General features: G+C 46.8%; 1 protein-coding gene across 1 annotated transcript; it reads left to right on the top strand.

The window, feature by feature from the left end:
- Window positions 1-22469: 22469 nt before the first annotated feature.
- EDC4 (enhancer of mRNA decapping 4) lies at window positions 22470-121362 on the top strand. The gene is made up of 29 exons (XM_075577103.1): window positions 22470-22702; window positions 36059-36212; window positions 41128-41239; window positions 41996-42095; window positions 42992-43178; window positions 43730-43880; window positions 45011-45115; window positions 50338-50447; window positions 51616-51699; window positions 55241-55336; window positions 60428-60527; window positions 63040-63220; window positions 65064-65136; window positions 67843-67934; window positions 68723-68919; window positions 74018-74106; window positions 76119-76275; window positions 78539-78999; window positions 81238-81336; window positions 84959-85111; window positions 93844-93880; window positions 94469-94649; window positions 96178-96333; window positions 102955-103070; window positions 104708-104873; window positions 105340-105526; window positions 109580-109799; window positions 117409-117572; window positions 120480-121362. The coding sequence occupies exons 1-29, from the start codon at window positions 22627-22629 to the stop codon at window positions 120670-120672; spliced, it is 4197 nt and encodes a 1398-aa protein (XP_075433218.1). The 5' UTR covers window positions 22470-22626; the 3' UTR covers window positions 120673-121362.
- Window positions 121363-142405: the final 21043 nt, after the last annotated feature.

Here is a 142405-nt window from a genome sequence, read left to right as displayed (position 1 = left end):
AGTGTACTTGGGCTAATACATAGGTGGTTTATAAAGCCCATCCTATTGGCAAACAAAACTGATAGTAATTACATATGGGTAATCAGATGTTGATGAACAAACATGACATCAATGGACTTGAATGAGAGCATCAACTCAGTTGGCTGTTAATAATTCATGATATATATTGAGATATAAAACGCTATAGAATCTCAATATATGATAAGAAAAAATAGACCGAATGTAAAGGATCCAATATACAGGTTAATCCATAATAATTCAATGGAAGTAGAATACCAAAATCTTATATCTATACTGTATGTGATTAGTAATTCACAAAATGATTTATATTAGAAAAAATCCTGAGTTGGTGATCTCAATCCTATCAAGAGACAATGATGCCTGAACATTATAATTAGTGGTACAAAGATGGTAAAACCTATATAAATACAGATGGACATAAAAATAAAACTGATTGAAAGCATACACGAATAGATATTTAGACCATCACAGCAATGATAAATAATATTGCAACATGATGATAAAACAAGGAAGTATATCCCTGTTAAAAATAAAATGAAGAGAAACATGGAAAGAACTGTATGAAATAAGCCACGATTATTGAATCATGCAACTATTGTTTCAATGAGATCGTAACAATAATGGCTAAGCATTACTATCAATGGACAATGTTGCACATAAGTAAATAGTAAATAGACAAACAAATAGAGCTAAAACATAAAGAAAGTATATAGACTGAATAAACTAAAGATGGTAAAAGTTATGTCATATTTAGTATAAGGTAATATCCCATAAGGGATTACTTATTATCTCAGACAATATGGAAATATATATATATCCTATTGACCCAGAAATCTCTGAATCATGTGTTAAAATGAACAAACCAAAATATCCCAATGGACAGCTTAACACAGCAAGATATGTATATCCCATCTAAAACAACCATAGAAGTTGTACAGACTAAGGTATATATTGGATAGTGACAACACATGAATCAATCAAAAGAAACTATATAAACAACAGTATTGCACATAAGAACAATTGGAAATAAAGACATAACTGTAATGTTCTATTAAAACACCTCTGTATATGAAATGTAATTGTAATAATGTTAAATTATGATGAGAACTACAAATGAGTCCAAAACATAAAGAATAAAAATTAACAAAAATAATAATAAATAAAATGAATAATACAAAGAATGTTTTGAAAGGAAATATTCAAAAACATATATTTGAAAAAAAAAAATATCTAGAGAAAATATTTGAGGTCCCATTCTGAGTTTAACCCTTTAGGGACTAAAGTCGCAAGCGAGAAGATCATGTAGGCTTCTCTTTTGTAAAGAGCCTTGATTCTGTCTCCTCTAATATGAATACTAATGTGTTCAATGGCCGTGCATTTGAAGTTACTGAGAGATCCATTCTGGCACTCACTGAAATGTTTTGAGACTGGATGGTTTAGGTCTTTTTTAAGAATCAGTCTCAAAAGCTCCATCATACGGTGTTTAAACATTCTAGTGGTTAGGTCGACGTAACTCTTATTACATCCAGAGCTTAGTATGTAAATCACGAATTCCGTATTAAAGTTGATAAAAGACAAAATGTTGTATGACTTATTACCCTCTATATTTTTTAACGTTTTTGTTTTTGATATTTATTTACAAATTTTACAACGTCCGCAGGGAAAACATCCTATCAATTTTTGGAAAAATTGTTTTTTGATTGTATATTTGTTATTCTTTATCATACAGGGAGAAACCATGTTCCCCAGAGTTTGGGATTTTTAAAAAAACAAACTTTGGATTAACAGAGGTAATGCCTCGTAAGGTTGGGTCAATAGACAGAATGTTCCAATGTTTATTGATAATATGTTTTATATTTATATATAGGCACTGTACCGTGTATCTGTGTTAATGGATGTAGCACTGAGCTCTGTCTGTGTTTCATGTTTTGTCTCTGGTTTTAAATATATATTGCCATGCTCAGTAGCACTCCTCTTTGACACCTATATGCATATATATTGTGGCTATTTTGGGGGTTCAATATGAGCTTATTGGGGTTCTGTATGTTAATACATTTTATAGCCTGGGCCTGACTGCTAAATAATGTTATGAAATATTGAGGTTCTAGGTCTGACATAGATTGAATCTGACTAACATTCCCATATCTTCCACGGATACGATTGGTATAAGAAGCAATTAACTCACCTCTTTGTTTGTCTAGAGCATTGAGATAAGCATCCTCAAGTATTGTCCTGTTATATCCCCTGGATATAAACCGATTAGTCAATTCTATGGCTCTAGATTTAAAGTCATCAAAATTTGGACAATTACGGCGTAATTGAATATACTAGCCATATGGTATGCCTTTAAATAGACTTTGGTTATGTCCGCTAGTAGCATGAAGTAATGTGTTTCTACTATGTTCTTTTTGGAAGATATCTGTATGTACCTTTTGGTCCATACCGACAAACAAATTGAGATCAAGGAAGTGAATGTGATGAGAGTGATATTGTGAAGGGAAAGAAATATTGAATGGATTATCGTTGATATAGTGAATAAATAACATGAGATCCTCATTAAAGCCACTCCATATCAATAGAAGATCGTCTATGTCTATGTAGCGATGATAAAAGTGAATGTGTTGACGGTAAGGGTTTCTATCTCCAAATACATGGGACGTCTCCCACCAACCTAAGAATAGGTTGACATAAGAGGGTGCAAAGCATGTGCCCATGGCCATCCCACATTTTTGGAGATAGAAACCCCCAGAGAACAAAATAATTATGTGTTAATAAAAAACTAAGTCTGTCTAAAAGAAATGTGACATGTGCTGGTGATAAAGAAGAATGCTGTTCAAGGAAATATCAAGTTGCTTTTAGACCGTTAGAATGTGAAATGATGGTGTATAGAGAGGACACATCTAAAGTCACCCAAAGAAAATGTGGTGACCATTGAAAATCCTGAAATAAAGGTAATATATGTGATGTGTCCAAGAGGTGTGAGGGTAATGTTGCAACTAAAGGTTGTAAATAGTGATCTATGTAAATAGATAAGTGCTCACCCAGTGACCCGATGCTGGAAACAATGGGATGCCTGGGTGGAGAGTGTAGGGATTTGTGAATTGTGGGAAGGTAGTGAAAGATTGGAATGATGGGATATGGGCAGTGTAAATAATCAAATTCCTTGTCAGATAGGACTTGAAGGTATCTACCTTCATCAAGCAATTCACAGAGCTCTTTTAGAAATTGACTTGTAGGATCAAACTGTAGTCGAATATAGGAAAGTTGGTCATTAAGTTGTCCGTACGATTCAGCATAGTAATCAACACGATCTAAGATAACAACTGTGCCACCATTATCGGCATTTTTCACCACTATTTTGTCATTATCCCTTAGGGAAGTGATAGCATTGCGTAATTCAGGTCGCAAGTTATTTGATTGTTTAATACTAATTGTATATGGGATACCTTTAGACAAAAGTAATAAATCTCTCTCTACAGCTTGTTGAAACAAATCAATAGCACCACCTTTGTATTTGGTGGGACAGAATATAGATTTATTTTGAAGACCAGATGGAGTGCTTCCAAGGAAATTGACTGCAGGGTCAGTATATTCCATATACTCTTCAGATAGTTTGATCATGTCCTGAAAAAAGCAATGGTCACGAAAGGTTAACTGTCCTGTATATCAAAGATAGGTATTGTGTTCTCAACATTGGTAGAAGATGAATCCACCAGATCTTGTGTGGAACTTAAACTTTTCATTTGTTTTTCCTTGAAGAATTTTTTCAAAGAAAGTTTTCGAATAACTTTATGTTGATCCACAGTACAGTAGTATTGAATAAATGTACATTTTTATCCAGTAAGACACAGATCTAATACTTTTAATTGGTCTTGTGTGTAAGGGAATGCTTAGAAATGTTGATAGGAGCAGGTATATTCAATAATTCAACGGAGTCACTTTGTAGCCAGAATGAAGAATAAGTACTTATTGGGGATAGTTTACGGATTGACCCACCCAGGCCCTGCTTGAATGATTGGCCGGGAAATGCACTAACGAGGAAAACATGAATTACCTCAGCCTCGCTCAATTGAAGTTCACTCTCTGTCCCTCTGTAATCCCGGTGAAGCGTGGCACAGCTCACAATAAAAAACTGTCTTCTCCAGGCAAAGGCGTGATTCTTCCTGTGTGTCAAGTCCTGCAGAGCTGCCGTGCGTCCATCCAGCCAGAAAACAGCATAGAAAAAACGAAGCATGGGATTGGGTGATCAGCATGCCCTGATTGAAGGGCGAAGGGGTGTGGGGAGGGGTGACCGCATGGCCAAACCCAGTCCATCAGCGTACTAAGACTATGCGTGGACTCCACACTCCCTTAGGTATATGCTGATTCCATGAGCAGCTGGATACCTTGCTTCAACTCCATGTACTGGATACACATACCACGGCTCTGTATCTCTGTAACTCCTCCGGTCTCCCGTCCCACAGTGCCTGTTAGCAGGAAATCCTCTACAGCTGATGGGTGTTTCAAAATGACATTGACCCTACGCATTTCGTCAGATCAAGGTCTGACTTCATCAGGGGTATGTCTAGAAGCGTGGCAGCTGTCAATCATTTATAGAGGCCCGAAGAACATAATTGGTGGATAGATGTAACCAATAAGGATCAGGGACACATCTTATGTTACAAATAGATACAATTATATGTGAATTTATAACATACTGTATACAATCATATATGAAACATAAAATAAATAAACATACATATGAATCAACCCATAAGGGTGTGTGGAGTTCACGCGTAGCCTTAGTACGCTGACAGACTGGGAATTTGCTGTGCGGTCACCCCTCCCTCCCCTCACCCCTTCCCCCTCCAATCGGGGCATCGTTTCTGCTTTGGAGCAAGTAGGCGGTTACAGGATTTCTTTCCGGATCGGCATAATTGCCGCTTTCTTGTAAGAGGAGGCTCAGCTGATGGAACCCCTGCTGTCACTGCTCAAGAGCTAACACTGGTGAGAATACACTGAGCAATTCCTATGCACATTTACCACACTGGAACTACCTTGTCAAACATCTCCGTTTTTATTCTCCTGGACTTTATTTGTGAACATATATCACATCACCATCTGTCCTGTCTCCCCTCATTGAGTCAGGCCACATTATCATTGTGTGTCTGTTATTAACAGGTTCCTCCTCTATTGATTATCAGCTTGTGGTGGGTCTTTTTGTTTTTTAATCATTATTTGTTTTTATCCATTCATGTTCATGTTTTTATCCTATCTCAATTTTTTTATCTAACTAGGTGCATTTATTATCTGGTGTAATAAATTATGTAATTAGTCTTATCTAGTATTGATTATTTGCACTCTTTTTCTTGTATTATTGCTATATTTCGAATTGGAAATTCGTTGTTAGAGCTGCATCTTTCCTCTAGTACATTGCATTTCGGATATTGGTCTTCTCTACACCTTGTATTCAATGTATCTATTAGTTCCAATGAGTATACACGCACCATTCTAAATGTAAGCGCTGGTTGTTTTTCTTTTTTGTTTACACACACACACACACCTACACCTACACACACACCTGTCTGTGGGTGGGGTAACTGACTATGCATCTTAACCCAGGCTGTGCTCAAAGGCTGTGAAATGCAGCATGCATCAGCTTATAGAGGACCATGTCATATGGTTTTGAAGCAAAAGGTGTGCTCACTTGGATGTCATTTCCCAGAATCCCTTGCTGCAGTGGAAGCACCGTGTGCTGGGTGATAATGGTGAAAGGCAGACCTGTCTAAGACATGCAAATGTGCATACAGTAAAAAAAAAAAAAAATATTAATTAATCAATACTCTGTTTACATCCCTTGCTGTCTTTTGTCCCCTCTTCCCAGCTTTACTCTCTCCATCATGCCCGGCTCCTTTTTGCACTCTTTCCTCCCCTCTCTTTACACTCCCTGCCTTACTTGCCTGCTCTCCTCTGTAGGCACTACACTCCCTCCTACTTATCTCAAGGCAAAAACAAAACAAAAACAGCAGCGCACCTCCAAGGGAGCCAGGGTCAAAATTGTAAAAATATATATATTTATTGAGACATCACAAAAAAGGAGGTACACAGACCCTCCTACGCGTTTCACACCTTGTAGGTGCTTTTTCAACTTATCTCATCTGTGTCCTCTATTTGTGTCTCCATTTCCTCCTCCTCATCTTGTTGTCTCTCCTCCCCCATGTGCACACTTCTCTCCACTGTCTTCGTTTCCTCTCCTTGCTGTCTCTCCTCCCACCGGCATCATTCCCTGCTCCTCGTTGCATTTTCTCTTCCCTTCTCTTTTCAGTCCCTGTCTTACTGTGTCTGCTCCTCTCTGTGCACACTACACTCCCTCCTCTCCTCATCTCATCTGCCTCCTCCTCTCCTTGCTATCTCTACTGCCATTAAAATCCCCTCCCCTAGTGTTTCCTGGGTGAGTGAGAGGCTGTTCAATCTAGCATAGAGGGGGAAGGATGTATATCTTTATATAGCTCTGAAAGTGCTTTATAAAGACAATACAGTGCAGGGAATTATAATAATAGAGTAAGCGCAGCAAAGTCAGATAATAGGACAGAAAATCCCTGCCCCGCAGAGCTTACAATCTGAGTGGTATGTTGGGAAACAGAGACAGCAGGTGAGGCAATAAATACAGTAGATGGCAGTGCTTTGCCACAATAGTTGCTAGAAGTGACTGTGTGTTGTACAGTAGCCAAGAGTGCAGGCTATTGGGATGCTTCATTTGAGAGATTGGTTAACACCATTAGCAGGGAAAGAGGTGGCAGTGAGGCGTGGGTGAGAGCTGCTGTGTATATTTCTGGGTCTAGGATTAGCGGATCTATCCAAAGCATCAAGGAGAAGGAGGAGTAGAGAGATGAAATGGGAAGAGGATTTGTTGGGTTGCTTTTTATTGAGGGGTGTAGAAGTTGTAGCGAAAAGAGTGTACATAATGGTGCAATGAATAGGCACAAGCATCGGTGGAGGGAAGGAGAGATGAAGAAATGTGGATAGGAGGAGAGTGGGGAAGTTGGAGAGAACAGAAACATTTACGAAAGAGTGAGGAAACAGCAAACAGAAAAAGCAATATGGAGGGCATAATGAGATGAAGGGAGAGAGGTAGGAGAGAGTTCCCAGGTGGAGGATAAGAAGAGGAGTTGAAAGAGCTGATGTATAAATCAGGCCTTGGAGGGTAGTGTTGTACTGACGGTTACAGAGCATCTTAGAAAGTTAGTCTTTAGATGTTAAAGAATTGTCAAAGCATTTAGAAAGCCAAATTCCCAAAGTTGCAGGGTTGATAAAGTGCAGAGTCCAATTCTTCCTCCAATTCAACTCCACAGACACTTCATATGTGACACTTAAGATGTTACACAACCAATGTGTTGTCTCATTGGCTGTCCCTGGGTGAGTGACAGGCCGTTTAACCTATCACAGGTGGATGTGCAGACATCCTTTGGCTTTTATATAGAAGTATAAATATCTTCATTACTATTGGAAAATAATGTAACATATTGCCACTTCTGGTGTTCCTAAAATTCTGCTGATTCTCTGGCAAGAAAAGTATAAGTCATGCTATAGAATTCGTCAAGATATGCAGGAGAGGCCCAGCGGATAGAATGTTCCTTTTTTTTTTTTAAAGATAAGTGTGTGGTCCAGTGATTATGCAAGAGTAACTCCTGCTGATCTGAATTGATCTATTAATGGAACAAATGAAAATGGAGGTATATTTCATGGTCAACAGCGACATCTACAGAGGTTTATGCCTTCTGACACTGCAAGAAATGTGTCTGACATCACATAATAAATATCGACCTGATTGACTCGGACTGTTCTTAGGGTGTGGGTGTGGTGTGTAATTGAAAGTATAATTTCTGTAGCTTTCAGTCTCTTAACTAGGTACACTTGCATGTAAGAGAGCACACGTAGCAGCATTTATTCTGTGAGGCTTTAGCTGAATAAATAAATCATTGCTTATTACTATCTTATCAATTAGTTTGTATCCAGTTATTTCATTGTCGGCCAATAAGAGACTGAGGACATACCTTAACCTCAGACAAAGAACACAGGACTGGATTACACGAGGACCACCTTCTATCCAGGTCTTCTGATGCAGAATACCTAGGGCAGACCCGTGAAACTCACAGTAGGTTGGGTGCCAATTCTTAAATCCAACTGCAAGACTTGGGCCGCATCATCAGAGGGGTGGAAGGTAAAAAGAAAGTAGCCTTCGTCTAACTGATTTTCATAGTCACTATAACCCCCTTCTCTATGCTCCCATATACTACTCTTGGCCACACATACCTCTCCTCTCTTCCTCTATTTCCCTCTCTCCCCTCTTTATCTCTCCTGCCCAAACAATTCCCTCCTTTGCTCCCTCCCACGGGGCCAAACAACTCCCTTCAATCTCTTTCACCGGACCAAGAAATTCCCTCTGTTCCCTCCCATGAGGCCAAATAACTCCCTCCCAGCCGCATAACACAGCTCTTTTTGCCACATCTGAACCGTGGGCCATGTGTTTGACAGGCATGGCCTAGGACATAGATGAAATGAGACATTGGTGCAAGACCACCAAGAGTGAGTATTGACCATTAATGGCAATGTTGAGGAGGGATGTCTACTATTCAGTGATTGGCAGTCGTGATCCAGGTGTAATGCTGTGAGGTTGTGTCAGTGATCGGTATTAATAGGTGAATAGGGAAGATCTGATGTGGTCTACCTGGAGTAAGACTGTTAGACGGAATAAGTGGACTGATTTACCCATGTTATTCATTATGGACACTTACTAAGTATATGAAAAAGCATGTTGGTAAGGATATGCCACCTATGCCCTAAGATCAGTGTTTTTCACCCTTTTTTTTTATTGGGGTACCCCTAATCACAGTGTTATGCTACTGAGGCACCCCCACAAAAAGATAGTCAAGGAGACACCGGACAGAGAGTAACACGAGCGCACCTCTCTCCAGTCCATGCTTGTGATGGTAGTGGGTAACCAGGCTACATAATAAAGGTTAAGCCCTCTGGTTACCCCTGAAATTGTGGGGTCCCTGGTAGCTACATAAGCACCATAAGCCAGGGATCTTGGATAATCTATGTAGAAAATAAAGTGACCCCTGCTTTTTTCTGTTTTCATGTTCTCTTGGCATTGTGAGATTTCTTGGGTGTCAGTTTTAAGGGGGATATTTGGGTAGAAATATAATTATTTTGTTTGCAGGAGTTCGGGGGCTGAAGTTACCGGTCGTCCTTTAATTCTCCCCGGTGAGCAGGCATGATTTGCCGGTACACAGGATGAATTACACCGAGGCAACCCAGTGTCCCCCAGACTCCTGGATTTCGAGCCTAAATATCCCAAATCCATTTCCCTTATAAGTATAAGGTTCCCCAATGTGTATATTTTATTACATTGTACTGTATAATTGTGACGGTGAAGGGGTAACCAGGCCATTAATAAAGGTTTTATGCCCGGCTGGTTCTCTCTGATCCATATTTGGGGTTTTAGAGTGTCAGCTCTTGAACCTGTCTATCCTATATGAAATGCATATGCTTGTATGACGATAAAAAATGTATGTGTATTTTAACTTTGCAGGAGTGCTAACCAGTAGAGATTCAGAGGCTATGAGTTTCAAGGGGGTTTTGCAGTAAAAGTGTTAACAGATTGTGTCTATTTTGCCGGGGTCCAGAGTTGCTGGCCACCCCAAAAATGTATCCGGTAATCAGGTCATATTCCCGGGGACATATAGACACACCACCTCGGTCAAAATCCTCCCTTGAAAACAGTTATGCGACTCACCGCCAGGTTTCCCTGCTTCAGCACAGACCAGAAAGGTAAAGGCGGGGCATATGTGTATCCCGGGAACACTCAGGTGTCCCTAAGTTAGTGAGGGTCCCCCAGTATATGCCCAGGTTCCCCTGAACCAGTATAGAGGTTCTGGGGGATACTCCAACCTATACAGTATGAGGTTGTGAATTTTTATGAAACCTAAATCCTATTTTCACTAAGGGAAGGAGATACAGCTTTGAGAACGCACCTACACATTTTTTAGTTCTAACTGAGTTTGTTTATTCTTAAGGGAATGAGCTACAGCTCTGGGAATGAACCTAAGCATCTTTTCATTCTACTTTGGGACTTTTCAAGAAAAATGATGACAAATATTTTGTTTCATAAAGGGGTAATATCCCAGAAGGCTATACATTCTAAGTCAGGTTTTCAGTGCGTGAGGGATATGGCTAGTGGGAATAAAAGTATAGATTCCCATTCTACCCCTCACAGCCAAAAGACTTAGACAGGATAAAAGTATATTTTATTAAACAGATATGTTTAAAATGTATTATGCTTATGCACTGTAAAATAAGCTGGGACTTTTAAAGCCTGTATTCTGAGTGAGCCAGATGGCTTCCAAACTGTGGTGCCACTGTGTCTACTCAGGGTCCAGACATGAAAGCCACAGATGCTGTCAGAGGTGTGACAAACATTTGGGCAGGATGGCTAGGTGAAGTACCCACGTCCTGGGATCAATCCAAGCCATTCTGGCAAGTATTCGCTTTCCCAGACTTGGAGGCACCTAGCCCTAGCAGAAGGGTGGCTTCTGCATGACAAGTGGCTACGGTGGAAAACTCGCGCATGCCCTTGTTTCGTTCAGAAGATCCGCTTGCCCGGCTTCAGAAGACTAACAGGCATCTGATTGGCTGGTTGTAAGGTTCCCACACTGGGATTTGCTGTAGTATTTTGTGAATGAACTCCAAAATACTATAAGAAATCCTGCAGCCAATCCGGTGTTGAGATTCTCTAAGACTTTGAGTGCCAAGACTATAGCGGCAAATTCAAAATCACCAAAAGATGCTCTTGGAGAAATAGACGCGAGCCGGCATCAGAACTTTCAAGGCAATAAATGTTCCCACTTTTCGGGGTGAAGTTCTGAGAAGTGAACGTAGCGGTCGCGGCTGGAAGTACAAGCCGAAAAGAGTACTAGGACGTTTGGTGCTATCTCCCGGTTAAGGGATTTTGGTGTCTCCGGAGCGGATACAGCGGTGGCGACAGGAACTTAATGCCGATTTGAGTTCCAGGACATCTCGGGATAAGTCCCGGTCAACTACAAACTTTGTTTTATTTACTGTAGAAGCTAGGAAATTCTAAATTGTTTCTCCCAGACCCCCAGTAAGTGTGTTTTCTCTTGTATTTTGTAATCCACTGTGTGTCCATCTGTTTTAATGGAATAAATGACAATTTGTTTTATCATTTGATTTTGCTCAGTGATATGATCCCGGTATAAAGGTGTAAATGCCTGGAATCCCATGACAATAATGTTTTTGACATTTACTATAAGGCTCTATACAGTCAGCCAGGGCATCAGCATAGACACCGGCATGTCTGTATAGAGTCCGTAGATCAAAGAGGAGAGGATGTCCAGAGGTGAGAAGACCATTTGGTGGGCGAGGAAGGGCGAATTTGCAACACCGGAGAACAAAGGTCACCCTGTGGGGACACCTTTTGTATCTGCCAGAATTGGCGGAGCCTGCCCAGCGGGTGGCAATGAGTTAGCTGGGAGAGGTACAGCTCGTAGGCTAAATCATATGTATGTAAGGAGAAGCCCCAGTCAGGGAACCAGATGATTTTGTGGCTTGAGTCGATGAAGCTAGGACGGGCTTTTCAAAGTTGCTCTGTTCCAAATAGCAGAGCAACCGGCTTCGTTTTGGAGCTAGGAAAGTCTGCCCTGCAGAGACTAAGTCAGACGCGAGGACCAAGTTCTCATTTGAGAACGTAGCGGTCAAAGTCAGGAGTTCCTACCTGTAATGGTCGTGCTCGCAACAAACGGGGACCAGACCGCGGGGCTGAGGTGGGGATGTGAATACACCGACCTTAGACCACGAAGCCGGTTCTGGAGTGCGCAGTTCATAGTCATTCGTAGCCGGTTCAGGGTTGGAGAATGTAGAGTAATCCTTAGACAAGCCAGGGTCAGGGTTGGAGACGTCAGGGTAATCGATATCCAGGCAGCAGTTCGGCAACAAGGAATCAGGAACGCCACGCTTCAGCGCAGCAGCTGTACTGCGAGAATGGCCTCTACGCGGGGAGCGGGAGCAGCCCATAATGAAGGCCTCTGCAAGACAGGAATGCAGCAGACCACAGGAAATAGGAAGCAGGAGGTTAGTGCTGGGGATCCAGTGCTTCAGCACAGGAACCAGGACACTGCCTCTGCAATGGAGATATACAGCAGGCCCCAGGAACCAGCCCGCTGCAAGGAGAGAAGGCAGCAGGCCTCTGGGAACAGACAAGGCTGGAACTGGGGATCCAGCGCTTCAGCACGGGTACCAGGAAGCAGACCTCTGCCAGGGGTGAATGCAGGAGGTCTCAGGAACAGGATAAGTTAGACACTGGGAATCCAGGGATTCAGCACAGGTAACGGAAAGCAGACCTCTGCCTGGGGTGAATGCAGGAGGTCTCGGGAACAGGATAGAGTGACACAGGGGATCCCGCGCTTCAGCACAGAAACAGACCTCTGCAGCAAGTCCCAGGAACAAGGTAAGAGCAGCACTGGGGATCCAGTGCTTCAGCACAGTAAGCAGAAAGCAGACCTCTGCAGCAGGTCTCAGGAAGACGGCAAGAGTAGCACTTTGGATCCAGCACTTCAGCACAGGAAGCAGACCTCTACAGCAGGTCCCAGGAACAAGGCCAAGGCGGAAGTGTGTGGCAAACACTGTTACATCCAAGTAAACTTGGATTATGCTCGACCAAGAGTCAGAGAAAGAGGCCAGTATAAGAAAGGCAGATAGCCAATCCCAAGACGGGTGTGTGGGAATTCTTCCAATTCCAGAGCAGAGAGACAAAGCAGCATGATTGCAAACACAGGTGAAAGTATTTGCAATTGTAAGGGGAGGTTTGTTTGAGAGCACACCAGCTCGGCAAGAGTGAGCTCCCGCCAAACCCAGGAACGGATTCCTTAAACTACCAAAAAAAGTTCCAGGACTATCGGGACTAGGTCCCGGTCAGGATTTTCTGCTGAATCTCAGTCCAGGATGTCCGGAACAAGGTTCCGATCAAGGCAAGCCCTAGCAAGCGAGCGCCATCCATCAGGTCCAGCAGTGGACCCCCACGGCAGTCCCTACACCCTCTACAGGCGGCATAGCAGTGGAGACTGATGGTTACCCAGTTTCAGCCATCGGGCTGCAAGCAAATGATGTCCGGAGGAAGCATTTGTGACCAGTGACCATTGGAGATCGCCAGGCAGCCGGCCTAATCGACTCCAGTGCTACAGTTACCCTGATACGGCGTGACATGGTTAGCCCTGGGGATCTGCTCCCTGGACCAGGGATGCATGTCACCATGCCAGATGGGGGACTTCGGTCAATCAAAGTCACCCGCGTGTTTCTTGACTGGGGTGCCGGTTAAGGAATGAGAGATGTGGTTGTTTTCCAGGGTTGGATACTGAGGTGCTACTCGGTATTGACCTGGGACACCTCATCTGCTCTTTTGCCCAGAGATGCTCTTGTGGCTGCAGTCACAAGGAGCCAAAGTCGGGCACTTGCCCAGAAAGGGGAGCCTTTTGTATGCCTGCCCACTGAGATCACCATCCCCCTGCATTTTGGACCACTGATTCCTGCAGTTCTTGCAGAGACCGACCAGGTCAGCCAGACCTAGTCTGTACTGTGTCCTGACCTCCCTGGAACGTCCATGTTTCCCCATCCCTGACTTAGTGACTGAGGATGAGTGGCCGGAGCTGGGTACCCGGTTCAGAGAAGCAGTGCGGCCCGATCCCAGCTTAGAGGGCATGAGACTTCAGGCATCCGAGTTTGGGGGTGGGTCGGATCTGTATCTCTAGTACCGTGGGCTCTTGTACTGGGAGCAAGCTCCTGGTGCTCTAGATTGGGTAAGTACTGGTAGGAGACAGTTAGTGGTACCCAGGGAGTATAGGCAGCAGTTGTTACAGGTAGCCCACTCAATCCCACTAGTGGGGCATCAGGGGGTCGTCCGCACTAGATCCCAGCTATTGCAACATTTCTACTGGCCGGGGGCATCGTGGGCAGTGACAGATGTTTGTCGCTCCTGTGATGCCTGCCAGTGGGTAGGTAAGTCGAGTGACTGTGTGAGGGTCCCCTTGAAACCACTACCGGTGATAGGTTAACCTTTCCAGAGGGTAGTGGTAGATATTGTGGGACCCCTTCTGGTCCCTAGCTGGACGGGGAAGCGCTACATCCTCACGGTTGTTGACTTTGTGACCTGATACCCTGAGGCTGTGGCACTGTCCTCGATTGAAGCTAAGAAAGTGGCCGTAGCTCTGATAGGGATTTTCTCTAGGGTAGGTTTCCCTAGCGAGATTCTAACCGATTAAGGGATGCAATTCATGTCTGAATTACTCCACTGTCTCTGGGAGGCGTGTGGGGTGACAACCCTCCGCACGACCCCTTACCACCCCCAGATAAACGGACTGCGTGAGCAGTTCAATTTTGCCCTGAATCAAATGCTGCAAACCTAAGTAGAGCCTGAACAGGGAGACTGGGAGATTCATTTACAGCATTTGGTGTTTGCCTACTGATATGTACCGCAAGAGTCCACTGGGTTCTCCCCCTTTGAGCTTCTATATAGTCTCAGGGTCCATGGACCACTTGACCTGTTCCATGAGGAATGGGAAGGGGAGACTACTACTATTGATGTTTATGTACTACAGTATGTAGTAACTCTCAGAGACCGGCTAGACCGACTCATGGAGTTATCACAGGCTAACCTCAGGGATGCTCAGACCGAGCAGAAGACTGGGTATGATCAAAATGCCCGTAATAGAGACAGCAAGTGCTTGTTCTGAAGCCCACTCGGCAGAACAAACTCATTGCTGCCTGGGCTGGCCCGTATACGGTTCTCTGGCGGATGAACGAGTGCTACTATGTTGTACAGTTAGATCAGTAGACAGGGACCTATCACATTAATATGTTGAAGGAGTACTTCCAGAGTGCGGCATCAGTGCTGGCTATCTGTAGCCCACCGATGGAGGACCCGGTGAGTCCAGCTCTGCCCCACCTCCTTGTGGAAGCTAGGCAAGGGGGCACAGTAGAGCAGGTAGGGATAGGTCACCAGCTCGAAGCACCCCAGCGGGTGCAGGCACATGCAATGCTAGACCAGTACCAGAACCTGTTCACGGATAAGCCGGGCAGGACCCATATCACTGATCACCCAGTCCACACCGTGGATCAGAGACCTCTGCATAAGAATGCCTATCGGGTATCAGCAGAGGTGAAGCATAGTATAGAGGAGGAGGTAGAAGAGATGCTGGCCCTAGGGGTAATTGTACCATCTCAGAGTCCTTGGGCTTCACCGGTAGTCCTGGTACCTAAGACGGACGGGATCACTCGGTTCTCAATGCTCAGACGGTGTTGGATGCCTATCCCATGCCCCGCATGGATGAGCTGCTAGATGAGCTCGCGGCGACAAGGTATCTGACTACCATGGATTTGTCCAGTGGGTACTGGCAAATTCCGCTGACCCAGGAGGCGCAGGAGAAGTCAGCTTTCATCACTCAGAGTGGCTTGTATGAATTTATAGTTATGCCATTCGGGATGAAGAATGCCCCGGCTACCTTCCAATGCCTGGTCAATAGGTTACTGGAAGGGATGCAGGGTTTCGCAAGGGCATATCTGGACGAAATAGCTGTATTTAGCAATTCCCGGGAATCCCATTTAGTACATGTAGCAGCGGTGCAAAAGGTGAAAAGGATAGGAGAAGCAGGCCTGGCACTCAAACAATCTAAATGTCTAGTCGCGATGGCAGAGGTACTGTACCTCGGGCACAGGGTAGGAGGGGGCTAAGTTAGAGGTATTTCTCGAGTGGCCAGTGTCCCAAACAAATAAGAAGGTAATGGCTTTCTTAGGCACCGCTGGCTACTAGAGGAAGTTTGTCCCCCAGTACAGTGCCCTGGCCAAACCCCTGACTGACCAGACCAAGAAGAAAATCTCGGTTCTGGTTACCTGATCTCCCGCTTGTGAGGAGGCATTCCAAGCTCTGAGGCCCGCAAGAGCGCCCACGGCCAAAAATAGGGGCCCACGAGAGCACCCACGGCTGAGAATAGGGGCCCCGCGAGAGAGCCCAAGGCCGAAAACAGAGGCCTGTGAGAGAGAGCTGGCCGAAAATAGAGGCCCGCAAGAGTACTCCCGGCCGAAAATAAGGTCCCGCGAGAGCACCCACGGCCGAGAACAGGGCCCCCGCGAGAGAGCCCAAGGCCGAAAATGGGCCTGTGAGAGAGCCACCAGATGAAAATAGAGGCCCGAGAGTGTGCGCCCACTGCCGAAAATAGGGGCCCGCGAGAGCATCCACGGCGAGAACAGGGGCCCCGCGAGAGAGCCAAAGACCAAAAACGTACCCATGAGAGAGCGCCCAGCCGAAAATAGAGGCCCGCGAGAGCACCCACGGCCAAGAACAGGGGCCCCGAGAGAGAGCCCAAGGCTGAAAACGGGCCCGTGAGAGCACCCAGCCAAAAAATAGAAGCCTGCGAGAAAGAGTGCCTAGCAATTGTGTGGGCACTGAAGAAGCTCCAGCCCTACCTGTATGGTAGAGCTTTTACGGTGATCACTGATCACAATCCCCTCAGTTGGTTACAGAGGGTGTCGGGGTGAATGGCAAACGTCTGTGCTGGATCCTTGCCCTGCAGTAATTTTACTAATCAGAACAAGAAGGGCAGTGAGCATGGCAGTGCAGATGGACTCTCCCGACAGGACATCACCAGTGACCAGAAAACCTGCAGGCTATCTAGGCTATGCAGGCTTTGTGGAGCCACATGATGGGGTGACTACCCCAGAGTCTTCATCTTGAGTGGGGAGGTGTGACGGTAGGGGGTAAACAGGCTACATAATAAAGGTAAAGCCCTCTGGTTACCCCTGAAATCGTGGGGTCCCTGGTAGCTACATAAGCACCATAAGCCAGGGACAAGGGATAATAGATATAGAAAATAAATAGAACTGTGAGATTTCTTGTGTGTCAGTATTAGGGGGAATTTTTGGGTAGAAATGCAATTTTGTTTGCAGGAGTTCGGGGGCGGAAGTTACCGGTAGCCCTTTAATTCTCCCTGGCGAGCAGGCATGATTTGCCGGTACGCGGGGTGAATTACACCGAGGCAACCCAGTGTCCCCCAGACTCCTGGATTTCAAGCCCAAATATCCCAAATCTATTTTCCTTATAAGTATAAGGTTCCCCAATGTCTATACATTATTAAAGAGTACTGTATAATCGATGCCGGCATGTCTGTATAGAGTTCGTAGTTCAAAGAGGAGAGGATGTCCAGAGATGAGAAGACCATTTGGTGGGCGAATTGCCAACACCGGAGAATAAAGGGCACCCTGTGGGGACACCTTTTGTATCTGCCAGACTTGGCAGAGCCTGCCCAGCGGGTGGCAATGAGTTAGCTGGGGGAGATACAGCTCGTAGGAGTTTCTCCCATTGGCTAAATCATATTTCAGCCCAGAGACGAGCCCCTGTTTCTATTGGCTGGCGGGGAGGAATTTCCATGCTCTGATTGGTCGCTCCTCCTTCCTCCATGCTGAACATAGCTCAGCGGAGGGTAAGGAGAAGCCCCAGTCAGGGAACCAGATGATTTTGTGGCTTGAGTCGATGAAGCTAGGACGGGCTTTTCAAAGTTGCTCTGTTCCAAATAGCAGAGCAACCGGCTTAGTTTTGAAGCTAGGAAAGTCTGCCCTGCAGAGACTAAGTCAGACGCGAGGACCAAGGTCTCATTTGAGAACGTAGCGGTCGCGGTCAGGAGTTCCTACCGAGAACAGTTCCAGGACTATCGGGACTAGGACCCGGTCAGGATTTTCTGCTGAATCTCGGTCTAGGACGTCCGGAACAAGGCTACGATCAGGGTAAGTCCTAGCAAGCGAGCGCCCTGCACCTAGGAAAGGCTAGATCTCAATCCCCAGACCCCAGTGTGTATATTACTGTATTTTGGTGTATTTCCGAGGTTTTATCCAAATAAATCCATTTTATTCCACTGCCTTGTGCTGCCGTTTGAATGATCCCTAAAATATAAATGTGTTAAAAGACCTGGTCTACTGTGACAATGCTGCTGTTTACTCTGCTTGACAACACATTGCAGGCTCGTGACACCTCCTCCTGATTGTCTGTATTACCAAGCAGCAGCCAATCATGTTGGAGGTAATTGCCCAGCAACTGCACTGCTTTCTCCCGGCACTCGGAGATCGGGGAAATCCTGCGGTCCCTTTTGATCCTCTCATAGAACCTTAGGCTTCCATGCCTTAGATGTAATAATAACTTTATTTGATAGAGTGCTTTTTTCCCAATGGGACTCAAAGCACTTCACAATTCTAGTACAGTACACAGCACATAGGAATTGCTAAAGGCACAGTCCCTGCCCAGGTGAGCTTACAATCTATGATTTTGGTGCCTGAGGCACAGGGAGATAAAGTGACTTGCCCAAGGTCACAAGGAGCTGACACTGGGAATTGAACCAGGTGCCCCTGATTTTAATTCAGTCCTTTATAGAGTCAGTGTGTTTGCTCACTGAGCCGCTCCTTCCGAGGGAGGGAGGGAAGGGGAAGGGGGGAGGAAACTTTCACATTTTTGGCCTGCATTATGGGGTTGGTTCTACTGTATGTAGCAAGAAAGCTCCCTCATGGCACAAAGGACAGGGTAGGAAGTCTGATGTAGCCGCAGCGCTTCAGCTGCTTTCCACAGCAGAAGATACCACATTTCAGATTGCTAAACAAAATACAGAACTGATTTAAACAAAAACAGGTAGAGGATTCCCTCACCGCTCCGAGTGAATCCACAGACCGGAAGTGACGTGAGATGCCTAGAGAGAATGAGAGTTTGGGTTCTCGAGGGTTTGGGAAAATATTAATCGCCTGACATCCAAATGATTGCCAATTTTCTATAAACTACATGTGAGTGTTTGATAAAGTCTTGGACAGAGACGAAACGCGTCAGAGTTTGTCTTCTGCGATGTACAGCATGTTCTAATAAAGCTGATTTTATTTTCATCATCCTTTGACTGGACTCCAAGTGCTGTGACCGCCTCAACTCAACTGTATATCTACATGTGAGTGCAATGAGTGAGACATTTTCTTCATTTTTTCACATCTATCACTGAGCATCACTATGGAAATGTATTACTGATACGTTTATTCGCTCCACCAACACCAACTGTTTATCCACGATCAATAAGACTGAACCCACAGTCTGTTATACAGGTTGGAGCTGCCATTTTTATTGGTTTGCCTATTTTTGCATTTTTATTTGAAGTCACATACAATTATAAAATGACATCTTACTTTTCTAACACTATCACGGGGATTGCTTCTTTTCTTGTTTTTTTATGTTTGAAAGATTGTCTTTATGGTTTACGATTGGGACCTCTCTTTTTTCGTAGGTGCGGAGGCCAAGAAACAACGGGGCACCTGCTTATCAAAGACTACAGGAGCAGCTCTTTGTTTTAAAATGTGTTTCTTGAAGGAAAATCAGCTACACACGCAATTTGTTTTGCAGCCACAGGACCTGGGAATCTTGCAGTCATTTGAGTCGACCATGAACTCCTCTGTATACCAAAGTATTCTAGAGTCATATGTGAGGCCATCTGTCCGACAGCTAAAGCTTGGCTGAAATTGGCCATGCAACAGAACAATGATCCCAAGCACACCAGCAAATCTACAACAGAATGGCTGAAAAAGAAAAGAATCAAGGTGTTGCAATGGCCCAGTCAAAGTCCAGACCTCAACCCGATTGAAATGCTGTGGCTGGACCTTAAGAGAGCTGTGCATAAACAAATGCCCACAAACCTCAATGAGCTGAAGCAATGTTGTAAAGAAGAGTGGGCCAATATTCCCCCACAACGATGTGAGACTGATAAAGTCATACAGAAAATGATTACTTCAAGTTATTGCTGCTGAAGGTGGTTCTACAAGCTATTGAATCATAAGGTGTACTTAGTTTTTCACACATGGCTTCTCCATTTTGGCTTTATTTTTGTTAAATAAATCATGACATGGTGTAATATGTCATGTGGTGTTGTTCATCTGAGGTTGTATTTACCTAATTTTAAGACCTACTAAGGAACAGATGATTGTTATTATGTCCTGATATGTAAAACCATAGAATTCAAAGAAAGTGTACTTTCTTTTTCACACCACTGTATATGTATGTTGCTGGTTTGGTATGTATGTATGTATGTATGTATGTATATTGCTGGGTATGTATGTATGTATGTATTTAGGTAGGTATATATGTTGGTGGGTATGTATGTTGCTGGGTGGTGGGTAGGTATATATGTATGTTGTTGGGTGGGTAGGTATGTATGTTGCTGGGTAGGTAGGTATGTATGTGGGTCGGTTTGTATGTATGTATGTGGGTCGGTATGTATGTATGTTGGTAGGTATGGATGCATGTATGTGGGTATGTATGTTGTGGGTATGTATGTATGTTGGTGGGTATGTTTATGTATGTATGTTTGCCTTAGGTATGTATGTTGGTATGTTGGTTGGTGGGTATGTATGTATGTAGGTGGGTGGGTATGTTGGTTGGTGGGTGGGTATGTATGTTGGTGGGTGAGTATGTATGTATGTTGGTGTTTATTTATTTATGTATGTATGTTGGTGGGCGAGTATGTATGTATGTATGTATGTTGGTGGGTGAGTATGTATGTATGTTGGTGGGTAAGTATGTATGTATGTTGGTGGGTGAGTATGTATGTATGTTGGTGGGTGAGTGAGTATGTATGTATGTATGTTGGTGGGTGAGTATGTATGTATGTATGTATGTATGTATGTATGTTGGTGGGTGAGTATGTATGTTGGTGGGTGAGTATGTATGTTGGTGGGTGAGTATGTATGTATGTATGTATGTTGGTGGGTGAGTATGTATGTATGTATGTTGGTGGGTGAGTATGTATGCATGTATGTTGGTGGGTGAGTATGTATGTATGTATGTTGGTGGGTGAGTATGTATGCATGTATGTTGGTGGGTGAGTATGTATGTATGTTGGTGGGTGAGTATGTATGTATGTATGTTGGTGGGTGAGTATGTATGTATGTATGTTGGTGGGTGAGTATGTATGCATGTATGTTGGTGGGTGAGTATGTATGTATGTTGGTGGGTGAGTATGTATGTATGTATGTTGGTGGGTGAGTATGTATGTTGGTGGGTGAGTATGTATGTTGGTGGGTGAGTATGTATGTATGTATGTTTGTATGTTGGTATGTTTGTGGGTGAGTATGTATGTATGTATGTATGTATGTTGGTGGGTGAGTATGTATGTTGGTGGGATGTATGTATGTATGTTGGTGGGTGAGTATGTATGTATGTTGGTGGGTGAGTATGTATGTATGTATGTTGGTGGGTGAGTATGTATGTATGTATGTTGGTGGGTGAGTATGTATGTATGTTGGTGGGTGAGTATGTATGTATGTATGTATGTATGTTGGTGGGTGAGTATGTATGTATGTTGGTGGGATGTATGTATGGATGTATGTTTGTATGTTGGTGGGTGGGTGAGTATGTATGTATGTATGTATGTTGGTGGGATGTATGTATGGATGTATGTATGTATGTTTGTATGTTGGTGGGTGAGTATGTATGTATGTATGTATGTATGTTGGTGGGTGAGTATGTATGTATGTATGTATGTATGTTGGTGGGTGAGTATGTATTTATGTATGTATGTATGTTGGTGGGTGAGTATGTATGTATGTATGTATGTATGTATGTTGGTGGGATGTATGTTTGTATGTTGGTGGGTGGGTGAGTATGTATGTTGGTGGGATGTATGTATGGATGGATGTATGTATGTATGTTGGTGGGTGAGTATGTATGTATGTATGTTGGTGGGTGAGTATGTATGTATGTATGTATGTATGTTGGTGGGTGAGTATGTATTTATGTATGTATGTTGCTGGGTGAGTATGTATGTATGTTGGTGGGTGGGTGGGTGAGTATGTATGTATGTGTGTATGTTGGTGGGTGAATATATATGTATGTATGTTGGTGGGTGAGTATGTATGTATGTTGGTGGGTGAGTATGTATGTATGTATGTTTGTATGTTGGTGGGTGAGTATGTATGTATGTTGGTGGGTGAGTATGTATGTATGTTGGTGGGTGAGTATGTATGTATGTATGTATGTATGTTGGTGGGTGAGTATGTATGTATGTATGTATGTATGTTGGTGGGTGAGTATGTATGTATGTTTGTATGTTGGTGGGTGAGTATGTATGTATGTATGTTGGTGGGTGAGTATGTATGTATGTATGTATGTATGTTGGTGGGTGAGTATGTATGTATGTATGTATGTTGGTGGGTGAGTATGTATGTATGTTGGTGGGTGGGGAAGATCAGTGGAAGTGACAGTGATCCCGCTATATGGAGCACACAGCGTGGTGATATACAGCCCCCGCTCCCGCCCACCGCTCCCATGCCTTGGCTGTGGCAGACGAGCCTAGGAACCTTTCTGTGGCGTCTCTTGTTTCCGCGGGGAGGTAAGAGGAGGGGAGTGCGCCGGAAGTAGAGGCGGGTAGTTGTGGTGGGCAGGATCCCGGTGTCCGGTGAAGGATTCGGGGGGTGAGGCTCGGAGGCTGACCCCGGGAGAGGGCAGTGCGGGCACCGTGAGGTGGGAGCCGCCGAGAACGCGGCGAGATGGCGGCGGCTTCTAGTATTGATATCGACGCCACTCAGCATCTGAGGGACATTCTGAAACTGGATCGTCCCGGAGGTGAGATGAGGGGGGGAGAGTAGAGGCGGGGGAGGGGGGGAGAGTAGAGGCGGGGGGGGGGGGAGAGTAGAGGCGGGGGGGGGAGAGTAGAGGCGGGGGGGGGGAGAGTAGAGGCGGGGGGGGGGAGAGTAGAGGCGGGGGGGGGGGAGAGTAGAGGCGGGGGGGGGGGGGGGGGGAGAGTAGAGGCGGGGGGGGGGGGGGGGAGAGTAGAGGCGGGGGGGGGGGGGAGTAGAGGCGGGGGGGGGGGGAGTAGAGGCGGGGGGGGGGGGGGGAGTAGAGGCGGGGGGGGGGGGGGAGTAGAGGCGGGGGGGAGTAGAGGCGGGGGGGGGGGGGGGAGTAGAGGCGGGGGGGGGGGGGAGTAGAGGCGGGGGGGGAGGGGAAGAGTAGAGGCGGGGGGGGGGGGGAGAGTAGAGGCGGGGGGGGGGGGAAGAGTAGAGGCGGGGGGGGGGGGAAGAGTAGAGGCGGGGGGGGGGGGGAGAGTAGAGGCGGGGGGGGGGGAGAGTAGAGGGGAAGGGGGGGGAGAGTAGAGGGGAAGGGGGGGGAGAGTAGAGGGGAAGGGGGGGGAGAGTAGAGGGGAAGGGGGGGAAAGAGTGAGGCGGGAGGGGGGAAAGAGTGAGGCGGGAGGGGGGAAAGAGTGAGGTGGGGGAAAGAGTGGGGGGGAAAGAGTGGGGGAGGGGGGGGAGAGTGAGGCGGGGGGGAAAGAGTAGAGGCGCGGGGGGGGAGGGGAAGAGTAGAGGCGGGGGGGGAAAGAGTAGAGGCGGGGGGGGAAAGAGTAGAGGCGCGGGGGGGGGAGGGGAATAGTAGAGGTGGGGGGGAAAGAGTAGAGGCGGGGGGGGAAAGAGTAGAGGCGGGGGGGGGGAAAGAGTAGAGGCGGGGGGGGGGAAAGAGTAGAGGCGGGGGGGGAAAGAGTAGAGGCGGGGGGGGAAAGAGTAGAGGCGGGGGGGAAGAGTGAGGCGGGCGGGGGGGAAGAGTGAGGTGGGGGGGAAGAGTGAGGCGGGCGGGGGGGGAGAGTGAGGCGGGCGGGGGGGGAGAGTGAGGCGGGCGGGGGGGAAGAGAGGCGGGCGGGGGGGGAAGAGTGAGGCGGGCGGGGGGGAAGAGTGAGGCGGGCGGGGGGGAAGAGAGGCGGGCGGGGGGGGAAGAGAGGCGGGCGGGGGGGGAAGAGTGAGGCGGGCGGGGGGGAAGAGAGGCGGGCGGGGGGGGAAGAGTGAGGCGGGCGGGGGGGAAGAGTGAGGCGGGCGGGGGGGGAAGAGTGAGGCGGGCGGGGGGGGAAGAGTGAGGCGGGCGGGGGGGGAGAGTGAGGCGGGCGGGGGGGGAGAGTGAGGCGGGCGGGGGGGGAAGAGTGAGGCGGGCGGGGGGGAAGAGAGGCGGGCGGGGGGGGAAGAGTGAGGCGGGCGGGGGGGAAGAGAGGCGGGCGGGGGGGGAAGAGTGAGGCGGGCGGGGGGGGAGAGTGAGGCGGGCGGGGGGGGAGAGTGAGGCGGGCGGGGGGGGAGAGTGAGGCGGGCGGGGGGGAAGAGAGGCGGGGGGGAAGAGAGGCGGGGGGGGGAAAGAGTGAGGCGGGGGGGGGAAAGAGTGAGGCGGGGGGGAGGAAAGAGTGAGGCGGGGGGGGGGAAAGAGTGAGGCGGGGGGGGGGGAAGAGTGAGGCGGGGGGGGGGAAGAGTGAGGCGGGGGGGGGAAGAGTGAGGCGGGGGGGAAAGAGTGGGGGCGGGGGGGGAAAGAGTGGGGGCGGGGGGGGAAAGAGTGGGGGGGGGAAAGAGTGGGGGAGGGGGGAAAGAGTGGGGGAGGGGGGAAAGAGTAGAGGCGGGGGGGAAAGAGTGGGGGAGGGGGGGGAAAGAGTGGGGGAGGGGGGGGAAAGAGTGGGGGAGGGGGTAAAGAGTAGGGGCGGGGGGAGGAAAGAGTGAGGCGGGGGCGGGGGGGGGAAGAGTAGGGGCGGGGGGGGAAAGAGTAGGGGCGGGGGGGGGGAAAGAGTAGGGGCGGGGGGGGGAAAGAGTAGGGGCGGGGGGGGGGAAAGAGTAGGGGCGGGGGGGGAAAGAGTAGGGGCGGGGGGAAAGGTTTGGGGCGGGGGGGGGAAAGAGTAGAGGCGCGGGGGAGGAAAGAGTAGAGGCGGGGGGGAAGAGTGGGGGAGGGGGGAAAGAGTAGGGGCGGAGGGGGGAAAGAGTAGGTGCGCGGTGGGAGGAAAGAGTGAGGAGGGGGGGAAAGAGTAGAGGGGTTGAAAGAGTAGAGGGGGGAAAGAGGGGGGGGGAGAGGGGAAAGAGTAGGGGGGGGGGAGGGGGGAAAGAGTAGGGGGGGAGGGGGGAAAGAGTAGGGGTGGGGGGGAGGGGGGAAAGAGTATAGGCGTAGGGGGGGAAAGAGTATAGGCGTAGGGGGGGAACGAGTAGAGGCGGGGGGGAACGAGTAGAGGCGGGGGGGGGAAGAGTAGAGGCCTGGGGGTTAAAGGAGAGAATGGGGGGGGTGGGGTGAAAGGGAGGGAGAGGGGGGTTTGAAGGAGAGGAAAGGGGCAGGGGGGGTGAAGGAGAGGAAAGGAGCAGGGGAGGGGTGTTGAAGGAGAGGAAAAGGGGCTGGGGGAGGTGTGAAGGAGAGGAAAGGGGGGGGGTGAAGGATAAGAAAGAGGTAGGGTGAAGGATAAGAAAGAGGGGGGGTGCAGGATAAGAAAGAGGGGGGTGATGGATAAGAAAGGGGCAGAGGAAAGGGTGTGGAGGAGAGGAAAGGGGCTGGTGGATGGATGAAGGAGAGGAAAGGGGAGGGGGTGGAGGAGAGGAAAGGGGCTGGGGGAGGGGTGAAGGAGAGGGGAGGGGTGGTAAAGGGGAGGGGTGGTAAAGGGGAGGGGGGTTAAGGAAAGGGGAGAGGGGCGAGGGAGGGGGTAAATGAAAAAAGGGATTGTCGGGGGGGGGGGGTGTTGGAAAGAAAAGGTGTTGTTGGGGAGAGGGGGTGAGGTGAAAGGGGTGGTGCTGGGTTGGGGAGAGGTCGAGGTGGAGAGAAAGGTTTCTGGATGGGGGAAGAGGGCTGGTGCTAGATGGGGGGTGAGGGCCGGATGGGGGAGAGTGAGGTGCTGGGTGAGGGCGGTGCTGGGTGAGGGCGGTGCTGGATGGGGGTGAGGGCCGGTGCTGGATGGGGGGCGAGGGCCGGTGCTGAATGGGGGTGAGGGCGGTGCTGGATGGGGGGTGAGGGTCGGATGGGGGAGAGTGAGGTGCTGGGTGAGGGCGGTGCTGGATGGGGGTGAGGGAGGTGGGGAAGGGGTGAGGGCGGTGCTGGATGGGGAAGAGGGAGGTGGGGAAGGGGTGAGGGCGGTGCTGGATGGGGGAGAGGGAGGTGGGGAAGGGGTGAGGGCGGTGCTGGATGGGGGACAGGGAGGTGGGGAAGGGGTGAGGGCGGTGCTGGATGGGGGAGAGGGAGGTGGGGAAGGGGTGAGGGCGGTGCTGGATGGGGGAGAGGGAGGTGGGGAAGGGGTGAGGGCGGTGCTGGATGGGGGAGAGGGAGGTGGGGAAGGGGTGAGGGCGGTGCTGGATGGGGGAGAGGGAGGTGGGGAAGGGGTGAGGGCGGTGCTGGATGGGGGAGAGGGAGGTGGGGAAGGGGTGAGGGTGGTGCTGGATGGGGGAGAGGGAGGTGGGGAAGGGGTGAGGGCGGTGCTGGATGGGGGAGAGGGAGGTGGTGAGGGCGGTGCTGGATGGGGGATAGGGAGGTGGGGAAGGGGTGAGGGCGGTGCTGGATGGGGGACAGGGAGGTGGGGAAGGGGTGAGGGCGGTGCTGGATGGGGGACAGGGAGGTGGGGAAGGGGTGAGGGCGGTGCTGGATGGGGGAGAGGGAGGTGGGGAAGGGGTGAGGGCGGTGCTGGATGGGGGAGAGGGAGGTGGTGAGGGCGGTGCTGGATGGGGGAGAGGGAGGTGGGGAAGGGGTGAGGGCGGTGCTGGATGGGGGAGAGGGAGGTGGTGAGGGCGGTGCTGGATGGGGGAGAGGGAGGTGGGGAAGGGGTGAGGGCGGTGCTGGATGGGGGACAGGGAGGTGGGGAAGGGGTGAGGGCGGTGCTGGATGGGGGAGAGGGAGGTGGAGGAGAGGGAGGTGGGGAAGGGGTGAGGGCGGTGCTGGATGGGGGAGAGGGAGGTGGGGAAGGGGTGAGGGCGGTGCTGGATGGGGGAGAGGGAGGTGGTGAGGGCGGTGCTGGATGGGGGAGAGGGAGGTGGGGAAGGGGTGAGGGCGGTGCTGGATGGGGGAGAGGGAGGTGGGGAAGGGGTGAGGGCGGTGCTGGATGGGGGACAGGGAGGTGGGGAAGGGGTGAGGGCGGTGCTGGATGGGGGAGAGGGAGGTGGGGAAGGGGTGAGGGCGGTGCTGGATGGGGGAGAGGGAGGTGGCGAGGGCGGTGCTGGATGGGGGAGAGGGAGGTGGGGAAGGGGTGAGGGCGGTGCTGGATGGGGGAGAGGGAGGTGGGGAAGGGGTGAGGGTGGTGCTGGATGGGGGAGAGGGAGGTGGGGAAGGGGTGAGGGCGGTGCTGGATGGGGGAGAGGGAGGTGGGGAAGGGGTGAGGGCGGTGCTGGATGGGGGAGAGGGAGGTGGGGAAGGGGTGAGGGCGGTGCTGGATGGGGGTGAGGGAGGTGGGGAAGGGGTGAGGGCGGTGCTGGATGGGGGAGAGGGAGGTGGGGAAGGGGTGAGGGCGGTGCTGGATGGGGGAGAGGGGGTAAGGCTAGAACGCCACAATGTTATCTTTCTATGATTATGCAACTTTTGTATTGGCTGCCGGAGCAATCTCTTACCCTGCAGGCCATATTGTGTCCCCAATTTGCCTAAGGCCGTGTTCACACAGGGGTCTTCACGACGCTGCGTGTGCGCATCCGTCTGCTGGGCGATGTGTGATCATCCCCAGCAGACGGAATGACACAACATCCAGAAAGTGTGTGAGGGCGGGCGGGGGAAGGGGAGGGGGAGGGGAGAGGGGGTGTGGGCCCGGTGTCTACTTTCCCAACGAGTCAATATAAATAAAAGGCAATATTCAATAGAGAATCTTTCTACTCCACCTCCTTTCCATTTGGGGAAAAATAATAAAAAATAAATAAATACAAACTGGGGGACGGTGACAGAGACAGACGTCAACCACTTTAGATCTATCCAAAACCTTCCAACTGCCAGTAAACCTCCGATACTTTCCTTATTGCAGAATCATATTCTGAGGGAAGGGGGGGGGTATGGAGAGGGACTGAGGGAGGGGGGGAGAGGCGGGTGCCCGGGAAGGGACTGATGGAGGGGGGGGGGGGAGAGGGAGAGGCGGGTGCCCGTCCCCCGTCCCCACTGCCGAGTCTCTGGCTGCTGAAATTGACCAATCAATGTAAAACGTCTGGACATTGATTGGCTGCTGAAATTGACGTCGCGCTGCTGCAGCCGGAGATCACAGATTAAAAGACTCCCGCGACTGCAGCAGCGTCGACGCCGCACTTTGCAGCCAATGGTAGTTTCAATACTGAACACCACCATTGGCTGCCAGGCATCAGTGACAAGCGCGCTCGCGTCGTGTAGCGCGCTGTGTGAGCGGGGCCTAATGGACAATGGGCTCTCTGCTCCTTGTCTCCAGTTGTTGTTGTTGGGGGTGGGGGCAGTGGGGAACATCTGCTTCAGGTAAGAGATTAAAAAAAAAATTGCAATAGACAGGATTGCTGCTTTCTACATTTAGAAAACTAAGACCATGTTAGACATCCAGAATCTTGTGTTTACTTTAAAGATAGAGTGTGAGAGTGTGAGAGTGTGAGAGTGTGAGAGTGTGAGAGTGTGAGAGTGTGAGAGTGTGAGAGTGTGAGAGTGTGAGAGTGTGAGAGTGTGAGAGTGTGAGAGTGTGAGAGTGTGAGAGTGTGAGAGTGTGAGAGTGTGAGAGTGTGTTTGACGTAAACGTAGTGTGTGAGTTCCACAGGTAAGGGGCAGTGAGAGGAAGGGTTTAAGGAGATAGAGAGCAGTGGGGGGTGGGGGTGATCCAACACTTGAAGCCAGGAGAGGGATTTAAAGAGGAGATGAGCAGGGACTGTTTTGGGAGAAAGTGAAATTATTCTAGCAGCAGAATCTTGGTTCATGCACATTACGTTAGACAAAGGAGGGAAAGGCAGTGACATATTTGGCTCTACACACACAACCTCTTCATTTGGTGGCCTCTGTCCAGCTAATGGATGTACGGTTGTGTTTTACTAAACTTTTCTTGTTTACACCTCCTGTTTGGTTTCTATCAGTTCTGTCTCTAAGGCTAACATTTGTGTCTTAGTTTCACCTCCACGGTGCCAGTTGCTATGTTTAGATTAGTGTTGTACCGGGTCCTATTTGTTTAGAAAACCGGGTAACGAGTACCGGGCAAAATCAATCCTGTTATCCGGACGGCACTTACCTGCAGGGTGAGGAAGACCGCGGTGACATCTGGGAGCAGCAGCAGAGGTCCTGTGTGCAGCCGAAGTTTGTGTGCAGCCGGCGGGAGCAGCAGGAATACAGCACACAGCTGATACTAGTGTGAACATGGGAACCATGTGACCGGAGCAGGAGCGTTCCTATTGGACAGCCGGGGAGGAGCCTCTGCTGCTGCTCCCAGATGTCGCTGCGGTCTTCTTCTCCTTCCGTCGCCGACTGCAGGTAAGTGATAAAGTATTTTCATATACAGCGACATTACCCGGTGTCGGGCCCAACCCCCTGCTGCTGGGTCGGGGTAATGTCCGGGGTAATGTCCGGGGTAATGTCCGGGGTCTCGGTACATCACAAGTGTAGATCATGAATTGCTTACGTAACATGGGGTTATAGGCATTTTAACCCTTCCTACACTGTTAAACAGAGGAAAATAACATTAAACAGGACAATCCTCCATAGACCACAGGGCACTGAAGGCAGTGGCATGTGTAATTATAGATAGTTGACACAATTAAAAAAATTCTGATACGTATTTTAAAAATCCCGCTTGTGAGCACATTCAGGTCTTAGGCCGGCAGCCCTGCCTCTTCCCATTATCTCTTGGCATACAGCGCTTCCACAGCAGCCAGGGATTCTGGGTAATGACATGCAAATGAGCATAGTGTGTTCCTTTTTTGCTTCTTGTCCATTTTAACATGGACCCCTATAAATTTATGCCTGCCGCATTACACAGTCTATTAGATTAGTATTTTGAAATCTTTTTTTTACACTTTTAATGTCACCATAGTAACCAAATACTCTGTGTCTGTGTGTGTGTGTGTGTGTGTGTGTGTGTGTGTGTGTGTGTGTGTGTGTGTGTGTGTGTGTGTGTGTGTGTCTCGATATCTCTGATCCAGATTTTAAAGCTGCAGTTCAAGTTGCCGTTTTTCAAAATTGAAGGGAAAAAAAAAATTCCCCATTCAATATGCTTATCAATACAATCTGCACACTGACAAGTGATTGGCTAAGCTGCAGATCAATATGTGCATCAATACAATCTGCACACTGACAAGTGATTGGCTAAGCTGCAGATCGATCCGTTCTGTAATCGATCGCTGAATCGGGGGTTATTTATTTCACTGTTAGGGCAGCACAAGAGTACCCAGGATGCAAAGTTCTGTGGGGAAGATCATGTGACCAGGCAGCCACTAGATACAATTGGTGCACTGCTAGAGAGAGGGCGGGGCTCAAAAGGGGTGTGACAGACCTTGTTTCAGAAGAGGAAGGGGGTGTGACTTTGTAAATGGTTTCTATAGAGACAAAAATGCTTGTTACATTATAATGCATTAAAAATGTCTTTAAAAATATTTTTTGTTTTTTTAAACAATGCTACAAGTATTCTCTCATGGTACAGAACTGATTTATTAAAAAAACACACACGTAGGATATTGCTTGAACTGCAGCTTGAAGGGGCAATCCAGTTTAATTGAAATATATTTAAATTTTTTCTTTTGCCCAAAATTAGAATCGAGGCGTACACAGCACGTGCAATGTTTTCTCCACGAGTCCAGCGAGGGCTTATGTTATTTTTGCTACTCTTGTTATACTTGCTGTATTTTGGTTTAAATCCCATATATTTTGTGTGCCCATGCTGAAGAGTACTTACCATATGAAGTGTTCTTTCTTGTCCCTACTGTTTGAGGTGAACAAGAATTGGGAATTCATGGCCTTGTTTATACAGAATTATTATGTAATAGGGAGCAGCTAAAATGGTGAAATACCCTCCCCGTTTCAGGCTGAGAGGAATCCGGTAAAATATTAAACAATTATGTAAAATACTTATTTTCAGATTTTTTTACATTTATTTATTTTTTTACAAAAGGCTCCCATGGCTCGTTTCGAGCTAGTTTCTGGCTTCTTTAAAGCAGCATCTTCCCCCTCCAAGACGGTGCTATATACTTTATTCTTTTGTATGGTTCCTGTCAGCCATTTTAATCTGGTATCCCTGTTTTTTGCCCCTATTCTTGGTGTCTCAAATTAGACCTTTGCATGGGAAAAGGAAAGATTTTATTTAGAAATATTTTGCAACCGACTAAAACTGCCAGTTCCCCTTTCTTTAATCCGCTCTCGCCTTGTGTATGGCCAAAAAGGATCGAGGCCTTGTCGCTTGTAGACCTCCTCTGCATCATTACATGGTGTTTGCTGGGTGTTCACTTTTCATTCCAGCAGAGTCCTGCCGTTGCGTCACTAACAGGATTAGCATTCTGGGTAAAAGCCAAGCGAGTGGCCGTGTCGACTGTCACACTTTCGCTTCCTGCCCACACAATAAAAGAGCCGTGTTTAGCCCTTCTTCTGTATGGGAAGGAGACGTGGGTAATGCGCTGGCTTTTATTCCAGTGAATTGAGGTTATGGCATTGATGCCAGCATTACCCTGTATCCCACTATTGTGAGTAAGGCCGTGCTTATAGTGCTGGCGACGGCAACGCAACCGATGACGTCGCCATTAGCGAAAGTTGTAATTTGGTTTTTGGCGACGTCTCTGGCGACAAGGCCAGTGGCGTCACAAAGGGGGCGGGGCAACGCAATCTGATAGGTTTAGAGACGGTCACATGTGGCGACTGTCTCTCTAAAAAAATCACATTTACCCGGCTTCAAAAATTTTGGTCGCTCCATCGCTGTCGCGCTTACTATAAGCGCTTGCAACGGAGTCAATGTATTTGTTTCGGAGCGCCCTCGCAAGGCACTATAAGCGCAGCCTACGGTTGGTGTTCTGATTTTGCATTTTCTTAACCCAAGCCTTTGCTTTAAATGTTTGCTACAGCAGGGAAAAGCGATGGGGAAGTATCTATGTTTCAAATTGATGGGACGCTAAGTTTGCGTGCTGATACCCAGAATCATTGGCTGCCGGCAACCACTCTGTGTGACAGTACGATGAAGGGAGCTTGTTTTGGGGACCTGTGAAAGACATGCAGATGCCCCCATCAGTGTCTTCATTCCTGTGAGAGAGAAGGGAGAAGCGCAGGGACACACAATGTATTAAAGGTTACTAGAAAAACATAAAATAGTAATGCCTTTACAGGAAACATTAAAAATGGTGAAGTGGCGCCAATTCTATGGGGTAAAATTCTAGAAATGCAATAAATTACTTCTAGTCTCGCAGCTGGATTCCCAGGAGGTTATTCAAACTCCTCACATGAAATGTTTGTAAAAGGTATAATCGTCCTCCAGCGCGTGGTCTTATTGCCTTTTTCTTCCGTGATATATAAAAACAAACACAGAACACACCACAAACAAGTGGTATAATACACGTCGACAGTGCTGGTATTGTCAATAGAGAAGTAAATTAGAGAACTTAACACTTGCCTGTGTGTTTGTTCCCGTAGCGTGTACTCCTCTATGTCCTTCCTGCTGTTTCCTTAAAAAGTGGAGAGAAGCATAGCATAATACTGTTTATTAGGAAAAAATTAAAAGATATAATAAAATTACACTCACAAACGGCCAAACACATAGATTGTGATGGGTTCAGCTGCTGTAAGTGTCCTTGAGCAATGTCTCTGTATAGAGGTACTCTGTAATGACCCGTCTTGCAGTCCCTGGTTGTCAATTAGATGCCACGGCAAATGGAGGCTTTCCCAGACTTGTGCACAGTCTGGTCTGCTTCTCTCCGTCCGTATTTGCGCACCGCGCATGCGCCGGACTCTCTGTTGACTCCCAGAGCCGATTGGGCAATCCGAGATCTCCAAGAGTATGGTGGCTCCAAACGATCAGAAAGGCATCCACATCAAACGCGTTTCGCCGGGTTTGGCTTCCTCAGTGATGTCACAGTGGGTGTAATGCAATGTCTTTTGTAGTGCTCTGGTTTTGACTCCTCCCAACTATTCAAATAAATCCTTTTTTGTGCTGTCGCTCTCATTATGATCCACATATAAATCCACATCAAATCCACAATGATTAGGAACATAATTTACATACAAGAATATTAAAATTGGGGTTAATATCCTTAAAAGTGTTTAAAAGTATAATACACATAATAAACAGATTCATACAAAGGCTGCAATTTCCATATCTATATTAGGACCTAGGGGAGCTAAATGTTTGCAGAGTAAATATCCAGAAGGTTTCTCTCTTAGACATTTTCTGACAGAAGTCTCCCCCTCTCCAATCATGATTGTGGATTTGATGTGGATTTATATGTGGATCATAATGAGAGCGACAGCACAAAAAAGAATTTATTTGAATAGTTGGGAGGAGTCAAAACCAGAGCACTACAAAAGACATTGCATTACACCCACTGTGACATCACTGAGGAAGCCAAACCCGGCGAAACGCGTTTGATGTGGATGCCTTTCTGATCGTTTGAAGCCACCATACTCTTGGAGATCCCGGATTGCCCAATCAGCTCTGGGAGTCAACAGAGAGTCCGGCGCATGCGCGGTGCCCAAATACGGACGGAGAGAAGCAGACCAGACTGTGCACAAGTCTGGGAAAGCCTCCATTTGCCGTGGAATCTAATTGACAACCAGGGACTGCAAGACGGGTCATTACAGAGTACCTCTATACAGAGACATTGCTCAAGGACACTTACAGCAGCTGAACCCATCACAATCTGTGTGTTTGGCCGTTTGTGAGTGTAATTTTATTATATCTTTTATTTTTTTCCTAATAAACAGTATTAGGCTATGCCTCTCTCCACTTTTTAAGGAAACAGCAGGAAGGACATAGAGGAGTACACGCTACGGGAACAAACACACAGGCAAGTGTTAAGTTCTCTAATTTACTTCTCTATTGACAATACCAGCACTGTCGACGTGTATTATACCACTTGTTTGTGGTGTGTTCTGTGTTTGTTTTTACATATCACGGAAGAAAAAGGCAATAAGACCACGCGCTGGAGGACGATTATATCTTTTACAGGAAACATATTGTTGTAAGCATCATCGCCCAAAACCAAAGGCTCCGTAGCTGTTTTAGAGAGTCTCTCTGGTATGGATCTAGGAGCAGAGGTCTCACAATGCCCTACGCATTTCGTGGAACCGGTCCACTTCATACATGCCACTGTATATACAAAGAATAGGTATCTGTGGCGCCTGACATATAAATATATGTTTAGAAAAAGGATATATACAACCAGGACTGGCAGATGTGCAGATCCCAGGACATCTCCAAATGGTGAATATTAGTGCTTAAAAAGAACAAATAAAATGCATAGCATAATACTGTATGACAAATATAACATAATACAAACAGCTGAGATAGTCAAAAGGTGAACAAATTATATTAACATTTAATAAAAAGACATAAATAAAAGACATAAAAATGACATGATATACATATGATAATGTATAAAAAAAAAATAAAAAAATATTTTTTATATATATTTTTATACATTTTTTATACATTATCATATGTATATCATGTCATTTTTATGTCATTTTTTTATGTCTTTTTATTAAATGTTAATATTTGTTCACCTTTTGACTATCTCAGCTGTTTGTATTATGTTATGTTTATCATACAGTATTATGCTATGCATTTTATTTTTCTTTTTAAGCACTAATATTCACCATTTGGAGATGTCCTGGGATCTGCACATCTGCCAGTCCTGGTTGTATATATCCTTTTTCTAAACATATATTTATATGTCAGGCGCCACAGATACCTATTCTTTGTATATAAAGTGTTTCTCTGACCAGGGGGTCAGAGTGGTATCATAGGCAGCCACCTATATCTCTGTATCACAGAATATCAGGTTTATTGTTCTGATCTTTGACCAGTAACACACCTATTCATCACATTCTAGTTGGCGCTACCTATCCTGTTTTTTCATACATGCCACTGATGAAGTTGACTGGTTCCACGAAACACGCAGGGCAGGAGTGCGCAAACTATTGGCGCTAGGCCCCTCCTGCCTGCTCCCCCCGGTGCTCGCGCCCACCCCACCTTGTTTTTCGGTGTCATGATGTAGCGGGTCATGTGATATCACACTGTGACCCCGCGGCCTCATTTGATGCCGCGTTGCCATAGCGACGCGTCGCCACGCTTCTGAATCCCGGTAAGTTGAGTTGCAGGGGCCTCACGCAATCCCCCGGTATTCAATTAAATGCCTTGGGGAAGAGTGCGGGGCCTCTGCAACCGCCCGCGCGCACCCCTGACGTAGGCCATTGTGGGACCTCTGTTCCTAGACCCATACCAGAGAGACTCTCCAGCTACGGAGCAGATTCATACGTGTGCAGCTTGGTCCTGGGCTGGCTGTGTGATGTCGCGAGAATGGTCACCGTCCCGCATGTGACCATTGAGAGCCGCCCTCCCGTGAGCGGTGATCGCGGGATATCCCACCACAACAGCGAAAAGTGTGGATACTGGATCGGCGACCATCTTTTCCCACGTGGAGGGGTTGAACAGCCTCCCTTGCTGCATGATGACTAAGAACAGACGTACCTGATGGACGCCAAGCAGAGGGATTGTGATCATGGTCAGAGCCCTGGGTTTTGGGTGATAATGCTTACATTTTTGTCCTGCAATGGCATTAATGTTTTATCAATTTGATGTTTTTCTTGTAAACTAGAATACACTGAGCGTCCCTGCGCTTGTCTCTCCTTTGTCACACTGCTTCTCGGTGCTGAGCCACCGGAGATCCGCTGCAGGGCCTTTCCTACTGAAATACTTTGTTTGAGCCAGCAGGCTCTTGGAAAAGGATATCCTTTTTGGCATTTAGACACCTTATGCACTTGACGTTATTTTACAATTTAACTAATTTTGGACACACTTTTCCTACTAAGTTTCTTCCCCCCCCCTTGTAGTTTATATGGGAGGGAGATAGAGTTTTGCACTGCATTATTCTTATTATTTTCGTAAGTTTATTGTGTATTTTATTCACTTGGCGCACTAAGATTTCCCTCCCATTCTCTACTCCTATACCTTTTTACAGTGGCTGGTTACCGTCTCTGGCTAACAAGCACAGGAAGAGTCCAGCCTTGGATGTGTCGTCTCATTTTCCCTCATCTGTTCTATTCTAGATTCTGCAAATGACAACCAGAGGAAGTCCAACTCCTTTAACGGAGACCTGAATGGTCTTCTGCTTCCAGATCCTGGCACAGTGGGAGATGCCTCATTGCATGATCCCAGCCTCCGAAATGTTGCTATGGTGACCTTACCAGAGAAACAAGTCATGTGAGTAGGCCTTGCATTGGTACAAGAACTTTGGTGGGCCAAATATGGTACCACACATCTCTCCAGGCTCGGGTATTGTTGTGGCAGCTGCATGTTGCAGCAAAGGAATTAATCCAGACAAGGTTTCCCTATTCTAGGTTTACTGCTGTTTCTCAGTCAGTGTTGTATCCCTAAAATGTGCCTTTTACTAACCTGCAGGGTTAGTTGCATAGTAGATGAGGTTAAATTGAGACCCGTGCCCATAGGTTGAACTCTATGTTAAATTTGGACGACGCATGTACTCATCCTATATTGTATTTACGGTATATTGATCCAGAGGAAGGCAAACAAAAACCCCAGTGAAATATCATGCGATATCTCATAAAGGGAAAATACATTCCTTCTTGTCTCCAAGAATTGGCAATCAGATTACTCCCTGGATCAACATCCTTCCCATGTTTACTTATTTGGTATATCCCTGTATACCTTTCCTTTCTAGAAAGCTGTCCAACCTTTTTTTTGACCAAATCTATTGTATCTGCCATCACAGTCTCCATGGGTAATGAATCCCACATTGGAACTGCCCTTCCTTTGTTGCTAGTGAAATTTCAGTTCCTCCAACCTTAAGGCCTTGTCCCCGCTGGCTCCTTCCGGCGTGGCTGACTGCGTGCTGTGACGCGTCAGCCAGCCGGAGCTACAAGGAGCTTGTGGTTTTGGTGAGTGTCGCTTCACGTGACATCCCAGCAGACAATCCGATTTCCCCCTCTGCTCCGATTTCCCCCCATTCTGATTCACCCCGTGTGTGCCTGTGTGTGTGTGTGTGTGTGTGTGTGTGTGTGTGCCTGTGCCTGTGTGTGTGTGCCTGTGTGTGTGTGTGTGCCTGTGTGTGTGTGTGTGTGCCTGTGTGTGTGCCTGTGTGTGTGCCTGTGTGTGTGCCTGTGTGTGTGTGCCTGTGTGTGTGTGCCTGTGTGTGTGTGCCTGTGTGTGTGTGCCTGTGTGTGTGTGCCTGTGTGTGTGTGCCTGTGTGTGTGTGCGTGTGTGCCTGTGTGTGTGTGTGTGTGCCTGTGTGTGTGTGTGCCTGTGTGTGTGCCTGTGTGTGTGCCTGTGTGTGCCTGTGTGTGTGCCTGTGTGTGTGCGTGTGTGTGCGTGTGTGTGCCTGTGTGTGTGTGCCTGTGTGTGCCTGTGTGTGTGCCTGTGTGTGTGCCTGTGTGTGTGCCTGTGTGTGTCCTTCCCTCTGTGCCTGGCTTCAGAGTGCGAGGGGCTCCGGGAGTGAGAGAGGGATCAGGGGGGGGGGGGGGAGGTGGGTACGACAGCACGAGAGCCCACCGCTCAAACCACGCCCCCTGCTTCGGCTCCCGCTCCCTACAGACCGCAGGTGGCGGTCAATTGCCTGTCAGCGCGCTGCCTGCATGCAGTGCGGGGGCGCTGACTGAGGGAGCGGGGCCTTAGCCTAAGGGATGCCCCCGAGTCCTTTGTACTGCCCTTGGGATGAATAGTTCTCTAAACTTCCATGAATATATGTATAAAATGTTCTATAAATAAAAGTGGTGATGGGGAATTTTATATAAAATTCTAAGCAGCTTTATAGTAACTTTTTTAATATGCTTGAATATTGATCCGATAGAATCTAAAAGATAAACGTGCACACGGCAGCAGCCATGGTGCACGACTCGCATGATTTAAGAATCAAAGCCGGGATGCATGCACGGTGCAGACAAAGATGGCCGCCCAACTGGCGAGGTCCTCACGCGAACGGTAGATATTAAGAGCTAAACCAGCTCAACTCCAGTCCTCATGCCCAAATCTCCCCCCCAACAGGTCAGTTTTTCAGCATATCCCCGCTTCAGCACAGGTGGCTCAATCAGAGGCTTGGTCTTCGACTGAGCCTCTGATTGAGCTACCTGTGCTGAAGCGGGGATATTCTGAAAACTTGACTTGTTGAGGACTGGAGTTGAGCCCTCCCTATGCTAAACCATAACCCGTACCTTGAATAGCCTGGGAGGCTCTATAACCAGCCCCACCAGGCCGGAGATATAAAGGAAGCTGCAGACCGGGGAGGTAATGCACTTATTTTCCTCCGGGAAAAAATGAACTCCAATAATGGCGACACGTGAGCATGAAAGCTCAAGCTCTGAATCGCTGCTTGAATCTGACGGTAGGCCTTCCACCGTTAAAAGATATGACGAATTGGATGCAAGAACGTAAAAGCCACTTTTCAGTGGGAGGCCTTTTTAAAGCGGACATTGGTTTACCGCCCTCCGTGATGGAAGCAAAGTGGAGGACGTCTCTGAATTACAAATGGATGCCAATGAAGAAATCAAGGTCTTGAACCATGAGGTTAAGCTGCTCCAGAAAGAAAGGCCGGAGTTTGGTTGTAGAGCAATCTCGGGGTGAGAAACATGCGGGGGGAGGGGGGGGTGGTGGGGTGGATCACAGGGGACCACTTAGAATCTAAATACAATAACTTTTATTTGCAATTGAGAGCTTTTTATTTCAGCCCTAGATAAAGCAAAACTGGCACACAGATCATTGACAACACTTAAAACCCTTTAATGTAATTCAGAAAATAGCAAAAACTGTGCCTCTGTTATCTGCTGCTCCCCACCGACGCTGCTGCTCCCCACCGACGCTGCTGCTCCCCACCGACGCCGCTGCTCCTGCTGCTCCCCACCGACGCTGCTGCTCCCCACCGATGATGCTGCTCCTGCTGCTCCCCACCGACGCTGCTGCTCCTGCTGCTCCCCACCGACGCTCCTGTTGCTCCCCACCGACGCTCCTGTTGCTCCCCACCGACGCTCCTGTTGCTCCCCACCGACGCTCCAGCTGCTCCCCACCGACGCTCCTGCTGCTCCTCACAGATGCTGCTGCTCCTGCTGCTCCCCACCGACGCTGCTGCTCCTGCTGCTCCCCACCGACGCTGCTGCTCCTGCTGCTCCCCACCGACGCTCCTGCTGCTCCCCACCGACGCTCCTGCTGCTCCCCACCGACGCTCCTGCTGCTCCCCACCGACGCTCCTGCTGCTCCCCACCGACGCTCCTACTGCTCCCCACCGACGCTCCTGCTGCTCCCCACCGATAATACAGATGAAAAGATAAAGTGGTTCAACTGGGAAAATACTTTGATAGTTGTAGACTGGAGAGATATCTTTGAGATGACCACTAAGTCCTCTATAAGCTCGGCCATTAGGGACGTGAATATAAAAGTGTTGCATAGACGGCACCTCACTGCACAGCAGCTTCCTTTTTGTCTCCCATTTGCTATAGGGAATGCAGAAACGGGGGCCCCTCATTCACATTTAGTGGGCTTGTCCCAAAATTTGCCAACTGTGGTGGTTGGGGGAAGCTGGAGAATTAATCAACCATGATACAGAATCCAACACCCCTCTCCTTGGGTTTCTTTCATTCAAACCTATTGGAAACGTAGACTGGAACGTAGATACATTACTTCATTTACTATCTGCAACAAAATCTCCTCGCTAGTGCTTGGAGGCTCAGTGCAGCCCCCTCACTGTTTCAGCTAGAGGGGAAAATATGGGACATAATGATAGAAAAACGTGACATGTCAGCTCGGAGATACTCGTCAGAGAATCTGGGACCCCTGGGTAACATACGAGGGGGGAAATGACAGACCGCAAACATGTTACACCTACTTCACTAAAAGTGATAAAAAGACTAAAGCAATATAGAGGGGCACAACAAAACGCTAAACATAGCGCAGTGTGTAGCAGCGCAGTGTATAGCAGCGCAGTGTATAGCAGCGCAGTGTATAGCATGTTTTATTCAAGAGCAAAAAAATATATTGAAATCCCAACGTAGTGGCCCTCACAAGAATAGCCTGTAATAATAGCCTGGTAATAATAGCCCTGTAATAATAGCCCACAGCTTGACGCTCTGGTGTCCGTGTACCTTCAGATTGTTCCCCGATTGTGTTGCTGCTTTTGCTCTATCCGGTGGTGTCTTGCAGCTCCCCGTTTGTTTCCAGATGCCAGGGGCTGTCCATGTACTTCCGGGTTGTGCGTTGGTGGGGGGGTGGGGCGGTTGTTGCGTGCAGATGTCAGTTCCAGGGCCTGGACAGAGTACGCACAGTCGCTATGCGTTTCGCAGTTCTCTGCTTCCTCAGGGGTGCACGTAATGGCCCCAGTGACTCTGGTAAGGCTCCAGTGGCTCACATGGCAATAAAATACCATATATCTATATTGGGAAATGCAAGATCAAAATAATGGAAACTCTAACTTTGGCTCAAAAAAAACTCTTGACTTTAGAATAGTCCTAACAAAATGGGGGCCAAACCCCATAATATATGAAAAGAAAGTATTAATTATGGTATAAAAACCCCCATTAAATTATGTAACTCTAAGAAGATCAGTATAAACATAGATCTAAAAACTTAAAATGATCACAATGAGATACTTGTTAAAAGTATTAGAAATGTGTCAAACCAATAACTAGAATGGTATAAAAAAAAAAATACATGGGATAATCAAAATGAGATGATTAAAAAAAAAAAAAAAAAAAGAATAGGGGAAGAGGAAAAGTTTGAGGGGGGAACACTGTCCTCCATGACCTTCATCCTTCCCCCACGGGCCCTACTTGTTGAGCAGAGGGTCTGGGTTGGAGACGATTTTCAGGGGTGGGGGCATCCAGGCAGCAGATAGCAGATTTTGGGCCTGACTTCGGGCTCCCCCACCGTGCCTCAGACAGCTGTCCCTGCACTCCCCTCCTGTCGGCAGCCCTGCAATCCGGGAGGCAAGCGACTCACGTGCCATAAATTACTGCTCACCCCGGGTGACCAGGCAAGTAGCTATCTGCATGGCTGCAGCAGGCTGAGTTATGAGAATGACGCTTTGGAGCCTCTTCCGGACCAATTTGTGATGGTCGCTTTGTGTGATTTTTGTATAAATTCAGTATGAATCATACAATTCTTCTGTTTATCTCAGCTGCCTGTCTGGCGATGACAGCTCTACCTGCATTGAGATCACAGACAAAGATGTAGAAATAGTGGCCAGCAATGATTCCAACATCTGCAGCAAAGCAAGAGGAAGCAACAAGGTAAAGGGAGCCGATATGTAGAAACTTCATCACGGTGCTTGTATGCACCAACACGTTGGATGCTAACATGACTACTTTAAGTCATTAAAATGACCTTTTGTGCAACCCATTGAACCCTTTTATTTGTTGGTGTGCTTGGCTCTGTCTTTCGATGACCATTATATCATGACCAGATTTTGTGTCCTGGCACCCGGCTTAGTAAGCTGGTTCCTTCCAGACCCCAGTTAGGGGCATCCCAAGTGGCTGGATCTGATATTCTTTCTTGTGTATAGTTATTGGTAGTTACCAGGCTGTGGTTACATCCATAGTTGGGTCATTATATAGATTCCAGTAGCGTTCTGAGATACATGCATATTCTGAAATTACTTGCATACGAAAGCACCACTTCTGTATAATATTGCATTTTTGTATAATTCCAAATCTATCTGCACAAACGTGTGTGTGTGTGTGTGTGTGTGTGTGTGTGTATACACACACCCTATACTTCTGTACATTGAGATACATCTTGTTTTGAAGTATTATTAGTTATTTGTAAAGCGCCAACATATTCCTCAGCGCAGTACTATGGGGGTACAGAGTTATGTATATTACACAGAATGACATACAAATAAGGACAAACGAGAGCAAACGGATACAGGAGGTAACTCCATTGGCCTCTGTGACGGTCTCCTGGTTCACATCCGCTCTTCGTGTTTCCCTCTCTGGCGCCGCCTCCTCTTCACTCGTTCTTACTTAAATACCTTCTTTCTTATGCAGGTTAAAATACAGCCTGTCGCTAAGTACGATTGGGAACAAAAATACTATTATGGAAATCTGATCGCAGTATCCAACTCCTACCTTGCGTATGCTACCAGAGGTATGTGGAATTGTCTGTATCAAACCGTTAACGCCTCACGGGCAGGTTTTAACACCGATATTGGACACAACCAGCTTTCTCAGAGGTTGGGGTACTGGGGACTGTTGCTTTAAGAATGAACGTAGCACTCCAAGTACAAGTTCCCCTACTGCTATAGGCAGCAACGATGGGCACTATGGAATTAGAGGAAATACCGCACTCGTTTCTTATCAAACCAATGACATACTTTCATTGTAATATGACAACCGCATCAATGGAAATAATTGAATCCCCTGGGTGTCAATTTATCCAATGTCAAAAGTGCCCCAGACATATTGACTCCTGTATTGTGATTACCATCACCATGATCATATAGCTCTGAATCCCACCTTCCTTTTCCATTCCTATCATGTTTGTGGCTCTGACCTGCACGCTGTGGATGGCCCCTCGTCCACCGCGTGGGCAGAAAGACCGCATCTTCCGCAGAGCCTCTTTGGCAGCAGAGTTGTCAATCACCGCGCTATACTAGCGCGACTGGTTAGCCGAGCCACGATTGACAGCTCTTCTGAAGAGGTACTCCGGTGGCCTCAGTTTTTAAGCTACACAAGTCACCAACCATTTCCCACCCATCCCAGGCGAGTGAGGATAGATTTCCTGAAAATAGCCATGTTTGTATTCCATGTTCCTGTTTTATACAGTATTTGGTTTGCTGGCTTCAGGCATTGGGACGGAAATGGTATGCTTGTAATGGGTAGCTGTATAGTTTTATTACCGCTTGCTTGTTTTCCTGACTGGTTGTCTTGATTTTCTTTAGTATTTCCCTTTCCAGGCCCCCAGAATCTGTCTTCTTAAGCCCTATTTGTCTCTAGTAGCACATTGATATGAGAAAAGACAATTCTTCTTCCTGATATTCCCAGGTGCCAATGGTTCGGCTATGGTTCGAGTCTTAAGCGTCACCACCGCAGAGCGAATCCTGCTGAAGGGCATCACAGGAAGTGTCTCAGACCTAGCATTCGCTCACCTCAATTCCAACCAGTTGGCCTGTGTGGATGAAGCAGGCAGCCTCTTTGTATGGCGACTGACCATGGAAAATGGGAAGATACAGTATCTTTTTCTACTAAAGGGGTATTGCGTGTTTAAAGAGGCAATCCCTTTCGGGGCCACAGTGTATTCGTGGCGGGGACATGGTTAGAGGAACATCTGAATGATGCCGTTTTTTGTTTTAAAATATTTTTTTACATTTTGTGTCACACAGACACCAACAAGTATTAAATCCATTTTTTTAATTATAGCAATTGCTTTTTCTTGTATATTTCGCTGCAGCCAGACATAGAATTTTTGGAGGTACAAGTCCCTGCCCCGTAGAACATACAATCTATGTTTTGGTGCCTTAGGCACAGGGAGATAAAGTGACTTTCCCAAGGTCACACAAGGAGCCGCCACCGGGATCTGAACCAGACTCCCCTGCTTCAGCCGAGGCCTTTACTCACTGAGCCACTCCGTGAGCCCTAGAATTTGTTGGTAGAGTTGTAAACCTGGTGTACGGGGGGGGGGGGTTGATGGGTTACTTCCATCCCTCTAGGTTGTGTGTCTTTAAAAAAACATTTTCCCCAATCATCCAATTAATGTTGTAAATGATCCTTAACGATGTATAGAGATGAGATCGTGGTGCACATAAAGAGACCCGACAGCTCTCCCATGAATAATTTCCGCAGGATAATCTGGTGTCCTTATATTCCTGATGAGAACGAGGACAATGCTTCCGAGGACGGAAGTCAGACCCTGGCTCTGCTGCACGAGGATAGGGTAAGGGTGATCGTGTCAACCGGGGCACTATTACATGGCAGCTCCACCGATGTCGGTGTGGAACTGCAGCTTAGGAATAACCCCATTAGAGTGCACTTGTTCTGTAACGTTTCCTTCAGATAAAGCGGGCAAAGCGTATTGTCCTCAGCGGTCTTCTGTGCACAGTCAGTATCTTCTAACAGGTTTCCGTACCACTAATGCTATACAAGGTCCTACAAAGGGATATTCCGCAGTGGTGTGGCTTTTAAGCATTAGGTTACCGGGGGGAAGAGGACACCAGAGGCAAAGAGAGAGCAGGCACAATATTGCAATACGTTGTTAACTTTGTTAATTTGTACTAATGAAGTACAAATCTGGGAGGGATAAAGTAAATCCAGCTTTAGATACTTGGACAAGTGCCAATGTCCGGTTAGTTTAGTGTATGGTGCAGAACGAGGTAACTACTGATCTATACTTGGGGTACGGACAAAAGCTGGAAAACGTAATCTCTCCTAGCATGCAAATGTTTTACAATCGGAGACCCCCTCTTCTTAACCCATTGAGGAGCAGAGAGTCCGGCTTGCTTGCCCCGGGCACTCAAAGCTTTTGTTCCTCTATCATTAGAAGGATAGGGTTTTATCAGCCGAACGATCAGCATCTTGTGCTGCAAAGATTCACCCAGGGACTGACAGACCTTCCCCAGTCTGGCCAGTTTAAAAGACCAAGATCTCCTAAAATATATTAATTTGTGAAATCTTTGCTGTATCAGATGGTCCCCAGGAGTTAATCATGTTCCCCCGGCACCCGGGAGACCCCCCTAGTTCCAGAGCGGTGAGCCAACGGTGGACCGGGATTATTGGGGAAACATTATGGCCACTAGGATCAGGGCTTGCTCTGGCGGCCAATGAAAAAGCTGCAGTGTCATCAAGAGATGACGTTGTGACTGTCTATTGGTCACCCCCGCGGGCAGTCATGTTTGTAGTTATTTTGTGTTCATACCGGTACAAGAAAATAAAAAACAAATCTCTGGAACCTGGGGGTCCCCTCGCATCGGCTTCCCCCTAGAGCATCTTATTGATGGAGGTAATGTCTCGGTTAATTTGTCCCGAGAAATAACTGGTTGTCCTTTTTTGCCTCGTTTCCCGTTTCAGGCTGAGGTGTGGGATCTAGAGATTGTGCAAGCGAATTACAGCACATGGCCAACCGATGTGACCGATGTCAAGGAAGGATTCATAGTAGTGAAAGGACATTCTGGGGTAGGTCTCGTGTGCTTGTTTCCTGCTCACTGTATTCTTGCTAATAAGAGCAGTATGTAGGTATCTCCTATATGTATATGTGTTTTAATGTGACTATTGCAAGTTAAAGATCACTTGTGAGCACATTAACATGTGACATGCAAATGAGTACACAGTGTACCCTTTTGATTCAAATTCATTTTAACATGGACTCCCCTATAAACGTATGCCTCCGGTATTACACAGCTTTTCAGCACAGCCTGGGTTAAGAAGTGTAGAGCCAGTAACCCTTCTCACAGATGGCTGTTTCGAGCTTTTGGGTCACATCAGTGTGATTCTGGGTATACTGGCTTTGCAATGTGAAGCCGGAATAGGTTTCAACCACACATTAAATAAGTTACGGTGGGTAAAAAAAAATGACAACCTCCAGTGTACAGTAAATAAAAATGTCACCTTGTGCGCACATTCACATGTCTGACAGGTCTGCATCTGACTACTAAGACTGTTAGGTTGCTATATTTTATTTGTCTCATCCTGTCTGGACAAGATATAGATATATAGGGGTATATAGATTCTCGTTTAGTTGTGAAACGCCAACATATTCCATAGTGCGGTACAATGGGGTACAGAGTTATGTATATTACATAAACAGTTGCATAGAGGTGTGGACAAACATGCACAGATACAAAGAGGTAATGTGTGTACGTGTGTGTGTACGTGTGTGTGTACGTGTGTGTGTACGTGCGCGCGCGCTTTTTAGGAGCGTAGCCAGTCTGACTTGTCTGCGTTTCTTATGTGTATGGAGGCAGCTTTTAATGACCCGATGGAAACGGTATCCATGATTTATTCTTTGTAAATAGTAAATCTCACTTGGTTCTGTAGATGAGCAGGGATGTGACAGGACGGGGAGGAGGTTGTACTTGATGTATCTCACTTGGTTCTGTAGATGAGCAGGGATGTGACAGGACGGGGAGGAGGCTGTAGTTGATGTATCTCACTTGGTTCTGTAGATGAGCAGGGATGTGACAGGACGGGGAGGAGGCTGTAGTTGATGTATCTCACTTGGTTGTGTAGATGAGCAGTGATGTGACAGGACGGGGAGGAGGCTGTAGTTGATGTATCTCACTTGGTTGTGTAGATGAGCAGTGATGTGACAGGACGGGGAGGAGGTTGTACTTGATGTATCTCACTTGGTTGTGTAGATGAGCAGTGATGTGACAGGACGGGAAGGAGGCTGTAGTTGATGTATCTCACTTGGTTGTGTAGATGAGCAGGGATGTGACAGGACGGGGAGGAGGCTGTAGTTGATGTATCTCACTTGGTTCTGTAGATGAGCAGGGATGTGACAGGACGGGGAGGAGGCTGTAGTTGATGTATCTCACTTGGTTGTGTAGATGAGCAGGGATGTGACAGGACGGGGAGGAGGCTGTAGTTGATGTATCTCACTTGGTTGTGTAGATGAGCAGGGATGTGACAGGACGGGTAGGAGGCTGTAGTTGATGTATCTCACTTGGTTGTGTAGATGAGCAGGGATGTGACAGGACGGGGAGGAGGTTGTACTTGATGTATCTCACTTGGTTCTGTAGATGAGCAGGGATGTGACAGGACGGGGAGGAGGTTGTACTTGATGTATCTCACTTGGTTGTGTAGATGAGCAGTGATGTGACAGGACGGGGAGGAGGCTGTAGTTGATGTATCTCACTTGGTTGTGTAGATGAGCAGTGATGTGACAGGACGGGGAGGAGGCTGTAGTTGATGTATCTCACTTGGTTGTGTAGATGAGCAGGGATGTGACAGGACGGGGAGGAGGTTGTACTTGATGTATCTCACTTGGTTGTGTAGATGAGCAGTGATGTGACAGGACTGGGAGGAGGTTGTAGTTGATGTATCTCACTTGGTTCTTTAGATGAGCAGTGATGTGACAGGACGGGGAGGAGGCTGTAGTTGATGTATCTCACTTGGTTGTGTAGATGAGCAGGGATGTGACAGGACGGGGAGGAGGTTGTACTTGATGTATCTCACTTGGTTGTGTAGATGAGCAGTGATGTGACAGGACGGGGAGGAGGCTGTAGTTGATGTATCTCACTTGGTTGTGTAGATGAGCAGGGATGTGACAGGACGGGGAGGAGGTTGTACTTGATGTATCTCACTTGGTTGTGTAGATGAGCAGGGATGTGACAGGACGGGGAGGAGGCTGTAGTTGATGTATCTCACTTGGTTGTGTAGATGAGCAGGGATGTGACAGGACGGGAAGGAGGTTGTACTTGATGTATCTCACTTGGTTCTGTAGATGAGCAGGGATGTGACAGGACGGGGAGGAGGTTGTACTTGATGTATCTCACTTGGTTGTGTAGATGAGCAGTGATGTGACAGGACGGGGAGGAGGCTGTAGTTGATGTATCTCACTTGGTTGTGTAGATGAGCAGTGATGTGACAGGACGGGGAGGAGGTTGTAGTTGATGTATCTCACTTGGTTCTGTAGATGAGCAGGGATGTGACAGGACGGGGAGGAGGTTGTACTTGATGTATCTCACTTGGTTGTGTAGGTGAGCAGTGATGTGACAGGACGGGGAGGAGGCTGTAGTTGATGTATCTCACTTGGTTGTGTAGATGAGCAGGGATGTGACAGAACGGGGAGGAGGTTGTACTTGATGTATCTCACTTGGTTCTGTAGATGAGCAGGGATGTGACAGGACGGGGAGGAGGCTGTAGTTGATGTATCTCACTTGGTTCTGTAGATGAGCAGTGATGTGACAGGACGGGGAGGAGGCTGTAGTTGATGTATCTCACTTGGTTCTGTAGATGAGCAGGGATGTGACAGGACGGGGAGGAGGCTGTAGTTGATGTATCTCACTTGGTTCTGTAGATGAGCAGGGATGTGACAGGACGGGGAGGAGGCTGTAGTTGATGTATCTCACTTGGTTGTGTAGATGAGCAGTGATGTGACAGGACGGGGAGGAGGCTGTAGTTGATGTATCTCACTTGGTTGTGTAGATGAGCAGTGATGTGACAGGACGGGGAGGAGGCTGTAGTTGATGTATCTCACTTGGTTCTGTAGATGAGCAGGGATGTGACAGGACGGGGAGGAGGTTGTACTTGATGTATCTCACTTGGTTGTGTAGATGAGCAGTGATGTGACAGGACTGGGAGGAGGTTGTAGTTGATGTATCTCACTTGGTTGTGTAGATGAGCAGGGATGTTAGGACGGGGAGGAGGCTGTAGTTGATGTATCTCACTTGGTTGTGTAGATGAGCAGGGATGTGACAGGACGGGGAGGAGGCTGTACTTGATGTATCTCACTTGGTTCTGTAGATGAGCAGGTATGTGACAGGACGGGGAGGAGGTTGTAGTTGATGTATCTCACTTGGTTGTGTAGATGAGCAGGGATGTGTTAGGACGGGGAGGAGGCTGTAGTTGATGTATCTCACTTGGTTGTGTAGATGAGCAGGGATGTGACAGGACGGGGAGGAGGCTGTAGTTGATGTATCTCACTTGGTTCTGTAGATGAGCAGGGATGTGACAGGACTGGGAGGAGGCTGTAGTTGATGTATCTCACTTGGTTGTGTAGATGAGCAGTGATGTGACAGGACGGGGAGGAGGCTGTAGTTGATGTATCTCACTTGGTTCTGTAGATGAGCAGGGATGTGACAGGACGGGGAGGAGGTTGTACTTGATGTATCTCACTTGGTTGTGTAGATGAGCAGTGATGGGACAGGACGGGGAGGAGGCTGTAGTTGATGTATCTCACTTGGTTCTGTAGATGAGCAGGGATGTGACAGGACAGGGAGGAGGCTGTAGTTGATGTATCTCACTTGGTTCTGTAGATGAGCAGGGATGTGACAGGACGGGGAGGAGGTTGTACTTGATGTATCTCACTTGGTTGTGTAGATGAGCAGTGATGTGACAGGACTGGGAGGAGGTTGTAGTTGATGTATCTCACTTGGTTGTGTAGATGAGCAGGGATGTGACAGGACGGGGAGGAGGCTGTAGTTGATGTATCTCACTTGGTTGTGTAGATGAGCAGGGATGTGACAGGACGGGGAGGAGGCTGTAGTTGATGTATCTCACTTGGTTGTGTAGATGAGCAGGGATGTGACAGGACGGGGAGGAGGCTGTAGTTGATGTATCTCACTTGGTTGTGTAGATGAGCAGTGATGTGACAGGACGGGGAAGAGGCTGTAGTTGATGTATCTCACTTGGTTCTGTAGATGAGCAGGGATGTGACAGGACGGGGAGGAGGTTGTAGTTGATGTATCTCACTTGGTTCTGTAGATGAGCAGGGATGTGACAGGACGGGGAGGAGGCTGTAGTTGATGTATCTCACTTGGTTGTGTAGATGAGCAGGGATGTGACAGGACGGGGAGGAGGCTGTAGTTGATGTATCTCACTTGGTTGTGTAGATGAGCAGTGATGTGACAGGACGGGGAGGAGGCTGTAGTTGATGTATCTCACTTGGTTGTGTAGATGAGCAGGGATGTGACAGGACGGGGAGGAGGCTGTAGTTGATGTATCTCACTTGGTTCTGTAGATGAGCAGGGATGTGACAGGACGGGGAGGAGGCTGTAGTTGATGTATCTCACTTGGTTCTGTAGATGAGCAGGGATGTGACAGGACGGGGAGGAGGCTGTAGTTGATGTATCTCACTTGGTTGTGTAGATGAGCAGGGATGTGACAGGACGGGGAGGAGGCTGTAGTTGATGTATCTCACTTGGTTCTGTAGATGAGCAGGGATGTGACAGGACGGGGAGGAGGCTGTAGTTGATGTATCTCACTTGGTTCTGTAGATGAGCAGGGATGTGACAGGACGGGGAGGAGGCTGTAGTTGATGTATCTCACTTGGTTGTGTAGATGAGCAGGGATGTGACAGGACGGGGAGGAGGCTGTAGTTGATGTATCTCACTTGGTTCTGTAGATGAGCAGGGATGTGACAGGACGGGGAGGAGGCTGTAGTTGATGTATCTCACTTGGTTCTGTAGATGAGCAGGGATGTGACAGGACGGGGAGGAGGCTGTAGTTGATGTATCTCACTTGGTTGTGTAGATGAGCAGGGATGTGACAGGACGGGGAGGAGGCTGTAGTTGATGTATCTCACTTGGTTGTGTAGATGAGCAGTGATGTGACAGGACGGGGAGGAGGTTGTACTTGATGTATCTCCTCTGACATTCGGATCAGTCTCTTTGGGCTTTTCCATTCACGTGTCCGTTCCTTGGCCAGGGTTTGACCCTTCCTTATTTTGTGTTCAGCGTCTGAGCGAGGGAGCCCTTTCCCCCGATGGGACAGTCCTGGCCACGGCGAGCCACGATGGCTATGTTAAGTTTTGGCAGATTTACATCGAGGGACAGGATCAACCAAGGTAATTCTGCAAGCGGAAAACCTCCGCTATCCTGAGACTGGCAGCTTTATAGGAACCCTATGATTATACTGTCAAATTCTTTCAGTGTCTACAAAGTAGGATAGTGATTACTGCTATATTAATCTCCGCCACAGTCTGCTATCTCGGCATCATTTGTTCAGTGATTATTCTATACGCTTGCTTCTGTGTAAAGTAGTAGTTTGTGCTTTTATCACTTTTAATAAAATAAAAAGCAGGAAACCGTTATAGATTTCGGGGCCTATTCCTAGATGTGCGATCATGGCATTTCTGTATGAGAACCTGGCTGTGTTCAGCATTTTGTTTCTGCCTGCGCAATATGCAAAGAAAACCACCCAAAATAAGGTGTATAATTATGTAACTGCTTTATTTACACATGTCCTAGGTGTCACACACTCAGGTAATGGACCCAATCCTACATTTGTTTCTCCCTGTCCCTTTCTCTCCCTCTATGAGCCCATATTAGTGTACCCTGGCATAGGGGGGCGCGGGGAGATTTCTAGCTGTCATTTTCCGGGCGATGTTGCATCTGGGTGCAAAGGTCAAATAATGCCGTTTTAAAGCATGAATCATTCTTGCTGAATTCGGCAAAGACACCACAGGCTTTTTATCACTTAAAACTGTATTCCATATCCCGCCGATTTTGCATTGACTATATCTGAAGGTATTGAGTAGGCCCTGTAGAATTAATATTTAAGGTAGGAATAGAGAAAGTGGCAGCCAGCAAGTAAGTCCAATGGTGGCAACAACTTAAAAGCAATGCATTAGTGCAACTCCAGTCCTCAAGGGCTACCACCAGGTCAGGTTTTAAGGATATCCCAGCTTCAGCACAGGTGGCTCAATCAGTGTCGTTTACTGGGCCACTGATTGAGCCCCCTGTGCTGAAGCAGGGATATCCTTAAAACCTGACCGGTTGGTGGCCCTTGAGGACTGGAGTTGGCCGCCCTTGAGCTAGAGATTACAAGGGTACAAGATATGGGGGTTGCAAGGTGAAAGCACTTCTAGGAGCAGGTTTATGTATCTAGTGGCCGCTGTTGACCCATTTCGGCAAATCACTGTTGGGTTTCTGATATTCATAGCGTCCCAAGTAGTGAGCTGTGGGTGGTCATGGCGTGTATGAGAAAGTATTCATGTGGCTGCATGTTCCTAGGTGTCTCCATGAGTGGAAGCCTCACAATGGAAGACCCCTCTCCTGTCTGCTGTTCTGTGACAATCACAAGAAGCAAGACCCAGAGTAAGCCGTGTATTATTTTCTGCATCATATTAAGTACATGTGCGCTCAGTACAGTGTGTGTATGTATATATGTATGTCTGAAAAAGAGATGACCCCGCATCCATGAGACAAATTATGGCAACTATAAAACCGACAAAATAAATTTAGATGTAATCATCTGTCGGTGGTGCTATAAGGGCATAGAATATTGCAAAAGAGAAAAAAAAGAGCCCCAATAAAAGCACTCTAGTATGCCTGACAATACAAAACCACAATGTTTATTGAAAAATGTCACAGAACATAAAATTTAAATTAAAGCACTGAAAATTAAAACAAGGCATGGATCCCCTGAATAGTGCAGACTTGATTTAACCTCTGATCAGGGAGTTACCCTGAAAGACAGTACAAGAGTCTAAATAGACAGATAAATGCTGGAAAGTACCTGACAGGGTGTATATGATAAAGCTACTAACAGACACAACACGGTGGCTAAATAAGGTGGCTGATACACTGAATAGCAAAATGCTGCAGTCTCCCTAGATCTGGGGACAAATGTAAAACATTGCAATATCAGCAGACTCACTGTGAAAAACACATGAATAGTCAGAAAAAGCACACCTTAGTCTGTAGCAGCAAATGAATGATACTTCACCTCATGTCAGGTACTCAGCACAGTCTGTGGAGGAGTCAAGGAGCAAAGCTCACAGCACATAAGTATGTCCTAGAGAGGGGACAAAACAGGGGATCCTGCCTACTGGACCTGCTCCTACGTGTTTCGGCCTTAGCCTTCTACTGGGAGTGGTACTGTAGGCAGTGTAACATGCACCTTAAAAAGGGATCTAATTAGGCTAGTGATTGTGGACACCTGTAGTGTTTAATAAGTAACACATGAAGTAGGGAGTGTACTAATGCATAAACATACTGTGTCATGGAGGCATCATGGGCCAAAGGCCAATGATAGGGATGTATTTCCTTAGCTCCTACCCATAAGAGGGCAGTACTGGCAATTTAGTATCACTAATAAGGTACTGCGCATGCGCATGACGTCATGAGCGTGCAACTATGCCGAAGCTGTCATCTATAATGTGCTATCCAAGCCAACCATAAGAGACTGTTGTATGTGCCAATAAACCGAATTTGGTGGTCTAATTTATTTTTTGGTTTTGGACACAGCAACATTTCCCTAGGAGTGTTAAGGGCTTTCTTATAAAAAATTTCTGGCAACTGAGGGCAAGCATGCGCAGTAAGGAGCTCTGAGACCAGAAACACCAGAGGGATTTGCCATCTCCTCAATGACCGAGTGTAGGGCGCAGGGGACGCTGACGTATGACGTCACGGACATGCGCATTTGCATTCGTCATGCACGTTCTTGCCCTCAGTGCCCTGGATCCGGGTAGGAAGAGTTTCCAATGCTTCCTCTTATGGTTGGCTTGGATAGCGCATTATAGATGACAGCTTCGGCATAGTTGCACGCTCATGACGTCATGCGCATGCGCAGTACCTTATTAGTGATACTAAATTGCCAGTACTGTCCTCTTATGGGTAGGAGCTAAGGAAATACATCCCTATCATTGGCCTTTGGCCCATGATGCCCAAATGACACAGTATGTTTATGCATTAGTACACTCCCTACTTCATGTGTTACTTATTAAACACTACAGGTGTCCACAATCACTAGCCTAATTAGATCCCTTTTTAAGGTGCATGTTACACTGCCTACAGTACCACTCCCAATAGAAGGCTAAGGCTGAAACACGTAGGAGCAGGTCCAGTAGGCAGGATCCCCTGTTTTGTACCCTCTCTAGGACATACTTATGTGCTGTGAGCTTTGCTCCTTGACTCCTCCACAGACTGCTGAGTACCTGACATGAGGTGAAGTATCATTCATTTGCTGCTACAGACTAAGGTGTGCTTTTTCTGACTATTCATGTGTTTTTCACAGTGAGTCTGCTGATATTGCAATGTTTTACATTTGTCCCCAGATCTAGGGAGACTGCAGCATTTTGCTATTCAGTGTATCAGCCACCTTATTTAGCCACCGTGTTGTGTCTGTTAGTAGCTTTATCATATACACCCTGTCAGGTACTTTCCAGCATTTATCTGTCTATTTAGACTCTTGTACTGTCTTTCAGGGTAACTCCCTGATTAGAGGTTAAATCAAGTCTGCACTGTTCAGGGGATCCATGCCTTGCTTTAATTTTCTGTGCTTTAATTTTAATTTTATGTTCTGTGACATTTTTCAATAAACATTGTGGTTTTGTATTGTCAGGCATACTAGAGTGCTTTTATTGGGGCTCTTTTTTTTCCTCTTATGCAATATATGTATGTCTATCTCTGAAATAGCCGTGTTAGTCCAGTTGCGATAGTGCAGAATAAATGACTTCTTCAGTATTAGATGATACCTTTTTTTTTTTATTTGGACTAACAATTTCTGTCATAGGACAAGCTTTCGAGAGTTCTCCTCTCTTCCTCATGTCAGCAATACTGATTAACAATGGAATCTATGGCTAAAACAGTGTTTGGGAGAGCAGGGGGAAAACAAACAGATGTACTGTAGATAAGGTAGGGTGCGAAAGTGTTTGAAGACATGGAAGGGTGTACAACGGTGACAAGGAACAGCATGGAGAGGAAAGGGGATGCTGGGGGGGGGGGGGGAGAATGGTGTCACACCTCCGCCCCCCCACAGCATCTCCTTCCATGCTGTTCCTTGTCACCGTTTTACACCCTTCCATGTCTTCAAACACTTTCTCGCCCTACCTTATCTACAGTACATCTGTTGTTTGTTTTCCCCCTGCTCTCCCAAACACTGTTTTAGCCATAGATTCCATTGTTAATAAGTATTGCCGACCTGAGGAAGAGAGGAGAACTCTCGAAAGCTTGAACTACATATTTATCTATCTATTGCTCCCAGTCTAATTCCAGCACCGAGCGAAAACCTGCGAGTTTGTCTCGGAGGGTCCCCAAACCTGCTTCATCCAGTGTTCACATGTCATAAACTGGTTGTGGCCAAGGATTCTGGGTAGTGACATGATGATTAGAGCCCAGCGTGCATGTCACTTGTAGCTTCCTATGCATTTTTACATCTATCCCTTAGAGTAGGGGGGCTCAACTTCAGTCCTCAGCGGCCACCAACAGGTCAGGTTTACAGATATCCCTGCCTCAGTACTTGTGGCCCAATCAATGACTCAGTCATAATGACTGAGCCACCTGTGCTGAAGCAGGGGTATCCTGACAATACACCCTGTTGGTTGCTCCTGAGGACTGGAGTTGGCCACTCCTGGTGTAGCGTAAATAATGAGGAAACACTCATGACTGAAAAACGCTCCACCATTGAGGGCCTGAAGAAAAGCAAAGGGTGTTTAATTCCCAAAGGAATGAAAGTGGACAAATGTTTGCCTTAAGGAAGCTAATTTAGTTACATTCTTTACGAAATGTGTTTTTTTTGGTGCCTACCAGGAATTGCACCTTTAAATATATCCAGTCTAAGTGGGACGACCCCTTATAACAGAATAAAAAGCCTGTGTGTGCATGTGTTCTCATCGCGCATTGGCTGCCTTTGCAGTGTCCCTTTCTGGAGGTTCTTGATCACAGGAGCAGATCAGAACCGAGAACTGAAGATGTGGTGCACGGTCTCCTGGACTTGCTTGCAGACCATCCGGTAAGATTTCTTATACAGGGCTCGATGTAACTGTGGGATGGATCAGTCATTGAGTGGGAGAAACCCAAGAACCGAGCAATGGGTATCGGTCTGGGGGACAGTGGTGTCCAGCATATAGATTATGAATAAAGTCTAAACGTTGTATGAATGTAAATGTATTAAAGCCCCATATTTTATCAATATGACTACTAGTATTAGTAGTTTGTAGGATTGCCCTATCTTTACCTTTTTCACACCTTGAATATGGAGTACAATTTTGGGCACCACTCCATAAAATAGACATTATGGAACTGGAGAGAGTGCAGAGAAGAGCCACCAAATTAATAAAGGGGATAGATAATCTGGTTTATGAGGAGAGGCTAGCTAAATTGAATTTATTTACGTTAGAAAAGAGGCGTCATGATAACTATATACAAATATATTTGGGGACAGTACAAGGAGCTTTCAAAAGAACTATTCATCCCACGGGCAGTACAAAGGACTCGGGGCCATCCCTTAAGGTTGGAGGAAAGGAGATTTCACCAGCAACACAGGAAAGGGTTCTTTACAGTAAGGGCAGTTACAGTGTAGAATTCATTACCCATGGAGACAGAGATGGCAGATACAATAGATTTGTTCAAAAAAAGGCTGGACATCTTTTTAGAAAGGAAAGGTATACAGGGAAATACCAAATAAGTATACAGTTAGTAAGTTTGGGATATAATCCCTATGTGAGGGGCTCAGCAATCCTATGCATATGTATAGGAATCAGGCATGTGTGATTGTACTCAAGGTACATGGGCAAGCATGAATGCTGCTGTGGACTCACAGGATAATTAAAGTGATATACTGGTACATGTGATACTGAAGAACGAACACAGATTCATATATATACCATATAAGTCTAATGTGTGTCCTTAGTAAAACAAGTGTAAATAATATATGATCACTGTGAGAACTCACTTTTGTAAGCAGCAGCCCAGTCCTAGGTAGTTGCGTGCATCACGCCCAGTATTCATGAGGAAATCTTGATCCCGTGGGGTCCGGTGGCGGAGCACAGCTGCACAAAGTAAAGGGGGCTGCAACCAGTATGGAGGCTAAAAAAGTTTATTGGGTGGTCATAAGACGGGATCAAGATTTCCTTAAGTATACAGTTAGGTCCGGAAATAATTGGACACTGACACAATTTTAATAATTTTGGCTCTGTACGCCACCACAATGGATTTGAAATGAAACAACCGAGATGCAATAGAAGTGCAGACTTTCAGCTTTAATTCAAGGGGTTGAACAAAAATATCGTATGAAACGTTTAGGAATTGCAACCATTTTCATACACAGTCCCCTTATTTCAGGGGCTCAAATGTAATTGGACATAAATAAAATGTTCATCTATTTTATATATAAAACGAAAAAATTGTTTGTCTGTGCGCTTGCTGATTGGTTGATCGGCGGCTCATGCTCTGATTGGCCTGCGGGGTGGGGTGACGTCTGAAACACGGCTACACACGCCCTCACCCTCAAAGCCTCCTCACACCGCGTGCCCCTCTGACCGAGAGCCACTCGCCGTGCACCCAGACAATTTTACCGTCCTGCGCCTCACATCCTGCTCACCGAGGACCGCCGCCTCACACCCGCCGACGCCCCCTCACACTCTCCACACGCCCTGCCGCCGCATAGCCTCACCTCCACCCGCCGCGCCTCACCTCCAGCCGCCTCACACCCTTCACCCACCCCGCCGCCTCATACCCTCCACCCGCCACGCCTCACCTCCAGCCACCTCACACCCTTCATCCGCCCCGCCGCCTCACACCCTCCACCCGCCGCGCCTTACACCCTCCACCCGCCGCGCCACCTCGCACCCTCCACCCGTCTCGCACCCTCCACCCGCCCCGCCGCCTCACACCCTCCACCCGCCGCGCCTTACACCCTCCACCCGCCTCGCACCCTCCACCCGTCTCGCACCCTCCACCCGCCCCGCTGCCTCCACCCGCCCCACCGCCTCACACCCTCCACCCGCCGCGCTTCACACCCTCCACCCGCCGTGCCACCTCGCACCCTCCACCCGCCCCGCCGCCTCACACCCTCCACCCGCCCCGCCGCCTCACACCCTCCACCTGCCAAACGCCGCCTCGCGCGCAGGGGGAGAGAGTAATGTGAGGTGCAGCGAGGGAGAGTGCTGAGAGGTGCAAGGGCGGGGGCAGTGATGTCAGCTGCAGGGGAGGGGAGAGTGGTGTGAGTGAGGTGCGTGGGGGGGGAGAGTGATGTGGGGTGCGCGAGGGAGATTGATGTGGGGTGCAGGAGGGAGAGTGATGTGAGGTGCTTGGAGGTGCAAGGGTGAACGGGGGAGAAAGAGAGAGGGGGCAGAGAGTGGAAGGGAGAGAGAGAGATGAATGGGAAGAAAGATAGAGGGGAGCGGAGACCAGGGGGAGCGGGAAAATTACATCCCGGGCAACGCCGGGTATAACAGCTAGTTTTTAATACTTTGTTGAGAATCCTTTGCAGGCAATGACTGCTTGAAGTCTGGAACGCATGGACATCACCAAACGCTGGGTTTCCTTTTGTAATGCTTTGCCAGGCCTTTACTGCAGTTTTGTTCGTGGGTCTTTCTGCTTTAAATTTGTCTTCAGTAAGTGAAATGCATGCTCGATCGGGTTGACATCAGGTGATTGACTCGGTCATTGCAGAATATTCCACTTCTTTGCCTTAAACTCCTGGTTTGCTTTCGCAGTATGTTTTGGGTCATTGTCCATCTGTAAAGTGAAGCGCCGTCCAATCAACTTTGCTGAATTTGGCTGAATCTGAGCAGACAATATATCCCTTTACACTTCAGAATTCATCCGGCTGCTTCTATCTTCTGTCACATTATCAATAAACACTAGTGACCCAGTGCCATTGTAAGTCATGCATGCCCATGCCATCAAACTGCCTCCACCGTGTTTTACAGATGATGTGGTATGCTTCGGATCATGAGCTGTTCCAAGCCTTCTCCATACTTTTTTGTTCCCATCATTCTGGTACAGGTTGATCTTAGTTTCATCTGTCCAAAGAATGCTGTTCCAGAACTGGGCTGGCTTTTTTTTAGATATTGTTTGGCAAAGTCTAATCTAACCTTTCTATTCTTGAGGCTTATGAATGGTTTGCACCTTGTGGTGTACCCTCTGTATTTGCTCTCGTGACGTCTTCTCTTTTATGATAGACTTAGATAATGATATGCCTACCTCCTGGAGAGTGTTCTTCACTTGGCTGGATGTTGTGAACGGGTTTTTCTTTACCATGGAAAGGATCCTACGATCATCCACCACTGTTTTCCGTGGATGTTCAGGCCTTTTTTGTGTTGCAGAGCTCACCAGTGCATTCTTTTTTTCCCCTCAGAATGTACCAATCTGTTGATTTGGCCACTCCTAATTTTCCTGCTATCTCTCTGAAGGATTTTCTTTTTTTTTTGCAGCCTAAGGATGCCCTGTTTCACTTGCATTGAGAGTTCCTTTGACCGCATGTTGCGGGTTCACAGCAACAGCTTCTAAATGCAAATGCCACACCTGGAATCAACTCCAGACCTTTTACCTGCTTAATTCACGGTGAAATAACAAATGAATAGCCCACACCTGTCCATGAAACAGCTCTTTTGAGTCAATTGCCCAATTACTTTTGGTCCCTTGAAAAAGAGGGGGCTACATATTAAAGAGATGTAATTCCTAAACCCTTCCTCCAATTTGGATGTGAATACCCTCAAATTAAAGCTGATAGACTGCACTTTAAGGTGATATTCATTATTTAACTGCAACTTGAATTTATTTTGGTACACAGCCGAAATAACAAAACTTGTATCAGTGTCCAATTATTTCCGGACCTAACTGTACATGGGAAGGATGTTGATCCAGGGAGTAATCCAATTATTTGTAGTCAGGAAGGAATTTATTTTTGCCCTAATCAGAGATCATTGGATGATATGTCACTGGGGTTTTTTGTTTGCCTTTCTCTGGATCAATATACTGTAAGTACAAATATAGGATACGTATCTGTCTAAATTTAGCATAGGCTGAACTTGGTGGACCAGTATTTTTTAAACCGTGTAACTGTGCTGCCACACTTTACAGTGAAATTCTTCAACAGTTTTCTGGTTTAGAGACTTTATTTATTTTTAGATCTTTTTAAAATAAAATTTTTCGGTGGAACTGCTTAATATCTAATCCCTGGTCATCACAACTTAAATATCCTCTCTTCAGCATGAAAAATAACTAGCCAGAGAAGAAACTGTATATATGGCATGACACAGAAGCCAATACGTGTATTTACATCATAAGACACCAAACTACCCCATTCAGGGGGATAGACCGTATTTACTAAGCAGTTACTTACTTACTCCATGAGACGGCGTCCGTACCGGGAGAGACGTTGCGGCCCATTCCCCTGAATGTGTCACTTTTGCTGAGCCGTGGTGGAAGGTGGTTTGTGGAGTGTTCGTACTTTAGTGAAATTGGCCTATAATGTGCTTTATTTCTTTTCTCCGGCCTGGATATGCGCAGTGGGTTTATTTGAGACCGTTATCCTCGTCAGCTTAAAGCAGCAATACCGGTTTCCTTTATTGTTTATTACTGGATTGGAGCGGGGGGTCTCTGGAGCTGAACCCCATTTGAGCTCTGGGGACCCCCTTCTTCCCGAGATACTTACCTCTGTAGCTGTTGCTGGTATCTTTGAACTATAATGGTCCGTCCTCATCACGCGGCACAATAGGAAGCAGCACCGGGTGACGTAACGGCTTCTTATTGGCCCGCGGGACATTTTAACCGCCATTTCCTTAGGCACACAGTTCCATGGCTGCATAGATACTGTCACCCCCTACAGAGGTAAGGATCTCTGGGAGAAAGGGGTCACAGGAGCTGAAATGAACACAGATCGGCTCTGGAGACCCTCTGCTTCACTCCTGTAATAACAGGAAACACAACCTGTATTGCGGCTTCTAAGTGTTTGGTTCTCGAAAGGAAACAGCCATCATTTTCCTCTGCCGCCTTGCTTTGCTACTTTGTATTTTCTCACATGGCTCTACTCAGACTGTACTACATTGATGTGTGAAGGTTGTCACGTTATCCTCTGCCCTTTACCTCGTTCCAGGTTTTCTCCCGACCCGTTTAGTTCCAGCGTGCTGCCCGGGTTAAAGGCTTCTCTGGACCTGTCTGCCGAGTTCCTGATACTCACTGATGTTCAGCGAAAAGTATGTCGTCCTCATCATATCTGAGCAATAGGCCCGAATAGCTGCTCGTGTGTAGTATTAAATCGGCCTACCCTGGTGTTCAAACTTCTATCTTCTGATCCATTAATAGGGGAGCCGCCCCCCCGCCCCACCAAATGAGGGAGCCCCCCCCCTCCCCACCAAATGGGGGAGCCGCCCCCCCGCCCCACCAAATGGGGGAGCCGCCCCCCCGCCCCACCACATGGGGGAGCCGCCGCCACCGCCCCACCAATAGGACCACCTGAAAGTCTGCACTCTTTGCATTTGGTTACTGGTTTTGCGCTCTAGCCCAGAGCCCAGAATATGTTCCCATTTCTATTTTTCTGCTTCCCTGGTTTCTGACAATATACACCACGTATTACACAGCCACGTTCTAACGTATTACACAGCCACGTTCTAACGTATTACACAGCCACGTTCTAACGTATTACACAGCCACGTTCTAACGTATTACACAGCCACGTTCTAACGTATTACACAGCCACGTTCTAACGTATTACACAGCCACGTTCTAACGTATTACACAGCCACGTTCTAACGTATTACACAGCCACGTTCTAAGTTCTTCAAATCCTTGTTTCTATTATTTGTATTATTATAAAAAGGACTTTTTAAAACCCGGCTCTCTTATTCTCGAACGGCTTCATTACAACGGCAAACCAGCCTCGCTTTCACCCTTGAACTGTGTTCTTTTCAGATCCCAGAATCCTTCAGCTGTAGTTTCCAGTGTGTTAAGCGGGGTTTTTAAATGGCTGTCTGATAGGAAGCCACAACAGATGCCGTTGCTTCCTCTTGACCCGCGAGAGTCTGATTTCTCTGTAATGAGCTTTAAACGCTGCGAAGCTCAAAATGACTGGTTTCCATGCTGTAACAAAATGCAAGAATAGAGGGGACGAGATTGCTGCTACGTGTAGCTTCTAATAACCAGCTGCTTTTCTTCGCAAATTCTCTATTTTGTGGTTTTAAGGCAGCCAGGAAAGGAAAAAACATTGCACATTCTCCTCCTTTCTTTTACAAAGTGACAGGAAATGGCAATGAAAGTGTTCATTTTTAATATAACATTAATTGAAGACTGAAGTGTAATTTCCAATCATGTCTTTCCAGTATTAGAAGGGAAATCATTTCATAACGTTCTGTCTTCCACGGAGAGCGGAACGTTCTAAGAAATGACATCCGATGTCTGTGGTACCTAGAACGTCCAGACATAAATCATTTCACCGGCGCGGTAACCTGACAGTTCGAAAATTGTTCTAACTTCAATATGCTTTAAAACATAAAATGACTATAAATAAGTGAGAGACTATAACATTTTGGTGATTTGAATTTGCCCGTACAGATAATGCAGCGCCTTTTAGCACTTATTGACCAGTGGCACATTTATATGTTAAGTTGGGCCCTTGCATGGATGTGTTTTACGTTTCTATGGATTCAAAGATGGCGGGCGCACTGGGCGCTCAATGCTCCAGTCGGCGCTCAAGCAGGGGAGCGGGAATCCCAGCAGAAACGCTCTTTAAAGTTCAATTATCAACACAGTCTATACAAGACTTGCATGTCGAAGGGTTTACTCCGAAACGCTGTGCACCTTGTCTGCATTAATAAAAGGATTTTAAATGTCTGACACTCGATATACTTTTTGTTTGAGCTCCTTTTCCGTCAGAGGGACCATGAGCTGCTGACCTCGGGCAGAGAAGGCGATACAAGCACCTTAATAAAAATATATATATTTTTATGTGCAGCCTTTGATTACCTTTATTGAAAACTAATTACCTAGGCTGCCGATCGATTAGTTCTCCCGTGATCGATCAGTAAAATTCTGTTTCCTGGGGTTCACTAAATGGCTGCCTTTCTGTTTCAATCAAGCCTTCAGTCAGTGTAACTCAGCAGCTACAAGGTATCCTTATATTACTAAGGTAACATTAGCTATTGTTACAATTTGCAGCACAAACTGCTGGGAACATTGGCAACAAATGATCACAAACAGGAAAGTGTTGCAAAGATCTTGCACTGCTGGGGAGGTGTGCTAAACCTGCTATAGAAATCAGAGGATGCTCAGTATATTAAAACTCATTAAAAATGGCATTAAGAGTTGAATTTGAAAATTAAAAAAGGTATTAACTATTTAATACTAAACACTAAACAACGGATTTATTTAACTAGCTCTTGAATTTGTGTTACTATGCTGTATTGTAACCTTGGAAGCTGTTTTCATGATTTCCTCTCTCGTAATATAACAGAGCTGAGCAGATAAAATGCCGTTCCTTTCCCATCCCACTTCTGTTCTGGTCCAGTGACCATATGGGACCATAATATGACTACAGGGGACATAGCCTTTTCATACCCCCATTGTCTGTCCAACACGCTGTCCGTCTCCGCTACAAAAGGAAAACAGAATGGTGTTTGCATAGATGCTAACCAAGTGAATCGAACGTCATTGAAACTATTGCTTGGGTTCCCTTCCATCTTACAGCCACGGGGTTGTTTCTGACTGTTCTAGGTGCTGTATGTGATGGAGCTGCTGCAGAATCAGGAGGAGGGTAAGGCCTCCTTCACTTCCATCTCCGAGTTCCTGCTCACCCACCCTGTCCTGAGCTTCGGCATCCAAGACGTTGGCCGCTGCCGGCTCCGGCATACCGAGGTTCTCCCGGCAGATGAAGAGAGTGAAGGCATCAACACAGGTAAGCAGAAGAGGAGAGGGCTGGCAACTTGGGGATTTTTCTACAGGTTGTTTTATAACCTTCAGGTGTTGGCTCCTTGTGACCTTGGGCACGTCACTTTATCTCACTGTGCCTTAGACCAGGGGTGTGCAAACCGGGGGGGGGACAAAACCTTTTTTGTGGGGGCAAGGCGGTTGCAGAGGCCCCGCGCTTAAATTAAATGCCAGGCGACTGCACGAGGCCTCTGCAACTTCACTTACCGGGATTCAGTTGGCTTCGTTGACGTGTCGCTGTGACAACGCAGCTTCACATGACCCTGCGGCGGCATTTGATACTTCAGACCAGGTAATGGGGGGCGTGCGCAGGGGGGAGAGCCGGCAGGGGGGCGCAAGGCGAGAAGTTTGCACATCCCTGCCTTAGACCAGGAGTGCTCGACTCCAGTCCTCAAGTCCGCCCAACGGGTCAGGTTTTTAGGATATCCCTGCTTCAGCAGTGGTGGCTCAATCCAGCTCTGTCTTCGACTGAACCTCTGATTCAACCACATGCTGAAGCTGGGATTTTCTGAAAACCTGATCTGTTTTTGGGGGGGGGGGGGAGACGGGGGGCTTGAAGACTGGAGTTGAGCACTCCTGGTTTAGGCACGAAATCATAGATGTAAGGGTCAGGGACGCGTTTCTGCAAAATAAAAGTACAAGGGAAAAACCGCACAATAACTGTACTGATCCCTGCAACTCTGTAACTGCTGCTGCATTCAGATGCAAAGCGGGGGGGGGGGGGGGAGACTCCAGCCCTCAAGGACCACCAACATTCCTGCTTCAGCACACTGAGCCACCTGCGCTGAAGCAGGGATATCCTGAAACCCTGACCTGTTGGTGGCCCTTGAGGACTGGGGTTGTCTGCCCCTGGAATAGCCGAATACAGCACAAAGTTTCTGGGCTTTCCGTTGCCATATCGGGACATTTCCCTGTGTTGAGCGACACAGCGACGAGCACCCCTTTAATGCCCCGTACCCCTTCCTTAAACTGATGAATCCTCCTGGCAGGGCAAATAAATATCCTGTGTCTTTAGGCAAGAAAAGACTTCCCCCAGTAGCATGTCGGCCCCGCTGCTTCTATCCTGGCGGGAGGGGAGGAAGCCAGCGAGCTGCGGCAGAAACCTACAGAACGTCGTGCGAGATATCACACAAATAAGCAACATTTCCACCCGCAGCAGCTTCCCGTGTGTAAGGGGGTGCAGCAGGAACCCCAATCACTATGAAAAGGGTTCAAATAAGATGGAGACGCATGCGTCTGTTGTGCCACCCGGCGGCGACTCACGCGTTTGTGCTCTTGAATTTGGATGTTTGTGTGACCCGTAGTCATACACTCCCAGCCCGGATCACGGGTTTAAAGCACTTTTTTATTTATTGTTTTTAAACATTTTTGTCGTTGTTTTACACAGAATTGACTCGGGGTTTCCGGAGTTGCACCCCATTAATTTCAGCTCTGGGGACCCCCTGTTTCTGGAGATACTTGCCTCTGTAGTAGGTGCCGGTAGACGCTTTGCTCGGCTACCAGGGATGACATAATGGCGGCTTTTCAAAACGCCTGCTCCCCGCGGGCCAATAAGGAGCCGTGTGGCTACCGGCACCTACTAAGTATCTCTGGTAGCAGGGCGTGCCCAGAGCTGGAATTAACGGGGTTCAGCTCCTGAGACCCCCTGACTCAATACTGCGCTTGGATTGCTCCTTTAAGAATTTTGCCAGTGGGCTGCTTTGGGGATTGTGCGGTGTGATTGTAACCTATCCATTCCTCTTCAGAGCCACATCTGTAGAGGTTTAGCTGGGTTCATCCCCCTGTCCTTAATTCCTGTGTCCCTTCTGCAGAAGAGTCCCAGGAGACGGAAACTGTGGAGTCAGCCGCTGGTGTGCTCATCAAACTGTTCTGTGTACACACAAAGTGAGTTCTCCGCACCTTGCTCTTATCATAAACCTCCACAGTACAAACTAACACACGTTCATCCTGAAAGATTGTCGGGGGGGGGGGGGGTATAATGTAACATCAAGCAATGAATAAGGTGCAGGAAGCATTTTTTAGTAAAAGGGTAATGCTAGAACAAGATATAGTTAACCGCTCCAGTGTTTGTATACAGTATTCCTGGCCCATCTAGCACCCACGTGAGCCAAGGGCAGTGTAATGTTTAATGTTACATTTGGATGGTATGACCTTTGTATGTAAGTATGTATAGATGTTTTATAGCGCCATTAATGTACATAGCGCTTCACCCCTGACCTTACAACTGCTGTATAGACTGAAGTTTCTGAATGTCTCTCTGCTATATCATCCTGGATGACCCTTCGTCGACTTAAACTTAACATGGCAAAAACAGAGCTCCTCATACTTCCTCCCAAACCTGGCCCTACTACCTCCTTCCACATTACTGTTGGAAGTACTATCATTCACCCAGTAGCCCAAACATGCTGCCTAGGGTCACACTCGACTCCTCTCTCATATTCTCTTCTCACATTCAAAAGGTAGCAAAAAACTGTCGTTTTTTCCTCCGCAATATTGCAAAGATACACCCTTTCCTCTGTTGCTCGACTGCAAAAACTCTGACATAGACCCTCATTCTCTCCCGTCTCGACTACTGTAACCTCCCGCTGTCCGCCCTTCCTGTCTCCCCTATAATCTATCCTAAACGCTGCTGCCACAATCACTACTATTTCCGAAATCTGTCTCAGCGCCTCCCCTGCTGAAATCCCTCTCCTGGCTTCCTATCAAATCCCGCATCTCGCACTCAATTCTCCTCTTCACTTTTAAAGCTTTACAATCTTCTGCCCCTCGTTACATCTCAGCCCTAATTTCTCGCTATGCACCATCCCGACTTTTGTGTTCTGCTCAAGAATGTCTTCTCTCTACCCATCTTGTATCTAAAGCCATCTCCCACCTTAAACCTTTCTCACTGACTGCCCCACACCTCTGGAATGCCCTTCCCCTCAATACCCGACTAGTACCCTCTCTATCCACATTTAAAACCCACCTTAAAACACACTTGCTTAAGGAAGCATACGAGTAGCTCCATGGCTGATAATTAACACCTCATACATTAACCTTGGCCCCTGCAGACGCACTTACCAGGACTCTCTCCTACTGTCTCTGTACATCCTTCCTACCTACAAATGAGATTGTAAGCTCTTCGGAGCAGGGACTCCTTATCCTAAATTTTACTTTTATGTCTGAAGCACTTCTCCCCTTCATGTGTTATTTATATTATTTGTTATTTATACGAGTGTCGTGTATATTACTGCTGTGAAGCGCTATGTACATTAGTGGCGTTGTATAAATAAAGACATACAATACAGCAGTAATTTGAACCGGTCGGTAGTTTCACTATCCATTAGTTGACACTGATACTATTAGCAGTTTATGCATTACAGACTCTGTGCATCAGCTTAGGAGTGATAGGGATATGTGCACACTATGCCCGTATAGAACACTGTATGCCCGTATAGAACACTGTATGCCCGTATAGAACACTGTGTACATACGTTTTCTCCTTGTGGTGCTGGACTTTGTTCAACAACATTGACCATTTTTTCACCTGGATTTAATTCATTCAGTGTATTACTTTAATATAGGGTAAAAAGGGAAGTACCATTGGACACTTATTGCCCTTTGGGAACGGGCCTGAAGAAGGGGTCTTAACCCCGAAACCTTGCCGCCCCCCTTCCCCTGCATCACCTTTAATGCACCCCCTCCCCCACCCTCCCATCCTTCCCCGTTGCGGTTTTTCCTCCCCTTTCTCCCCTTTTCCCCCACATATTTTTCTATATTGTTCAATAATAAAAATACAATAACAGAATATAAGTTACAACGAGCTGTAAAAGGTGCGAGCGGTGACTGGGAGATCCGGAAATTCAGCTGAAGGAGAAGATGTAGCAGGTCCGGAACTGTGGAACTCTGTCAGCTGTATGCGTTCCTCTCTCCTACCGATCCATCGCTCCACCAATAGCAACTCGCGAAGCCGCCCCTCGTGACCTCCACGCATTTCGCACCACGTGCTTTGCCTGGAGGTAACGTGATGGGGCTGCCGGTGAGTTTAAATGGCCTCTGGGAGCCAATCCGATTGAATCATGTTGCATTGGCTGTGACCAATGCAAGTGACAGCTGAACATACGAGGCAAATGTTGGAATGAAACTAACCGAGGCACAAATGAACTTGGTTAACTAAATAATAATGTTCTATCATTACTAAAAAAAAGTGCTATTATAGATTATTACATACATTTTAAGTGATATAGTGAATAGTGAACATTAATTGAGAAATAATCAAAGATACATTGATAGAATATAAATTAAATAAACATAGTGATCTATATATGATGCTGTTTAGTATCATTCTATGTGAATATAAAGTGCCTTCATTCATTTATCTGGGTAACTACTTTTCTGTTCCCACAACCAATAATTATTATAGCCATACCGGTGCAGTTCTTTGTTTAACCGGTAATGTGCACAATATCTGTACATATGAGGATATGTTTGTATTGTGGGCATTGTTCTGATGGACCGAGTTCTATTGGACACACGAGCCATCGCTACAGTCTTCTTTCCGATTCATATCACACGCTTTAAAGGAGGATGTCAACACTAATGTCTTTTCAGAGCCCTGCAGGATGTGCAGATCTGGTTTCAGCCTCACCAAAGCCCTGAGCCTGCTGCCCTTCTTCCATCCCACGTGTTGCATGAGGATTTCGGTATGTGCTTCCACATTGGATAACTAGATATTAGGATCTCACGATGAATGTGCTGCCAAATAGAGCAATGCTGGGCTGACACAGCCAGCCTTAATGGCCCCAAAAGAGAATAGTTTCTAGTGGTAATTTCAACAGAAACATTACACTCCAGTTCTGATCGCATCTCTATGAACGTAATTTCCCTACCCCCCCACCCCCACCCCCCTAGAAAACTAGCAAAATAGCACTATCAGGAGTTCAGTAGCGAGCACTTAATAGCGCTTCCGGATGGCACTTGGGTGCTGTTGGACTTCCGGGCACCGAAAAGTTTGCACAATGGACAGGTTGCAGCAGCGAGCGTTCACCACCACACCGTTTCCTCCGATCCCGGGAGAGAGGGCTTGTCCTAAAATGGTTGAGGTGGCAAGTGCATGACGAAGAATTTCAATTTTCTAGGTTACTTCGTGTTGGTTTCCCGAGGGGCGAGGCCTCCTCCCTCCCTTTAATACGGTGTCTCCTTGTCTGAGGAAGGGGCTGTGACCTCGAAACGTAACACTAGCTCTGCTCATTTTATGCAGTAAAACTCAGCAACTTGTAGCATCAGTACTTGTGTACCTCCATCCTGATCTTTTTGTTCATACCACTATAGCCCTCTATTTGGAACATGGGGGAAGGAGTGGGCTAGTTTGCCCCAAGATTTATGCTCTATACTCCCATCTGGCATTGGGAGTGCCCCTGTATATCTTTATTCTCCCTTAACACGCAGCTTACTCTGAAGTTCTCCATGGCTTTATTGTATTGTTTATTAGCCATTCCCGATCATCTGGCAGACCTGGTCCCTGAAAGGCTGTCACCTGTCCAGGGCTCGCTGCACGGCTCCCAGCCTGACCTGCGACGGATCCCTGACCTGCCCGTCCCGGCAGACTTTCTCTCCCTGTCCACCGATACAAAGCCCAAACTGATGACGCCGGATGCTTTCATGACGCCCAGTGCTTCACTCCAGCAGGTAACAGCCACAATGTATCTAGTAACGGCTCTGACCCTTTTCCCTTGTGATAGATGGATACAAATCGGCTCCTTTTCTCTCATTAACTTCTTCACTGCCAGAGGGGCAGTTAGTTCATTTGGGTGTCGGATATCTCACGAGTCGCCTTTTCAGGTGTCTGAAGAAGATTAAGCACAAAGGAAATAGTTTGGTGTGTGTGTGTGTGTGTGTGTGTGTGTGTGTGTGTGTGTGTGTGTGTGTGTTTATCTCCTGCGCTCCTCCCACATTGGCTTGCAATTTATTAGTGAAATTCTACATTTTGATCCTAAGTCTAATAACGAAGGAGTCATTTGGTTGTGTTTTTCGTTCAAAAAAAGGGTTCAACCCGCCACGGTAATTTCCATTTTAACATGTACCTCTAAACTCATAATGTCTTCTTGTCCTATGGACTAACAATAGTGAAATGTCAGTGCCTAAAGGGTTAAATTAATTATTGCATAACTAGGGTCATCTGTGTGCAAGCGCCAAACGGTGTATGTCCCAGGTATTCCGTCTAGTCTGGGTACAGACAGTGTGCACAGTACACCTCATAACAGTGCGCTCCTGAATTACCATTTGTTGTAAATACATATTTATTATTTATCAAAAATAGATACCATAGGAAGGCAAACATGTATGCAAAAAGCAGACCATAAAATGAAATTTCCTGATGGTAAATCCACAGCTGGAGTTACAGTATGATCGTGCACACCATAAAATATCATTATTATAAAACTTTGGTATAACAAAGTGCATATGGGAAAAATGGTGACAAACAATTTGCAAACCTGAATGGGAACACGTTGGTTCCTTTCACTGATTCAATCTTACAAAATAATAAACCAATTGGTACAGTAAATATCTCCATGACGGATACCAGAGATTATGGAAACCACATTCCTAAAAATAACACACCTTATTCCCATCGTATAACTGGGCAAAAAAAGGTTATAAACAACGTGTGAGGATCAGTACAGGTTAAAATGGCAAACACGATTGGGCTGTAATTAAAGGCACAGTTAAAATACTCCGCATGGCAGCTGGGTATACTGCACACCGATCATCTCGTCTGTCCTTTATACGGAAAAACTGTCAAGCCAGGATGGCATCACAGACAGGTGCCGGGTCGGTATTGAAGTCCGCCCCTCCATGAGATGAACAAACAACGCATGTTTTACACTGACGTGTTGCTTCTGGGGTGAAGAAATGGTGAACCGGGTGTGGTTGATCTAGTCCGCCAGAGGTGTACCCCGATATATAACACCCAAAAATTGAGACAAACATTTAAACCATGTTCAGCATGCATTGACAAGAAGGCAGAGAAAGCAAAGCCTTCATTCAGAACAGTTGGTACTTGTGTTCCTAACATGTAGATCCCCCTTGACCTCACGTCTCAAGAGTAGTGTCTGTCACTGTCTTATAGCAAGGGTTACATGATCAATTCCCAGAAACGTAATGTCATTTCCCCCCATGACATTTGGAGACATGTTTTACAACAGGAGTTTTATTACTTTTTTAAATGTCCCTAGCATGCTTTAACACCCTCACTTGTAGTTCCCGTCCACTTTCCCCCCACATTTTGCCACAGCTGCAGGACATAAGATCTGTCACTGCGCTCGTTCTACAATTGATATGATGATATAGCTTCGGCACCTTCCTTTTATTCATGCCAGAGAAAAAGATGCCTCTATACATATCGACAGGCTTTCCAGTGGCCGCCCTTGAAATAACCCATAACACCACTCTTAGATGGGAGAGGTCCTCATGGAGAGTAGTGACTGTGCACCAGGACATCGCCCAGGTTTTCAGATCTATTGGTTCTAATGGGTTCCTTCCCTCCAAAGAGAATTAAACTCGTATCCTCCTGTAGCAAAGGCCAAGGTCTATGGAGAATGTTCCTAATGTGATACTATTGTGAATTGAACGATCCAATAAAATGCATCACATACCTACTGGCATCATCCACTTTCCTAACACTCCACAAATTCATGTTTGTAGACCAACGCTAATACCACCCTAACTCCTGTTACTAGTTTTAAATACTTGGGCATATGGTTTGACTCCCATTTAACATTTGGGATGCACCTTGCTACCCTGACTGACAAACTAGGTGTACTTTACAGGAACAAATCCTCCCTATGTCTGCTAGTCAGAAAGTGTATCGCACAATTATCGACTACGGGGACATAGTATACGGCTCGGCACCCCAAACCCACCTTGGCAAACTTGATACTCTACAATTCAATATGCTGTGTTGTTCTCCAATGCAACTACAACACACATCACTGTGAAATGCTGAAAAAACTAGATTGGTCATCACTCGAGTCTAGGCGCAAAGTTCATTTTTCTTTTCTTGCCTTCAAATACTTTCTGGGAAAGATACCCGTCTATCTGAACAAGCTCCTCACCCCTACCACATGCAGCACTTATCATCTGAGATCTGACTCCAAAAGACTGTTCATGGTCCCAAGGTTCAGCAAAGTATCTGGCCGCTCCTCCTCTTACCGTGCACCCCAAAACTGGAACCGTCTACAGGAGACTCTCACAGCCGCCACTAGTTTAAGTCCTTTCAAAACTAAAGCTGTCTCCCATTTTAATCTGGTCTGTAACTGTTACATATGCCCATAATATATATTATCTCTAACTGTGCATGCTGTGTCTTGTATATAATGTATACCCTGTTCACTTATGTAACTATGTATTTGTAACCATATATTATTTGTCATCTTAACTCTGTGCCCAGGACAAACTTGAAAATGAGAGGTAACTCAATATATTACTTCCCGGTAAAACATTTTATAAATAAATGTTGGGCTGACTTTTCCCTTCTGTAAACCCTCTCAATCAATCTGTTACTAAATCTAGGTTAATTAATTCTAGCTATCTCTCTGAGGCAAACAAGATGAAAATTGGTAGAGCAGTTTTGTCTAATCCTTAGAAACTGCCCTGTTGGTACTCCTGTAATTTGATGGTAGGGATGGTGATTGGTGGCCAAAAGAAGGCTACTAGCGGCCGTATCTTTCCGAAATGTATTTGTTGTAATTTTGCCCTCCATCACAATGAGTCTATAAATATGAAAAGTTCATACGAGTGCTCTCTTCATAGTCGGTCTCAAATTCATATTCATTGGAATTAACACCACTGACAAGCTTGTTCACAATAATAATTGTCCTCCATCCCAGAATAACAGGATGTCATCAATGTATCTGATCAGTGCACATTGATCACAAATCCTAGAAAACATGTGATTTCTCCCTCCACCCCAAATAAAGATTAGCATCTGTCGGGGCGCAAGCAGTCCTGCATTGCTGTCCCTCTTACTTGCAGATCAAATTTGCCATTGAAAATAAAATAGTTTTGATACATGAAAACATTTAGGAGTTCAAAAAACAATAAATGATGTGAAACAAGCGGGTGCCCAGGAAGGAGGGCACTGCATTCCTGCCGAACTCCTGCTTGAAACTTGTGTTGAGCGACACTTGGCATTTCCGCTAATCTCATTTTTTTTTCTCTTAAATACTGCTCTTTAGACAGGAAAACATAGCCATACCTATCGAACAGCTTAATCACAATATTAGTAATCGTTTTTAACTTCATCAATGCAGTGCGTTCTCTCCTACTTAAATGATGATAGTGTATGGCGGTCCTGCTTTTCTTAATATCCCTCGCCACCGTCTTAATAGAAACCTGCACATTCGGACGTATCTGCATATTAGGCGTAAAGTTAGATCTAGGGTTGAGCTTTGTTTGGGGGGCACAAAAGACACTGCTCTGTGAAGATGCCCACTCATTATTATCGGTTTCCTCAGCAAGTTGTTCTTCTAATGGAGGAACCTCTAAATCCTCACGTTATTCAGCCTCTCGCTGTTAGTTCGGGGGAGACCTTCTCATCAACATCTCTGTCCCTGGAGAGAGCTGTGTGTTTTTATTTATATAGCCGAAGCTTCCGACCCAAAAAATGAAATCCTTCACCCACTCCAATTCATCAAACACTTTGGTTTGTGAGAATGTTAAATCTTTTCTCAATACTGCTAAATGATTTTCATGCAGATCAATATTATATTAAGGGGTTTAATTATATGCTTTGCATGATCATACAAAAAATTCTAGCTGTGGATTTACCATCAGGAATTGTGGCACAGCACCAGTGATTTTATGGTGTGTATTTTGTATTATGTTTTACCTTTTTGATTTCTATTTTTGGTAAAATAATGTATGCACTCCTGAATTACTATTTATGGTGAACTGTTATGACTTGTTTTCTTCTCTGCTTTTAAATGAATTAGCCACGTATACTGTCTTAAGATTTCAGTGCAATTAAAACTGGCAAACAGCAGAAATAAATGAATCTAGTTTTCTGTCATAGTAGTAAAGCATTAGGCTGCGGCCATGGTGACCGCTCACGTTCGTGCGCATGACGTCACCCGCCTTTATAGCTCCAGCGATTTGTGGCCAGGGTAGATGCGACGGATGTGTCGGAGAGCGTAGCTGTGACGTCATGGCGCTGGTTCGCCCTCATTGGGCGGGCCGCTCATGTGACCTGGCCTTCGTGCTGTGGAATCAAATGTAACTGATTCCTCGCCCCCTAGCGCTGTCGCATGCGCGGTCTATGGCTGCGATCATTGCCTTAAGGCATTCTGATTGTGCCACGCACGCACGCCTCCGCGCCTTTTTCCCGACAATGGCTGCGACCTTACACAACATAGAAGGGGCTGTTTAAAACAACTGCTCTCGACTCTTGTAGACAACTCATCCAGCCCCATTCATGAGGTTTTCAGAATGTGTGGGTTTAGGACACCAAGTCAACTGATCAATTCTATTGCCAATAAAGAATTGTAAATCCCAGAGAGACTTGGCATGCCAGTGTGGAGGCAATAATGGCCAACTGGCCCATCCCGGACCGTTTCTCCTTAATACCCCTCTTCCCCTCCCCCCCCCCACTCTCTTCTCGACTTCCCTACTCTCCCGGTTCCTACTAAGTAAGGTTAGTTCACGTCAATGTGTTAAGGGTAACCTGCGTTAAGGGTAACCTAGGTGTCTGTTTCGCGTAAAACTTGTTTATTTCTCTTGTTTGTAACAGCTCGCCTCCTCTCCCGGGAGCAGCATCAGCACCCTCACAGCTGTGACGCCTATTAGCAATGTCTCTGTCAACGATACGGCTATGTCCAGGTAATGTCGCAAGCTTGGGTTCAGGCGCCAAGCTCCACTGTCTGCCTCCCTCTCTGGATACCAATTACAGTCCTGTAAACAGTATAGGTCAGAGGTGGCAAACTCCAGTCTTCAAGGGCCACCAACAGGTCAGGTTTTCTGGATATCCCTGTTTCAGCACAGTTGTTGACTGAGCCACCCGTGCTGAAGCAGGGATATCCTGAAAACCTGACCTGCTGATGGCCCTTGAGGACTGCAGTTGGCCACCCCCAGTATAAGTGATTATCCAGGCTTCAAACAAACATAACTCCATATGGTGGCCAAGAAATCGTACATCATCCAGGTCTGCTTTCTTTCCACATTGGTTTTAACCACTTCCAGATTTAGTGAGACTTAACGTCTTCAGTGTCGCGACTGTCACAGCACCGAACGACTAATGCGGAGGTGGGTCCTGTTCAGACGCATGGACCCCCCTGCAGTATGATCGCGGCAGTGCCGGGAACAGCATTACAATCTGTATATGTTTAATGGTTACAACCCTTGCAATGTGTCACAAGTACCCGCACTTCCACAGCCCCGATGATCCGTGAACTTCCCACCACTTTTGCTTCTGTCCAGGGCTAAATGTAACCACCATGCTCTAGCAGCGGGATATTGCGGCTTCTGCTCCTCATGTGGGGAGCTGGCCAGGATCATGGAGACAGAATGTCTTTGGTATTCTGTTGCCACACATGGTGGCCCTGAAAGCGTTTATTTCATCGTTATTACTTGAGTGCAGAAACACTTTCAAAGTGATCTGAGGCTTACAAAAATGTACTGAATACACACAACTAAAGGATATAAGCTCATATTTACCAAGCAACCTCCTGCCAAATGGCCCACGAAGACCCCTTCCCGCATATTGACGAGAGTGGTTTGTAAGGCATCTCCCAACTATTTGGAGGTATATCAGTCGATAGGTCCTCTCCAAAATTCCTCTTTCTCTCCCAGAAGCTTTCCATAGCCAGTCACTATGGGCTGAATCATGTCATTTACAGTAACAGCCATTACAAATGGCGCCATGCTTTTTACGGGAGCAGGTCCGGGTTAACTTGACATATGATTTAGTGAATACAGTGTTATTAGGCTAACCGAGCTTGGTAAATCTAGGCTAGTGATCTACCGGGTCCTAAAAACCACGGGGGTACTGGGTACCCGTGGAAAAAATTTAAATGATCTGCCGGGTAGGTTTTGGGGTCAGCAGCTGGCGGCGGACGGAGAGAAGGACGACAGCCGGTGGCAGAAGAGGACCATGTGAGAGGAGCAGAACGGCCGGGGAGGAGCGCGCCCCAGCGGTCCGACGGCAAAGTCTTCTGAGTTCCGGTGTCTGCCGCTGCTACCGTGCAGGTCCTCCCAGGCCGTTCTGCTCCGCTCACATGGTCCTCTTCTGCCACCGGCTGCTGCCCTTCTCTGCCGCCGCTGCTATCCTCTGCAGGTTGCCATCCTCCTCTCTCTCCACTGCCGGCTGGAGGCTGCCGTCCTACTCTGCCTCCACCGCTTGCGGTTGTCCTTTGCCGGCTGACGTCCTCCTTCTCTCCCGCCGCCAGCTGCTGTTCTCGTCTGCTGATGTACCCGGCACCAGGTTCCAGCGTGCTGGGCCGGTTCCGAGTAGGTAAAATATGGCCGGGTGTGCCGTGTCCCAGATAATTACAGGGATCACTAATCTAGGCCTTAATACCTAAAGAGCTACATCAACTAAAAATGCAACCTTTGGCTTCTAGGAGTCTTGTCTTCCTGCAGCAACAGCTAAGGGCAGAAGGAAAGCAAAGCCGGGTATACGAGTTTGTATAATGGATAATAACTAGATAAATGGAAATATGTTTTTCTATCTGTTTGGAATACTTTGGCACACGGTTACTAATCGGTGCAGTACCGTGAGATACTTTCACACCCCTTGTCTTTTGTGCCAGATGGGGTCTTGGGGCATAGCTCTGCTTAGTACTTGGGCAATCTGTGCAATCATTATCTCATCTTCCTTGTTTTACTCCTTCCAGGCCGTCGGAAGATCTGACTCTAAGCCCCAAACTGCAGCTAGACAGCAGCGTGAGTGTAAGCAGCTCCTGCAGCCTGAGCCTCCAAGCCAGCCCTCGAAATCACACCGTCCTCATCCCAGGGCTGTCTGAGAACTTCACCACCAAACCAGCCGTCAAGGTGCAGCGCCGGCTCTATCTGCAATGCACACCATCTGCAAACATTCAGACGCCAGTCCATCATAACCCGGGCAATACACATGTCTACATTCAGACGCCAGTCCACCATAGCCCAGACAATACACACCATCTACATTCAGTGGCCAGTGCCATCATAACCCGGGCAATACACACCATCTACATTCAGACGCCAGTCCATAATATACCGGGAAATACACACCATCTACATTCAGACGCCAGTCCATAATATACCGGGAAATACACACCATCTACATTCAGTGGCCAGTGCCATCCTAACCCGGGCAATACACACCATCTACATTCAGTGGCCAGTCCATAATAACCCGGGCAATACACAGCATCTACATTCAGTGGCCAGTCCATAATAACCTGGGCAATACACAGCATCTACATTCAGTGGCCAGTCCATAATAACCCGGGCAATAAACACCATCTACATTCAGTGGCCAGTCCATAATAACCCGGGCAATACACAGCATCTATATTCAGTGGCCAGTGCCATCATAGCCCGGCAGTACACACCATCTACATTCAGACGCCAGTCCATAATAACCCGGGCAATACACACCATCTACATTCAGACGCCAGTCCATAATAACCCGGGCAATAAACACCATCTACATTCAGTGGCCAGTCCATAATAACCCGGGCAATAAACACCATCTACATTCAGTGGCCAGTCCATAATAACCCGGGCAATAAACACCATCTACATTCAGTGGCCAGTGCCATCATAGCCCAGGCAATACACAGCATCTACATTCAGTGGCCAGTACCATCATAGCCCGGGCAATACACACCATCTACATTCAGACGCCAGTCCATAATAACCCGGGCAAAACACACCATCTACATTCAGTGGCCAGTCCATAATAACCCGGGCAATACACAGCATCTACATTCAGTGGCCAGTCCATAATAACCCGGGCAATAAACACCATCTACATTCAGTGGCCAGTGCCATCATAGCCCGGGCAATACACAGCATCTACATTCAGTGGCCAGTGCCATCATAGCCTGGGCAGTACACACCATCTACATTGACGCCAGTCCATAATAACCCGGGCAATACACACCGTCTACATTCAGAAGCGTGTGCCAGCATTATTACCTGGACAGTCGGACGTCTTGGGGCATAGTCTGGGCTTTTTATACGACTGACTGTTTACATGTTGGACAGCAATAGGTCATTAACAGCAGAATTCTGCTATCAGGAATGAAATAATCATGGTTGGAAAACATTCAAATGCTACTTAAGAGCTGCATCAAAATGTGTTCTTTGAAGTGTGAGCTGCATAGCAGTTAAAGGTAAAAAGGAAAAAGATAGCCAGGCGTATAATAAGGCTTATAGGCTAAAGCATTAAAACAGTGATGGCCCCTGTATGTTTAGCCTCTAGGCCAGTGTTTTTTCAACAGGGGTTCCTAAGAAGCCTTGGGTTTCCCTGACATCATGAAAGGGGGTTTCTTTGCAATTTTCAGGTCATTTGAAAATTGTACCGAATACAGAACAATTTACAATGTATCTGATCTCAGGCGCGCTATTAGAGAGGGTTGGGGTTCCTTACAATGTATCTGATCTCAGGCGCGCTATTAGAGAGGGTTGGGGTTCCTTACAATGCATCTGATCTGAGACGCGCTATTAGAGAGGGTTGGGGTTCCTTACAATGCATCTGATCTGAGACGCGCTATTAGAGAGGGTTGGGGTTCCTCAGAATTTCACAATATAATTATAGGGTTCCTTAACCAAAAAAAGTTTAAATAAACACTGTTCTAGCCATTAATTGTCTGGAATCTCTATTAGGATCGTAATTGTTTAGCTGCCATAAAAACATATGGTGACAATATTAGAAGCTTGAAAATGCTAAAGGATAAAGGGACTTTACTGACGCGGCATAGGTGCAAGTGCAGGAGTAAGTGTCCCCACCTGCCAGGGGGAATTATGGGTACAAAAATAGGAAAGGAATTCAAATACTCTTGAGATAAGCACACGGGGTGCAAAGAAAATAGACCTGATGGATCAAATGGTGTTTAACGCTTTCGCTGGCAGCAGGGGTGTTTTGCAGGACCCTCTGGCAGCAAAAGGGTTAATTAAGGTGGTGGTGGGCGGCAGGAATGGATAGACATCATGGCACAAATGATGCATAGTTTCTTTTTTCTTGTATGTTCTGCGATAAGGCAGAGACCCTTATCTCAAGCACTGTGTATCCCGTGTGCAAAGTGTAATGATGTGGTTTCTCTGTCAGGTTACACCATCCAGCCTTCCCCTGGAGCTGCAGGGTTTGGAGCCCTTGGTGGTTCCGCAGGTGTCCCCTACCCGTGAACGTTCCCCCGATGTGATCTCCAGCGCTTCCACTGCTCTGTCCCAGGACATCCCAGAAATTGCATCGGAGACGCTTCAGCGCAGTTACTCCGCTCCGGGACCTCCGGGTCTGGCATCCGAGGGGCCAAACTCCTCTCCCCACACGGACAGCATGAGCTCTGCCGCTTCCGCCTTACACCTGCTGTCTCCCCGTAACCGGCCCAGCTCTGAACACGGGCACCGTCCGCCGGACATCGGATCTCCAGCTGCAGAGAACGAGCGGATCAGCACCCTGTCTCTGCTGGAGAACGCACTGGCACAGGATAACGTGGACGGAGCAGGGTCTCAGCCGTGGCCGGCTGCACCCGATATAACCAGGGAAACGAGGAACAGTTTGGCAGACAGGTAAACCGTCTGTCTATATGTATGAGCACCGTGGTTACTAATCTGCACTCAAGGTCCCTAAAAGTGGGACTCGGGCCCTTTGACATTTAACACTTAGAGGTTTGTGCGGCACTTGGCGAAAAAAAAATCTTATTTGGATATATACATTCTATGATTACCTTTATTGAAAACTAAAACTACCTAAGCTGCCGATCGATTAGTTCTCCCGTGATGTATCAGTAAAGATCCTCCTTTAATTTAATATTTAATACTACAGAGCTTTTTTTTATTAAAAAGAAACCCATAAGATTTTATGTTTTGCTCCTTTAATGCTTTCAGAGCCTTAAAGCAGCAGCTGCTGCACCATCAAAAAAGAAATACCCCCTTATTATAATTTTCCCTTTTGCTTCTGTTTTTATCAAACCCTCCCCTTTTAAATTCTGTCGTTGAATTCTGGAAATATCCGTTTCTGACTGTGGCCCCTGTGAGGTTTCTGACTGTGGCCCCTGTGAGGTTTCTGACTGTGGCCCCTGTGAGGTTTCTGACTGTGGCCCCTGTGAGGTTTCTGACTGTGGCCCCTGTGAGGTTTCTGACTGTGGCCCCTGTGAGGTTTCTGACTGTGGCCCCTGTGAGGTTTCTGACTGTGGCCCCTGTGAGGTTTCTGACTGTGGCCCCTGTGAGGTTTCTGTCATTCATACTCAGGACGACAGACGTTGCCATTGTGACCGCTGATGCCTGTGGGGGAATAAGTGTTGCCTGCTCGAGCAGTCCAGCAATTTCCTCCGTTAAGTTTTGAGTTTCATATTCTGCACTGGTTGCTGGGATTCAGCAATACTTGATCTTGCCGGCAGCTGGTGACACTGGCTTCCCTTCTGCCCAGTTCTGCTAATGGAACCAGAAGCCAAGTTACGTCTCCAGGTTTAGAGTGGGAGCGAATAACTGAGCAATGTGCAGAATTATTCCGAGTGTAACATTCAATGTAACTTCTCAGCCCGGCTCCCTGGGGCACGGGTGGCCAACTCCAGTCCTCAAGGACCACCAAAAGGTTTTAAGGATATCCCTGCTTCAGCACAGGCGAGTCCCTGTGTTGAATCAGGGACTGGTTGAGCCACCTGTGCTGAAGCTGGGATATCCTTAAAACCTAACCTGTTGGTGGTCTTTGAGGACGGGAGTTGGCCGCCCTGCCCTAGAGGGAGGTCTAAACCCAGTAACTTCCCCCAGTCAGTACCTAGGAAATCGGACTCCCTGGAACTGAAAGTATACGGATCAGCTCAAGGGGACTTCTTGGCTCCCACCGTGTAAGAAAACAAACGGCAAGGTATAAAAGAGTAAGAAAGGATTGAGCTGCAGGAACATGTGCAGACACGAGGTGTCATTACAGGGCCCCCCCAGTGCTGTGATGCCGTCTTCTGGAAGGTGTGTGCCACATTGGAGTGGGGATCAAATCTTCACTGACAAAGGGAACAATGTTTCACAGTATAATAGATATTGGTCAGTGAGATGGCTGCGGGACCCACTGCTTCTAAACAACGCACGCTCATTTTTAATACATTTGTAATCTCCTTTTTTTTAAAAGAAAAATGCTTCTGCAAACGGATTCTACATTCTATTGCCAATATTTAGACTTTGATCTAGATATGATTATATCATCAAACTAGGCTGGGAAGGTCCCGGGCGCCTAAAATGTATGTCCTGTAGCCTGTGTTGCTGGCAGGTCAGTCACCGCGGTGACTGGCAGCAGCGCTCTCCGTGACCCCAAAGCATGATTGGGGGCTGTTGGGAGCAAGGTGAATTGCTCCGGAACTATGCCCATGCAGCCATCTTGGGAATGGGGAGGACTTTCTGGCTGTCAGCCTATCGCCAACCGCTCTCCCTCTTTACCAAGCTCTGGCTCCTAAACCCAACGCCTGGCTCCTAATTTATTTTCTGTCTGCCCCTGCTCTAAAACTTAAATTGTGAAATAGAGGTCAAGGAGAAAGCTGCATAAAAGTTGCATCGTTTTACATTTAAATTGCAATACAGCTGTGTAAAAACCAGCCTTGCTAATAAGATTCCTATACTTGGGCGACTCTGGGAAAATGTGATTCACACCTACTTTCTCAAGGGTTGCATAGTTACAAAGTAGACCTGAAAGAACAAGATCCGGCCGGTAATCGCAGTTTTTGGAAGCCGCACGGGTTGTGATTGTGAAGTGTGAAACTTTCAAGCGCGTGGCTTTAAATTCTTGCTTCTAATTGGCGGTTCTTTTTCCCCCTTTAGCGCGCGCGATGATCAGGACCGAGGCAACTCTTCGTTTCATAGACAAAGCTATCAGCTTCTGCAGCAACATGACAGCCAGGATGCCAGTGCGGAACAGAGGTGAGTTACGTCCGGCTGCAGCCTGTGCCAAACTGGGGTCCTCGGGGAATTAAGGCAGGCAGCTTTTTAACATATGCTTTCTGTTTACCCCAATAACAATATTGTGCGTCTGATTTGAATGTCTGGGAAACTTGGCTTGGTGTAAAGCTTTATGGTTGAGGAAAGTCTGCTTTTTACATTTTTCTTTTTTCAAACTTGTGCAGAAGTCTAGGAGGGGTGCTGGCTCTACGACAGTGATTTTAACCGGGGATCCGCGACACCAGGGGGGGAGAGCCGGGACACCTCTCCCATGCTGTCCCAGGCCCGGCGACACCCCACATAGCGGTGACCCTGCGGCTCCCGAGCTCAGCAGCCGCCCGGTCACTGCTGTACTTCCTCTCCCTGCCTGCTCTGGTCGGCGCCGGAAGTCGCACAACTTCCGGCTGACAGAAGAGAGCGGAAGGATCGCGCAGGCTTTTATTTCCTTCTATTAAAGCTGCAGTTCAGTCTTTTTTTTTTTTAATTAATTTTTTTACTTCAATAGTTTTAAGTGGGCAATCTCTAATTACCTAAAGAACTGTATAGCTGCCAGTCAATTCGTTCTCCATGTATTGATCGGCGAAATTTGGTGACATAATTAGAGCTGGCATATGTTTTTCTTCTGCTTCTTTCTCTCAGTGGAAGCTCATGAATATTCATGAGCACTCCTGCACTGACATGTGCTAGAGGGAGGGCAGGGCTGACAAAGGGGTGTGCCAGGGCTTGTGACAGGACATGAAGGGGCAGTGCCTTAGCAAATGGCTGTTAAAATAGAATACAAGAAAATTGGTCTTTCAAAGTTGTTTTTTTAAAAACAGAAAATGCTAAAAGTATTTTTTCTTACTACAGAACTGATTTATTAAAAAAAAAACACATGCAGGATATTGACTGAACTGCAGCTTTAAAAGGGTAATCCAATTTGGGAGCAAAGTATGCTAATGCCAGTAACATGCTTATGGACTGACCCACTCGGTCAATGCCTGTAACATGTTAAGGGATCACCATCGTGGTCAATGTCAGTAACATGCTAAGGGATCACCATCGTGGTCAATGCCTGTAACATGTTAAGGGATCACCATCGTGGTCAATGCCAGTAACATGCTAAGGGATCACCATCGTGGTCAATGCCAGTAACATGTTAAGGGATCACCATCGTGGTCAATGCCAGTAACATGTTAAGGGATCACCATCGTGGTCAATGCCTGTAACATGTTAAGGGATCACCATCGTGGTCAATGCCAGTAACATGTTAAGGGATCACCATCGTGGTCAATGCCAGTAACATGCTAAGGGATCACCATCGTGGTCAATGCCAGTAACATGCTAAGGGATCACCATCGTGGTCAATGCCAGTAACATGTTAAGGGATCACCATCGTGGTCAATGCCTGTAACATGTTAAGGGATCACCATCGTGGTCAATGCCAGTAACATGTTAAGGGATCACCATCGTGGTCAATGCCAGTAACATGTTAAGGGATCACCATCGTGGTCAATGCCAGTAACATGTTAAGGGATCACCATCGTGGTCAATGCCTGTAACATGTTAAGGGATCACCATCGTGGTTAATGCCAGTAACATGTTAAGGGATCACCATCGTGGTCAATGCCAGTAACATGTTAAGGGATCACCATCGTGGTCAATGCCAGTAACATGTTAAGGGATCACCATCACTGTTGGATTTCCTTGTCTGCTCCTCTTGTCTAATGTCACACTGTAATACAAGTTTTTGCAGTGACATGCCCCTATTCTCCCCCCCCCCCCCCTTAACCCTCCTTTCAATAAATAAAGGTAAATAAAACACCCACCTGACGGGGGCTCCTAAGAAATGCAATTTGTAATTTCCAGGGAAATAAAACATGCCCAATCTTTGCTTTTAGCACAGTTTAAGTAGTTTTAAGGAAGCCAGTTAGATTGTTAAATTGGCCAGCTATGTGACATTGTACCTTTTTTAAAGGTACACGCCCAAATTGCATCATATTTTGGACCACGTGGAGCACCATCACAATCATTTTTGCATTTGGGATCAAAAGCCTTAAATCAGCAGTCTTGTCTTATCCCCCCCTTCCTTTTTGGATATAGGTGGGAAGCAGGTGTCCCCATAAGCTGAGCTGTGTATTTTGGCTCTGGGGACTCCTTGGTTTGCGGGATTCCTGTCCCTGCCAAAGATGTGTGTGGATTAAAGAGGCAATCCAAGCTGGCAGGGTTTTTTAGGATGGAAACGGGGTGTTCGGCACTGAACCCCATTAATTTTAGCTCTGGGACCCCATGCTTCCAGAGATTTCTCCATAGGGGGTGCTGGTAACTGCTCCGCTACCAGGGTTCACATAATGGCGGCGTTTTAAAGATTCTGCTGGCCAATAGAAAACCATGATGTCATCTGGTGCTACCTATTGGCTAAAGAGACGTGCAAACTTTAAACTCGCAGGAGATACTGGCACCCCACCGGAGGGGGCCCCCGAAGCTGAAATTAATGGGGTTCAGCTCCGGAGACCCCCTGCTTCCATCCTATGTTAAAAAGCAAACAACGCCCTCCCCCCACAAAACGGCTTGGATTGTCCCATTAATATTCTGCATGATTGGGTAATTTTACAACTCCGTATACAGTGGGGATAAAATGGTGCAATGGTGCACACCTACATTTAATGCGGTAAGTCTTGGCCACCTATACTTTGCCCTTTTTTAGTGATTAGTGTGACGACGTCGGTGGCACCGCAGTGATGGTTAGAAGTGGCTGATAAAGACACAGGCACGCGCGGACGGCCAGGCGCACGCACATGCACGGGGGCGCGCGCACACGCACGGGGGCAAGCGCACATGTTCACATTAGCTTGCAACGTTTACAAATAATTCCCTGCTCCGATATTTTAAGTATTTTGTTCTGTGCAATTGGCATAAACTGCATTTTAATCGACTAAATTTATTGCTGTCATTGAAAATTTGTAGCGATATAAATCAACAAAAATGGTTAGTTATTTCTACATGTAACTTTAATTAGGAGTCTGATTAAAGGGGCAATCCAAGCGGGTGCTTTTTGTGGCTATTTTACATTTTAATGTTGGATGGAATTTATTTATTTATAAAATATTTTACCAGGAAGTAATACATTGAGAGTTACCTCTCGTTTTCAAGTATGTCCTGGGCACAGGAAGCAGGGGGTCTCCAACTGAACCCCATTAATTTCGGCGGGGGGGGGGTGCCTGCTTCCCGAAATACAAACCGTAGGTGGTGCTGGTAGCGGCTCGGCTAGCAGGGTTCACATAATGATGGTGTCCAAAACTCCCCCACCCTGCGGCCAGTAGGAAGCTGTGACGACGTCCGGTGCGGTTTCATTTTGGCCGCGTAATGCAGGAGCTTTAAACTCCAGTGAGACGGAATGGCTACCGGCTCCCCCTTCGGAGGAAGCAGGGGGCCCCTAAAGATGAAAATAATGGGGTTCAGCTCCAGAGACCCCCTGCTTCAATCCTATGTGTGTAATAAAAAAAAAGTGAAAAAAAACCAGCCACCTTGCATTGCCGCTTTAGTCACGGCTATTTTTGATGTCCCCATCAAGCTAGACGTGGGCCTGAATCAGAGCTCATTACTTTCCGTTTCCTTCCTTTAGCGAGCATGATGAGGAAGTAGCGAGCTTGGCTTCAACCTCGTCAAACTTCGGTGGGAAGGGATCGATCCAGCGGCTCCCTGTCAAAGACTGGAAAACCAAAGTGTCACCGCGCTCATCTCCAAAGCTTCGAAGGAAGGCCAAGAAAGATGAAGTGTACGTTAATCTAACGATCGATGCAATAATGCATTCTGTGCTCGCTTAATACTATTATACAGCAGGCCCCAAGCATTTACCTTTCTTCTTTTTAACTACCTAAAGGGTGAAGGTTTATTTATTTTCTGAACAAGGTTCATGAGTATTGAACATGACCTTGGATCCCATCGTTGATAATATTCCACAACAGGCTGTCGTGCATGTAAAGAAGCGTCTCATTTAGGGGGATTATTCTGTATCCGCCAAAGTCGGCCATTGGTCCGTCTTCGACCGCAATTCCCCAATTGGCCGCTTTAGCGGATATAAAATAAGCCCCTAAGATGGCTAGAGGTTTTGTGATTGCACTCCGCACTCGTGCTGTCCTGCAGATGCAGTTCTATACGTTTGCTGCCTTCCGTGAGGAGAACTCCTTAATCTCCTAAAATGTGTGAGCTCCCAAGAGGGGCTCACACGGCAAAAGACGCAAAGAAAACCGGAGAGGGCGCACGAAGTATAGGAAATTATACATTTATATCATTAAAAATATTCCAACTGTTACAATAATCACACACTATAAAGAAAAATGAACTTACAATCTCGCTAAAAGGCTGCTGAGGTATAACCAGGAGATCCGGAGGTGGGATCCAAAGGAGTAGATGGAAAGCGGGTCCGGACCGATGCCCCGTTGGTCGCGTTCTCCTGTCTCCACCGGTACACCTCTCGGCTCGTGGACACCCCGCAGCAGCCCCGCGTGACCTGTATTTGTTGATATATGAATATTGACCTATTTTTAGAACTTACTTTTGTAAGTCTTTCTACCTACAGCCCTATTGGACATTACGGTTCTGATAGATACTGTGAGACGATCTTTATGGAAAACAAATTTAAAAACCCTGCGCTCCTTTCCAATTGGCAATTTATTGGTGACATTATAATTTATTGTGTTTTTTTTTTTTTTTTTTAAATGCTAACCACGTCAAAGGTAGACTCCATTTTAATAGTTCCCTTCACTTAAACTTTATATTTCCCATTCAATGTTCATGGCGGTTATACATATGGGTAGCTCTGCCTCTTGAGAAGGACAGAAAAACATTTCTACAGGTGGGATATAAAAGGTTCCTCCTCTCACCTGTAGTCTGGCTTTTTTCTGTCCTTCGTAGAATAGGTTTGTTGTTTTTTGGACACTCGCCCCAGGATTATCAGTGTAGTATAGCCGGCAGAGGGGTTCTCCCAGCATCTCTCCCCCACCGATGCGCCGGTCTCGCTTCACAAGACTGCCGAGCCGCTACTGAGCGCAGCAGGGGACCGACCCCAGCAGGACATGCGCGCGTGACGTAGCACTGAAAACGGGAGCCCTCATAGTGGCGCCAAAGTGGGAGCGTGCCAGAAACCGGAAGTGCGGTTGATCCAGTAAATACAGCAGTAAGCTTATAGAAACCTTGTGGGGGACTGTAAAACACACAGCTGAGGCACTGGACTGCTGCCTGTGTTGTCTGGAAGAGAGGAGTGAATGTTGCAAGCTATGGAGAGCGATCCATCCAATGAGTTGTTGCCAAAACTTTCTGGGTGAGCGGGCAGGACATTTACCTCCCAGTGGACCTTAAGCAGGGTGTTCTGCTCGGTATCCCCCCTTGGTTTTTCTTTCAAACTCCACATCCTGCACTTTATTTTTCAGTTGCACTTGAAAACTGTTTTTTTTGTTGTATATTTGTTTTAAACTTTTTTCCTGTTCTGGTTGGTCCTAACTGACCAACCAGATGCCGTATTCGCCAGCCAATCAGTTAAAAGGTTTGAAAATAGAACAAGTTCAAGTTTTATTCAAAGAGAGAGCAGAAGATTCATGGAACTTTGTGAGGTGTTTGTTTTGTGTATACAGCACTTCTGTTCTACCTGAACATGGAACTTCAAAGTTGCCTGTGGAGGCTTTGTATCACAGAAAAGTATTAAGAAACAAGAGCATGTGACAAGCCAGCTATAGAAGGGAAGACATGACGTGAGGACTGACTTAAAGCTGCAGCAGTCCCGGCTCCGGATCAAATGAATTATGTTCTTCAATGGATGAAGGACACAGTGACAGACTATGGAAACGGTAGTGTCGCAAGTAAGGGACCGTCAAAGAGGTCAAGGTCACAGACAAGTCTGGACAGGAGAGGGTCCTCATCTGACGAATCAAATATTGACATATTGTCTGAGGGAGAACACCTATACTCCTCTGATCAGGCGGAAGATACTATGTTTGATGCACTGATTGAAGCGGTGCGAGAAGGTCCAGTGATGATTCACAAAGAGAGACTCTTCAGGGAGACGCACAAGAAAGTAAGTGTGCCCTCTACATGAGGTACTTACGGATATTATTGAATCAGAGTGGATACAGAAGGGCAAAAAGATGGCTTTGTCCCGGTAATGTTATAATATTACCCCCTTGCAGAGGAACACGTGAAGACTTGGGAAACACAGCCAAAGGTGGATTCAGTGATTACAATAATAGCGAGGAGAACGGCGCATCAGGTTGATGAAGCCATTTTATTTAAGGATGTAATGGACAGAAGATTATTCAATGACCTAAGGAAAGCATTCGTGACAGGAGGAGCAGCTTGTAAACCAGCGGTGGCCACGGCTTCTGTATCCAGAGTTATGCGAGCCTGGGTCGTTAATATGTTAGATGTGCTGGAAAAGTGGGTTTAAGAGAACGGCAATCCTAAAAGTGTTAGCGGACATAAAATTAGCCACATATTATCTCGCAGAGGCATCATTCAACGCTGTTCGTCTTACATCAAGATCCATGGCTCTTTTAGTGGCCGCAAGGAGAGCTCTATGCTTGAGGCCATGGAGCCCGGACGCGGCCTCAGAATAACTTATGCATATTACCTTTGTGAAGGAGGAGAAACTTGTCTGGAGCATACAGAGCGATGTTGGATCTAAAATGTCAACACATTCCTCAAGGTGACAAGATTCAAGACGGCATCATTCAGGCGATTCAGAAGGATCTTCAAAGGTAGGTCATTGGGGAGCGCAGATACCACCATATATGAAAAAAATCTAAACAATTCATAGTGTAGTATTTTCTTAGATAGGAGACATCTTTGGTAAAAACAGAAATGGGGACTCACACTTTCCCAGTGAATCAGCAGCAATGGTTTAACCCGATGGATGGTCAGCTAAATGGGTGGTAAACCATTGCTGTTGATTCACTGGGAAAGTGTGAGTCCCCATTTCTGTTTTTACCAAAGATGTCTCCTATCTAAGAAAATACTACACTATATATTGTTTATATTTTTTTCATATATGGTGGTATCTGCGCTCCCCAATGACCTACCTTTGAAGATCTGTCTAAGGAGAATTGGACCGTCTCTACAAAAGGGTTGAGCTGCTATTTTATATCACTGAATAATTTTAACAAACACATTTGCACGGTTATATTTTTTATTAAGCACTTTATATATATATACTCCGGGAAGAAGGCCCCCTTGGCTGAAACGCGTTGAGTGTCCACTCTAGGCAGCTATTCATTATTTTGTTGGCGTGACTCTTGGTGCTTATCCTGTGGACTGCATGACTTATTTCCACACATCCTGGAGTTTAACTCCGTGGGACTGACTCCATCATCACTATATGGCAGCTGAGTATCATTTTCTCTGCTATCTGGAGTCATTATCTCCTATGGAACCCTTACTCTAGGTTGTTTCATATGTGCAAACAGCACTGGCTTTTTGTGATTTTACAGCCATGTGTCTTACTTGCTTTTGTGCAGCCACCACAGGCATTGTATGCATCTTTTTTTGATTTTGATATTTTGTATTGCTGTTCAGGGTTTGAGTCTTTGTTTCATTTTGTCTCCCCTGTGCCTCCCCCTTGGTTTAAGTTATTATTTTTCTTATGTACATCATTTTTGTATATAGGTTTATTTATGCCATACCTTTCTTTATGCCCTTAGCTTAGTTATCTACCTTTTTAGCTTAGGTCTTTACTAGGGTTTTTTTTTAAATATTCTTTCTTTGTGTCGCTTTATATAGTTATCAGGCTCATTGTGCAGACACATTTTTTGCTTTTGATTTATTTTTTCAGCATTATTGATTTTGGTAAATTTTAGTCAGTCACAGTCTTTTTGTATTTTTTGCTGCCCTTAGTGTGTATATGTTTTTAAATGTTAGTGTTCTTTTTGCTCGCTATTAAAATCTATTCATTTTCTAGTCTGACTTTAGTTTCCTGGTCTTTTGGTATTATGTTATCAGTTATATTGTGGTATATTTAGAGTGCTGCTTTCGGGGATTGTCTTTGTCTTTTGTGTGTTCAATATATATATATATATATATATATATATATATATATATATATATATATCATATATCATATATCATATATCATATATCATATATCATATATCATATATCATATATCATATATCATATATCATATATCATATATCATATATCATTGATTAACACAGTCTAATTGCACTTGATTTTCTCTCAGAAAGGAGCGCTTACAATCACACTTTTTTTTCTTTGATTCAGAAGGGTGACTGGTTAGCCTCCACAGTTCTCAAAGATGCATACTCGTGGCATTAAAGCATCAAAGATTCATGTGATTCGCTTTAGGACAATAATACACAGCCCTGCCTTTCGTACTAGCTGTAAATACTCTCTCCAGAGCGTGCATAGGTTCATTCAGGGCCCAAAGCATCACTTATTAAGTGTTTTAATATATAGATATAAAAATACAGTGCTTATATTACAGGAAAAGGATTACAAGAACATAGAATTACAAAAAGTGCAGGACAGTTTCTTAACATTAAATGATAAAACATTACAGAAAACCCTATACATTACCATATGTCATAGGTTTTCTCCCAGAGAGGTCACTGGCGCAGAAGTGAGACTTGTGTGTTTCGTCCAAGCAAACCTTTGTTGAAATCTGATTTTAAATAATCTGTGCCAAGATTTATATCCTATTTTTTCCCCATTTAAACAACATAAATCCACCCGTGTCGTAAATCAGCTGCGAGATTGACAGTTTTATGACAGAGTAAAAAAAAACTCCTACAAAACAGTGTTTAAACTAACCCCTCAGAATATAAACATACTCATAACTTTCCTTCTGTAATACTTACACACACGTGAGCTGATCAATAGATTTGGGTGGTCACTACGGACGCCACGAGACTAATCACAACCGTCTTACCCCTACATTTGAGCGACAAATGGATATCTGCCTTATTACCTCTTAACCGTGCCGTGTGTGGTCTTGTTGCATTCTCCTCTGTGACACGATTACAGGTGTGTAGCTCTTTCGTAGGTATAGTAGATGACCACATAATATTCTCATTTTTAATAAAGTCCTTCAATGATGGCATAACCTGTGGGTCACCTTTCTCTGGAATGTACCAGTAATTATTCATTAACTGTGAGTTTGCTTTGAGGCTGGTACAGTCAGCTATGCTTAGTGTTTACGACCTTCTAACCAACAGGCGGCGCTTTAATCCAGGATAGCCTCCCTCCCAATTATGTTGCCTTTGAAGCCCAGCAAAGTCCCATCGCAAGTCTGTACCTGTTATAAACCCAATACATTGTATTTTTAAACCCAAATTGTACCTTCATTAACCCCTGAAGCACCAGATGGATTAAAATACATAATATCTCATGATCTTATCATGACAAGCTATGATGGTGGAAGCAACAAAGAAACCTGGAAACAGGTTTTGCCATCATTCACCACTCCTCTGGTTATTGGTCAGCCCAATAAAATACATACCATGCCAATTATCTAGAACTAAAGGCAGCCTTAAAGGCGTTTCAAGAGTATGTGCAAGGTCGACCTGTCTTAATAAAATCAGACCATCGTACGCCAGTAAAATATATACAAGGACAAGCCAGTACAAGAAGCAGAAAATTAATGCAAGTGACGGCAGCCATTATGACTTGGGCCGAAGTTTTTCTGGACAGATTAACTGCAAGTCTATCTCCCACAACGGGAGAACTTGACCGCCGATTTCCTGAGCCTACAGGAAATACATCCAGGAGAATGATCTATGAACAGGACAATTTATCAACAGATACAACCCAGAGCTAGATCTGATCGCAACAGGATGATACCGCCGTTCTCTTTAAGAATAGATCATCCCTCAGCCTTTCAGGTGGATTCCCCGAGTTTCCTGTGGGGCTTCAATTTGGCGTATGCCTACCCACCAATTTCACTCATACCAAGCGTGTTAAAAAGAGACAAGGCTGAGGCAATCGTTTTTACCCAACTGGTCAAGACAAACATGGTATTTTAAGACAATAGTCAGACAATGGGAACTACCTCCGGTGTATGAGCTGCAGGAACAAGGGCCAATAAAGCACCTCAAATCCACAGAGGTTGGTGCTAGCGGCCTGGCGACTGAGCTTGCTAAAGCAAAAGTGCCTTTCAGCAAAGCCAATTGAGACACTGATCCGTGCCAGAAAGGAGTCCACGTCCAAGGTATATTGCAGGATCTGTTTGAGATTCCTGCGATGGGGCAAGGAAAAAGAGCAGAACTGCATTAATCCTCCTTCAGCAGGGCTAGTCTAAATCCTTCAGACTGTTTTGAGAAAGCACTTTGCCTCCGCTCCCTGGAAGGCCAGGTGTGTGCTTTTACAGCACTATTGGAAAGAGGTTTTTTGAGAGGTTAATTACCAGATTTTTAGAAGCAGTAAAAAGACTGAGACCTTAAATTGGGAATGAGTCGCTGATACTGCAGGCAATGGTGGAATCCCACATTCGAACGTCATCCCTTGAAAAAGCGCCGAAGCGAAACGCCTGTCGGGATTGCTGCTATTTCCCCATTGCACTTAGTGCTATTGGCAGCACTTTGTAGAACAGTTAATGGACTATTTTAACTGAGTTACTCTGAACCATTGGACACAGGCTAATCACCCATGCCTCATTGCTGACACCGCAAGTATTGTAGTGGACTGTTTGGATGTAGCTACCTAATATGCATCTGTGTGTGACTTATCCCTCCATTTGTTATCTGGTACCTGCTTCACTCTGATATAAGTAACTATATATGCACACTATGCCTCGGAGTATGTAACTTTTCCCTCTATCTGATATCTGGGAATTGTTTTTCTTTGATACAAGCAATAATATATTCACATTAGCATTATTTCCACAGTGGGAGGGGTGAGTTAGAGAGCTAGCTTCCTTTCTCTTAGTAGGTTCATTTTCATTACTGTGATGGGCTAACTAAGTGCTATTATACAGTCTCCAACTGAGCCCTCCTGATATACCAATATTCCACTACTGAGATACTTGCAGTGACTGTGTCATCTAACACTTGCTCATTCTGAGGGTGTGTCCTATTATTAATAATATAGTTATCAATCGTAGTGTGGTCGTGGGAGGGGGAAGCTGGAATAGAAGCTCCTAGTAGGCTGAACTTCTATTTTTGTTGGGCTATCCAGCCCGGTTATCACCTTATCTAAGGTGAATTGGCTTTACTACCAAGTAGTACCCTCTACCTGAGGTTCTATGTGTACCAGGGAGTTTTTAATACCCTGTTTTTTGTTACATTACTATTAAAATAGTTTTTATTAATACTGACATCATATAATTTCATTATTAGTGGATGTTTTTTGTTCCGTACCTCTCCTAGCTACTATACTATTACGTATCGTATTGGTGATATTGAGTGCAGACATGTAGGAGTTTCTGACTGGACCACTGGCCCATCTGGGTTCTGTGTATACCAGCCTCTGTGTATTAACCTCCATTCAAACCATTAAAGGACCTGTCACTAACCATGCTAACACACAAGACGGTATATCTCATCGAGATCACATTGGGGAGAAGAGTGGAAGAGTTGCAGGCATTATCCTGTGAAGGGTCATGCCTAATTATAAATCATGAGAGAACTGTCCTGAGGCCCGTCACCCATTTCCTACCTAAGTTAGTATCTGCATTTCATCCAAATCAGGAGATTGTCCTGCTGCCATCCTTTGTCCTCAGCCAAAAAATCCAAAGGAGGAACCGCTGCACAAGCTGGATGAGAAGAGATGTGTAAAGCACTATCTGGAGCAGGTGCGAGACTAGGTCAGACTATTCGTGCTTCCATAGGGTACCAGAAAGGGGCCGGATCGAATGATGAACAGTGGCTGAGCCACGTGTACTGAAGCAGAGGCGTCCTTAAAACCTGACCTGTTGGTGGCCCTTGAGGACTGGCATTGGCCACCCCTGCACTAAGCATTTGTTAGAGGCTATTTATGGACTCCGAGCTGACAGAGGAATTCAGCCCCAGTGTTACATTTGCAGTAATCAGGGGCTGACTTTAGAAAGAACTGATTTTAATATTACAATTCATTGAACACTAATGAAGAATAAATATTCACAAAACATTATTGCACATCTCCGGTCACCAGACCTGTGGACATCTGCTGATTACCCTAATAACCTCTAACTAGAGCACAATATTAACAGTACTGGTGTGTTATGACAGACTATGTGGCCGGTCTTCTAAAAAGGTTACAGTACTGACCTCACAAGGGGCGCCGAGTTACAATCATTAACCAGGAGTGTTTGGAGACGTGTTCAACATATACACGCATTGTTATTTGTGATGACGTGCAAGCTTCGGGGGGCTTTCTGTTACATAGTTATATAGGAGATGAGGTTGAAAAGAGACCTGTATTCAAGTTCAACCTATGCTAAATTTAGATGATCGATACTTTATCTTATATTTGTATTTAAAGTATTTTGTTCTTTTTGACTAACTTTGTCCTCATCTCTAATTTTAGGGATCTGGCTCAGTCGCCACGAATTTCTGACCACCAGGTGAGCACAGATTTAGTGTAAACATGACTTGTTTTTTTAATATAAAATAACAAACTTGCGTGAGGACGAGGTCCCCCTACGGACTCTCGCACAGTATATTTAGTCATTAATACCTACGTCTTAGGCTAGTGTTAAAGCAGCAAGCCAAGTGCTGCTAATTTTGTTTTACAAAGGGTTGCAGCAGACTATCTCCGGAGCTGAACCCCCGTTTATTGCAGCTTTAGTGACCCCCTACTTCTGGAGCTACTTGCCTCAGACGGGGGTGCCAGTAGCTGCTCCGCTAGGCTTCCAGGGTTGACATTTTGGCGGTGTTTCGAAGTTCCCGCACCCTGCGGGCCAATAGGAAGCCGTGACATCATCGGGTTTGGCTTCCTATTGGACCGCGTGACACTACCGGCACCTATTACGGAGGTAAGTATCTCCAGAAGCAGGAGGTCCACCTGAGCTGATATGAGGGGGGTTCAGCTCCGGAGACCCCCTGCTTCAATCCTGTTTAAAAAGCAATCGGTTTCTAAACCATGAAGTAGATTTAATGCAAGTTGTTCTTTGAAGATGTGGCCAAACTCTGTTTTCCGCCCAATAACGCAGCCACACGGCGAGCAGCAGGAGGAATTGATGGTTCTTCTGCGCAGCCAGCAGCGGGAACTGGCCGAACTTCGGCAGAGCCAACTGGAGCTGTTACAACGGCTGACGGATCACATGGACGCAGCTCAGAGCTCCATCATGGGCCATGTGGAGCGTGTGATCGATACTCAACAGGAACAAGAGCGTATCCTTCTTACCAAGCGGTGTTACACGCCAGTACTCAAGCCCCTCCTCCCCCCCCCCCCCATCCCACTCCCCAACAGGTCAGGTTTTCAGGATATCCCAGCTTCAGCACAGGTGGCTCAATCAGAGACTGAATCGAAGACAGCATCCAGTACTGAAACAGGGACTGATTGAGCCACCTGTGCTGAAGCAGGAATATCCAGAAAATCGGACCTGATAGAGGGGGCTCGAGGACTGGAGTTGAGCCCCCTCTGCTTTAACCAATGTAACTGACCAATCACCTCATGTTTAAATCCTCTGCTTCCATCAACACATTGCACAGCCACAAATCGGTTTGCTGCAGCTGCATGGGGTCCACGTGTTATCTAATCACTTGTAGTGTTTAACATCCGTAGAAGTGTCCGACACGGAACAAGCTAAAGAGACGCAGGAAACAAGCGCAACCTGTACATGGAAAAAACAATACAAATCTCTGCAGGCTTGCACAGCTTTAGTAGGACTGCATGTAAACACTAATATTACACAAACTGTGTGTATTTAGCAATGCTCTGTGTTGAAGGAAAGTGTGTCGGACACACAGACGTTTCCCAAAGTAGATTGTGTTTTATTTAAGCGCCACACACAGATAGCACAGTGTTGCCTCCGTGCTCTTCCCTACTACGTCCTCGCTTCTTTCTGCACATGCTCATTTCTCTGCCCTGGCTTCATCTTCTGTGATCATACTGAGCAGGAACCCCTTTGGTGCAGGAATGTGACACACCAGGTCATACTCAGTCTCTGTTAGGGGGGATTCCACAGTCCAGCACGTGTAAATAATATGATTTTATAGACGCCGTTGGGGTGCACATAACGCGTCTCTTTAGATTGTGTGCTGTATATGTTGTTGGGTTGGAGCGCTCGAGGTGGTGGAACTTTGCGCACAGTCGGAATCTGTGTTACCGGAGCAGATTTCCCTCATTTCCTCCGGCCTTTAATTTAGAAAAGAGAAGTGGACTTCTTTAAACAAAAAACAACCGCAACTCTGGATGTAATAACCAAAAGGGTTATGGAAAAAAATGACTTGCGTATTTTAACTCCAACTTATTTCTTGCCACACTTGGTTCCTTACCTCGGGTTAAATTCTGCTTATTCAGTGATATATTTGAGTACAGACCGTCCTTCTAAATTACATTTGTGACATGGTGAAATGGGTATTGTTGGCCATCTGTTTCGTAAAGGGCCAATCCCACATAGCTCACTATATTCATATTATAGATTACCTACCTGTATATTCCTATTATGAACAACTTACCTGTGCGAGATGTGGATGCACTTGAGTGTTTTCAGTCTTCAGACCCTGCAGAAAAGTCCAGTTGCCTAGCTGGTTGTCATAGCTTTTGAACACGTGACACACGTTTGATACAGTATGTAACACACGTGCTTTTGATGCAGAGCATACACCTGGAGATGCTCACACACAGGCACTTCCATCGTCTAAAAGCAGCACGATATTGAGACGTCACCGCCCTTAATTCCCCACGTTCCCTCAGAAAGGAGACTTGACCGGATCTTAAGTGATGGGCAGCAGCGGAACGGGCAGCTGCAGGAGCACCTGTCGCAGCAGCTCTCGCATTCCCTGTCCGGGGCGCTCTGCAACCGGCTGGACAAGACCGTACGGGACGAAATGAAAAAGACTGTTCCTCAGTGTAAGTACAAAGCGGTGCTAGATTTATTTTGTGATCAGACAAAGCCTCAGCGCTGCATCCAATATGACCAATTCTATTGTTAAATTCTTATCTGTTTATCTTTTCATAAGTGAAGGTCATTTAATTAAATTCTCTGGCCAACGCTTTCCCCCCCACTCACGGCAGTAATACACGGGACATAATAATATAACACATAATGGGAATAAGGGCTTCAGAGCTTAATGTAACATTCAGAAAAGGAGTCTCTGCCCCAAGAGCTTACAATCTAAGGGCGAGAATTTAGAGACGGGAGGAGGATGTTATGGTTAGTGTGTCTGCAATGGGCCACGGTCAGTGTATGAGCTGTATATTGGCCAATGGAGCTACTCGTATGCTTTGTTAAAGAGGTGTGTTTTAAGATGGGTATTAAAGGTGGATAGAGAGGGTGCCAGTCGGATATTGAGGGGGAGGGCATTCCAGAGGTGGGGGGCATTCAGTGAGAGAGGTTTTAGACAGGAGAGGGCATTGGATATAAAAGTGGTAGAGAGAAGACATCCTTGAGCAGAACGCAAGAGTCGGGCAGTTGTATAGCGATAAATTAGGGCTAAAATGTAAGAGTGCGTGTAGCCTTGAGAGAAGAGTTTTGTAAGTAATACGTAATGTGATGGGAAGCGAGGAGAGGGATTTCATGAGGGGAGATGCTGAGACAGATCTAGGAAAGAGTAGAGTGATTCTGGCAGCATTGTTTAGGATAGAGTGTAGGGGAAACAGGTGAGAGGCAGGAAGGCCGGGCAGCAGGAGGTTGCAGTAATCGAGACGGGAGAGAATAAGGGCTGTATTAGTTTTAGAGTAGGAGGATCCAATGCGCACTCACATCCAGATAATATGAAATAAAGAAAAGAGGACACAATAGTGTAATTCTGTGTGTGATCGGTATAGGTGAAGGTGGTAGTGAACTCGCATTTCGTAAGATAAAACAGGCATCTCGGTTAATCAGTTTAACCAAACTGTTGTTGAAGAACGTCTGATGTCAGGATGCTTCTTGTGGTACATATGGTCCCTGACGACAGGATACTCCCGATATCTCCCAGACTCACAGGCAGCAGGATATGATGGGGATATAGAGCAGAAAGAACACACACATAGTGTAATACTGTATAAGTAGATATAATCTATATATAACTCTATAGTAAATCCACTCACATTGTGTGTACTGATAGTACACTTTTAGGTTGTTAAAGTAACCAACTTATGATGGCTTTCAGCCAAGTCAGGAATGACTATTAGTTTGAGCAGCAGAGGAGAGGGCGTATATTTGCAATGTTACGGAGGGAAAAAGACCGGTTTTAGCTACATAGTGAATGTGAGCGGGGAATGTGAGGAAGGAGGCAAATGAGACCCCTAGGCAGCGTGCTTGTGATACTGGGTCTATGATAGTGCTGCCAACAGTCACGTAGATGGGTGTTCAAACCCCTTGGGGGATGCCCACACAGAGGTGGGTTTTCAAACCCCTTGGGGGATGCCCACAGAGAGGTGGGTTTCAAACCCCTGGGGTATGCCCACAGAGAGGTGGGTTTCAAACCCCTGGGGTATGCCCACAGAGAGGTGGGTTTCAAACCCCTGGGGTATGCCCACAGAGAGATGGGTTTTCAAACCCCTTGGGGATGCCCACAGAGAGATGGGTTTTCAAAGCTAAAGCCTTTAAGTATGTGCAGGCAATAAAAAGGGATTGTTGAAGCCCCACAAATGTAATTCTATGTCTTATACTGTAGGTCAAACCTTAAACAATGTATTTTATAATGATAGCTGGAATTAAGTAATTGCATCGAGAAGTAATTTAATTTTTTTTGCTCAAATAATTCCTTACTGCACAATCTTCTCCTTTTCCGGAGGAAAGGTAAGGCAGTAGATGATGCTGGTTAGGTGGAGCTGTTGAAATGGTCTATAAACACAATGAGAATTGTGATGTCAATTCTATATCTTGCACCTTTCACGTTTTTGCTGAATTAAGTGTTTTCCTGCTATGTGGTTTAAATGAGAATACCAGTTGGGAAAACTTACATTTACCCAAGTTTATTTTTCTCTATAACAATAAGCAAGAAACATTAACCTAGCGTTTACTGTACCAATTCCTGAATGCAAACTTTCATAGGTATGTTCTGCAAGGACAAGGAACTTGTGATTTGTACCTGTATATCTTACACCGGTAATCAAGCAGGTGAAAAGGAGTACACCGTTTCCCAGTAGTGACTCTAGCAGTGTCCCTTTTAGCTTCCTACCTACTTAACACATGGACTCCTTAGAATATGTCCTCTCTATATAACCGCTTGTACAGCAGAGCCCAGGATAGGGCAGTATAGATTTGGAAAACTCATTCAAAGAGCAATTTGGTCTCTGGGACTCGTCAGATAAAGATGCAAATCCTGCATTGTGAAGAAGGTAGTGGTTATAGTGGGTAATAATTAGTGGCATAAACCCACCAGGGAAGAGCCACCAAATTAATACATGGGATGGATAATCTAATTTATGAGGAGAGGCTAGCTAAATTTAGATTTATTTACATTAGAAAAGAGGCATCTGAGGGGATATGATAAATATATACAAAAATATTTGGGGACAATAGAAGGAGCTTTCAAATGAACTATTCATCCCACGGGCAGTACAAAGGACTCAGGGGCCATCCGTTAAGGTTGGAGGAAAGGAGATTTCACCAGCAACACAGGAAAGGTTTCTTTACAGTAAGGGCAGTTACAGTGTGGAATTCTTTACCCATGGAGACTGATACAATACTGGCAGATACAATAGATTTGTTCAAACAAGGTTGGACATCTTTTTAGATGGGAAAGGTATACAGGGATATACCAAATAAGTAAACATGGGAAGGATGTTGATCCAGGGAGTAATCCGATTGTCATTATTTGGAATCGGGAAGGAATGTATTTTTTCCCTTATAAGATATCATTAGCTGATATTTCACAGGGTTTTTGTTTGCCTTCCTCTGGATCAATATACTGTAAGTACAAATATAGGATAAAGTATCTTTCTAAATTTGGCATAGGTTGAATTTGATGGACATATCTTTCTTTCCAACATCATCAACCATGTAACCTGTGTGAATCTGCCTATCTTCCATCCATGTTCCCCCAAACCTGCTTCATGTACCCCAATATTGCATGCCTTATAGTGGTTACCCTGCAAACAAGGGGTAGTGCAAAGGAGCATACTGAGATATGAATGGTACATGTAGATTCAAACAGAATGAGGTCCCCATACTCTTAAGAAAATTGAAAAGTCTATTTAAAATACTACTGTACATGCTTTAGAATTACTCATTCATAAACTAGGTAAAAACTTTGGGGCTTTCTCCAGATGTGGCAGGACTGACTTACTGTCTCCGGAGCCACGGCGGCCAACACTTAAATCCGTGGCTTCTGAGAGAGTCATGGTCCCACAACGGGCTCCTGGGCAAAAAAAATGTCAGGGTCCCATTAATATTAATTCAGACTGCCATTTTTTTTCTTCCTCCCCCATCCTCTCCCTGATCCTCTCTCTCATCATCCCTCCTCATAATCTCTCCCCATCATCATAATCTCCCCATCTCCCCCCCATCCTTTCCATCTCTCCCCCTCATCATCATCTCTCCACCTCATCATCATCTCTCCACTCTCTCCCCCTCTCTCCTCTCCCCCACCATCATCACCTCTCCCGCCCCACCATCTCTCTACCCCCACCATCACCTCTCCCCCCCCCCCCCACCTTAATCACCTCTGCCTCTCGCCCAACCATCATTATCGGTCTCCCCACACCATCATTACCTCTCTGCCCCCCACCCCCATCATCACCTCTCTCTCCCCCTCCCCCGCCCCCATCACCACCTCTCGTCCCTTTCATCCCCCATGCCTACCTGTGGGTGGTCCTGCGTGTTAAACAACACAGGAGCCGGCAGAGAAATCAGCAGCTGTTACAGCAGAGCAGGAGAGGAGCGCTCTCTAGTGGTCTGACTCGGAAGTCTTTCTTCCTTCCGGTGTCTGCGGCCAGAGCGTGCTCCTCCTGCTTTCCTGCTCTGACTGTCAGAGCTGCTGATTTCTCTGCCGGCTTCTGTTTAATACTGGGGCCCGCCGGTTCCGCCACCAGGTGTGGGGGGAGAACTGGTCCCCAAGGGCACAGGTCCCCGGGCTATAGCTGCGCCCCAGGTCTTGCTGGTGATTTCCTTTTTTGGGAGAAGCAGCTTGACCTTTGGGGTGCCATTACAATGTCCGCGGGACCTTACAAGGACTGGTACTATCGTTTCCCGTGTGACATCCAAAGGTAGTGGAGATTTGTTTTTGTTGCTGTTTGAAAGATGTGAACAGACGAGAACTTCAGGGACATCAGGGAGGATGTCCCGGCTGTGTGATCTATACTGGGAGGTCCATAGCACCCTGCGGCCAAGGTCATTCTGGCATTGTAAGCGTTAATGTGGTCTGTTTTCCAGAATGAATATACCCAATGGGTATATGCCCCCCATATGGCAAGTTGTGGACAGGTCGTTTGCAGAATTCCTATAAACGGGCAAAAACAATTCTTAGGGTAAAGAGCCCAAATTTGGAAACCCCAAAACCTGTCTTGTGAACGGTCTTTAGAGCAGCTGATGAAATGAATTCCTGCACGGTGCAGATGAGTCCACACTTGCTGTTTTCGGTGCCACGATCACTTGCTCGTCCTTTAGATGAGCTGCCCAGCCGCCTGGAGCCGTGTCCCTGCAGTGCTGAAGGTAAGAGACGCCGGGCTGAACAGTCACTTCCTTCCCCTGGATTACATAGATGTCACAATATGGGGCTATACATGAGCGGGAGGCTATATGGCCATGATATAAATGTCCTGTCCTGTCCAGCCCTTTGATGTAGATGACCGAATATGGTCTCACAGCCTCCCCCGCTATAGAGCCCCATGTTCTACGTCACCCAGGGGGAAGGAGCACTACATCTCTTACCTTCATCGCTGCGGGCAGACGGGGCACCGCTCATCTAAAAGGTTAGTATTGTATCGTTTTTCTCTCCCTGCAGATGGCCCATCGAGTGAAGCGTTAACACTGCGGGGTCACATGCAGAAGCAGGGACCCGCACAGCAGTAATTCTCCCGTGCTGCAAGACTCTGTTTCCGGGGCCAGGGGATTGCAGCACGTTGGTCCGCGAGTATGTCTGGGCACATCTGTATATAAATGTGCAGTCACGTAGGGCCAAACTGGACGAAGAACTGGCGTGTTTATTAGGGTGAAACTGGGTTGCTGCTTAAAACCCCTATATTTTTCCTTGCGGATTTAAACTCTAGAAAAGAAAACTTGCTATATTTTGTTATTGGAGCTACACTCGTGCCTGCGCCTGCCGGTGAAGAAGTGCGTTGATGCGTGACGTCAGCGCACGTGAGCTGGTTCAGCCAATGAGGGCGAACCAGCTTCGTGATCCGTCCGCCACGCCCCCGCAACGTGTCTACAATCTGTTGCAGCCAACTTCACAAATTGCTTGGGCTGCAGGAGTGTGCGCGTCGGTGCGCTCGTTCGACCGCGCAGGGACCATAATCCCAGCCTTAGAATGCAGGGATAAACCCGGCCAGCGAGGTGAATGTGCCGCACATTGCGACGTTATATCGCCCTTAACATTTCATAAGGAGAAATAAAACCAATTGCCAGGTCAAGTATGGCTAATCGCGTTTCTGACCAGGAAAATGGTTTTGCAACGGTGGATAAAATATATTCTCTACAATCCACAAAGCAGCTGGATGCAGACATATCCAAACGTGGAAAATATGAGCAATTTGGCTCCTTTAATGGAGAAGGCATTTTGCTGCTCTGTCTAGAAATTTTCATTCGTTTTGCAAACACAATGCAGATATACAGGACAGGATAGGTGAGGGGTTTTATTAAGCCGCTGTAAGCTCATTTACTTTTTCTATTTTTATTTCATTCAATGCTTCGATCCCATAATAAAATATGTGAAAAAAAATAATTAACACTTATTGCTGCTTTAAGCGATCCTCTTTTTTTCACCTGTGAGTGGGGACAGTGAGAAGTTCCTGTACCCTGTGTGCCTGTCCTTGTTAGGGGGGTGGGTGGGGGGGGAGTTTCCTGTACCTGTGTGCCTGTCCTTGTTAGGGGATTGGGGAGGAGGCGGGTCGGTGGGGACGGTGAGAGTTTCCTGTACCTGTGTGCCTGTTCTTGTTAGGGGATCGGATAGGAGGCAGGCGGTGGGGACGATGAGAGTTTCCTGTATCCTTTGTTTCTGTCCTTGTTCGGGGGGGGAGGGGGGGACGTGAGGCGGGGGGTGGTGGGGGGGGGGGGCGGTGAGTTTCCTGTACCCTGTGTGCCTATCTTGTTACGGGATCGGGGAGGATGCGGTGGGCACGGTGAGAGTTTCCTGTACCCTGTGTGCCTGTCCCTGTTGGGGAATTGGGGGTGAGGCAGTGGGGACGGTGAGAAGTTCCCTGTACCCTGTGTCTGTCCTTGTTAGGGGATTGGGTATGAGGCAGGCACCTTGCCAGTCGAGACCCAGATCAGCACCCTTGAACTGCACATGTTTGTATTAATAGTATAGAAAAGATGATGGGTGGGGGAGAGGAGCAGCATTGTATTATTTTACACTGTGTGTCGCTGTCTTTGTGCTAAAGGTATTTCTAAAAGCCTGGAGCCTGTCACGGGGCAGCTGAGCAGCACAATTGCAGCAAAGCTTACTGCTGTGGAGGGAACTCTGAAGGAGAATGTCACGAAGATGGTTAAATCAAAGGTAAATCCTGTGTCCTAATGTGTCCCAACGCAGTGTCTTTATATTCTAAATCAGGGGGGCGCAACTCCAGCCCTCACGCGCCCCCAAACTGGTCAGATTCAGGATGTCCCAGCACAGGTGGCTCAATCGAAGACAGCCTCTGAGCCACCTGTGCTGAAGCTGGGGCTGATTGAGCCACATGTGCTGATGCAGGGGATAGCCTGAAAACCTGACCTGTTGAGGGCTGCAGTTGAGCACCCCTGTTCTAAACAAACCTATTGCCTTTGTATTAACAGGTCAGCAAGTAATTGCTGCATTCGGCCGCACAGGATCCTGTATTGTCTCTGATAAGTCTGTGCAGTTTTCTTTTTTAAATCTGTTTTGCTGCACTTTTGTACCCAGTAGATGGATAACCCATAGTGTCCCTTCCACTCTTCCAACAATCCTGTCCCTTAAAGAAATACATTTTACACATTATTTTTGTCTTCAAAACATACTTTAATGTAAATCACGTAAACGTTTTGAAATACAGGCACTAAATATTTAAGCCTCATAAAGCAGGTACCCTTACTGCAGGCTGGGCCAGCTCCAGTCCTCAAGGGCCACCAACAGGTCAGGCTTTCAGGATATCCCAGCTTCAGCACAGGTGGCTCAGTTGATTGAGCCACGTGTGTTGAAGCTGGGACTGATTGAGCCACCTGTGCTGAAGCAGGGACATTCTGAAAACCTGGCCTGTTGGTGGCCTTTGAGGACTGGACTTGGCCGCTCCTGCTCTTGTTAATCACTGTGACATCACTGTGACATCACACAGGAGGGAGCAGTGCGACTCTTCCCAAGTCTCCCCTCACTGTGCTTTTACAAATAAACTTTAACAAAAGATTTCAAAATACTTATAGGTGTCATATTCTATATAATCCCCCAGACGTGACCCCTTAAACATATCCTTGCCATTGATCCTATAGGGACTGCCGCAATTTAAAGGCTTTAAAACCTGCAATTGCCCTATTACCTTCTATTGCCGAATGTTACGTTAGGAGTTCCCAGGGCACTGCTGCATGAGAAGCCACACAGGAGGGGGCAGTTACTATGCTACTTACAGGCAATCCAAGCAGGCACTTTATTTCTTAACATAGGATTGAGACAGGGTGGTCTCCGGAGCTGAACCCCAATTAAATTTCCCGAAATACCTCCGTAGCGGGCGCCAGTAGCCGCTCAGCTGGCAGGGATCACATAATGGCGGATTTTCAAAACTCCCGCCCCCTGCGGGCCAATAGGAAGCTGTGACGTCATGAGGTTCGTCCTCCTATTGGCCCACGTCACGCGGGAGCTTTACATTTGGCTGAAATCCCGGTACCCCCTTTGGAGGGAAGTATCTGAAAGCAGGGGGTCCCCGGAGCTGCGATTAACGGGGTTCAGTTTCGGAAACCCCTTGTTTCAAACCTATGTTAACATGCAATTTATTTTAAAATGATTTTTTTAAGTAAAATAAATGTATTTAAGCCCAGGCATACTGTACCAGATGTTGGTTCATATGTCGGCATTTTGAAAGGAAATGATAAAATAGGATTTCTCACAATGTTTTCCTGCAGGTTTGTATCCGAATAATATGCAAGAAAAAGCACATTAAGCAATTCTTTGATCTTTTTGTTCCTTGGCAGAATATGACTGATGCGATTGGTCGAGCAGCTGCCGACGCCCTTCAAGTACCCATCCAATCGGGGTACAGAGAAGCTTTCCAAAGCATTGTGCTCCCCGCCTTTGAGAAGGGCTGTCAGACCATGTTCCAGCAGATAAATAGCAGCTTCAAGCAAGGCACCCAAGAGTGTAAGGAGACTTCCCATTCCCGTGGTTACATGTGGACTGGCAACACGTTACATTAGTATGTCTCAAAATAAGAACAACTTTTCACAACAACGAAAATGTGACACACACACAAATGTAGATGTCCCTGTGTATCTCTCATGGTTCATCTGGGTAGGCCCTTAAAGGAGCCTGTGCTCCTAAAATGAATGGTTTCTTCCCCCCCCCCCAAGGTGGGAAGCAGGGGGTCTCCGGAGCTGAACAGCGTTAGTCGGCTCCGGGGACCCCTGCTCCCCGAGATATTGACCTCCGTAGGGGGTGCTGGTAGCAGCTCCGCAGGTTTAAATGTCCCGTTCACATGGACCATATGAAGCCGCGAGGGATGACGTCACAGCTTCCTATTGGCCTGCGGGACATTTAAAGCCACCATTTCGATGGCCCCAACTAGCCCAGTCGGAGCTGCTACCTGTAATATGTCCTGATGTTACAGATATGCAACAGCTGGAAACCCACCTGAAAACTAAAAAGGCTCAGGAGCAAGAAGCGCAAGACCCCCTTCTGGCACAGCTCCAGCAGCTGATCGAGTCTTTCCAGAGCACCGCGGAGCAGCTGTCCTCCAACCTGACCGGCAACGTGCGCACTGAGGTCCAGCATCAGCTACACATAGCTGTGGGCAAGTAAGTGGCATACACCTCATCTTTCCTCCTGCAAGCCACCTGCACATCTAAAAGCTGGCTGCACTCCGGCACTAGTGAGAATCCAGGGGCACCCCCATACCCCGTGCCCATACCCATCCCAGTACATGGTTCTGCTGCGGTAACGTTTGGGCATTAGGATCTAAATCCATCAGTACGGGATGTAGAAATTAAGTCGGGACTATTATTGTCTTTGTGGGTTATAAATCTGTCAATGTATCTGGAATTTGAGATACTCCCAGTACCTCCTAAACCAGCAGAGTTCCCTATTCCAAGCAGGTTAGAAATGAGCTCTAGTGTTTATTTTTTCCACCACTGCTATGAGGCTGCTCCATTCATCAACATTTCTTGACCGACTTGTCATTGGGCTGCTAGACTTGGTACGTACATGCAGTTCTTTGGGGAATGATTGGATTAGAAGGAAATCTGTTCCGTTAGCAGGGAATATAGCTGGGGATGGTTTAGGGCAGAGGCCTGGGTAACCTGGGAAAGATTCGGAAGCTGTTAGGTGTGCTGTGTCTCTACCCCAGAGCCTAGTGCTACAAAGCTTCCCTTATCTGTTAATCTCATCGTTGAGATCCCAAATTGCTGTTTAAAATGACTTATTCAACTACTTGCTACTGTGCCCCAATCTCCCTGCTCACGTCCTGTCCTGTTCTTAGCATGCAGGATTCCCTCCTAATCTCCCTGCTCACGTCCTGTCCTGTTCTTAGCATGCAGGATTCCCTCCTAATCTCCCTGCTCACGTCCTGTGTTTAGCATGCAGGATTCCCTCCTAATCTCCCTGCTCACATCCTGTGTTTAGCATGCAGGATTCCCTCCTAATCTCCCTGCTCACGCCCTGTGTTTAGCATGCAGGATTCCCTCCTAATCTCCCTGCTCACGCCCTGTGTTTAGCATGCAGGATTCCCTCCTAATCTCCCTGCTCACACCCTGTGTTTAGCATGCAGGATTCCCTCCTAATCTCCCTGCTCACGCCCTGTGTTTAGCATGCAGGATTCCCTCCTAATCTCCCTGCTCACACCCTGTGCTTAGCATGCAGGATTCCATCCTAATCTCCCTGCTCACATCCTGTGTTTAGCATGCAGGATTCCCTCCTAATCTCCCTGCTCACGCCCTGTCCTGTGTTTAGCATGCAGGATTCCCTCCTAATCTCCCTGCTCACGCCCTGTGTTTAGCATTCAGGATTCCCTCCTAATCTCCCTGCTCACGCCCTGTGTTTAGCATGCAGGATTCCCTCCTAATCTCCCTGCTCACGCCCTGTGTTTAGCATGCAGGATTCCCTCCTAATCTCCCTGCTCACGCCCTGTGTTTAGCATGCAGGATTCCCTCCTAATCTCCCTGCTCACACCCTGTGTTTAGCATGCAGGATTCCCTCCTAATCTCACCGCTCACGCCCTGTGTTTAGCATGCAGGATTCCCTCATAATCTCCCCGCTCACACCCTGTGTTTAGCATGCAGGATTCCCTCCTAATCTCCCTGCTCACGCCCTGTGTTTAGCATGCAGGATTCCCTCCTAATCTCCCTGCTCACGCCCTGTGTTTAGCATGCAGGATTCCCTCCTAATCTCCCTGCTCACGCCCTGTGTTTAGCATGCAGGATTCCCTCCTAATCTCCCTGCTCACGCCCTGTGTTTAGCATGCAGGATTCCCTCCTAATCTCCCTGCTCAAACCCTGTGTTTAGCATGCAGGATTCCCTCCCAATCTCCCTGCTCACGTCCTGTGTTTAGCATGCAGGATTCCCTCCTAATCTCCCTGCTCACGTCCTGTGTTTAGCATGCAGGATTCCCTCCTAATCTCCCTGCTCACGCCCTGTGTTTAGCATGCAGGATTCCCTCCTTATCACCCTGCTCACGCCCTGTGTTTAGCATGCAGGATTCCCTCCTAATCTCCCTGCTCAAACCCTGTGTTTAGCATGCAGGATTCCCTCCCAATCTCCCTGCTCACGTCCTGTGTTTAGCATGCAGGATTCCCTCCCAATCTCCCTGCTCACGCCCTGTGTTTAGCATGCAGGATTCCCTCCTAATCTCCCTGCTCACGCCCTGTGCTTAGCATGCAGGATTCCCTCCTAATCTCCCTGCTCACACCCTGTGTTTAGCATGCAGGATTCCCTCCTAATCTCCCTGCTCACGCCCTGTGTTTAGCATGCAGGATTCCCTCCTAATCTCCCTGCTCACGCCCTGTGTTTAGCATGCAGGATTCCCTCCTAATCTCCCTGCTCACGCCCTGTGTTTAGCATGCAGGATTCCCTCCTAATCTCCCTGCTCACGCCCTGTGTTTAGCATGCAGGATTCCCTCCTAATCTCCCTGCTCACGCCCTGTGTTTAGCATGCAGGATTCCCTCCTAATCTCCCTGCTCACGCCCTGTGTTTAGCATGCAGGATTCCCTCCTAATCTCCCTGCTCACGTCCTGTGCTTAGCATGCAGGATTCCCTCCTAATCTCCCTGCTCACGCCCTGTGTTTAGCATGCAGGATTCCCTCCTAATCTCCCTGCTCACGCCCTGTGTTTAGCATGCAGGATTCCCTCCTAATCTCCCTGCTCACGTCCTGTGCTTAGCATGCAGGATTCCCTCCTAATCTCCCTGCTCACGCCCTGTGTTTAGCATGCAGGATTCCCTCCTAATCTCCCTGCTCACGTCCTGTCCTGTTCTTAGCATGCAGGATTCCCTCCTAATCTCCCTGCTCACACCCTGTGTTTAGCATGCAGGATTCCCTCCTAATCTCCCTGCTCACGCCCTGTGTTTAGCATGCAGGATTCCCTCCTAATCTCCCTGCTCACGCCCTGTGTTTAGCATGCAGGATTCCCTCCTAATCTCCCTGCTCACGCCCTGTGTTTAGCATGCAGGATTCCCTCCTAATCTCCCTGCTCACGTCCTGTGTTTAGCATGCAGGATTCCCTCCTAATCTCCCTGCTCACGCCCTGTGTTTAGCATGCAGGATTCCCTCCTAATCTCCCTGCTCACGTCCTGTGCTTAGCATGCAGGATTCCCTCCTAATCTCCCTGCTCACGTCCTGTGTTTAGCATGCAGGATTCCCTCCCAATCTCCCTGCTCACGTCCTGTGTTTAGCATGCAGGATTCCCTCCTAATCTCCCTGCTCACGCCCTGTGTTTAGCATGCAGGATTCCCTCCTAATCTCCCTGCTCACGCCCTGTGTTTAGCATGCAGGATTCCCTCCTAATCTCCCTGCTCACGCCCTGTGTTTAGCATGCAGGATTCCCTCCTAATCTCCCTGCTCACGCCCTGTGTTTAGCATGCAGGATTCCCTCCTAATCTCCCTGCTCACGCCCTGTGTTTAGCATGCAGGATTCCCTCCTAATCTCCCTGCTCACGTCCTGTGCTTAGCATGCAGGATTCCCTCCTAATCTCCCTGCTCACGCCCTGTGTTTAGCATGCAGGATTCCCTCCTAATCTCCCTGCTCACGCCCTGTGTTTAGCATGCAGGATTCCCTCCTAATCTCCCTGCTCTCGTCCTGTGTTTAGCATGCAGGATTCCCTCCTAATCTCCCTGCTCACGTCCTGTGTTTAGCATGCAGGATTCCCTCCTAATCTCCCTGCTCACGCCCTGTGTTTAGCATGCAGGATTCCCTCCTAATCTCCCTGCTCACGCCCTGTGTTTAGCATGCAGGATTCCCTCCTAATCTCCCTGCTCACGTCCTGTGTTTAGCATGCAGGATTCCCTCCTAATCTCCCTGCTCACGCCCTGTGTTTAGCATGCAGGATTCCCTCCTAATCTCCCTGCTCACGCCCTGTGTTTAGCATGCAGGATTCCCTCCTAATCTCACCGCTCACGCCCTGTGTTTAGCATGCAGGATTCCCTCCTAATCTCCCTGCTCACACCCAGTGTTTAGCATGCAGGATTCCCTCCTAATCTCCCTGCTCACGTCCTGTGTTTAGCATGCAGGATTCCCTCCTAATCTCCCTGCTCACGCCCTGTGTTTAGCATGCAGGATTCCCTCCTAATCTCCCTGCTCACGCCCTGTGTTTAGCATGCAGGATTCCCTTTTAATCTCCCTGCTCACGCCCTGTGTTTAGCATGCAGGATTCCATCCTGACGCAGGTACAAAGGATCATCAAAGAGGAGGTGAACCAGGCCATGAAGGAGCAGCAGGCAGCGGTCACATCCAGTATCATGCAGGCCATGCGCTCCGCGGCGGGGACACCCATCCCCTCCTCTCACCTGGACTTCCAGTCGCAGCAGGCGCACATCCTGCAGCTAATGCAGCAGGGCCACCTCAACCAGGCTTTCCAGCAGGTGTGTACGGGTATTTAACAGACCTGTGCAGCAGGTGCAATGGGGCAGCGCTAGCTCGGAGACTGCCTTTTATAGTTGTGTGTGTCAGAGTTCTCAAACCACAATTTTAAATGGGCAGTCCCACTTGGTTCACAAAACCATTTTAGCATCTGATCCATGATGTTAAAAAATAAAGCATTTTGGGGAGGATGGGGAGGAAATCGAAGCTTTTCCGCGGATGCCTTGAGCATGCACAATGTTACATACATAGTTACATAGTTACATGGTAGGTGAGGTTGAAAAAGACATAGGTCCATCAAGTTCAACCTATGCTAAATTAGACAACAGATACTTTATCCTCTATCTATACTTACTTATTGATCCAGAGGAAGGCAAACAAAAATCCCCAGAGTCATATCATCCAATGATATCTCATAAGGGGAAAAAGAAATTCCTTCCTGACTCCAAGAATTGGCAATGGGATTAATCCCTAGATAAACATCCTTCCCATGTATACTTATTTGGTATATCCCTGTATACCTTTCCCATCTAAAAAGATGTCCAACCTTTTATTGAACAAATCTATTGTATCTGCCATCACAGTCTCCATGGGTAATGAATTCCACATTGTAACTGCCCTAACTGTAAAGAAACCTTTCCTTCTGGTGAAATCTCCTTTCCTCCGACCTTAAGGGATGGCCCCGAGTCCTTTGTACTGCCCGTGGGATGAATAGTTCTTTTGAAAGCTCCTTGTATTGTCCCCGAATATATTTGTATATAGTTATCATATCCCCTCTTAGACGCCTCTTTTTAATGTAAATACATCTAATTTAGCTAGCCTCTCCTCATAAGGCTTGGGACATGGTAAAGCAGACCCCGCTGAGCCGCGCTGAGCAGATGCACTTACTCCCTGCATCTGCAATCAGCGCGGCTTTAGGAGCCGCTTCCGCACACGTGGGGAGGCTCAGAAAATTTCAGGAGACAGGCAGTTTTAACTTTTCGCGCTGAGGGGAGCGGAAGGAGCGGTCATGTGACCGCAAACATCCAATGGGAGCGAGAGACTAGCCCTGCCTCCCGCCACGTCTCCGTCACGCCTTCGCCCCCCCCCCCCCCAAAGCGCGCTCACTGCCTCGCCTGCCAGGACACAAAAAAGCACCTGATTGAGCAGGCGAGGCAAAGTAGGAGCACGGCTCAGCGAGGCCCGAGGCCTAAGAAAGATTGTCCATCCCCTTTATTGAATGTCATGCATAGCAATCGATGGAACTCAACGCAGAGGGGGGAGGGAGATCCGGCTTTATCTTCTCATTACAACATAGGGAGGATTTGAAATCGCACCACTCCCAGGTTCCAACTTACAATGTATACACTCCTTTTGGTTCCTGCAAATTACTAGCCTGAAGTACACTGTAGGTCCATACCTTTTTCAAGGATTAACATGTGAATTTGCCATGACATTACGTGTCTTCTCTTCACACTACACCGGAATTGTTGTTGCGCGTGAGCTCGGGAGAACTCTCTGGCTCATTAAAAGCTATCCCAAACCTTTTATGGACCTGCATTACATCATTGCAGCCTGTCGCTTCTGCTGCAGGGCTCTGACGGGAAGGGGTTTGGGGCTGCGCTGGATTAAGTTCTTTTCGCTCTGTCTCATAGATCTTCTGCTTCATTCCTACGCAATAGAGATGCTGCTGCAAAGCTACATCAGAGCGTCCCAACGTCGTCTTGATAATGGTAGAAGTGATGGCGCTCTGATGGACATCCCATACGGGAAATAAAGAGAGTTATTGCACACCAATAACATAAATCTGCTTCAGCGAGCAATGGAACAGCCTATGTAGGGAGATGGGATTTTGGTCATCTGCCTTAACCCCTTCACTGCCACACGAGTCGGCAGTGCTTTGCCGGCCCATATCGTGCAAGTTATCTGTAGCTTAGTGGCGATACGTTCCTGCCTTCGGCTGACAAGGTGACTGTTTGTATTGAACGTGACATGTGGAGGGCCGGCGCTCAGATCTGAAATAGAAAGCGAGCGATTCATTTTCCTATAGGACCAGGGCCATTATGTGGAATTTAAAGGGCTCTATGTCTATGAAAACACACTATGTAGCTCCAGCCATGTACACAGCACGTCCGCAGTAACACATGGGACGTAATAATATAACATATAATGGGAATAAGCGCGTCATACAACAGTAACATTGGGGAAGGACCCCCTGCCCGAAGAGCTTGCAATTGCACGAGGCGAGTTGTAGGATTCCAAACTTCTTGAAGCGGCTCCTTTTCCAAGATATTTGGGCGTTACAAGTGTGCTGAATGTAGAAAAACGGCACTTCCAGAGATACTCGCTTAGTCGCTTTTTCTGAAAGTGTTTCCTTCGCTACCACTGGAAACGGGATCAATCCCCTCCATGTGGGTAAACGGGCTCCACCGTGCATAGCAATCCCATTTGACTGGCAGGTTGCGTAACTCACGTTTAAACTGCATCGCCCCGTTTATTTCCTAGCTGCTGATTTTATGTACATTTTTATTGAAGACTCGGCCTGCACCAAAGGGCTCCCCCCGCGGGCCCCCCCGGCTGTTTGTTCTGGCGTCTGGCACAGTCCTGCAAATAAGATCAGAATTAAATGTTATCTTCGCAGATGAGGGTCTTTGAGATACTGTCACAGAGGAGATTACCAGGAGATTAGATGGAGATTACAAGCCTATTTAAATATTTGGGCTCATGTAGAAATTAAACTGTTTTAAAAAAAAAAAAAAAATTCAATTATACAATTTGTTTTCTAATAAAAAAATAAATGAAAAAAAAGCATAGGAACCACATGCTTTGCATTGTTTTTACAGTCTGTGCCTGTAATTACACTAATTACAAACAGCCGATCACAGAGTAGATTAGGTAAATGGCTAATCCACATTTTTTTTTGTGTCTGTTTTTTAAACTACAAAACCTGATCCAAAATTAATGATTCCAATAAAACATAACTTCTAATCTCTATTAAAAACTCAATTTATACAGTAATCTAAAAGGAAAACAAGCAAAAAAAAAAATCTAATAACGATGTTTGGCTTTATTAGACCCAGTATGTTCGTAAAAAAAAAAATAATATAGTTAGGACTCCTTTAGTTTGCCATCTTCTAGATCGGGGGGCACGGCGGTTGCAGGGGCCCCCGCTCTTCCCCGAGGCATTTAAATTAAATGCCGGGGACCGCGCAACGCCTCTGCAACCTCATGTTAGCGGGATTCAGCCGGCTTCTGGAGGTCCGCTGAGGGGTCATGTGCCGCGTCGCCACAGTAACGCGCGTCAAATGACGCTGTGGAGTCACGTGACTCCCGGCTTCATTTGACGCCAGTTCACAGGGATGTGGGGGCGCGTGCGCTGGAGCAGGCAGGGGGCACAGCGCAGAAACTTTGCGCACCCCTGTTCTAGATGTCCAATATATTTACTTTGTTGGAAATAGTTTTTCACAGGCCTTACTATAGATATATATTTTATCGTAGGACAGAGACATATTGCAACTGTTTCACATTAAGTTTCACACTTAAGACACTTCAATGATTTTAGTAAAGAATAGAGATGTCCAAGTATGGTGACATCTCCTATATTCGAGGGTAGTGTGTAATAAAATTAATCTGTTCTCCAACAGAGAAAGTTACTGTTGATCTGCTTCTCGGCTCTTTTCTACCTAGCTGCCTAATTTTAAATTCAAGAGATTACGTTTCTAATCAAAAAAGCTTCATTTGCCGTTTCAAGTATTACTTGTGAGGGTGGAGAGGGGTGAGAGCCTTCCCCAGAGCCTGTAAAATGATCAGTGAATGGATATAAAACAGGAGCATATTCTTTGATCTTTTTGATTGTCTCCCTGCCTTTCTTAATTGTTATCCTTCTACTTGTGTCACAAATGTCAACATCTGAACTTGAAAGGAGCTTTTTTTTATCACTAATAATGGTTCCAAATGGATACAAAATATAAAGGAATCACCAGAGTCGAACGACGAAGATATTGTTTTTCTTCCATTGTGAATATTCTTTTTCTTCTGAATTATAAATCCGCTAAAAATAAAGCTACAGCAGGTTTATTTTTATCATCTTGAACAATGTTGTATTAACATTCTTCATAAGAACGAACAACTCTTAAGTGTTAATCTACAATTCTGGTTCTCACCCTTTTTTGAGCAGGGACACCGCTACAGGACTTTCACAATCTCGGAGCACCCCTGCTATTCGGACCTCACTCATCTGAATTTCGTTTACACGTAACACTAGTGGCGGAAGCCCTCCATAGTCACCCTCGCCCGTCATACACCCTGTTTTAGTCACACAACACACTCCACACTCCACACTTCTCACAAAGCACACTTAATCGTAAACTCCAAATTCACTCCCTTCTCTTATTTACACCACACACTTATATTCCCCACCGCACGCAAAGCACTAACCTCCCTACTCCCACAAAACCATCGCATTGTCCTCCCCACACAAAGCCCGCTCTCCTTCCCTCCTCACTCCCGCCTTCAAACAAACCTAAACCATGTCAGCTGCTCAGCGGGCGCATTGTGCACTGTTTAGAGAAGGAAAGCTCCTCTCTCTTCTGACTGGGAGGAGGCGGATCGCAGCCTCTACGTCTCCAGGCTGCGCAGGATGAGCAGCCAGCAGAGTTTCCCCTAGGGCCCCAGCATCCTTGCCAGAGGGTCACAACACACTTGGGTTCTGAGGCAACCTGGGTGAGAAACGCTGATCTTAGAAGGATGTCTTTAATTTTACCATTAGGAACAATATTTGGCATAAAGAAGTCCTCACTCAAGTAGATGTCACACTGTTAAAGGGTTACATTTTCACTTTAGATTACCTTCAAGTTTGGTATGCTTATTGCATAAAATAGCCTTATTTCCACTAACCTCATTATAACTAGGGTTTGAATTCCTGCCTTGAGCGATTCGGTCACTGATATCATTATCTCTAGGGGGTCACTGTGACAACAGAGACGCAGTTTAACACACTTTGAGCCAGCCCCCCGTTGCCCAGGGAGGGGTTTAGAGTGTGTAACGTGTTGGCTGTAGTATTACATCAGCACGTATCGTGCAGTGGCATAGTAGGGTGGGTAAGGAGGTGGTAGGCGTCTTGATGAGCACTGGGGGCTCTCCGGGACGACTCTCATCCCCTCTCCACCCTCCGTACACCTTAAAAAAACAACTTAATTTGCTCTTTCATTGGATACTCTGTTGGATTTCAAATGAAGTAGCTAGGTAGATTACAGACGATTAGATAATTGGATAAATAGTAACTTTCTTTCTGTTGGACAACGTATATTTATTTTATCATTACACTACCTTTGAATATAGGGGATGACTCCTACTTAGACAGGACTATTCTTTACGACCATCATTGAAGTGTTTGAGATGTGATACCGTTGCAAGTATCTCTGAACTTTGATACAATACATCACTACTAAGGGCTGTGAAAGACAGTTCTGATACCTATATTGTTGTTGTTTTTTTTTACGAACATACTGGGTCTAATAAAGCCAAATAATGTGGAGTTATCAGGACAAACTGCCCGGGCGCTTTATTAGATTTTATTTTGTTTGTTTACTTTTATATTATTGTATAATTTTGGTTGTTTTTAATAGAGGATTAAAAGTTATGTTTTATTGAGTTATTTATATTGGTTCTGGAGTGCAAACGCAGGGTTTATGTAGGAATTTCCCCTGTTGCACCTATCCAAATATATTCGGATTGAGCAAGGCCCCTTTCCATCAGTGTATTTATGTAAACTACCAATTCTTCAAAGTGCAGGTCTCCTCTGGGACATATTATTATTATTAACAGATGTACAAAGTGCAGGTCTCCTCTTGGACAGATGTACAAAGTGCAGGTCTCCTCTGGGACATATTATTATTATTATTATTATTAATAATAATAATAATAATAACAGAGGTACAAAGTGCAGGTCTCCTCTGGGACAGAGGTACGAAGTGCAGGTCTCCTTTCGGACAGAGATACACAGTGCAGGTCTCCTCTGGGACAGAGATACACAGTGCAGGTCTCCTCTGGGACAGAGGTACACAGTGCAGGTCTCCTCTGGGACAGAGGTACACAGTGCAGGTCTCCTCTGGGACATATTATTATTATTAACAGATGTACAAAGTGCAGGTCTCCTCTTGGACAGATGTACAATGTGCAGGTCTCCTCTGGGACATATTATTATTAATAATAATAATAATAATAACAGAGGTACAAAGTGCAGGTCTCCTCTGGGACAGAGGTACGAAGTGCAGGTCTCCTCTGGGACATATTATTATTATTATTAACAGAGGTACAAAGTGCAGGTCTCCTCTGGGACAGAGGTACAAAGTGCAGGTCTCCTCTAGGACAGAGGTACAAAGTGCAGGTCTCCTCTAGGACAGAGGTACAAAGTGCAGGTCTCCTCTGGGACATATTATTATTATTATTAACAGATGTACAAAGTGCAGTTCTCCTCTTGGACAGATGTACAAAGTGCAGGTCTCCTCTGGGACAGAGGTACAAAGTGCAGGTCTCCTCTAGGACAGAGGTACAAAGTGCAGGTCTCCTCTGGGACAGAGGTACAAAGTGCAGGTCTCCTCTGGGACAGAGGTACAAAGTGCAGGTCTCCTCTGGGACAGAGATACACAGTGCAGGTCTCCTCTGGGACAGAGATACAAAGTGCAGGTCTCCTCTGGGACAGAGATAGAAAGTGCAGGTCTCCTCTGGGACAGAGGTACAAAGTGCAAGTCTCCTCACACTTTCATAATACAATTCTCCATTTAATATGACAGCCAAGAACAGTGGAAATACAACGTTTTAGGTCCCATATGGACCTTCCTGGTGACCCAGGGGGGAGGGGAGTTTGTCTGTGGGAGGAAATTCACCTTTAAATCTCTCAATGAGGAGAGACTAGCTAATTTAGATTTATTTACATTAGAAAAGAGGGGATATGATAACTATATACAAATATATTCAGGGTCCATACAAGGAGCTTTCAAAAGAACTATTCATCCCACGGGCAGTACAAAGGACTCGGGGCCAAGTTAAGGTTGGAGGAAGTGAGATTTCACCAGCAACAAAGGAAAGGGTTCTTTACAGTAAGGGCAGTTAAAATGTGGAATTCATTACCCATGGAGACTGTGATGGCAGATACAATAGATTTGTTCAAAAAAAGGTTGGACATCTTTTTAGATGGGAAAGGTATACAGGGACATACCAAATAAGTATACATGGGAAGGATGTTGATCCAGGGATTAATCCGATTGCCATTATTTGGAGTCGGGAAGGAATTTATTTTTTCCTTATCCGATATCATTGGATAATGTGTCACTGGGGGTTTTGTTTGCCTTCCTCTGGATCAATATACTGTAAATACAAATATAAGATGAGTACATGCGTCGTCTAAATTTAGCGTGGGTTGAACTTGATGGACATTTTTTTTGTTTGTTTAAACCTCATCTGCTATGTATTGGTACGTAACCACGGTGTCTTTCATAGGTTCTACATCGGGGTGTAACCGTGGTCATCCTCAAAACTATATCCATCCCCAGGATGGAAAAAAACATCAGCTGACTGGAGTCGGCATGTTGGTCAGTAAGGGATTGTGACCATTTCCTGTTTCTCTGGCAGGCCCTGACTGCGTCTGACCTGAACCTGATCCTTTACGTGTGTGAGACGGTGGATGCCCAGCAGGTGTTTGGCCAGTCCCCCTGTCCCCTCACTCAGCCAGTCCTGCTCTCTCTGATACAGCAGCTGTCCTTTGACCTCGGCACTCGTACCGAACTCAAACTCAAGTAAGTTGAACCACCGCAGATACCAGCCCTGGCTAATTTCTTGCGGGTGTCACTAACTCTTCTGCTGTTTTCCAACATCTTTTTGTATGTTCTGTTCTCTGCATACCAAGCCCCCATAAATAAGGTCATGGGTTGGATATAATGGTCACCAGGAAACAAAAAATACCAACATCAGCAAAAAAAAGGTTATGCTGTAGGAACATGGTTGGATCCTCAAAGGTTCGATAACACCGATTGAGCTCCGATACCTGTTAAATTAATGGCATTTAATGCAGATCCAGCTCTGATTCTTGCTTTTGGAGCTTCGTGGTTCCCTGTTGGTTCTGGAGGGTTTGGGCTACTTAAAAGTAGGTGCTGAATTGCTGTTCAAGTTGTTGCGTAGAACTCCTAACCACTTGGCGGTCACATAGCCGTCGGCATGCAGGACAATGCTTGGAACAGCACAGGGATTGGCCAGCACATGATGAGCCCTTTTCCCATCGCAGAAACACGGCCATTGGTAACCGAAAGCAGATCAACACTTTGAACAAGTATTTCCAATGTTTAACTAAGGAGCAAAGGGAACCGATGGGTTTACTAGACACACACATATACATATACATATATATATATATTAAAAGGGGGTGGCCAACTGCAGTCCTCAAGGACCACCAACATTTAGGTTTGAAGGATATCCCTGCTTCAGCACAGATGGCTCCTTAAAACTTGTCCTGTGGGTGGCTCTTGAGGACTGGAGTTGGCCACCCCTGTATAGACCACTTGGGAGGGGTTTCATTTCCTGTGACTGCTCCCTACTGTGTGATGTCACTGTGTGATGTCACTGTGTTCAACAAGAGCAGCCCTCCAGGGCCACCAACAGGTCATGTCCAACTGGTCCCTGCTTTGGCATCGGTGGCTCTATCAGTCCCTTCATCAGCACCGGAGGTTCTGCGACTGAGCCACCTGTAATGAAGCAGGGATATCCTTATAACCTGGCCTGTTGGCCACTCCTGACCTAGAGGAAATCAAACCCCTTCCAAGTCTCCGCTCACCGTGTTTACGAATAACATTTTTTTTAACTTCTGTCACATTTGACACAGATCATGTTGGGCACCCAGGTTCAGCCCTTAGTACACTTTGGACAGGGGAACCTCTGGTTCTTGAGATACCGGTAAAAGTGGCACATTGCAGGGGGAAAAATGGCCACTGCAATCTCCCGTGTGGCTCTGGCTTACCCAATGGCCACTGCAATCTCCCATTGGCCTCGCGGGGAGTTTAAAAAACAGAAGTACCGGTGTTTCCTTCCACGGCACATCTCTCATACTAATGCTATCCCCGTCCAGAAATAGGAGCAGTTTGTTCCATGGAGAGGAGGGAGGGGTGGAGTGAACGGCTGCTTTAAACCTATGTGACTGCTATTAGTGGAGTTAGGGGGCTGTGCCCACTGGGATCAGATATCTAATGTGGGCTTGCTGCATGTAGCCAGCAGGGGGCATACAAAGACCACTGGGCCTCTGCGCTTCGAAGCCAGCCCCTATCGCCTGCTGAATAGCAGCTGGTGATATGACCTACAAATCCACAGCGGATTTATAGTGATCTGATGCGGTGCCAGTGTCCGTCCTAATATGCTAAGGACAAGGATTACGCCAGGAAGGTATTTATAACCGGAGTAATAACTGCGCCTCTTAAAACGGGTTTTATCCCAGCAAAATCTCCGGTTTATTTTTGTACAATGGCAGCACTTAGCTGTGTAACCCCGGCTGCACCCCGTCTCCTTGTTATCGCCCTCTCACCGGCCTTGCTTAATATTTGTCGGGTATTTGTAACGCAGAGTTTATTATTTTTCTTTCTGCGGTGCATTATTCCCCCCCACCATATATTATTTCAACACCTCTTAATTGCTCATTACAGACGGTAAGTAGATCACTGCATATATTGACCCCTTGGCTACCAGTGCCCTTGACATTTTATTGCAGGGGTTAAAATGGCGATTCCCGTCCAAAATGGCTTGATGCTAAATTCAGGTTATATGGCAGCCTTGTATCCCAATCATTTCTTCTTCATTAAGTTAAAGGCATTTCTCTCTGTGTGTGGTTTACATGGAATCCCTGGTATCCCTTTGAATCCATCCCTGTTTTTTTTAGTGATCAGTATCTCAGGAACAAATACTACATCCTATTAAAAAAAAATGAATGAAAGAATCGCTCTAAAGTGTGTCAAGTTTTAATAAAGTAGAGATTGGGCATTCAAAACCATTTTGAAAGGAAGCTAATCTGGGAGGTCTCTTAGCTTTGTTATTGCCCTCTAAGTATGTCTGCCAGACAGCTTCCTTCCTAGGAACTATTCCTTACCGCTGACCTCGATGTTATGGTTACTGGCAGCTTCCTGTCTGTGTGCATTTTAATTCCCAAGTCTGCCGGTAAATTAAAGGTGATTATCTTCTGCCCTTGGAGAGCCCATTTTAATAGGGTTGTGTAGCAGTTTTCCTTGTGCCAGAGATCAGATCCATTCAAATGGGACTAAAACGTTCCCCTGCACAGAGAACATGGCTCCATGTAGAACAGGGGCCCAAGACGACTTTGGATCTGCACCAGAGACCCACAGTGCAACAAGTGTTGTTGGGCATTTAGATGTTCTGTACTCTTTCTCACATGATAAAGGAAGGAGTGTTCATCACTTTGTAACTGATTAGGATTGCGACAGCCTACGAGGCATTGGAAGGCCTTCGAGCAGGGGTGGCCAACTCTAGTCCTTAAGGGCTACCAACAGGCTAAGTGTTGGATATCCCAGCAACAGCACAGGTGGATCAATTGAGCCACCTGTGCTGAAGCAGGGATATCCTTAAAACCTGACCGGTTGATGGTCCTTGAGGGCTGGAGTTGCCCACCCCTACCCTAATGTATTGTAATGTTTCATTTCTTTTTTTAGCTATTTAGACGAAGCGGTGATGCATTTGGACCACAGCGATCCAGTGACTCGAGATCACATGGGTACCGTCATGAACCAAGTGCGCCAGAAGCTGTTCCAGTTCCTCCAAGCCGAGCCTCACAACCCCTTACACAGACCTGCCCGGCGTCTCATGATTATGCTGCAAGGGCTGGTTACTCCGGGCATGAGCTAAAGATGTCGGCGGAAGGGCGGCGGAAACGGAGACAAATGCCCCGAATCCCATCCCTTCAGTCCCACAACAAAGCACATCCCATCCCCGAGCCGAGACTGGGCCGAGACGATAGCGGGAGTTCTTCTAATCCCTTTGCTGTTGTGCCTGCAGTGCTTATTTCAAGCCAATTGATTCACAAAAGGGGCTAAAGGGAGATTTTCCTTTGTACTCGTCTGTAACTTGGGAGACTGCTTTATTTTGGTGCTTTTGACGCCACGCTCAATCTGTTTGTAACCGCCTGTTAACTCCTGTCCCGGGTTTCCATTTCCCTAAAGCGCCCACGTTGTGTGCCTATGTTGGTCGAATACCCAACGCGGAGTACGTCCCGCCGTGGTGGAATAGCTGAAGGTGATGGTAACGTCGCCTGGCCTTTTGGTGCCAACGGGGGGGTCAGCCCCTCTGATGGCAAAGGGGGTTAACTGGGACCGTTCCGAATCCACAACTAGGCTTCTGAATTATAACTTTGTATATCCTCATGGGCTGAATTTGAAGCTGTAATCCTTTTTTTTTTTTATTATTATTATTGTTTATCCCCCTGCCCCTGTTCTACATAGCAATAAAGCATTGTTTTGTTTTTAATTAAGGCTCCCAAATCTGCTAAGAGAATCACTATTCACGTTCATTAAATGCATATTATGTTTGGAGACACTACATTTTGTGTGGATCTTTTTGGCCGTCATCGCTTGGATCAGGGATGTCAAACTCGGTCCTCAAGCGCCCCCCAGCAGGTCAGGTTTTCAGGATATCCCTGCTTCAGCACAGGTGGCTCAATCAGTGGCTCAGTCTTTGACTGAGCCACTGATTGAGCCACCTGTGCTGAAGCAGGGATATCCATAAACCCTAATCTGTTGGTGGCCATTGAGGACAGGAGTTTGCCAACCCTGCTTTAGTTCTTGTTCCATAGTCTTCTATCTGCACATCTGCTAAACGTTTTTACAGCCGGGGACTAAAATGGCCCCTTTCCTTCTGCAAGTAAATACCTTCCTATAAAGTCTGTGCTGTGCACTTTTCTAGGGAAGGCTTCCCTGACATCCAGGAAGGGTCATTTATAACCATTAACCATTTTACATGGTCACCCCACCTGTCTCAAGTGCATCTCGCAAAGAAAAATGTTCTACTTAAAGATGTAGAAGCAAAATGAAACGGATGGCAGTAATAATGTCGCTGGATTAAATATTGATAATTTCTGAATAATACAGAGCCTGATTTTCAGTTATTTCTGAAAGTGAAACGGGTTTAAGAGCCGTGTTGGGAGTTGTTTTAATTCCCTAACAGTGTGCCTTCTGTTTCCTTTACTGCGTGCAGAAGCAACAATCCTCTACTAAGCATACACACACATACAGTATATTATTGTTTTACACTTTTTTCTGTTGTCTCTAGCATTACCATCCTTTCTGTAATATTTAGGGGGGGGGAGGGGATTCTGGATACTGTTACAGAATATTTGTAACCCAGGCTAGTTAAAATGGCTAATGTTATCCACATATATAGTTTGCAAGTATAATTTTATGTATATAGTGCCAACTGCGTACGGAGCACTTCACAACAAGAGGGAAATAATGTACATTACAAAGACCGGGAAGAAGTGAGACAGGTAAATGTGCACATAAGGCTAAAGGAGACCCTGCGAACAAAATGGCGGCAGGGGGCAATCCTCAAGGGCCACCGTCAGGTGTTCAGGATATCCCTGCTTCAGCACAGGTGGCTTAATCGAGCCACTGAGTGAGCCACCTGTGCTGAAGTAGGGATATCCTTAAAACCTGACTTGTTGGTGGCCCTTGAAGACTAGAGTTGCCCACCCCTGTACTAGAGCAAGGGGTAAATGTATAATAAGGTGCTAGAGCGGGTAAAAATGGCAATCCATGAGCCCATCTAGTCGAGGCAAACCTATTGGGACCTGTAGGAAAATATTTACATGACGGTGGCTTTCCCCGTAACGTTGCGAGTCTGTTCTCGGAACAGCAACTCTGCATCAATACATGTATTATTCTTTCCGAGTGCTACAGGTCCCAATGTGTTCTGAAGGAGATCCTGCCCCAAAGAGCTGACAATCTAAGCATTTGCCGCATGGGCAAGCAACGCTTTGCAATGCTTTTCCGGGGTTGAAGGCGTTAAGACCCTAATATCAATGAGGGTTTCTCTTCTTGTGTGTAAAGATGGTGCTGCGGTGGACGAATTTTGAGACCTTCGTGTGCCAACTTTTACATTGGATTTATCACTGGAGTCTGTATTACAGGGGTGGGCAATGGCTGTCCTCAAGGGCCACCGACAGGTACGTTTTTAAGGATATCCCTGCTTCAGCACCGGTGCTCAGTCAGACTTAGCCACCAGTGCTGAAGCAGGGATATCTGTAAAGTCTGACCTTTTGTTGGCTCTTGAGGACTGGAGTTGCCCACCCCTGGTGTAGAAGAAAACTGGGGGATGAGCACATTTTAAGCTTTTCGTACTTTTGCCCCACACATGATACCCTCCTTTCTATTTAAAGAAGAAGTCACCCCCCTCCCCAAAAAGAATAATGAAGTTTTACCCGATAGATCAGCACGCCACGTGACTGGTAGATCAGCACGCCACGTGACTGGTAGATCAGCATGCCACGTGACTGGTAGATCAGCACGCCACATGACTGGTAGATCAGCACGCCACGTGACTATTACCTAACTGTTCATCTGCCTTCATTTGTTTGCTGAGTTTTCACTTGTTTGTTTGCACCGGCCTAATGTGGCAACCTCTATTCTCCTAATAGCACTGGCCAGGTACTAATTTCTCCGGAATTTCATCAACCGCACTAACAACAAAGGGTGGATTGCTTAAAACCACAGAAACGAGGCCTTGCATTGGGATAAAGAAAGGAGACCTGTATTTTGTTATGCTACAGTAAAGCAGGTTGCTGCATTAAAGTCTGCATCCGAACTGGTGATATTTGGGGGAAATGGACCCTAAAAATAACACTAAACGTATTGTTTTTCAGAGGATGAATTTGAATCTATGACCGATGAGGTCTGTAAATGTTATTTGATGTGTTGTGATAAAATCCGACAAGTTTGCGTGTTTTTAAATACTTGATGTTGGCTGTGCTTTTCTGTGCAAGAATAGGTGTGGCAAAAGGGCTATGGATATTCCTGCACGGGAATCACACAATCAATACTACAGTCATCACATTACACTGTCACGCCCCATCATGTTAGGAGCATCATCCTCCATTGCAGGCTCATCTATGATGTGCCTTGGTTGTGATGAACCCTAGACATCAACAAGACAGGTATGACATCCCGGAGCTTCAGAAGAACCATGAGTTCTGTTTTTTGACACATTCCCAAAAGGTCAGGGAATTGAAAAGGTTAAAAAATAACAGTTATTGGTTCACACTGGTCCTTTGTGAGACTGCATCCTTCATTGGGATAATTATGATCTTGAAGACTGTGGCTTTGCCCTTTATTAAACATGCCGAGAAGCTGTCCTGGAAAAGACCTTGGTTCCATTCAAATGAATGGGACTGAAATCTCCAGGATAGGGAAAAACTGCGTTACAGCATATTTGATTCTGTAAAGACTTTGAATGTATACAGCATGTACAACTGCAGTGTAGTCTCAATGAGAAGTTGTCTAAAGCTATATTCGGTTGCCAGAAAAGACCCACTTTTTCCTGTTACCCATGACTGGGCACCAAAGGGTTAATTCCATCATTAGCACGAAGTAGGACAGGAAATGCCCTCTGTGGTAATATAAAAGATCCCTTCCACTACCTGCAGATAGTCTTTATCCTCAGCCAGAAGTCGTTTATTTTTTAAAGGAACTCGCCAAGATTGCAACTAATGCAGTTTAATCCAAGGGTTTCTCAGCCTCTCCTTTTGAAGCTCCAATGTCTGTGTCGTGGGTGGGCCTTATGGACCAGGGCAGGCCGCTGATGCGTCTTCAGAACACAACTGTAGGCAGCTCTGCAGGGCCACCCACTTAGTCTGAATCGGGCACGCACACACTCCCGCACTGTATGTTTGGCCTGATGATGTCAGAGGTGTGACTGAGCAAGAGCAGGAAGTTGAGCCACAGCAGCATGAATCTGACCGTGAGCCTTTTCAACTGGAGTAAACTGTGTAGCTGTGCTGAGAATGTAATCTGCTGCAAACAAATGGTTGCTGTCATTTTGAGATCTGATACGAGACAGCAATAAGGAGGGTACCTCAGGAACAAAGAAAAGTGTGTGTGTGTGTGGTATCCTGGCATATTAAGAGTGGTCGTACAATTTAGAGAAGGTAATACTTGACTACAAGTGACAAAGTTCAAGATCTCATTGAATACGATCATCCAAGAGGTAAAACTTTACGACTGGATGTTATTGGTGGGCCTACTTGCACATTCCAGTTGGAAGGAAACCTCAGAAATATCTATGGTTTTCAGTGGATCACAGACATTACCAGTATTTGGCTTTTCCGTTTGGCCTAGCATCGTCACGGACAACCTGCACCAAAAATATACCTCTCAAGATAGCAGAATTGAGAAAGATAGGCATCGATGTATACCTGTATCTAAATATCTGCTTGGGGAACCGATCCCAAGCACAATATCAGCAGCCAACCTTGCCATCATTCATAAGGAAGGTAGGGACCCGCTTCAATGCGGTAGTTACCGCCCAATATCCCTACTCAATACTGACCTCAAGCTTTTCAGTAAGATCCTGGCAAACAGACTGAACCCTATTCTCCCCAGACTAATTCATATAGACCAGGTGGGCTTTGTGTCAGAAAGACAGGCCTCTGACAATACCCGCAAAATTATTAATATTATAGACCACGTGAACCGCAAACAGTCCTGGGCCCTGATTCTAAGTCTTGATGCCGAAAAGGCTTTTGACCGAATCAAATGGTCCTTTCTAGACCAAACTATGCTCCGGTTTGGTTTCTCAGGCCCATTCCTCGAAGGGGTGCAAGCCCTCTATACCAACCCCACCGCTCTGTTAAAACTCCCAGGTGGGCTCTCCAACCCAATAACGATCAAAAATGGTACCAGGCAAGGTTGCCCCCTATCCCCCCTACTATTTGCCCTGTCCATAGAGCCACTAGCTGCTAGGATCCGAGCTGAACCCAGCATAAAGGGCATTCCAATCGCAGACAGGGAATACAAAATATCCCTGATTGCGGATGATGTTATTCTAACCTTGACTGAACCGCACACTTCCCTCCCCAACCTTGAGAAACTGTTGGACCAATTTAGTCGATTGTCTGATTACAAAATAAACACAGACAAATCTGAGGCCCTCAACATCTCCCTCCCAGACCCTACATGGAAACTTACAAAATAATTTTAAATACAAGTGGAATAACTCGCATATCAAATATCTAGGGATAAAAATAGCGAGCTCGTGCGGCTCACTGTATCACGCCAACTACCCCCCTCTCTTCCGCCAGATCAAGAGAGACCTCGAGGCCTGGCATGCCCATCAGATCTCTTGGTTTGGAAGAATTGTGTCCACCAAAATGAATGTCCTCCCCCGATTACTTTACTACTTTCAGACCCTCCCTGTCCCTGTCCCTGTCCCGCTAGCAGAATTGCAAAATATCCAAGCCCACATTCTCCGCTTTATATGGCGGCAACGAAGACCTAAGGTTCCGAGATCGGTGCTTTTGGCGTCAAAGACGAGAGGGGGCCTGGGGGCCCCGGATGTAGTCAGATATTACCAGGCGGCCCAGCTGAGGCAGGCGGTGGTATGGAACAACCCCCCGACCTCTAATTGCTGGTTAAAAATAGAGACGCACCACGCGTCCCCCACCCCCCTCTCTGCCCTACTATGGTCTCAGACCCACAAAAGCAGGAGGCCCCAGAGATTCGACCTCGGGGCAATGAGATGCACGTGGTCGACATGGATTAAAGCCAAAGGGAAACATGGCCTAGCTTCATCCCCCTCACAACTCACACTGATTTTCGGGAACCCGTACTTCCCACCCGGCTGCTCCCGTACCCAATTCGGCCAATTTCAGGGCCTAAATATCAGAGTGATTGCGGATCTGCTGGAAAGCGATGAGGTCTTGCCCTTTCAGGAATTTAGGAATAAGTTATCGTCCCCCGACATCCCCATATTTCAATACCTGCAGATTAGGCACTTCCTGAGAGCCCAATCCCCTACCCTAAAATTCCCAGCCCGTTTCTAGATTCGAGACCCTATGTCTCAAAGGGGAATATCAGAAGGGCTTAATCTCTGAGGTATACAAAATATTGGAGGCAGCCCAATCCCCCCCCACTCACTCCCATATGCAAAAGTGGAGCGAAGACCTGAACACCCCCATAGACCTGGAAGACTGGGAGGATGTCTGGGAGGCTGCTACCAAAACATCAATTTGCTCAGTCACGAAGGAAAATATCTACAAAATCTTTTTTTCCAATGGTACCTGACCCCGAGTAGACTGAGCCAGATCTACCCAGGCACCTCTGACGTGTGCTGGAGGGGATGTGGTCAAAGGGGTGACATGCCCCACATTTGGTGGACATGCCCGGAGATACAGAGGTTCTGGATCCGGATCCAGAGCCTCCTGATTGAGACTTTGGACTTAGAGATCCCCTTGGACCCCCTGACCTACGTGCTGGGGAAACCAATTGAAGACCTTCCTGCCCCTATAGCCAGACTTACATCAGCGATCCTTACGGCCGCCAGATGTTGCATCGCTGTGGCCTGGAAACAAGTTAAGGCCCCTTCCAGGAGAACAGTAATTACACGGATAGACGGGGTCATGAACATGGAAAGACTGACAACCATGCTGAAGCAAAGAATGCCTCAATTTTATAGAACCTGGGAGCCTTGGCCGGGGTCAGGGGCCCTGACACTGGTGCAAGCCCTACTTCAACACTAGAACCCCTGCTACCGAGGGCCGATGCGCCCCTCCCCACCACAATCCCCCCCCTCCCCCCCGCTTTTTCCCCATGTCGTTCCCAACTATCCACCCACCCCTCGTCATCCCATCTCTTTTCACCACTGTAAAAGGAAAAAAGGTTTATTGTGTGTCTCCGAATACCTCCCTGTTATGTGCCCGTATTTTGTTTTTTTAACAAACTGTTTTGCCATGTTGTGATTGTTATACCTGTCAGTGCATCAAAAGACACCAATAAAGGAAAAATATTTTAAAAAATATATATATATCTGCTTGGGAAGTTGCAGGACCCAGGTTGATTATTAAGGGCAAGTGATGTAGTGATCTCCTTACAACACCATGGCTGGATTGTGAACAAGAGCCAGCTAGTCTTGACTTAATCACAGAAGTTTTTGGGAGTGGTGTTTCATACGACAGAAGGAGGAGTATGTCTGCCTCGCGCAAGGGACCAAGAGATTGCAGCTCAGACGAGAGCTATGGAAAGAAACCTTCAGTTAAGTGGCGGATTGCCTGAAGCTTTCAAGGAAGTATTGCGTCCATGTTGAATGTAGTGAAATGGGTAAGACTACGTAAGACCTCTACAATGAAGCTAACTAAAATGATGGAACGGAGACCCAAAGGATATATTTAGAACCAGAAACAGGAGCCACATTCTTCAAGAATGTGATATGCTATACCAAGTTCATTGGCTAACCAAAGATACCAGCAATTTCAGGTTCTGGGGCACAAATGAGATAAAGTGGTGCAAGAAAACTAGTTGGTAGCAGACTGCGAGTTACACGCAAACCTTCTAAAATTAAAAGACGTTCAGAGCGCGTTTCGTAGCCGTAGCCACTTCAGGGATTGGAGAAGTGGCTACGGCTATGAAACGCGTAGGATTAATGCTACACGAGTGACTCCTGAACTATCTTTGGGTACCTTCAGTCACTGCTACTACCTCTCTACGGAAGCCTAGTGCTATCGCGAGTGACGTCACTACCAGCCGACGGCTGTTCTCACTTGGCGGCGTGTCGTGAAGCCGCCCGGAGGAATTGAACTGCAGGCTGGATTGCGGCTCTTGCTGCCTCTGCAAGTTCTTCCCCTGACCTCACGGATCAGCTGGACGGAGGTTCTTCACACGCTGGAGGGAGGTCCTCCGATGCAAGCACAGGACTAGCTATCTGAATCCAGACACCCACCCTGAATGTCCAGCTGCAATACATCCGAGGGACCGTATGCAGGAGTGTTCCTTCTCCCTACGGCGAGCGGTGCCTGGTAACATGCCTGAGTGCATGACATGCCTGTTTTATTCTAACTTGATGTACGCAGATAATATTTCTTTTTTTATAATATACATGTTTTGAAAGTACTTCACTATTGCGTTTGCGCTGTTTTTTTTCCTTCTGTTTCACTGTTATCTAGGGGTGCTGAGCCTCTACGCACATAACAGCTGCAGACGCCAATTCAACAATCAGAGGTTGTTATACAATATATTTTACCACTGAGGTGTCTTACTTGGGTAACTAAGTAGTTAGATTAACATTAGAGGATCACTATAGTAGCGCACTGTATTTTCTAATTTTTAACTGTAATACTAATCGTGCCATATTGTCTAAGAAGGCCGTGGTTCACCCATCTAATAAACCTGGAGATAGATACTCGGGAGACTTGACGATTTTTACATGGAAAATTAACTCGAGGTCCAGTTGAACACCCAGATCTGAGGAAACTAGCCTAAGTGGCTTGGAGATTGAGTGGCAAGTCTTGGTGGGACAAAATACTGCTCAGATAAGGCAATATGAACCCTGTTGGAAGCAAGGAAAAGTCAACTTCCATAGTCTTACCACATTTAGCTGTGCTTCTGAGATTGGTGTATAAAGATAGCAATATATATATATTTTTTTTTTATCCAACCTCCGTGACAAGTAATTCTTACAGGGAGGATTCGACAAAGGACTGCACCCAAGTTCTTTGAAGGTAAGTGTCCGCATTATCAGAGCTGCTGGAGAAGAGTATAATTCGTGTTCTTACATGCTGTCAAACGATTGAGACCTCAAATCAGGTGTAAAATGCCAACATGTACATTTGGTACTAGGGGCACTAACCGTGTAACCTTTTGAACCAAATGCATCTGAAGTTATTATGGAAAACATTTTCTTATTGTCCTAGCATCACCAAGAAGAGTGGGTTTGTTGCAGGCTCTATCTTGTATGGAACCTTTTCTAACTTTCACCTGGATAAGGCGGTTAGGTGGCCAGTTTACAACTTCTTTCTGAAGGTTGTCTCTGCATTCCATATCAACCAAGAGATTAGAATTCCCCCCTAAAATGGGAAGTATTAAACAATCTTGATGCTGTGAAATGCTTAAAGACCTACTTGGAGCGAGTACAGAGTCTCCGAGTCTGATAGGCTGTTTGCCAACTTCTAGGTCCCTCTCGGAGGACAAACATCATCCAAGGCAACAATATCTCTGGTTACTGCATGTATTCAGATGGCCTATGGAAAGAGAGGAAAAAAGCTGTGTGTGCTGTGCACGCGCATAGTAAGTGAAACTTCTTTGACTTTTGTCACAGAAATTGTATTTGTGATGTTTTAATTAAAAATCAAAATACAATTTCATTGACAAAACACAAATAAATTTGGACTTAGAACGTGCGTGCTTGGCATACATCCCCTGTATTTGCAATAAGTGTGAATTCCTCGTGTAACTGCGTGTGCGTGTGTCAGTCAGTATGTGTGTCAGTCAGTGTGTGTGTGTGTGTGTGTGTGTCAGTCAGTGTGTGTGTGTATGTGTGTCAGTCAGTGTGTGTGTATGTGTGTCAGTCAGTGTGTGTATATGTGTGTCAGTCAGTGTGTGTATGTGTGTTCATGCGTGTGTGTCAGTCAGTCAGTGTGTGTGTATGTGTGTGTGTCAGTCAGTGTGCGTGCGTGTGTGTGTGTCAGTCAGTGTGTGTGTGTGTCAGTCAGTGTGTGTGTATGTGTGTGTGTCAGTCAGTGTGTGTGTATGTATGTATGTGTGTGTGTGTGTGTATGTCAGTCAGTGTGTCAGTGTGTGTGTATGTCAGTCAGTGTGTCAGTGTGTGTGTGTCAGTGTGTCAGTCAGTGTGTGTGTGTGTGTGTCAGTCAGTGTGTGTGTGTGTATGTGTGTCAGTCAGCGTGTGTGTGTGTGTGTGTGTGTGTGTGTGTATGTGTGTCAGTCAGTGTGTGTGTGTGTGTGTGTGTGTGTGTGTATGTCAGTCAGCCAGTGTGTGTGTGTCAGCCAGTGTGTGTGTGTCAGCCAGTTTGTGTGTGTCAGTCAGTGTGTGTGTGTGTCAGTCAGTGTGTGTGAGTGTGTGTGTGTGTGTTAGTCAGTGTGTGTGTGTGTGTGTGTGTGTGTGTGTGTCAGTCAGTGTATGTGTGTCAGTCAGTGTGTGTGTGTCAGTCAGTGTGTGTGTCAGTCAGTGTGTGTGTGTGTGTCAGTCAGTGTGTGTCAGTCAGTCAGTCAGTCTGTGTGTGTGTGTCAGTCAGTCAGTCAGTCAGTGTGTGTGTGGGTGTGTGTTTATGTGTGTGTGTGTGTGTGTGTGTTTATGTGTGTTTATGTGTGTCAGTCAGTGTGTGTTTATGTGTGTCAGTCAGTGTGTGTGTGTGTGTATGTGTGTCAGGCACTGTGTGTGTGTATGTGTCAGTCTATGTGTATGTGTGTCTCTATTTCTTTGTCCTTCCCCCTCTCTCCTGACTCCCCTCCCAAGACCCCCCCCCCCCCCGAGCTGCGGAACCACGGGGGCTCTGGCAGAGTCTCCTGACTCTCTCTCCCCTCCCCCCCCCCAAGCTGCGGACCCACGGGGGCTATGGCTGAGTCTCCTGACTCTCTCCCCCCCCCCCCCGAGCTGCGGACCCACGGGGGCTCTGGCTAAGTCTCCTGACTCTCTCTCCCCCCCCCCCCCCCTGAGCTGCGGACCCACGTGGGCTCTGGCTGAGTCTCCTGACTCTCTCTTCCCCCCCCCCCCCCGAGCTGCGGACCCACGGGGGCTCTGGCTGAGTCTCCTGACTCTCTCTCCCCCCCCCCCGAGCTGCGGACCGCAGGGGCTCTGGCAGAGTCTCCTGACTCTCTCTCACCCCCCCCCCCCCTGTGCTTAAGAGGCCCCCCCCCCCCTCCGGCAGTGCTGCGTGGGAAGCGGCACGCTCAAACCCCCCCGCTTCCCGCGTTACTGGAGCAGGAGGCGAGAAGCACTCCTCTCTCACCCCGATACCCTCCATCAGGTGGTTGAGTCCTGAAACCAGGCTCCGGATGTGAAGCTGTAGCTCGGGGGGCAAGGAGGGCAGCTCCACGTCCTCAACCCCGGGATCCTCTTCTTGTCCGGCCAGCTGCAGTTGATAGCCTGCAGGTCTCCGCCAGGTAGCAGCGGGAAGAGAGAGGAGAAGGCCGGGGCCAGGAATATGTGTGGGGAGATCGGGACCAGCAGCAGCGGCGCCCACATCACCTCAGCCGTGAAGTACACCCCATCCACTCACCCCCGCAGCTCACCACGAACACAGCCTTCGACTGGTTGGCAGCGCCAGCCTCGAAGCTGGAGAACTCCTTAACTTGGTGGGCCCCCGCGGAGAGCAGCAGCAGTTCGGCGCAGCCGCACCAGTGCAGGATCTCGGCACTCGTTAGCTGTGACGGCGGTGAGTATGTTGAGCGGGGGAGGAGGAGGGGGGGAAAGCCGTCCTCATTCACCCGGCAGCGCAAGGAGGACTCCGAGCCGCCTGTGAGCATCGCCATGACTACCGCGCATGTCAGCGGGCGCGGGCAGCGGCGGCCGTTACGGCGGTGGAGGAATGGCATGCGCAGGGGGGCTCTGTCTGAGTCTCCAACCCGGCAGAGCGCTTGGCTGGGACAGAGAGCGGGCCTGGTCCCAGGAGCTGGTCAGTGTGTGTCTCTCTCTCTGTGTTGTGTGAATGCGGACACGGAGCTGCGGACTCCCAGCCCCCCCCCCCCGGCGACACGTGGTCCCGTTACCCCCCCTCCTCCCGACTCCCACTACCCCCCTCCTCCCGACTCCCACTACCCCCCTCCTCCCGACTCCCACTACCCCCCTCCTCCCGACTCCCACTACCCCCCTCCTCCCGACTCCCACTACCCCAGGCTGATCTTTGGACACGGAGCTGCGGACTCCCAGCCCCCCCGGCGACACGTGGTCCCGTTACCAAAGCAGGAGTGACAGGGCAGGGGGTGGAGCCTCAGCCTCAGCTATCCCACCACGGAGCAGCGTACTCCACGGCGGGCAGCACCACAGAGCCCGTGCCGGATGAGGGGAATTAAATACCCCTTAACACACCTTACGTGACAGCGAATCACCGGCTGCCAATTAAATTTTGAGGGCTGCCGCCGCTGCCGCATGTCAGCAGGAAAGCGGAGGTAGGGAGGAGAGAGGCTGCGCGGCATGGCAGCGGCAGTTAGGAGCGGCGGCTATCGCCGCCGCATATGTCACGGTGTGTGGGGGGTGATTAGGAGCGGCGCCGGCGGCTATCGCCGCCGCCGCCGCATCTGATTTGTGGAGCGGGTGTGATGTCAGTGTTGGGGTCGGGCTGAGCCAGAACACAGCCCGGCCTCAACTGCCAGCACTGACGTCACATCCGTTTCATTTCTGTCTCCACAATTCTTTTTTGCCCCATCACGAATGAGGTGCCACTAAGGAAGTTTCACTTCAAAAAGGGCCCCACTAGGCCTGAAGGCTCATTCGACAGGAGCGGTTGCAATGCAATGGACAGTTAAGGTACAAGCATCTCCTGCACTGATCTGCATGGCAGTTGTGTGGTCTACCTTCAATACATTCATGAAATATTATACAATTGGACATTGAGGCCTCCAATGAAGCAAGCTTTGGTCAAAAGGGAAGTGTGTGGTATCAAAATAAATATGTTTAAGCAGATACTGTGTACCATTTTGTTTTTACCCTCCCTATATCATTGGTTGGGTGTATCCATATGGTGCCCACTGCCATGAATAACCGGAAAAGAGAAAATGTATGGTCTTCTTAGGCCGTGCGTATAGTGCGCACGATGGCGACGCGACGGATGATGTCACCCGTTGCCGCTATCGCAAGTTGTAATTTGCTTTCCGGCGATGTCGCGGGCGACCAGGTCTTTGATTGGTTCAGAGGCTGTCACGTGACGACAGCCTCTGAAAAATAAAATTTGACCGGCTTAACAAATTCGCGTCGCTCCGTCACTTCGCGCTTACTATAAGCGCACGCAACGGCAGCAATACATTTGTTTTGCCGCGACGCCACCGTCGTCGACACTATAAGCGCAGCCTTAGTCGTTCATTTTCCCTGGAACCCATGATGCCCGTGGTAGGGCAAAACGTGCCCAATGTTTAAATCATATCTGAGTTGTGTTTCACCTATGGGAGATATCAGAGGCTGACTGCGGGTAGCGGGAGGGGTCTTTATACTACTATCTGCAGAGTCCATTTCCTGTTCTACTTCAAGCTAAGGATGTTGTTAGCTGCATGGTGCCCACTGCCACGATGGATTCTAGGAAAATAAAATCATGGTAAGGTGACAATACATTTTCTCTTCTGTGCGCCCTGACACTTTGTGGGTTTCTGCATCGACAAAAGTTAGTCTGACATGGGAACATTTTCAATCCAACCCTGTAGGAGTAACCGTGAAGCAATTCTCTTTATTGCATCATACCATTTTTATTAATTTATTATTATTTGATAGGTGTTCTATTTCTAACTTCCTTAACCTCATTGCTGCTAGAAGGGTCTATACAGTGTCGCTCTGGCAGCGAAGAGATCAAAATGGCACTCGCCTTGCTATTTATTGAATCAATGGACATGTATCTATATGGTAGAGATCACTGGGGGATGCACATTGATCTGTGGAGGGGGATATAACAAGGCATTAAGTCTTTCCTGCAGATTTTGCTTCACGTGCATCAGTCTGCGATGTGTGGGTCGTCATAGGAGTTGAGGAGGCGATCATCACATAATCTGTCTGTCATATGTCAAACCCCCTCTGTGCTTCACTGTTTTTTTTTTTCTTGTATTGGCTTCATAAAATTCCACCAGGTTTGAGATTGCAGAAACTTCTCTAACGAACAATTAGCATTGTGTAGGGAACTGTATTCTATTTGATGCAAACAAGCAGAAAATGGAGCCATGCATCCAAACAAACCTCCATTTGCATTTCTGTTAGGTTGATGCTTTCCTCCCTACATGTTTAGGACCGGAATCTACTTTTCATGCACAACATTTCCCGAGTCCATCATTCACATGCGTGCATTAGAAGGCAGTTCACTGAAGGATATGGTGTCATATTTATTGAGCAACTTCTAAAGATCCTAAGATGGCGGCCGCACTCCATCTAATCTAAAATGACGACTGTACTCCGTGCTGGAGCAGCGGAGCGGGAATCCCAGCAGAAAGCACTTTTTAAACTCCAATAAGAACGAGAGTCCTGCTGCACTCCACAAAATCTATCAACAGACAAAGTCCTTTTTAATAGTGTGGCCATAATGCGCCACGTTCCAGGGAGATCCCGTCCTCCCTTGTTTTTCACCTGGCGAAGGGATCTCCCTGTAACATTGTGCACTTTGTCCACAGTATTAAAAGGAATGTAAAATGTCTTTGATAACCGATATATATTTTTTGGAGTGCTGCAGGATCTGGGTTGTTATTGATATTTTACTGAACAGCCTTCACCCAAAAGACACCCGACGCTGGAAGGCACCTCGCAGCCCCTTGACTTGAATGGGTTGTACGGTGTCTTGTGACAGAAGATTGTTCAGTATTTTTCCGCTTATGAGATATCATTGGATGATATGTCACTGGGGTTTTTTGTTTGCCTTCCTCTGGATCAATAAGTATGATAGAGGATAAAGTATCTGTCGTCTAAATTTAGTATAGGTTGTACTTGATGGACGTACGTCTTTTTTTCAACCTCATCTACTCTGTAACTATGTAAATATGGCCCACGAGTCTTTCAAACGTACAACACAAGCATCTGGAACGGCAGTTTAGTGCAACATTTCATTTCCCAATATCAACAACCACTCCCGTTTAAACCAGAGCACCTGTAATCCTGACACTGGCAACTCTTATTGTATTCTGAATTAACCAGACATATAATTAACCTTCAGTCGTCTCGATGGAATTGTTATTGTTTTTATACCACAGAGAGCATTAGAGCAGGTGGTTTCCCGTGCCTCGTTTCGGCTGTTTTGAATGTACAGGGGGAAAAAAAAGGTAAACAGAACTGACGACATCCTTTAAAAAAAAAGATGGACACGGCCGTGCTGGAAAAATGTGCTATACACAGTATCTGTCATGTTATTACTTAGCCTTTTGATAACATATATATCTTTCATCCCTTCACCGGGGGTGAGACCTGCAACTCAATGCAGAGAATGATTTTCAGAATAGGGGAAAGATGATGCAGTTTTAAAATGGTCTGAAATGAGGACCGATGTTGGATGATCCACACGACGCGGCTCTCACCAGAATCTTTATTGGTAGCCAAGCGTGATATCGTTTTTCTTTTGATATTAGAATAATATTGTTAAAAAAAAAAAAAGAATAAAGGGTGGAAAAGTGACCTTCTCATTTGAATATCTGCGTTTTATACAAGTTCTTCCTAATCACGAAAATCCAAACATTAGAAAACCTGTTTATATCAATCGACCCCTGGCAGCAACAATTAGACAAAGCCAAGATATAAGAGGGGTCACCAGCGGAGACAGAGAACACAAAATCTCGCTGTTCGCGGATGACGTTATCCTGACTCTGACATCCCCCATGACGACCCTTCCTAATCTTCAGTTTGAGTTGGAAAGATTCGGCCGGATCTCAGGGTACAAAATCAACAGCGATAAATCAGGAGCCCTGAATCTTTCCCTGCCCACCCAAGAAGTAAAACTAATGAAGCTCAACTTTAGTTACAAGTGGAGCTCCCCAAATATAAAATACTTGGGAGTCAGAATAGCCAACTCATACGCGGCACTGTACAATTGCAATTTCCCCCCTTTATTTACAAAAATTAAACAAGATCTCCAGAGTTGGAACAAATACCATATTTCGTGGCTCGGTAGGATAGCATCAGTTAAGATGAACATCCTTCCCAGACTGCTGTATTTCTTCCAGACTCTCCCGGTCTGTGTGCCGCTGGGAGACCTCAAAAACATCCAAAATAGCATCTTCCAATATATATGGAAAAATAAAAGGCCGCGAGTGGCGCGAACGGTAATGCTTGCCCCAAAGGAGTGCGGAGGCCTAGGTGTACCAGATATAATCAAATACTATAAAGCATCTCACTTAAAACAAACGGTGGTATGGAATAACGACCCAGCGTCCTGTGGCTGGTTGGAGATTGAGGCCTCATACGTGGCTCCCCTATCCCTTGGAGCACTACTTTGGTCCCAGGGGGGTGGGAAGATAACAATACCAGGCGAAATAGGCCTGGGAGCCATAAGATGTACGTGGAAAATTTGGACACAAACAAAAGACAGACATGGATTGACATCCTTCCCCTCCCACCTTATACCTATATTTGATAACCCAGATTTTCCCCCGGGTTGCGACCCCAGGGACTTTAAGCAATTCCGTGAGTCTGGTATAAAGACAGCATCAGACTTACTTAACAAGGGGTCTCCGATGTCATTTTTGGAGTTACAGGACAGACACCCTTTGGTAAAACTTCCCTTATACGGATTCCTCCAGATCAGACATTTCCTCCAAGTGGCGTTCCACAGGTCCAAATTTAAAAGCCTCACGACCTTCGAAAAGAAATGTGCCGTGGGAACATACCAAAGAGGTCTGATCACAGGAATCTACCTCGGACTAGCACGTTCCATGATACCCGCCAACCACAATTACATGAAGAAATGGGCTGAGGACCTAAACGTAGAAATAGATAGAGATGACTGGGAGGACATTTGGGAAGCTGCAGCCAAAACATCCATTTGTACTACTACCAAAGAGAATATATACAAAATTCTAGTTCATTGGTACCTGTCCCCGAGAAGGCTGAGCCGGATCTTCCCTGACCAGCCAGATATGTGTTGGAGAGGGTGTGGTCAGGGTGGAGATCTGGAACATATACTATGGACTTTCCCTATGGTCCAGATTTTCTGGAATATGATCCGCTCTATAGCGGAGGAAATAGCGAGGGAAGAGATACCTCTAGACCCCCTGGTGTTCCTACTAGCGAAACCAAGTGATTCAGCCTCAGCTACTACGAGAAAACTAATCTCACACCTGCTCACAGCAGCTTGCTGCTCGCTAACAGCCAACTGGAAACAAATAAAACCCCCGTCCAAACAGATGGTTCTCAGCCGAACAAACGAGGTTAAATCGATGGAATACTTTTCGGCCCTCCTGAACCAGAGCCTGGACCGGTTCAACAAGGTCTGGGACTTATGGACCTACAATTAAGATTAAAACACCTGAATCACCAGAGCGCTGCGCCTACCCCCCCCTCCCCCTCCCTACCTTCCCCCCCTCCCCCTCCCTTCCTTCCCCCCCTCCCCCTCCCTTCCTTCCCCCCCCCCCCCTTCACCCTTTTCTTTTTCTCTTTCTCTACCTGTTCTTCACTATCCTCATTTTTTAATTTATTTTTTCTTTAAAATAAGGAGGAGTTACTGCCCCGGTATATGTTCTGCAAGCTTCCCATTCTAGGTTTTGAAAGAGTGACTGCCTTACTGTATGTACAATGTGTTATAAACACACCTCTTGTAAACGTTTTGGAATGTTGCCTGTAACCCTCCATAAAAACCAACAAAAATGTTTGTTAAAAAAAAAAAAGAAAACCTGTTGAATGTTCTGTAACGTGTACATGAAAGTATTTTCAGGTTCTGCCAGTAATGCATTATGTTAGGGCAGGGGCGGCCATCTCCAGTCCTCCAGGGGTCACCAGCGGGTCAGGTTTTCAGGATATCCCTGCTTCAGCACAGGTGGCTCAGTCATTGACTGAGCTACTGATTGAGCCACCTGGTGGCCAGTGAGGACTGGAGTTGGCCACTCATGTTATGACATAATAAGGAATAAAAGTTTAATCCGAAACCACCTACCTTGAAAACCGTGTTGATCATTGGACGGTTGGTTCTATTGAAATATATATATGTTGCCCCTCGCAGATTGCCCCCCCCCCCCACTCTGTACTAGGGCCTGGCTACGTGTATCTGGGTGGTGCATACCTGCTGGCAACAGGAGGGCCTGAGTCTCCCGCGATGGTATGGGGGATGACAGGACCAGGTTTCTGGGGTGAATGCCTCCATTCTTTACTCAGTGGTGCAACGCCTCCATCTCTGTAAAAGCCCCAGGGATATGGGGTGGAACCCTTGCAGAGAGTCCCCCTCTCAGGGACGAGAGATTCCAGTCTCAGACAGTCTTTATGTAAAATCAGCAGCAGCTCTTTATTCAGTGCAGAAATGGCAGCAGGATCGCAGACAGTCAGGTACAGCTTGTCCCCCTCCTCCAGACTGCTCTCCCTCAGGATGGTATCTCTTCTCCCTGCCTCCACCCCAAGCCACGGGCACTCAGGGTGGGGCTAGCTCTTCCCTCACCCCCTAAACAGGGTGAGAGGAATTGGTCCACCTATAGCTCACTAGGCCCTACTCCTCAGGAACCTAGCTAGCTCACATACTCTGACTGTCCAGTCAGACACTCCAACACTAACTCATCAGGGCTCAACCCAGGACTGAACCCAGGACTGAACTGTCACTGACAGGAACAGGCACACACTAAATAGAGACAGCCCTGCCCTTCATGACATCAGCAGGTACCGCCCCTGTGTCTATGCCTTCCACACAGGGTCAGGTGACCTACTTCCACCATTCAGAGCAGGGCTTGATGTGGGGAAACCCATGATAACTACTGGCAGCCTGCCCTTACCAGGGCTTATACCAGTAGGAGGAAAGACATATAGCCCCATTTCTTACCAGGGCTACATATATATACTGTATTTATTTTCAAAATTGGGGTCTGTTTACTAAAGTGTGCCTGCTGCAAAACTGTGGTTAAACCGTTGCAAAAGATTTATCGGAGGGAAAACGCCTTGTTTTCATGGGGATTCCTTTTCTTTCAAAACTCTTTCATAAATCGTTTGTCACGTACGGCAAACCTGTGAGCACGTGACCTGTATATGGGACAAGGGTTAATACACAGCTCTCTAGCTGGCCCACTTTTCCCCTTCGCAAAGGTCCCTCAAATGAAGAATATCTCCCCTCAACCCGTCCCCATATACCACCTGTCACGAACAGCACACAAGTGAGCACGTGACTTAGATATCCAACCAGGATTAATACACACGGCTACTCTAGCCAACTCGCCTTTCTCCTCTGCAGGGTACTTTCAATGAGTTAATATTAACCCCTTACTCAATTGGAAATCATATCGATACGCTGCTGTTTCTGCTAATTTGGGCCCAGTTTTGCAGCTGGCAATAATCTCTAATGCTACAATTGGCTGAAAACTCCAGTTCAAATCAATGGTCATTTGTGACCGATCTAGATGCCATCCGCCGCATTGGCGCTTAAGTAAGATCCTTAGTGTGTTACATGTATTTCAGGTGCTTGCCTCTATCTGGTATGTAAATAAAGGCACGTACATTGCTCTGCAGCTGTAACAGAAATAATTATACAGCTTATGAGACACATGTATATACGACATTAAGAATTAGATTGTGTTAAAGAGGCAAAATATGTTTAAATATGGGATTCATTCGGGTGGGTCTCCGGAGCTGAACTCCAATTATTGTAGCACTTGGGACCCCCTGCTGCTGGAGATACAGACAGCCATAGGGGGTGTCGGTAGCTGCTCCACTCAGCTAGCAGGGTTCACGTCTTGGTTGTGTTTCAAAGCTACGCGCTCTGCGGTCCAATAGGAGGCTGTGACGTCACCAGGTGCGGCTTCCTATTGGCCCGCGTGACATGGGAGCTTTTAAACTTTAAAGCCCAGATAGCTCAGCCGGAGCTGCTACCTGCACCCCCTACAGAGGTAAGGATCTTCGGAAGCAGGGGTTCCCTGGAGCTGAAATGAATGGGGTTCAGCCCCGGAGACCCCTTGCTTCAATCCTTTGTTAAAAAAAGAAATCGCCCCTTTGGATTGCTCCTTTAAAGACGTAAAAAATATATTAGGACTAGGTTTTTGCTACACTAACTCGCAGCGTCAAACACGTTAACATCACGCTAAAGAATCAATGGGCTTAGTATGGTATAGGTATATAATCTGTAAACGACATTGCTTCATCTTTTATAAGGTACGGAGCGATGCGCTGTGGAGGCTGCGGCAGGAGGATGTTTAATACAGTCTCTAGTGATTCCGCGCCATTGACCTCGATGCACGGCGGCTTTTTGGGCTTCGGCGACTGTGAAGTGGAGCGGTTTGAGATCTTGGGCCACCTGGTTCGACCATGTTTTCTTTGGAGCATTTCTGTCCACTTTCCAGCCTATGGGCCGTGTGGTGTTGAGGCGCTGGTATGGTAGTCTGGTGATGTCCATACGGCAGACGTGGACAAACCACCTAAGTCTTTGTTGCTTAATGTACTGGTCGATTGTAGATTGGTTTTAACAGGCTAACCGTATATCTTCATTTTTCCATCGATCTCGTAGCGTAATATGGAGTATGTTACGTAGACATCTTAGTTGGAATTGTTCGAGTAGGTTCATATCGCTTTTGAGCAGTATCCATGTTTTTGAGCCATACAGTAAAATGGTGCGTATTGAGGCATTAAAAATTAGCATTTTTGTAACATTTGTCACTTCCTGTTGGTTCCACAAGCATTTCTTTTTTTTTTTTTTTTCAACCAAAAGTTTTTATTTATTTTTTTGAGTGCATGGTACAATAATCACATTTTCTTCCAACCCATTGTCATATACAAATGTATCCACAACAACTCATATTGTAAGTCTATTCACAAAAGACATACTGGGGTTACGAACAGACCAACAAGACGTACCGACATACTACACCAGGGGGGGGGAGGTAAGGAGGGGGATGGGGGGGGGGTTGCCATCGAACGATTCCAGGTCAGCTGGGCTCCACTTAGGGGTTGTGATTCTCGCTGTCTCCCGGGCTTCGTGGGCTTAGAGGCCAGCTGGTCCGCGAGGTCTCACAGTGACTGTTGTCGTATCGTTGGCTGCTGAACTCTTCTGGTGTATCTTGGCCCTTGTCTATCCTTTTCTCTGCCCCTTTTATTTATCTTCTCGTTTTGATAAGCGTCTATGTCTCTCTGTCTTCCACCCTCCATCCAAGGAGAACGCGTCTACAACTATTAAAGCAGTATATTGGAGGCATTGACCCCTGGGATATCGTTCAGATCTAGCCATGGTGACCAGACTTTGAGAAAATTTGTGCCGGTGTCGTTAACCAGACTCGTTAACTGTTCCATCCGGCAAACGTGCCAAATTCGATTCCTGATTTTTGGGATGTTTGGTATATCCGTTTGCTTCCACAATGCTGCGAGTTCGCACCTCAGGGCAGTTGCAAAATGTGCAATTAATTTGTGCTTTGACCTGTTTTGCCCCTGAGTGCGTCTGGCCAGCAGAAACAACCAGGGGTCCAAAGGGATCGTGCAGTCGAGAATTCTCTGGAGCCAATTTCTGATCTCCTCCCAGATTGGGAGGACTTTGGTGCAGCTCCACAGCATGTGTAGCAAGTCTGCCTGCTCCCCACATTAATTGGGGCACAATGGGGGGTAACCTCTGACAAACTTTGATAATCGTGTTGGAGTCAGATACCACCTCATTAGGACCTTATACGCGTTCTCCTTTAATGTCGTGCAGATCGAGCTTTTAGCTGCCGCCAAGCTGATTTGATCCCAGTCTTTGTCCTCTAATGTGTCTCCTAGATCTCTTTCCCACCTATTCCTATATTTTAATGTCACGTCAGCG

The sequence above is a fragment of the Ascaphus truei genome, chromosome 19 (genome assembly GCF_040206685.1).
Source record: "Ascaphus truei isolate aAscTru1 chromosome 19, aAscTru1.hap1, whole genome shotgun sequence".
Taxonomy (NCBI): domain Eukaryota; kingdom Metazoa; phylum Chordata; class Amphibia; order Anura; family Ascaphidae; genus Ascaphus; species Ascaphus truei.
The sequence above is the reverse complement of the archived record's forward strand: the minus strand, read 5'-3'. Positions and strand labels throughout refer to the sequence as shown.

What these genes read in the sequence shown, in the direction of transcription:
- EDC4 (XM_075577103.1), top strand. Translation starts at nt 22,627, where the DNA reads ATGGCGGCGGCTTCTAGTATTGATATCGACGCCACTCAGCATCTGAGG. An exon ending in AAGCAAGAGGAAGCAACAAG is followed by an intron (nt 41,240 to 41,995) that starts GTAAAGGGAGCC and finishes TTTCTTATGCAG; the next exon opens with GTTAAAATACAGCCTGTCGC. An exon ending in CGAAGATGGTTAAATCAAAG is followed by an intron (nt 103,071 to 104,707) that starts GTAAATCCTGTG and finishes GTTCCTTGGCAG; the next exon opens with AATATGACTGATGCGATTGG.